Raw genomic sequence first — 144,179 nt, 5'->3', positions numbered from 1 at the left:
ATAGGAGGGATGGATACAACTCAGCATATTGGGAAATCCTAGAAGATAGACATTTCCACAAAAAGTTCCAAATATACTTTTATTTGGGCTAGTTTTCAAACTTAGATTCAGGTAGAGAATCGTATAACCTTCTCATTGCTCTTGGTTCTATCAAAAAAAGTCATGTGACTTTCCTCCTTAATTCTCCCAGGGAAATGTTTTGTCAATACTGAAATACCTTTTGCTTTATCCACTGACTTTTATCCTATCAGGGTGAAATTAGTTTGAGGAGTATTCAGGAGGTTTCAAATTAATGGAAACTCAGATTCATTTCTGAATTAAAACTAAATATTCTTATCTGTTAACATAATTTTTGAATATACTCAAGTTTAGTCTTTGAAATGAACTCAGAGAAAAAAATACTCCCTTCCTTGAGCTAAGGAAACTGTCATGGCAGCACATTCTTACAGAAGACCTCCTTAATATTAAGGAGCCACCTAGGAGCTGTTTATTTGCTTCCCTCGCAGCCACCCAGCTGTTCCTTCCATTTGTGGTCTTAGTGCTAATTACATAATGTCCCTAATTTATTCCCGCTGGTAGATCTGATCACCACATTACCTGGAGGGCAAGCTTTAATTAGAGAAATTTCTGAACAAATTGTTGAAAAAGCTTGTTTAGCATGATTAAATGCAAGTGGGCTTTCTTCCCTATTTTTTGTTTTAAAGTGAACATTTATTTTATACTAAAACTTTGCAGATAAAAAGCAACATTGGTTCTAATTAAGGCCTATAAAATGAGCAGCAACATTACCCACGAAAACCAATTGGATTTTGTTGTTCGCAGCTGAAATATATATGAGTCAATGCTACATTTACTCAATAGCTTTTGGCATTTCTACTTCGCCTCTGTCAGAACTAACAAGGTGAAACAGCAAACTGATTGAAAAAGGATAAACTGTGAAAAGATGATACACTGATGTGCAATGCTAATTCAGCTGTGGCTTATGAAAAGAGATTAGAAACATACACATTCTCACCTGTGCATCTCCAGGCACTTGAACAAGTCAACATTAAATTAAACCTTCCATATTGTTAATAGGTTGCAAGATACCATGTAAATTAATACGCAATCATGTCCCATTCAACTGAAGTGCAAACAAGATAAATATCATAATAGGATCAACAAACATTGAGAATCCAAAAAACAATTAAGGTCAACTTCACTGTTTAGATGAATACTTTGGCTAAATGTCAATGTCATAACAAAGTGCAATAAAATGGATTTGGCTAGAAGACTTTAGAAATCTCAGTCATTTCATTATCAGCCTCTGTGAAAAGTGTATTATTCTTAATCATCAGCCATTTTTTTGGTGCCTCCTTCTGCTGGATCTCTGTTAGAAAATACATGAAGTTTAGAAATTGTATTACCTGTTTGAATACACAAGCAAGACATAGTAAAGTGTGATTGATTATCTGGTTCTTTTGAGTAAACCTCTGAAAAGGACTTTTTTTTCTATCCAGTCACCGACTTTCTTATTCTTATTAGCACTGGCTGCACATTCAAATCAGTTTTTTGTAATGTTAGTGTTAGTGCCTCACTCTAGACCAATTAAATCTGATTATCTAGAGGTTTGTTGTGGACATAGGAATTTTTGAAAGGTGTTCCTCATACTTCTGATGCACAATGAGGGTTGAAAACTATGCAAATATATAATCATTGACTGAATCACACTTTATGTGGTAAGCTTCCATTAGAATTCTGGATTGAGAGCTAAAGGACCAAGGTTATCATCCCATCCCGGCCAGTATTTTATGAGGTGACCCCAAGCAGATTACTAACTTCTCCTAGATCCAACAGCCAGTAATCTCTTACATTTTGATTTAAACTAAGGAATTAATTCTATTTTCATCATATGTCCATTACCTCTTGAGCACAGTGTCAGAAAGAGGAGAATATATAATTTTTATGTACTCTGGTGTCTCCTGTATTAGGATAGTATCTATTTTGAAGGGATGTCAGTAACTGGCAAGAGAATCCTGACTCCTGGCGGGGGTATCAGGGCACTGACTGTGCCTGATGAGGTAAAGCGTCTGCCTTTACCGATGAATGCCTTCCTTCCTTGTCCATCATGAAAACATCATGGGGATCCATGACTTGGCAGTTTGTTCTGTGAACCCAGGAGTGTAGAAGGACAATTGAATTTAGAATAAACTAGACATGTATGAACATTAAGCCCATAAATAAATATCTATTCATAATCTGGGCAATCGTTGACTCACTCACTGACTCACTCACTCATGGTTTGATGAATTCAATTGTTCATTCAAAGCTTCACTCAGTCATTCATTAAACAAATAAGTATTTACCAAGCCACAGATTAAACACTAGTTCTACCGTATCAGAGGTCCCAGTGGGACTACGTCCCAGTTGCCCATAGTAGTAACCACTCGTTAATTCCACACTCCCTTTATTGGTTTCATTTCTTTGCTTCTCAGGTTTCCTGAGGTCAATGGACATCAATTCTAGATGCTTTGGAAAAAATATTGGGAAAAAAAGGCTATTCTTCTTTGGGGGTTGCTCACAAACTAGGATATTCATGCTAGGCAGCAAGTAGCCATCATGTCGCCAGGAGGAAAATGCCTCTTGAAATGAAGTCAATGAAGAGGGGAGTCACATGATAGAAAAAGTAAGACTGATTACATATTACCTTGTTGGAGCCCCTGGATCAGTAGCTACAATTTGTACTTTTCATTTACATAGGCCAATAAATCTCCTTGTTTGGCTTAAATAAATTGATTTATCATTTGCAAATAAAAGAGATGTGATGATTAGTCCTCCAATATCTTGTCCCTAAAAATGTTACATCTTTACCATTCCTTGATTTTCACTAAAATTTATTCACTCATTCACTCGTTCATTCTAAAAATACCTAGGTTTAATATAAGGATACTGTCTTTCTTTACTACTCATCTGTATAACATAGCAGGAGTATCTTAAGATGTATCAGTCAGCTTGGGCTGCCATAACAAAACATCATAGACTGGGTGGCTTAAACAATAGAAATTTATTTTTCAGTTCTGGAGGCTGAGAAGTCCAAGACCAAGGTGCCAGGCCATTCACTTTCTGGGGAGAACTCTGTTCCTGGCTTGTAGACAGCTGCTTTCTCACTGTGTGCTCACATGGCCTTTCCAGGGTGCCTGTGTGTGAAGAGAGAGCTCTCTCTCTTCCTCTTCTTGTAAAAACCACTGATCCCATCATGAGGGAGTTTAGCCCCCATTACCTCCCAAAGACCCCATATCCAAAATCCCACTGGGGCTTTAATAAACAAATTTTGGAGGGACAAGAACATTCAGTCCTTAACAGATATCTAGATAATATTAAATATATGATGAATTACTTAAGCTCAATTTTGAAATTTCTATATTTATTTGTGCATTATGTGATTTATGTTTTTTTATTTTTTAACATTCTGCCCTCCTCCCCCCAAAAAGGCAAACAGTTTGAGAGACTATCTTACCTAAAAGAAATTTAGGAAATCTGGACTCTTTCCATACATCTAAAAATAGCTTATCTAATAAGTCAGGGGAAAAGGGGTTTTGGATTTTTTTCAATCTTTTGTAGATTAATAACATAGATGTAATTGCAAAAGGTATGTAATTTTATGTTATTTTTTTCATCTTATATGATAAGATTTTTTAAGTGTCATGATCTTTTCTTGGTAATCATTTAAAACAAATTTAAATTTGGTTGATATGCCACTGAACCGGTATAGCCAGAGGTTACCTCCTTAAGTTAATTTTTATTTTTTTTACAATAACAAATGACATGAAGAACATCCCTTTAGTGTTTATATTTGTCCATTTTCAGGATGGTTTCATTTTACTAATCAAAACATTATGAGTTTGTTCAAAGGAGACAGTTATTCTAAAATGGTAAACTGATTTATATTGCGACCAGCAATGTATATTGTCCTTTATATCATCATACCCTTATCAGCTCTGGGTGTTATTTTTAAGATTTGCTGATTATTAAACAGTATATATTCATAGTCAATGATGTAAAATGCATAGAAAAGAACAAAGAACTAAGTAAAAATTTTCTCTAATTTTACTCCCCTATGCATTCTCTTCTAATTTAATTTTATGAATTTGGTTTTATGAAATTAGTATCATGCTAAATATATTGACTTTGTTTTTAAAAAAATTTAAGTGTTCTGAGAGCTCTTTCCATTAAATTAATTACTTTGAATGCCATCTTTAAACTACTAAAATTATTAAATTTTGTAATTATGACTGATACCAAAATTAGAACACTTTTTATTCATTTTAGGCTGTTTCTAATTCTCTCTCTCACAAATGTTGCAATGAGAATTTTTTAATGAAAATTTTTAGCAATCTAGATATTTATTGAAAATGAATTTCTAGGAGTGAATTGCTATGTAGTTAATTTCTCAATAATGTTATTGATACATTCTATTAAGTAGGAGTTATCATTCATAAAATCTTTACATAATATTCATCTTTTTTTTTTTTAGCAATATTAGCCCTGAGCTTACATGTGTCACCAATCCTCCTCTTTTTGCTGAGGAAGACTGGCCCTGAGCTAACGTACATGCCCATCTTCCTCTATTTTATATGTGGGACACCTACCACAGCATGGCTTGTGAAGCAGTGCAGTGTCTGCACCTGGGATCTGAACTGGCGAACCCCGGGCCGCCAAAGCAGAACGTGTGCACTTAACCGCTGTCCCACTGGGCCGGCCCCTCATCTTATTTTGACAATTACAACCAACTCAAGGGCTGGCAAAAGACAGAAAAAATATTCTAGTCACTGTTAAATAAAACACATATACACACAAACATTAAAATGACTTTCTAGAAAGTCTTACATTAATGGTTTTTTATTTCTGTTTCAAGAACCAAAAATACACAAACATATGGACACAGCAAAAACATAAAAAATAAACAAGAGTAGTTATCAAAACAAAGCATGTAATATGTGCCTATTTATCCAATAAAAAGATTTAGTGGTCATATTAGAAGAAGTCATGAAAGTTTACTTAGAGCATTTGGTAGAATTTCACACACAAATTAACATGAAAATATTTCATATGACAAGATGTCAAGTCAAATTGTGCTGAAATAGTTTCCCATTACTCACAACAGAGCCACTTTCATAAATAGCTAATGATCATTTCCTTTTGTTCTCTCAAATTCATTCTCTGCTAACAGAAACTATATGCAAACAATTCCAGGTCCTACTTACAAGGCCCTAAAAAAAATCCAGGATTAATGGGAGAATCAGTTGAGACTTTTTTATTTGTTTTTGCTGAGGAAGATTTTCCCTGAGCTGACCTCTGTGCCAATCCTCCTCTATTTTTTGTATGTGGGACACCTCCACAGCATGGCTGATGAGTAGAGTAGGTCTGCATCCAGGATCAGAACCCATGAACCTGAGTCACTGAAGCAGAGCACAGAGAACTTTAACCATTTGGCCACAGGTGGGGCCCAGTTGAGACTGTTTTATATGCAGATGTCAAACATCCCATTCGTATTTCATGTAAGTGAGAACTCTAGGAATGCTGCCAAATCGAGGTGCTCCTGTATCCAAAGGGGCATTTGATGTCATTGGGGCCCCTTCTCTCTCTCTCAGTTTCTCTCCAAACTCTCTGTCTTTGTTCTCATTTCCACAGTATAAAGTTCATTCTTAGGCAGTTGTTTTTTTCCAGTGATGGTAGAAGAGACAACTATCAGCCAATCCGTGTTCACGTGGTTCATAGTATTCGCTATCTCACTGAGAAAGAAAATAGAGCCTCCTTAACAATAGTTCTAGAAAACCAGATGGCTCTATTTGGCCTAGTTAGGGTACACCAATTCCTATCTCAGCCTCTGTGTATACTTACTGGGGTATCTGAGGCAACTACTCCCAATAGCCCCAGGAGATGAGATAAAGGAAAGGAAAGTGGTGAGGCTATCCCTCAGCACACAGATGGAGACGATGGTTTTTAAAGGCAAAAAAAAAAAAGGTTACTCTTTCCAGAGGGAGCAGGAAAAAAATGCAAGAAAGGCAAAAAACACATCCCCACACAGGCGATTGAATAATAGCACAAGGGGTGTTTGTCTAATAGATTTTGGCGGGATCAGTATATGATCCTCATAGCCAAAGACTGAGCTAATGCCTGTATTATTTTTTAAATAATTGTTTAAAAGAGTGTCTGCTTTTCCTCCTACATTACACAATTAGCCATCCATGAAGGTAAAATTTCAGGCAGAGGAGACTGGAGGCTATGCACCTGCTTAAGAAATGCTTAGGAAACTTGCCGAATGTTTCAGGTCCCAAGTGCTAGTTAGCAGAAAACCACATAATTCCAGGCTCTTCTGGAAGTGATCTGCAGGCGCAGTGGCCCCAAAAGAGACACAAAGGAGTCCAAAGCAGTCAGCTTCAAGAGAGCAGCCTTAGGTAGATCGTCATTGCCTGACTGCTGAGTTCAGGTGACTGTCACTTTCGAGAAAACAAAAGGCTTGCAAAAATAAAAGTGAAAATAGCTTGATGAATCCAATTGATTCTGATTCTTAGGAGAACGCTGACTGGTACACTTAACCTGAATTAAGAGGAGTTTCAAGGTATGAACTGCAAGCAATATATATAAAAGAAGGGAATTCCTCGTACTACTTTCCTGGGAGTGAAAACCCAAATTCAGGTAATGCTAATCACTCAGTCATTCATGAGAAATGTCCTAGCCAATGAAAGAGAATAGAATAGAAATTTAAGAGCCATCTAAAATTGAGAATTTCAAAAAAGGAATATGGAACCAAATGTGTATGAGGAATCCCATGTTGGGCTTGCGTTCAGAGATGGACACAATAACAAAGTGAAGAAAGAAGGGAAAAAAATCCCAGCAGTTAGGCTAAGTCTGGAATGGTGTTTAGGACTTGAGCAGGTAGGAAAGAAAGGCAATAATCCCGGACGGAATATTGAGGTGGGAGAGGGTGGATGTGGTTGAAAGAGAGCTGATGAGTGAAGAGCCCTGGAGCCCCGGTAGAACTCTGAGTTACAGGGTGTGTCGCTGAACCTGGCCCAGTATGGTCTTCTCTCATTTTCAAGGACTTGTGCCCTTCGGAGGCGCTCCATACTCCAGATGTTTTTCAACTTCTCCCCTTTCTGAATTTATCTGCTCTTTGCTCACCCCATTCACTCAAAGTCCTACTTTCTACTAAATTAATAAAATTGCAAATAGTTTCTAAGAAATCATAGATAACTTTCAGTTGGGGCCTTTATGAATTGTCTTAGACAATTTCTCAGTAGACTTCAGCAATCTTTTATGGAGCGTCTACTAAAGGCTTGGCACCTTGCTCAGCATCATGGGAGAGATCAGAAAGACAGAACTTGGGTCTCTAAGGAGTTCATGCACAGCAGGTTCACATTACAATGTGATGTGGGCTAGTTTTGGTGTTGGAACATTACTTCGGTAGCCTATCAGAAGGTAGTGATTAAGTCTGCCTGGGAGAATCAGAGGCGGCTTCATGGAGGAGCTGACATTTGTAAAAGACTGAAATACAGAAAAGGATGTATTAATCAGAGAGGAAAACCCAGGGAAAGCAGACAGAGCAGAAAATGCTTGATGTTCAGGGGAGATGACAGATAACATTACCTGTGGGTAAGACAGGCCTGGCAAAGGGGTGGAGGAGCCATTGGGGCAACTTATCAATGACACTTCAAACACACAGAATGTAAAGTGCTGATACATTCAAACACTTAGGATAGTTTCTTCCCACGAAAACTACATCTAGAACAGAGGTCAGCAAACTTTCTGTAAAGTTTTAGGCTTTGCATGCTTATAGGCCCCTGTCATAACTTGGCTATTGGAACATGAAATCAGCCCTAGATGATATGTAAATGAATAGCCATGGCTGTGTTCCAATACAATTTTATTTCCAAAAACAATCAGCCATCCTACAGGCCATCAGTTTACTGACCCCTCAATGAAGTTAAGGCAACAGTTACATTAGAAACTTCTGCATGGGAGAGTGAGGAAATGGACTAATATCGTAGAGCTGTAATTTAGGCCCAAAGGTGCCATGTCTGTCTGTGTGGTGCGCCCACATGCTCAACTCTTTTAATGTCTTTTAATTTAATTGGCTCAACCCCCTAATTTTTAAGGCACAAAGTTGCATACATTTTTAGTTAGAAGGAATTAGCTAGCCTTTGACAGCAATAAGTTTCAAGCCCCTCTCTCAAATTTTTCTTTTCTGTCTCACCATCCCCTGTGGCAAACCTAGAAAATACTTTCCAATAAAAAAGCGCTTTTCCCTATGTTACAGATGCCTTAGATTCGCATTTTATTCAGCTGATGTTTTCACCACTTTATTTCTTTTTTTAAATTTGTACAGAATGACAAAGAGGGAAAAAATAGAGCTTTCTGGGAAAGAATGTGTAAGAAGGTTGAGTGGCAAAGAGATCAATGTCTTTTTCCCTAGAGCTTCCTGGGCAAAGCACAGAAAATGCAGATAAGTGGATTTGCTTGTCAGACAGAGATCCAAGTAGTGTCTACACAATGCTATCACTACTGGGAACACTAGCTTGATTTTTTTTTTCCACACACTCAAATAACTACTTTGACAAATTTTCCCACTCAATTGACCTTTGTTACAGGTTGTAAAGATGCAACCTGAAGTACCTTTGAGACCATTAGTTTTTGATCCCTTGGTTTTGCCCAAACAATAGCAAACAATTTAACTAAGGGTTTCATTTATTCCATTTGTCCCATGTGACTTTCCAGTTTCCATTTAGATTTTACAGTGTCTTCGACAGGCCTCTTTCTCCCTCTTTCCCCAAAATAGTTTCTCTTGAGATTCAGAAGTGATATTCTCTGTTTAATCAGATGAATTCTTCTATAGCCCACTTTATTGATTGTTGTGGATTTGCTAATTTTTCCCCGTGCAAAAAGATCTGAGTAATTAAACCTAATTTCTGGGACTGCTATATTCAAACCAGCGCTTTTAATAATTTTGAAAGTATTGTCAGACTAATATGTGAAAGTATATTTAGGGCAATGTCGCTTATGCAGAACTTTGTAGATTTAAAGAATGTGCTTATAAATTTTATCTACTTAGGGAAGAATATAATTTAAACTTTCTAAAGCATAATTGACCAATTATTTAAATTTCTCATGCAAGGGTTAAATCATATCCATGAGCAATATTATTTTTTCAAAATGTTAAATTATTAGAAATTAATATGGTGTAGATATTTGGTCAATCAGAGTAGCATTTTTCTTGGCTACTACATATGGAAAAAAGAGTTTTCCTAAAATACACATTTGCCTTTTCCTCTGATCCTCTTATTAGCAAGCAGATAATGAATCTCCTTCCTTGTAATACCATTTTGGTGGTTAATGAAAGAGCTGGTAGCCTCATTCAGGGTCATTATTTTAGAGTGCCTTCTGGATTTCTCCATTCATGTCTCTTTCATTTGTACTCCCTTTGTGCTTTAGATATAATCCATCCTGGTATGGATTTTAATGAAATTAAAATAGAGCTTTCTATACTCTTTAAATAGTGATCTTTTCAAAAGCCAGGGTCATGTTTGTTGATTTTTAAATTTTCAGTGCCTAGATCTGTACCTGAAAATAAGCAGGTAATGAATTCTCAAATGGACCCGTGTTTATACAATAAATTACTCAAAGTACTGGATAACATTTGCCAGTCTTTGGGGCCAGGTTTTAGAATTTGGTCCTGTATTTGGTTACAATGTACCTTGGCCTATAGGATACAGATAGGTAACTGGGAGAAGAGAAGGTATTTCAGTAGTTGCCATGCTGTCGTTTGAGAGGCTGGGGTTGCCCTAGGTTTATTAACTGTCTGCGAAGATGATAAATCTTTCCAGTCGTGACTTTCTCTGCTGCAAGTTGCCAATGGAGAGCTACAGATTGAAGGGTTACATCACAGCCCACCGTAGGCTTAATCCAAGACACGTACAATGTGAACTTAATTATCTCGAGACCTTTCAAAGGATGTTGACATTCTGTAATGGAAAAGCAGCTACTTCTGTATAGAACTGACCTTTCAGAATGGGAAGAATGCAATTCATACTAGTACTGTATATTTTGCCAACGGATTTATATCAGCTAGTTGAAAGGGAGTATATATTGGTTGGTTGTTCAGAGCATAGGATCAGGCAGTCTAAGTTCTGAGTTCAAATCCCAAACCTCACTCTTACCAGGTATGTGCCTACTGGTACAGAGTGATCTAAAGTGATTTGGTAAAATGAGTTAACACCAAAACGATAGGGTATTGTAAAGATTTAACATGATATAATCATCAAATATCCATTGAGTGCCTGCCATGTGGCTACAAAGAAGAACAAGAAAACAGACAAGGTCTTTATCATCAGGGAACCAATATCCAACTTAACACTCTAGAGTTAATACATCTAAAGACTGAGGACAATGCCAAACACAAAGTAATTATTATTGCTGATATTAGTGTCAATGATTAAAATCATGCAACTCTCCAACCATGGATTACAGGTCAACATTCTATCTCAGGTCCTTCCAGAAGGTCAATAGGAATCTACACTGCTAGAGTTTTGTATTATTATTCTGAGAGGGGAAGTGGCTAGAGGCTGCAGTCCTCCAGGATTTTGGGCCTAGGGGAGGTTAAAATGCCGGGAAATACTGGAACTATCAACTTCCATCCTTTCAACTTACTGACAATTTTTTCCCTGGCTACACTATCTTTACTCAGTCTTCACTTCTCCATCAGCAGGTCCTCACCCACCACAACTGGGAGGGTACCGCTGAGTTTCTGGTAAGGAGCAGAGTGGTTCCTCACCACAAATTGGAGGAAGCATGTGGGCAAAGGTATAGTGTTACATTTTCCTGGACCATGGGCTTTCTTCTTTTGGCAAAGAGATTCAGTTTGCATTTCTGAGGATGATGGGAAGCAACACTTAACTTCGTAACCTTGATTCATAGCCTTTCACTTAATGGCTCTAACAAGACAACTGAAATTTATATTACCTGATTGAAAAGAGGCTTTATTTGACCCAGACATGAAGTTAGCCTTCCAATAACTTTCCTGGTCTCTGAGTCATAAACAATTAAATGCCTAGAATTTGTACCTTAGATCATAAAATAAGTGCAATAACCTTTTACTGGTAAACAATCAATAGCCTATTAAAAAGCAAAACTAGAACATCATTTTCTGATTTTTTAGAGGGATAAAGTTTTATTTTGTTCCTTTAGGATTTTCCAGTAGAGCTGGAGTAATTGTAGAACAGATTTTGGAAGTAATATATTCAGGAATAAAATAATGCAATGTGCAATAACTCAACTCAACTTGATAAATAGGTTAATTGCAATAATGCTTGGTATATAGATCTTTTTCCACCAAGACTTTGGAAATTTAGAAAAACTCATAATATTTATGTTTGTCACTTAAAGAATTTAAGGGGATTATTAACATTCAGAAACACATACTAATTTCCTTTAAGGGGAGATAATTTAGTGGCTGTAAAGTAAGCTTTGGCTTTAGAATTGGGCAAACTGTGTTTAAATTCCGACTCTTCCATTTACTTGCTGTGTGACTTCAGATAAATTATTTAATCTTGATTTTTTCAATCTGAAAAATAGGGATAATGACCCCCTGATGTTTTTGTAGCAAAGTAACGTGTTCCACAATGATAATAGAGAACAAGGAAATTGGACTACACATAACCACTATCTGAAGAGCTTTAAAAAAATAAGAAAATACCTAGGCCCCCTACCCCAGAGATTCTGATATAATTGGTATTGAGGGGGGCTGGGACTGCAGTGTTTCTTTTTTTTCAATCCAGGCACAGTCCCCATCCTTTATGAAGTGAGCATTGTAGTAGAAGATATGTATGATATAAATAATGAATTAAACTGAATGTAAGTTTTGGAATCAGGCAGATCTGTTGTGACTTTCTAACTGTGTGTCATTGGTTAATAACTTAATTTTTTCTCCCGTCTCAATTTCCCCACATATAAAGGAAACATTAAAGTTAATGCATTTAACTTTAGCACAGTGATTTAGGACTGCCATATATAGATGCCCCCAAAATAGTATTATTCTCTATAATTTAAAAAGTATTATTGCTTATAGTTTTGCCTCAAAAAGATGCTATGGCTCTGATTGTTTGGGTCTACAAATATCTAATCACCCAGCTGTAATATTTATTTTAAAGATGAATAATATATCTCTCAAAGATTTAAAAAAATCACATTTTTATCTAGTGGGTGTTGGGGGGAAATTATAGCCTTCTTTCCCATGGCAAAGCATTTACTATTACTGCTAGTCTATCATCTCTCTACAAAATATGTCCATCAGTTATAGCGTTTCAGCTGTTCAGAATTGATCATACTTCACTGTACAAATGCAGCTTAAACAGCATCTTTTTATGATTTTGTTGTCCATTTCCATCTTGCGTTTCTTAGAACTTCATCTTATATCTTGGTATATGTAAGAATGTGTCAAAAAAATTAGTAAGCATGGAAGAAAGATGACCCAACAAATGCCTTCATCCATATTAGTTTCAAATCAAGTTCCTCTTTATTCCTCCCTAATACTTATAAACTTAGGATTTCCTCATGGGCCCCTGGTTCTTAATTAAAATCTCTATCATGTCACCTAGAGGAAATGTCTACTTTTCCATGTTTTTTCTCCTTTTATACAGAGTTCCAGAACATTAGGATTATAGCTCTTGGCCTAAGATTTTTACCTTATATAAGCAGAGGGTGATTTTCACCATATTAAATCTGGTGTTTATCATTTTTGGCTTCTCTGATTGCAAGTGAAATTTCCTGGAATATTACGAAAGAAAGACGTTTGTGTATAAAACACTCCTGATTTATAGTCCAAGACCTTGGTTTTAAAATCATCTTGTTGGACAATTTGGCTTAATTCTTATTTTTATCTTGATTTTATACCTTAATGTAGTTAAAATAAACATTTTAATTTAAGCAATCAGTTAAAAATTAGGGACATGTCTATTCTGTATGAAGACATAATTAGAGTACAATTCCTCAATTCTTTTCTTTATTTCGGCCTCTTTGATTTTGGCCCAAATCGGAACACATGTACAAATACTAAAAGAAGTCTCTTTATCATGAAAATGTAAGGTATGATTATGAAATATGAAGCCTGTTCCCAAAGTTATTCATGAAATTCAGAATTGCAACTCACCATCAAGTGTGCTAAGAAACAGACCGCCACCCGTGTCTCAGAATTCACATTCTGCTGACTTCATTTCATGACAGCGGAGGTTGAGATTCACTAGGTAGGAGCTGACTTCTCATTTCACCCAGAGCCCCACTTTTCATGTGTATCCTAGATGGCACCTTTCCTAAGTTACTTTTGGATTGAGGATGCTTTTTCCTTGAATACCATATTCATCATATGACTACTAACCTGCTGAATCCCATTAAATCTAGAACGAACTCAGCACTCTCTGTTATTTGGTCCTAAACCATCCGCCCAGTCTCAGCTTTTCACCCGCATGATTTTTCCACTTGAACCAGGCTTAGCTATTCACACTGTTCTAAATGTACTTCATGCAGCCATACCCATGCCTTTATACACATCTTCCCCTTCGTTTAGAAGAACGCTCCTCCTTCTTTCTACCAATGTAGCTTAGTCAAAACACCACATCTTCCATGCAGCCTTTTCTGACCATGAACTGCTATAACTTTTCTAGTTCTTTTAACTAATCTTCACTGTTTAATTAGTCTACACTCTTATAGTTTTCCATGTGTCTACCGTATTTCTTTTCAGTTAGGCTGAAAACTGCTTAAAAGTAGATCTAGCAATACTTTTTCTCCTAAATTCGCTAAAATACAAAACCTTTCTTTTTAAACAAATATTTATCATGCACTTATTGTGGGTCAGGTACTCTTCTAGGCATCTGAGATGCATCAAAGAACAAAGTGTGCTCATTTGCAAAGATGTAAGAATTGCTGCTTTCTTTTCATAATTTGCTGAATCTTAGAAGAATGATAGGTTTAATGAAGTTCGTGTAGGTAAGTAATTATGATGAACTGAATGATGTCTTCATTTCATTCTTGGTGAGCCTTATCAGTTTGGCGAATTATTAGAAACACCCAGAGGGAAAGGGAGCAATAAAACTAATAGTCACTGAACAACAGAGCAACATTTATATAGTCATTTTCATTTAATCTTCAGAAGAAATCTTGAAGAATATTTAGCCTCTCAGTGGATGGCTTTTAGTAAAGTAAAAAGATACACGTATCAGAGGGTACGTGGACTAATGGAAAAGTCTTGGTTTATCTACCTTATTTGAAGTACATTCTTATTCAGACATAAATGACATCTATGTCTTCTAATATCAATTCTAGCTATCTGGAATATCCAGGATGAGGAAGGGGTTTTGACACACATGATAGTCTTAAATTATCTTTTTAATCAGTTGACCACATTCTTGGTTGAATATTGGTAGGTTGTTTTCCACCAATTCTCCGCTTCTCTGATACCCACTGGGAGTTCTACAATTCAATTCAATTCATTTCTGACACTAATTGCAGACCTCACAGGTTAAGTGTTCAGTCCCACAAGACTGCCTCTGCTTCAGATGCCAGCCACAAATGGGTCCCCAGGCTACCTGCACTTCTGTCTGTCTGACTGTAAATTCTGGAGTTGCCGTGACATACCCCCAACCTTGGCCAATTTTAAAAATTCACTAGAATGACTCACAGAACTCAGGAAAGCTCTGTACTTACAATTACAGTTTTATCATAAAGGATGCAACTCAGGAACTGCCAATTGGGAGAAATTTGTAGGGCAAGATGTGTGTATGTGTGTGTGTGTGTGTGTAGTGAGGGGAGAGGAATGCAGAGCTTCCACGCCCTCTCCTGGCACTCCACCCTCCCGGCTCATGACTGTGTTCACTAACCTGGAAGCCCCACTAAACTTCTTTGTTTGGAAGTTTCTATCAAAGTTTCATGACATAAACACGATTGATTAAATCATTGTCCTTTAGTGGTTGAACTCAATCTCCAGAGTCTCTCCCTTCCCCAAGATTGGGGCTGAAAGTTCCAACCTTCTAATCAGGTGGTTGGTTTCTCTGGCAACCGATCCCCATCCTGAAGTTATCTTGGAATCCACCAAAGGTCATCTCATTAGCACAAACCCGGATATCACCAAAAGGGGCTCATTATGAATAAAAAAAGGCACTCCTGCCACTCAGGGAATTCCAGTGTATTAGGAGCTCTGTGCCAGGAACTGGGGACAAAGACCAAATATATATATTTTTATTACACTACAATTGGAAATATCCAAAGAATTTTAAACCAATGCCTGGGCCCCTCTGCAAAAAGTTCTGATTTAATTGTTCTGGAGGGGAATCTCATCATAAGCACTTATTTAAAGATCTCCAGACAAAGGTAATTCTAATGTACATCTAGGGTTGAAAACTTTTCTTTAAATAAGAGGGTATGGGGAGTATTAAATATCTGAGAGACAGTCAATCTTCAAATATTTATTGAACTATGGTCCACACACTATGCTAGATGCTGAGGTGACAACAGTGAGTAAGCCAGATGTGTCCCTTTTCATACAGAGCTTATAGTCCAGTAGGAAAGACAGAAATTACATGTACATGGTAAGTATGATGGAACTGAGAAGGTGAGGTACAGAGGGCTAGAGAGCGTAGAACAAGGGGCTCTTACACAATGAGGAGGTGGGGGAGGGAGCCCAGGAAGGCTTCTTTGAAGAAAAGACACTGATGGAAAATCTGAAAGAATGAATAAGAGTTAGTCAGCCAAAGAAAGACAAAAGGATTATTTTTCTTGGCACTTGTCTCTCAAAGTGAGGTCAACGGAACAGCAGCATCAGCGTCACCTAGGAGTTGTTAAAAATACAGAATATCAGGCCAATTGAATCAGAATCGACAGTGTACTACTGTCTGCAGGTGAGTCCTATGTACAATCAAGTTTTACAGCTCTTGGGAACTCCCCCAAAAGAACTGCTCATATGGGGCTGGCCCAGTGGCATAGTGGTTAAGTTCACATGCTCTGGTCTGGCATCCCAGGGTTTGCAGGTTCAGATCCCAGGTGTGACATACACACTGCTCATCAAGCCATGCTATGGCAGAGTCCCACGTACAAAATAGAGGCAGATTGGATAGATGTTAGCTCAGGGACAATCTTCCTCACTACAAAAAAAAAAAAAAAAAAGAGGAAGTACTTCCTCAGTGAGATCCCTAAGGCAGCTTTGCTTCCTGTCCTTAAGAGAACTAATCATACAAATATTTCTATAATTCCATAAGCTACCCTAGGAACTTTCATAGAAAATTATCTTCACTTAAACTAGTAAGATTCACCTTCTGTTGTCTGCAAGAAAACTACCCCAAGTAATACAGAGTTTCCATTCCCAAAATGCTAGGAATAAATGACCAAAACCCCAGCTAGGTCTCACATTTTCAACTCAGCATTTGATAATATAGTTCTAGCGTGATCTGAAATATTGTTCCTTTCCTTCCTAATTTAACACATATATAGTTGGAAGCAACCTAGGTGCCCATCAAAGGACGAATGGATAAAGAAGATGTGGTATATATACACAACGAAATACCACTCAGCCATAAGAAATGATGAAATCTGGCCATCTGTGATAACATGGATGGAACTTGAGGGCATTATGCGAAGTGAAATATGTCAGAGGGAGAAAGTCAAATACCACGTGCTCTCACTCATAAGCAGAAGATAAAAACAAGGACAAGCAAACACATAGCAGTGGAGATCGCACTGGTAGTTACCATAGGAGAAGTGGGTTGAGGGGAGGACAAAAAGGGTGATTAGACTCACATGTGAGGTGATGGGCTATAATTAGTTTTTCGGTGGTGAACATGATGTAATCTACACTGAATTCGAAATATATTACGATGTACATCTGAAAGCTATATGGTGTTACAATCCAATGTTACTGCAATAAAAAAAAAGCCAATTCAGTTTGGTTGATGCTAAGAATTTTGTATTTTTGGTTGGCTAAAGGATTTCCATCTTTTCCTCAATTGTATATACTTACTTTATGAGCTGTGTTAGTTACCTTTTGTTGTATAACAAAATACCCCACATGTAAGAGCTTAAGACAACAATAAACACTTACTATCTCACAGTTTTTGTGGGCCAAGAATCCAGGAGTGGCTTAGTTGGGTCATTTTTGCCTGGGGTATCTCATAAGGTTGCAGTCAAGATGTTGACCAGGAAATTGCAGTCGTTTGACAGCTCATTTGAAGATTGGAGGATCTGATTTGAAGTAGGCTCACATCCATGGCTGACGTGTCCATGCTGGCCATTGATGGGAGGCCTTAGTTTCTCACTGCGGGGACTTCTCCGTGGGTATACTTGCATGTCCTGACACCATAGGGGCTGCCTTCCTCTAGGGAAAGTGATCTGTGAGAGCAAGGCAGAAGCTACAAGATTGTTCATGAGCTAGTATCAGAAGTCACACTCTATTCTTTCTGCAATAGCCGGTTGATTACCAGGTCAGCCCTCTTTCAATGGGGGCAAGGGAGACTTATACTGTTGTGAATACCCGATGGGACAATCATTATAGATCGTCTTAGAATCTAGCTAACACAAGTCCATATTTCATACTGTTTAGCTTTTCTTCTTCCAATTATTTTTTTAAATAATAAGGACCAAATGTAGTAACACATCACAACCTCTTCAATATAAACAGAGATAGTGATGCTTTTGAAATTGACAAGCAACAACACTCTATGATGGATTGTTTAGTGTGTATAATAATGATACTAATAACATAGTATCTAACAATTATATAACATTTAATATGTGCTATGCATTGTTCTAAAGGCTTTCTATGTATTAATGCATCTAATCCTCAAAATAAACCTGTGAAATAGGTACTATTTTTCTTCCTATTTTGTAGAAGAGGAAAGTAAATTACAGAGTGATTAAGTAAGTAGCATTGCCATTGTTTCTCTGAACTGCCTATATTAACCTCCTAACTACTATTACTAAATATTAGTTCAAGGGGAAGATTAATGTGCAACAATGAGGATGGTAAAAATATGGAACTTTGAGGACTGAGGATCATTGTATTTACTGAGATCTACTATTGGAAGTCAAGGTAGGCAGGTACAAGAAATAGTTTTAGCCTTCAGGATGCTTGAAATGCAACCAATGAAAGAAGAAAACATTGGAAATATTATTATTTCATGTCATTTTTCAAAATGCTCAACTAATCATATTACATGTTTTTAGGTTAGTTTATTCAACAAACATTCAGAGTACCTCTACGTGCAAGGTCTTGTTGAAGGAACTGTGATACAGCAGTGAACCAAACAAATAAAATTCCCTGCCCACATGGGACTTATATTCTAATGGGGGGAGAAACATATAAGCAGATAAATTAGTAAAATATATTGTAGATTAGATACTGCCAAGGACTGAGGATAAAGAATTAAGCAAAGAAGAAGGATAAGAAATGTCAATATGGGGGAAAGGGAAGGAATATAGATCCAGGGAAAATCTTATCGAGCAGGTGACTATTGAGTCAACACCTGGAGAAAGTGAGCGAGCTGGAGCTGGAGGGAAAACATTCTAGGCAGAGGGAGCAGCGAGTACAAAGGCTCACAGTTATGCCCATGTAGGGCAATTTTGAGAAACAATAGAAAGGGCAATGGGATTAGAGCAGAGTAGATAAGAAGGGAGAATTAGGAACTGGGTTTAGAAACGTAACATAGAGGGATGTGAGTGTGAGTATAGATCATGTAAGACACTGAGGGTTATTGAAACTTACTGGGATCACTCTGGCTACAGGCTGAGAAAATACTGAAGGAAAACAAAGGTAGAAGCAGTAGGCTTTGTTTACTATTGGAGGAATCCAAGTAAGAGATGGTTATGCGGGGTCCAGGGTGTAGCAGCGGGTCAGGGGGCAGGTGAGAGGGCAGGAAGTGGTCCAGTATATCACAGAAGAAATGGAATACCCATTTCAAGAAAACTAACCTTTTAACAAACCATGATAGTGATGTTTAAGGTAGTATATTAAAGGGATTAAGGGCAAAAACTATGATTGAGTAGAATGATAGCATCCTGATAAGAAAATCAATGTTCATCTAAGATTGCTATTTGATGGGTTTGGAAGGTATCCAAGCCTAAATACCTACAAAAAGAAGCTGATTTTTTTTAACAAAAAGAATTTTTATATCCCACTGAGTTACTGGCAAGGGGTTCAGAAATATACAGATTTTAAAAAGAAAAGAGTCCTACGAAAGTTTAGAAGAATGTTCTTTTAAAAAAATATGCTAACTGACTGATGATCAAAGAAAAACTTGGCAAATTCTCCTGGCAGTCAAATGAAAAGTAAAAAAGAAAAGATCAAAGAATAGATTTGTTAAATAACATAAACGTATTCCTAGAACTTCCAACTAGCTATTTATAGACACGTATTCAAATGTCAAGCCGAAATTAAAATGGATGTCACTATTTTCTCTCTTAAACACAAACACGATTTATGGGCCAAAAGACTGTGTATCAATAGCACACGAGTCCAGAGTAGTGAGAGATTCAGTGCCTCACTTTGACATCGTCGCGGTCAAAACAAAATATCTTACTACTGGGGAAAATTAAACTCTTCCAAAATGGTTAGTCATTCTACAAACATTTGAGTGCCTACGGTGAACCAAATGCTAATGAATTATTCCAAAAACTTTTTAAGTGTCTTTCCTTTCTCAACATATGCAATCAATAAGTCAAAAATTCAGTATTCTAGACTTGGAAAGAGGCACAGAGATAATTTAATCCATCTTCCTTGACCCCCACCCATTTGATAGATGAAATAAATGGAACACTTAGAAGTGAAGAAGTTTTCTTAATGTCACATGGCTAGTTAGTTTCAACGTTGATATTGGAAAGCAGAGAACTCTTTCACTCTTTGTGTCTTTATCTCATTCTATTAATTCCACAGTCACTTTCAAAAATTAATTTGTGTTTTTTTCTTCACTAAACCATTGAAAATGCACATGTTTCCTGTTTGGATTCACACAGGAGTCTATCCACAGTTCTGTGAGGACAAGTGAAAGGGAAATGAGTGAAGATGTCATGTCCCTGTCCTGCTGTGGAAGTGTAATCCAAGGCCACCCAACCCTTGCAGTGCAAGGGAGAAGCTCGTGGAATCCCATACAAACAAGTCTGTTTCATTCATACTTGCACCCTTGATGCTACTTGGTACCTGGTACATACAAGACACTCAATACAATTTTGCTAAATAAATGAGTAGATTTCTCTTCCCTTATTGTCAACTGAACCCAGAAACTAGGAAAGGGTAAATCACAAGGATTAAACATGAGCTGCATCTTCCAGTTCTTCCTGGATGACATGTCTGCCTCTGCCGAGGTGGGAGCTGAGGCTGTTAAAGACAGAAGACCTTGGTGATGGCACCTGATTGTGCCTTAGCCTGGGCTAAGACACAGGTGAAGGAAGAGATAAAGAATGTGTGGTGAGAGTCTCCAGATGTCAGAGGAGAGGAAAGTAATGTGAGTGCTAATGAGAAGAATAAAGGAAACAGGGCAGGAAGAAATTCAAACACAATTTGCTATTTCTTTTAACACTGCCTGCAGTGCCTTCCTCCTATTGTATATAGGTTATAAGTGCCTTTTCAGGACAGTGTTTTTTGAAATTCTGGTTCTTATGAAATTCGACGTACTAAACCATACTCCTAATTTAGATATAAGACTCTAAAACATCAATTTCAAGACGGGGAAAAGTAAGTATTTAAAGTATAGCCCCCTAATGAGATAGCAGAATGCGTATAGACAGTTTATTTTCCACCATAGGCACACAACAGAAGTTTTGTCTTTCACTGAAACTTGCTTTTCAAAATGAAATTTGGCAAATATTGAGTTGTAGGACTTTGAAATCCTTTCACTATGCAAGAGTATTCGCTTTGAAGTTTGACACATAGTCACTCCATAGCTGCATGGCTTCCTTCAAGTGTAATGCCAGACAGCAGCTGACGTCTAGAGAATTTGGCAGTCATCTATTGTCCTTCTGTCCAACCAGGAACAGGTAATAATTTACAGCCAGACAAGTGATTTTAATGGAGTCCTTTTAAAGATGAAATTTTTAAAAGTCAAAGTCATATTTTAGGGCTGGTATAAGCTCAGTTCATTCTCGATCAAAAGGTAAATGGCTGCAGTCATGAAGGAAATGTTCCTAACTTGAATGTCTTGTACACAAGAGGTGAGATGCATGCACAAATATACACACAAATGCGTACACACAGAAGTCAACTGCTCCCCTCTTCACTTACCTCGTCTTTACCTGGATCCAGCGGTAGGATGAGGAGAGGGAGGCACTTGCTTTGCAAGCCAAATTTAAGGGGCAAGAAAAAACTCACCAATCAAGGCAGGATCAGTAAGACTGCTATAAAAGCCACTATAGGAGTCTGGGATAAAAGGAAAAACTGATAATATTAATCCTGTTTTTATTTTAAATGTTGATATTTTCTTCATCATGAATTTTTTGCATTACATTTAATTTTTAAAATATTGTGTTAAAATATTATTTATTTTGATTGCTGAGTTTTTGATGCTTTTTAAATTTTGCCCCTGGGACAAGTATCTCACCTGCCTCATGCATCTTATCCTAGTTTCAGCCCCACCTGGATGAGTCTGCTATATCAAAGAGAATGCGAGAAACATTCATGGATTCAAGGATTCCATTCTATGATTTCAATTCTTCAATGAACATTGAAAATGTTCAGTCCCTGAAGAACCCCTCCCAAAGTGTGGTATACGGGATTTTAGAAGGGCAATGGACAAGTTAGGGAAATGAACAAGTCAAAATATATCAGTATGAAAATCTAAGGCTTAGCAAGAATCTTGAGGATCGGAAAGTATATCCATGTTCTGAATTTGAGTCTCCTTGATTAACATCCACCCAAGAACACATCTGAACACCTGCAGTGATGGAGAATATGCTACTTCCCAACACAGGCCATTCTAACTAAAATCTGTTAGAATATTCTCCCTTACACTGAGTTATATTTGAGTCTTTCTTCTTGAAGTTTCACACTTTGGCTCATTTTGAGTCCCTTGAGCTATGATTTAACAAGGCTAATCCTTATCTCACTCTACTGCACTCTTTTAAAATGTAAAGGGAAATAAGAATGGCTTTCTCTGGAAGCAAGTGATTTTTCATTTGGACATTTATCCTAAGGAGATGATTATTAATTTCCTATTAAATGTTGTTTTGGAACTCAAATTCTATGGAAATAAGAATGAACATCTTGGTAGCCATAACCATCATCATTCAGTGCTCAAATTGTTTTCGGGTACTGATCTTCTCAATCCTCGCTGGTCATCAGAATCTTCTGATGGAGTTTAAAAATAGGAATGCTTGAAAGTAACGTTTCAGATATTCATCTCCTTGGATCTGGGGTGGAGCCCAGCATCCTTGTTATTTAAAAACTCCCCAGGAGATTCGAATCATAGTTCAGGCAGGGCTGGAAACCAGTGCAGTCCTACCTCACAGATGAACAGGGCCATCCATTTGCCCTCGACTTCTTCCAAGTCAGGCAAAAATCTGCAGGTTAAAATATTTATTTACTTTCAGAAAGTAAACCCCTTCTCCGTACTTAAGCTTCTCCTGCAAATGCGATGATTGTTTTATTGTCAAAAAGAGACTATGTTGGGATTGACTATTTTTCCTGGATTGCTCATGGGGTAGAAAAATTAGGTAAATACGGTGGTACCCTGAAGCAATATGTGACAGGTGTTTTTGAAGCCAGAGAAATCTTAGCGAATTTTCTGGATCTTAACTCACGGAAAACATTTAATTATCTTGTAAAACACTGCAATTATGGATAACAGTAATAACACTTTACGTCAAAAATTCTGTGCCTGTGTTGTTATCTCTTTGAGGCCTCATGAAAACTCTGTGATAAAGGAGAGAAATGAATCAGTATATCTCTTTACTTCAGTGGCATGTCCGTGGTCACAATTCTAGTGCCAGATATAGAAGACAGGCATTCTAGTGCTAATATTATTCGTTTAATCTAGTAAGAGCTACCATACTCGGAATATAGTCTCTATAAAATATGCCATAAGGTATTTTACCAGTTTAAGAAAAAAATAATAATTCAAAACAGGAGAGTTAAAAAATACTGCAAATTAGCCAGGTTTATCTGAGAGTTTTATTGGGCTTTCAATTTGGCTAAAAGATAAGAAATTTTTCTAATTATTATTTTAGGATAAACATTCATTGGCTTATTGAAATTTTACTCTGCCTGATTAACAGTTGATTTCAGATGCAAAAGCTGAGCCCCACAATTAGACAGAAAAGCCTGTGTGGTCTTGCTGGCTGTTTATTTAGGCAGAATGAGAAGCACTTTTAAATCTGGCCATATTCCCTATTTTTAAACTATTTTCCATTTATAAGCACATAACAGGCGCCAGGAAATACCTTCAGGTTTTTTGTACTACTCTGAATTGGTTCTTTCAAGAAAGGATACCTTCAAGTTGGAAGGTATATCTTTAATTGAGAGTAATTTCAATTCTAGGATCCAATATACTCATGAGCAAGGGTCATGTGCCAAATATTGTACTAAGAACTCTAGATTCAGAGATGAATAAGACATAGTACTAATTCTCGTGTGTCTTTCTTCTAAATCTCAAAGAGATAACAGTTGGATAATGAGGCTAATCTATTTCAGATCCAAGGTGGCTCCTGACTGCAGCTTGGATTCTAACGCTGATCAGCCACACTTCCTCTAATCATATGGAATGAGATTGAAGCCAGAGAATTGTAGTGTCCAAAACAGAGAATCCGAATTCTTGAGCATTGATCTCTTTCAATATTTCAAGGCTATGTCTACTAGCCTATCTCATGGTGGTGGTTTTGTTTTGAGTTCATAAAAATTAATAAAATTAATAACCATTAAAGAGAAGTATCTTGATTTTAGAACAAGGAGTATTGCCATCATGCTTTCCAAATATCAAATTCATTTAGTAAACCCACCGTTTGTCAAATCATCATCTGTCAAATCAGGAGCTTTATGCACAGGAATTAGTCAAAGTAAGATATATTTATATATTCAGAACTGAGTTTTTTGAAAAATCTCTCACTCTGAACTTGTTAGATTTTGTTAAGCAAATTATTGCTGATTCGAAGCTTTTGAGTCATAACTGAATTTCACTGTAAATTCACGTTATCTTTAACCATTCCCCTTGAGATAGAAAGATACACATTGTCGTCTCAATCTAGAAAATTATCACTAAAGAGAGCAAAAAGGAGATATAAAATGTGAGAATTTTCACAGACACCTTCCATGCTATAGTTGTCCAGTGTGTCATGTTGGATTCATTTCGACAGAAATGGCTTTCACAGAATGCCTACCAGACATGTTCCCACAGGCTGTTTTGCCATCTGTAGTATTAAAGAGTATCCATTATGGGTGCCTTGGGGCTAATCTTTTAGAACTGATTACAAAGTGTTCATGACGCATTACCCAAAGTGGAATTATTGGCTTTAATTTTTCCAAAAAAAAAAAAATCCAACCAGTAGCCTTATTAAACCAGAAACAAAGAAGAGATGGTAATTTAGACTTTACTTCTGGATTGAAAGAATAAACACACACACACACATTTGCTTATGATAGATCTCTGTTAATATAATTTTTGACTAAATAGTCATAGAAAATTTACATGTAATATAATGTACTGTAGATACCACTTTCTCCTTGATTTGTTTATACAAAAGGCACATATCAAAATCCACAAGCGTCTAGCTCATAAAAAGAAATTATGGGGTCTCATTTTCCTTAAATTTGGCATTCAGATGCAGTTGAAAATACAAGGAAAGCAGTAAAGATGTTCTAAAACCCTATATTATGAATACATTGATATATCCCAATTTAGTTAACAGAAAATAAAGATCATATGGATATTTTAAGTCATTTCCTTGAAGTTGTAACACTTCTCCCTTAAATGTTCTGATCAGTAAGCTATTGAAGGAAATTTTTATTTTTATAAATTAAGGTATCTTTTTTATAACCCCTAAAGAGTTGGAAATACCAATGTGGTTGTACAGCCAGTGTTCAGAATCATAGATACTCACAAGCACGAAGAAATCTTTTAAGTGGCTTCCAAAATAATTATTCTAGTTCTTTACTTTCTCTTTTATGCAGTGTCTTTGAACTTCTCAAATAGCACCATCTGAAAACATATTCTCAGCCTCAAATGACAAATTATGTTCCAATATGTTATCAAGAGAAAAAGGAATAACCATTATGCAAATTAGATGCTTAATTGCTGTCCTCTATTATTCATAAAAGCTTGATTTGAAACCAACCCCAGGGGTCGTTCAGTCACTGAGTCCTCTCCCACTCCAAGAAGCCATAACATGTACCCTGCTAGGCTTCTCACAAGTGTATGCGTGCAACATACTTTGTGTTCATTTGAACTAAGTATCTGTGACAGCAGCCTGAATGGCCCATGAGCACAACTTTGGAGATTCCTAAATATAGGAAATTTCTTCTTTCTGAGGTGGGCATTTATTGTTTTTCTGACCACCTAATGTCCTTTTCCTAATAGAGAATTTTTCTTTGTCATTTTTGTCCACAGTCTTAATGCAACTGTAGGCGAAAATGCTCTTCACTTCCACTTCACTAGAGCAGGCATTCATTCTTCACCAGATGCTTCCTCCCCAGCCCAAGGGGCAGGCACTTGATTGGACCAGAGAACTCTCTCCCAGGACTTTAAATCTTCTGCAGTGTGAAACAAAGATGAAATAAGAAGACAAATAATTGGGGATTTTAGATCCACTCTAGGGCTGGTATGCTAATCAGATAGTGCCTGCTGGCCCACAGATTTCCTTGCATCCAGCTTCTTGCTAAGTCAAAGTCTTCAACTTTCATTTCAGTTTTTGTGGCTCCTGATATCTTTCCAATCCGTCCTGTTTGCTTAAGTCAACCAGAATCTGTCTATATCGCCTGCAAGCAAAAAATTCTTTCATCAGAGTTCCTGGTAAGTTTCCCCTTTGTTCTTAAATTTACTTTCCAGAATTTGAACATATTCACAAATCCCACTTTTAAATATGAAATCCTACCTTCTATTGAACTCCCTTATTCTGGTCAAACAAATAAGTTCCTACAACTGTTACTTAGATTATTTGAATTCTAGACTGTAGACAACTCTGATCACATTTCTTCTCTGGAGATTAGACTCATAAAGAACTTGTAGTTTAATAAAACCCATGAGTTTATTGTTCTGCAGACTACTTGAATAGTTTGACTCCTAAGACAAAAGATGGAATTTAAGTAAAGATTTATCAAGAGGAAGTGACAGCTTTCTTCTAAGACTATATTTTAGATAGAGAAGAAAATAAAAAGTATTTTTGGCTTGAGGTATATGAGTATTAGCCAAAATAGAGGGGACATATCTTGTTTTCTGCCACAGAAAACTAAAGAATCTAAAGGGATCACATTTGGAGGATGACACGACATCATCCGAATGAAAAACACCTTGCTCTCTGAAGCCATGGACAGAAAAGAGAAGACTTCCAGGGTCTCAACAGGTAAGAGGTTGAGGAAAAGGTCACTTCAAGCATTTGAACATTTGAAAACAAAAACCTCACTCTGCAAAGGCAGTATTCTGCTTAAATGTTGGCAAATTTCTCCTTGCGTACATAGCTACGCAGTGACATTGAAACAAAGGCTACTGCTTACCAACTAGCAGAGGGAAAACTAGTTCAGTGGCTCCAAATATTTTCAATCACCATCCTCTTCAGGAAAACACCCCTAATATGCAGATATGCATTTACTGTTAAGTACTTTACAAATTTCAGTATCTTAATAAATTAAGAACATTATGATGTATATAAAAATATAAATTAAGAATACTCAAAGAATGTGGTGAAATAAATACAGTTAGAAGTTCTAATGCTTAATTCCTTGAATTCTGTGATCAGCTAGCATGAACTTTCGGGTGTATATAGTCTAGTTTAGAGACTCTGATCCATATGATAAGTATTTAGTGCTTAAATACATTTTCTTTCCACAAATGTCAATCTACACAGAAATACCAAGAAAAGACTTATCATAAATGATAAGCGTGGATCCTTTTATCTTTATTTCCTCACCTATCAAAGCAGTGTTCAGCTGTACCATTAAAACATAAGATAGTATATAATATTATTGTCATATTGGGTCTCTCTATTAAAAACATTTATTGTCAGCTTAGAGGGACAAATTGTAGAAGGATTATAGGATGATACTTTCTCAACTCTTCTAACAATTCCCTTTTTTTTCCCAAGGAAGATTAGGCCTGAGCTAACATCTGCTGCCAATCCTCCTCTTTTTGCTGAGGAAGGCTGGCCCTGAGCTAAGATCCATGCCCATCTTCCTCTACTTTATATGTGGGAAGCCTACCAAAGCATGGCTTGCCAAGTAGTGCCACGTCTACACCGGGGATCCGAACCGGCAAACCCCGGGCCACAGAAGCAGAACCTGCGCACTTAACCGCTGTGCCACCGGGCCGGCCCCAAACAATTCTTAATTAGTGAAGCAATTTGCACAGTTCTCTTTACAAAAGGCGCTAACTAACTCTATTTTAAGGTGCATTTCACAAAAATCCCATTTCCAAGTCATACAAATATGTTTATCTATCCTAATTAATTCATTTTGTAAAATGTGGCAAAATAGGTAGCTTGTAATCTTTAAGCTTATGAACACATTGGGGTCCCCTTTGGGTTTTGTATTTGTCTGTATTTTTGGCACGTGAAGTTTGATGATTTTTTCATTGTAGGTTTTTGGTTGTTTTTCATATATGAAACACTAGCGATAGTCCGACCACATCTATTTTTCCAAAGGACTATCTGTATTGTCCCAGCTGGCGGGTCACCTCTGGATGCCGAACAGCAATTCAGATGAATCAGTCTGCAGCAGCAGCATGTTTTGCCTGAGAAGAGGAAACTGAACTCACTTGGGATATGCAAAGACCCTCCTTAAATCCAGTCTTTTCCAGGCCTTAGAGAACATTTCTAATCTGAGCCTCCACCTGAGGAATGCGTCACTACTCACTCACTCATCAGAGAGGAGATTTTTAACTTCCAGGTGATGGAACAGTTCAGGGAAACCAGAACAGAAAAGACAGCGGGGTATTTCACATAACAAGCAACGTGGCCACAGATGTACCATTAGCTGCTGGCTTTTGGTATTGGCAATCCTATAAATGTAGTCTCTACCTCACATTTCCATGACTAATTGAATTTGTTAAGTCAGGCTGGAAGACTATTTCAGGTGAAATAAAAGCAATTCTTTGCAATAACATTTCACTGCAGTGTACTCACATAATTTAGCATTTATTTCAAACTCAATTTACTAAGGCAGCACGCATACAAAAATTAATGCTCCACATACACTCTACAGTCACCACTGAATAAGCGCCTTTGACAAGTATGTGTCATACTTGTCTTTTTAACATCACCACTGACAGTTTGTAAGGTAATGAAGGTAACGTAACGGTGAGTAACACCTTCACACTCATACTGACATCAGTGAAAGTATAAAAGAGAAAAGTTTGTGAGATCTGCTTCCCAATACCTTGCTCAGATTTTCCATGGAGTTGGTAAAATTCTAGTTTTTAAAATAGACGCGTTTGTCTGCAAAGAACAGACACACTCAAGTTAGCACAAGCAACAAGGCTTACAGGCTTATAAGGTTACAAGCAGATGTAAATTAACCTGGGAGAAACAGGACAACCTGGCTTGAGAAAGCCAGGAAGGGCAGGGCCTATAGTGAATCAGGCCATGGAATCTTATTCTGGAACTTTGTCATTGGATTGACTCAGCTACTTGTCTGCTCTGTGCTATCAGTTTCCAGTTGCCGAATTCAGTTTGTCCTTCCTGTCTATACTCTGCACAGAGGGAATCTGACTGACTCAACTCATATTTTCATAGCCTGCTGGCAAGTACCCACTGTACCTTGGGCTGTTGAGTAAATGGAGTTGCACAAAGCAGAGAGCATTAGGTGAATGTTAGGTAGAAGGTGAAGCTGGGGATGGCCAGAGCAGGGATTGGTGCATCTAGCATACCTAGTTTCCTGAACCAGTCGTCTAGTAGGCTAGACCAAACCAAGCATTCAATTCTACCAGTACCCAAAGTGTTTAGTTTCTAACTTCTTTGGGAAAAACACACCAATGTGGCTCACCCCCATGCCTTTCCTAGTGAGTCCAATTGTTTGTTCCTAATCCTAAATTGTCTCTAGACAGACATCCTTCTTGTTGCCATCTTGAACATACTTGATGCACACAATTAATGACTCTTGTCATTGTCAGCTTCTCCTCTACATATCCTCCTGAGCCAACTGATTTTAGCTCTGCCACTGTCACTAGATCATTAAAATAGAGATGTTTCCAGCTCACCAAGCTAGAGAAGTAGTTCTCAGAGGGAGGGGGGTATTGGTTCCCAGGAGACATTTGGTGATGTCTAAAGACATTTTTCATTGTCACAACTGAGTGAGTGCTACTGGTATCTAGTGACTAGAGGCCAGGGATACTGCCAAACATTCTACAATACACAGGACAACCCCCACAATGGAGAATTATCTGGCCTGAAATGTCGATAGTGCAGAGTTGGGAAACTGGTCTAGAGGCATTTGGAGACTGACACCCCAGGAGAACCTATGTGCAGGCTAATTTTGAACAGACATATCTCTGACTTAGAACAAATGTTACGACCAGAAGGAGACCCCTACTGTGAACATCCACTTTCACAGGATTGGCCATCCAATTCAAGGTGACTGTCACCCTACACAGCATTCTTTTCCAGAATATGAAATTTCTGCTTATCCATGCACATACTCTGATGGAACTGGGGAAGTATTTCTCTTGACCTTTATTCCGATACAAAGCAGGATACCCAATTCTACATCTCCCCAAACATCTTCCCTGTTGCACTCACATATGCTTAGAAATCTGAATACAAATGGGACTCCTCATGCCCAGTTAAGAGCTTACAGATCAAGCCCTCATTAATCCTCAGCTACTTCAGTGAATTTAGGGAGGCTTACTCAACTTGATCTTCGCAAATGCCTGGAATTCAAATGAAAGGGTTGATCAATCTAGTGAGGAGCTAGCATTTTTTTCTGGGTGTTTGCTGTATGCCAGACCCTGTGCTGGCTTGGAGTAAATTGTAGAATTGAAACATATACCCTTTCACTGATTATATCATTGTTTCTCTCAGATAAAATTTGTCTCTTTTTATGAATATAATCCTACTTTTACGTCAATGGTAGCACACAATGCCATGCCTATCTTTGTTTCTCACTGACTATTTTCTGAACACAAGAATTTTTCTCAACTCTTTACTCTTCCCCAATGCATGTGAGGAACACATTCACACTTCCACACTCCCATCAATAACGATAAAGTGGCTACGCTTAAGTAGATGTGCAGTGGTTGTATTCAAATACGTATTGGGTGGGAGAAAAAAAGAGAGAGGGATGTGAGAATCTTCCAAATGTAACTGATTCCCCAGACCTCCAGTTGAAAGTGACTGCTTTCTACTTTCTTACCAACATCTCAGTCCCAGGGAAGCATTTACTGGTTTCCAAAATATCTTAAACTTTATTTCTGCCTCAATACCTACTGCATCCTTTGCTCGTAAATTTTCCTAAAATCAGAACTACAATAACAGAATAATGGCTAATTATTTTGAGGATTTATTAGGTATGAAGCACAATTGAAATGTTTATATATCTATAAGGTGGCTGCATATGGGGCAGATATGTAACTATGAGGTAGCTATTATGTCCCCCCTAATGCAGATGAAGCAACTGAGGCACGGAAAGTTCTTATGAGGTTAGATATTGGCAGGCTGGCTCTAGAACCTGAGCTGCCCCTACATTTTACCTACCTAAACCTTTTCAGTTCTTTTTTGATCCTCCCTTGTGAACCCAGTCGGCTTTATGTCTCAGGAACCTGCTCTTCAATTCAGAGCATTATTTCACGTACTTTGGAAATTCAATGTGCGCTTGTTTATTTCTCTGGTATGGTTGTGTTGCATCTTTGAATTTGTGCACAGGTACTGGATAGTGCGATCTCTGAGGGTAAACCCTGCTGCACTCGCTTCACCTTTATCTTTCTAGTTAGTCTACCATTATCCTGACTTCCAGCAGACACTCAAAATCTAGTTGCTTGTATTTAGTACTGAAAAATAATCAAATGGAGTCCAGAAGGTCAAAAATAATTTCAGCCGTATTCCAAATGAGAGGATTTTTTTTGTGTTCAATTTTCGAAGACTAAAGACCTGAGGCACTGCCTTATGTCATCTCCCAGATTTTTCCCTCAGGAGCAGGGAGCTCTGGCAGCACAGATGATGTGATGGGGAGGGAAGATGGACCCATTGGTGGCCACACAAGCACACGAGAAGCCACTCTTCTGGGTGGCTCTGACTCAGACCACTAATGCTGCACCTTTCACTCTGTTTCCCTGAATGTTTTTCCCTTCTCAGAGTCAGAACCACCATGGAAAGTGAACAAGTTTGCAGAATTTCCTCAGAGAAAGCAGAGCCAATCCCCTTTGTCTGGTCTATTCCACATCCCTGCTCCTATAACATTTGATGTTACCTTGTTCGTTATCATATTTTATGCTCTAAAATGATTTTTTGAAATTCCTTTGCAGGGTTCTCTGTCTCTAAAGATGTTCAATGTAGTTCACTGACTTTATTCAAATAAAATTAATATACTCATTAAAAGCATGCTTAAAATATAAGAATTCCTCTTCCATTCTTAAGAGGAATATGTTTTCTAGGTGTGTGTTCACATATGTTGACATCAATAGGTATTTGGTTACATATATAAATGTGACTCATGAATACTAGTGACAGTGAGGAACCAAAGCTGGATGTTCATGAATTACATATGCGACATACCATACACGTATATTCAATGTGACCTTGTTCACTTGATATTTCGTATAGTTTCTTCTGGAAGCAAAGTTTGCAGTTCTAAGCAACAGATGTTAAAACTTTTTATATTGCACAGTAAAAAGTCCTCCACACATCATAAGGGCAAGATCGACTTGAATGAGATTGGATGCTGATATAATTTATAATTTACTTAGTGCCTAACAGAGAGCAAAGATAACCCAACCAATATGACATTCGATAACAAAAAAGAAACATTGCAGATATAATCAAATGGCTAGAAGATGAAGCAGCTGTATAAGCAACATTGTGGAAAGCCAAATACAGGACTTTGAGTCTAAGTGTTGGACACCATATGCAAATTTTATAGCTCACTCTTCCTGAGTAAGAAATCTTGTGCATGATTTAAATGTCATAAACATTTTACAAGTCTTTCCTAGCAGCAGATTTCCTGTACTGGGGGTTAAAGGGCAAGTGTAAACCTGAGAACATGTTCTGCATATGTATGACAGATATAAAAACACACAGAATGTCCTTCGCAAACATATCAGGCTGACCACTTTTATCCTGAAGAGGAACTTCCAGATTGAATCCATATTCTGATGGGCTCACCGATATTTGACATCTGTAGCTCTGAAAGTATAGTAGTCTCCTTTATAATTATATGGACAATGGGCTCATGTTCTATGAGTTATTTCAACTTTTTATCATTCAGAATTTCTTCTCTCTCTTTTTTTTATGTCAAACCCAGAAATACAAGACACGTAGTTTATCCAGATAGAATAAACTATTCTCTACTTAGTTTCCAATGCACTCCATTAATGTGGTTAATTTCATACTTTGATTATGGCCTGCACAGCATAATTGCAGGAACCAGGAGCTTAAAATCAGTTCTCTGCCTTCAAATGACTTGATAAATTTGTATTACCTGACTACAGATTTGGGAAAGAGGGAGGAGAAAGGATGCGAGTGAGAAGAGGTGTATCACTTTGAGCGGCACAGTAAGAAGAGGAGACAATGATGAATGGATAGCAGCTTGTGTTTGTGTTTTGCTTAAGGCCAGATTGAGGTAAAAAAATCAAATAAATGTCTTCCCTTTCGTCTGCCACCCTAAAAGAAACTTCTCAAATGGGTTAATTATCTACAAAGTAAAAGGCTGGCTCTATAAGCCAGAAAGAGAGAGACAAAAGCTTAAATGCAGAGAAAGGAATCTGGATCTGTTTTTCTTTTTAAACTCGGATTATGGTCTAGACCAGTTTATTAGCACTTTTACTTTAATCCTCTCAGGAAAATTAAAAATTGCAAGTCAACAAATCTTGATATGACAAATCCAACCTATTTGACATGGCATCCTTATGTTTTCTGGTGTTTTTCTGATGTCATGGAAATACCATTATCAAACTGGAATTGGAGAAAGCAGCAGAAAATATATAGCCTGAAAATATAAATCATGGTCTCATATCTGCACCATTTCAAGTATCTGGAAATTATGTTTAATTTGAATGACTGATGTTTCCAATGATCTTGTTGCCTTCCACTAATTCTAAAGGACATGGTCAGCAGGCAAAGGAAAGTCATTATGCCCTGCTTATTGGTTATATATTCAGAAATCTCAATCATAAAAGAGTGTTTCCTTCTCTGCTGCAGATTGAAACCCCAAAGAATGTGAATTTTAAACATGCCGGATCTTGAGAATTAAGATCTTACGTATCTGGATACTCAAGTTATTTATTTATGTAAGAAACATTTTACAAGGCTCTTTTTTAATGTCTGAGCCAGTAGCGCAGCCTTATGTACATTGAGAAGATATTAGCCTAAGAGAAGGATTGTTTCAGCACACTAAATGAATTAAGATCATCAGACATGCCCTGAGACCACTGTGGAATCTAATATATAACATCAGGAAAGTTTATTTTTCCATGTATCTTTCTTCCAATTATTGTATATTCTAGCTCTGCCACTTCATGTAACATGATGTAAAGACTTCTCTATTAAAGTCATAGCAATAAATGCCAGTGCTTCTGGTCCACTTTACGTGGGATAAACACCCTACACGTGGTATTCATTTCAAGCGCATTTCGTCTGTGTTTGCTGTCATTGGGCTAGATAACAAATATAACAGCATGGAAGGTAATGCAATGCAGAAGATATTATTATTTTATCTGGATTTTTAATCCAACTTCCAAGAATGTTTTTCATGTCTGACGAAAAAGGAGACTGTAATCCTATCAGCGGACAATCTGTTAATAACAAACATCAAGGAAGCATAATTCGTCTGCTTTGATAACTTTGTTGAGGGAGGTTTAGAAACTACTCTGAAAATTAGCTGTAATCCACTTGGAAGAAAAGATGTAAGCACATGAGAGAAAGGAATTTTCCCACTGGGTATGGCTGCTTGGTTAAGCGCAATCACATAACATTTTGAAATTACATTCCCTCAAAAGTTTAAGTGAAATATTAGGTGTGTGGCTTTATCAGAATCCTGAAGTTTATTATTTCTGCGCTGGGCCAAATTTTCATTCCATTCTCTGCTCCTCACTATAAAGTTCTTTAGATCTTACTAACATGACACTCATTTTGCATATGCTTTTCGCCTTGTTGCCTGATTTTTTTTTTGAGCAATATGTCTTGTTTTATCTACTAGATTAGAAGGCTGCCAGAAGAGCTATCTTATGACAGATTTCTATAAGACTTAAAATGTTACTAGGTACCCAGAATGTTTGAGATTAAATATATTATATCATCTTATTTTTCCCGTTGGACCACACAGCTCCCCTTCTTCTCTATTTTTTGATTGTGCAATATCTATTCCTCGAATCTGACATATAGTCAGTGGTCAATAAATGTTTCTAGGATTGAATTATTGTTTAGTTTTTCTCATTTAGTGGTATTCCCATCGGTACAAAAAGTATTACGTTAATCCTACAAATATGTAATTTACATCTAGTTACTACATCTAGCTAGTAACTTATTCAACTGGTCAAGGCTGGTCTAATTTTAACTATCTTCTGAACTATTCCCAGCATTTGTTCCTCAAGCTAGTTGAGGATTCATTACTTTATTTAAATGTTAGTTTTCATCCATTCTATTATGGATGTCAAAAGAGAGAATAAAATAGTATCAATGTTGAGTTGTTGAAATACAAATTTTGGACAGAGCAGAATTGCTTCCCATAACATACACTGACACTTCTGAAAGGCATTTCAAATTGAATTAAATGGTCACATAAAGAAATGTACGGATTTATTATTGCCTGGTGTGTATATATGTGTATATATGTATGCATATACAACAATATACAACCAACAGGCAATTAAAAATGAAATAAATGGGCTTAATATGCCTGAGTTTATAAAGTGAAAAAATAGCCTATGTTGATAGTGTTTATTCAATTGAATATTATAAATTATTCTTTGATTAGACTTTCTCACAAAGAAAAGAATCTCTTTTTCTGGACATATAAAATAGGGAATCAATACTAAATTGTGATACATGATAATATTACCAGAAGTAATTGTCTGCTAAGAAGGTAAAACCTCTGGTTTTAAATATACATATCTAAAAAGTGATTTATAAAGCAAACACCATTGAATTTTTCTGTCTTCATCTTCATATTGAATTGTGTTCCTCTTCAGTACTGGCGATAGCCTCTCTCAGATTCTGGGAGCTGACTGTTATGGTTATACCATAAATATGATACTTTATGCGTTTGACATAATGCATGAAATAAGCCTTGGGTGTATTGGGACCAAGCTAAGTTCATTATTTTTTCACTACCACACTGTAAAATGCATTTTAGTTCCTGTCCAAGTTATTTATGTCTTAAAATTAGATGTAATCTTTTCAAAGAAGTAAGGTGAGATATTGGAGGGAAAAGGACCGGATGTTACATTCGCAGCTTTCCATTTGTGAACTGTGTTCTCGGAGCCCTGGGACCTCAGCAACACAATTAAGGCTTTATCGATCTGCTCCCTTCATTACACTGCAGACAGACAGACTGTGGTGTACACTTTACACATTTATGTGACTTCTCCTGGTTTTTGGTTGTTTTTAAGTGAATCTAGAGTTTCAAAAAGGTGTAAAATAGACACTCTCTGAGCTCCTCCAGGCTTTTGTGAAATAGTAGTAAAGGAAGTGAGGCTGGAGTTCCTCACACAGATGTAAGCACCAATGCGAGATCAAGGCAGGACAGCGGGGAGGCCAGGGACTCAGCCCTGAGGGCAGAGCATGGCTCCAGCCCCTTCCGGAGCCCTGTGCACATGTTTGCCGCTGGTAATGCTGCCTGCCATCTCCTTAGTTCTCACTCTGCACTAGGCTCTGTGCTAAACTGCCTTCCCGTGCTTTCTTCTACTCCTCACAATAAACCTGAAGGGTATGCACTGTCACCCCCATCTTGCAGATGAAGAAACTGAGGCACAGAGAAATTAAATAACTTGTTTCATGCCACAGAGCTATGAAGAGACAAAGCTGGCATTCAAATCCAGCTCCCGAGCCTGAAGCTAGTCCTTTTATCTCCTACACATCAAGTTCACCATTCCCAAACATGGCACTGTATTCAGCCTGTATCTCTGGGATTTCAAGCTGTTTTATTCCTGTAATAAATAGGCCATGTTACCAATGATGCCTTGGTCTGAGCATGTTTGACAGGTCTCCTCTATTTTTAACTTCACTTGGCTATAGGCAAGTGGGTCCCAACCCAGGTAAATGACTTGGTCCTTCTTCCACTGTGGACCATGGAGTTTAATGTCCACCCTTCAGGAGTGCCAAAATAAAATTCTGAATTCCTTCCCACTTTTTTTTCCTTTTCAAGCAAGATTAGCTCTGAGCTAACATCTGCCACCAATCTTCCTCGTTTTGCTGAGGAAGATTGGCCTGGAGCTAACATCTGTGCCCATCTTCCTCTACTTTATATGTGGGATGCCTGCCACAGCACGGTTTGATAAAGAGTGTGTAGGTCCATGCCCAGGATCCAAACTAGTGAACCCTGGGACAGTGGTTTATGAATTTGGTCAAAAAATCTTTTTGAATTTACTACTCTACCCAGTGCCCTTAAAAAAGAGAGGAAAATGCCTGACACCAAAGTGGTATGCATGAACTTAACTCCTCAGCCACCAGGCTGGCACCCCCTTCTCACTTTTTAAAATAAAGATTTGTAAGACTTATGAGAAAGTCTAGGGTGAAACTAGAATGCAAAGATGGGTCAGTGGAAGGCAGTGTTGTTCTAGCTTTCTAGAAAGCTCTGGGCTTCCTCCTCAAAGTATCCCTTCTCCCACTGTTGCTACAGTCATGTAGGGCCAGTTCCTTCTCCACTAAGTGCCACCAGAAAAAGGAAGTATGGAGACCGGGCTACTGGCCAAGTTCAGGAATCAGACCAGTCGAAGTCTGCATCCTGACCTAACACTCACAAGTTTTGGGTTTTCATACAATTAACCTCTATAAGCCTCAGTTTCCTTCTGTCTAAACAGGAATGATAATTGTACTGTAGCATCCAACTCTTTGGGGCTCTCACTTTTCTACCTCCGGCAGAGCTGTGGGTGCTGCCGTTTGAGGTGGGTCCTGCTCTCCTTACACTGTCAATACAGGTATGTTTTTCATAATTGCTTTTTCAACTGTTTTCACAAGTGCTTTTCAATCACTGTTGGTAAGGAAGAGGTGGGAAATCAGCAGGGTGGCTAGACTGCAAGTAATGGGAAAAGTCGGGGATTATTTGAACCCTTGGTGTTGTCATAAGTGGTTTCGAGTAGGTGGGGGCATGCTAGGAGTTGCAGGGGAGGAAAAATAATATTCCCTCTATCCTTCTAGGGTCTTGGTTGGGACCCCTCTGTAGTAAAAGATAAACAAGAGAAAAACAAACAGAAGTTTAATAACATGTTTACCTCCTGCATACATGGGAAATATCCAGGAAAACTGAGTAACTCCCCAAAATGGGTCAAGCTACCGCTTTAAATACTATTTTCAGCTAACGTCGAAAGACATTGGGAGGGCTGGGGGTGGAGGATGGCTTTTTAATTGGAGGTTACAAGTAAAAGGACAGTAACAAGGAAAAAATGTGTATGGTTGTCATGTAGACCAAAGTCTCTGCCTGTCCATTGATCAGAGTTTCTAGAGATTCGGTCATATCCCTCTTCCCGGTACAGAGAGAAACATCCTTACAAATGAAGATTCCTTTATAAAAGTGAATGTTTCTTACATAAGGGCAACTTCTACTTAGTTTTCAGAGCTTCTCCTGTGTCTGCTGTTTCTTAAAAATAATCAACATAAAATAATCCTTATGACAAAGAGGCATATTTTGGGGTGGCATATTCTGCTCCCCTTCAGAGCTGAGGTCACAGGGAACACAGATGACCTTTATTATACTGTCCTTGGTCCTAGGGACCATTTCCATCAGCAATGAGAGATGCTCAGAGCTAAACACAGGTTTGATGTGTGCAGGATCCATGCTGAAAAGGATCACTTCAGGCTCTTCAGCAATTCTTTCTAAGGACACACCTAGAGACAAGATTCATCCCAACACTGAAAGAATTTTCTTGAGGGATGCTTTGGAGGTAAGACTTTCAATTCAGTTAGGCCTCCTGCCAACCAGGCACATGCCAGTTCCCAAATCACATTGGTAGAAGAGTAGAGCCCAGCAATAAAATACCTGAAAATTATAACTTGCTCATAAGCAGGCCCTGACACCGGCTGAGTGAAGTTTTCCTGTAAACTCACTTTTGTCACTCACAGCACATCTTCCCTGAGGCTTCTCCTGTCAACTCGGTCCCTGGAGAAGTGCCCAACCGTCAACACCCACACTTATCCTAGCACCTTTGTTCTCAAAATGAACACTCTCTTTGAAGACTATAAAGACTCAGATTCAAATATCATCATAAATTGTTAAAGAAATGAGTCCATGTGAATATAAACAGCTATCGAACAGGCAAGATGCAACAATACATATTATTTTCCAATCCAAAAAACAGTGATTAAATCAAAAGATTTTCATGAGTGGCTCTAAATTTCAGTGAGCCGGGCCAGAAAATGCCTGAGAGGACGAATATTACCCACAAAGAGTTGAGGTGAGTGGTTTTTAACTCCTTTTTATCTTCACATGATGCTTAAAACCCAGTTGTATTAGGTTCCTATTGCTGCTATAGGAAATCACCACAGACTCTATGGCTTAAAACAACACAAACATTATCTTGCAGTTCTGCAGTTCAGAATTCTGAAAAGCAAGATGTTGGCAGGACTGCGTTCCTTCAGGAGGCTCCAGGAGAGAATGCATTTCCGTGTCTTTTCCAGCTTCTAGAGATTGTCCATGTTCCTTTGTTCTTGGCCCCTTCCTGAATCTCCAAAGCTCATCTCTCCAACCACTGATGCTGCCATTGCAGCTCCTCTCTCTGTGATCCTCCTGACTTCCTCTTATAAGGGTCCTTGTGATTATATTGAGTCCACCTAAATAATCCAAGATGATCTCTTCACAAGTTCTTTAACCTAAATGTATCTACAAAGTCCTTTTTGCCACACAAGGTGATGTATTCCCAGGTTCCAGAGATGAGGATGTGGACATCTGTGGAGGGCCATTAGTCAGGTTACTTCACTAATTAACTGATTCCTATTGAACATTTCTAAGACATTCTTTCCTTCCATTTAAAAGTATTGGGTATAAGGAACATAACATAAGGAATCTGCTAAGTTATAGTGACACAAAAATGAATGAGACTTTGCTCGTAACAATAAGAAAATCATCTAATACTTATTCAGTTCTTGATATCTGCTAGACACCCTGAGTATTTAATTCTTCTTATCATCTCATAGTAAATGTGTGATGTAGGCACTATTAGTTTCTCCATCCTACAGCTGAGAAACCTGAGTCACTGAGAAGTTAAGTAATTTTCCAGTTTAAAAATCAGGCTCTGAACCTAGGCCGCATGTCCCCGAGCCTGTCACTTGCCTAGTTTGCTGCCAGACGGTCCTCTTTACAGTTCAATATCTACTTCTTGTCAGTATAAATCATTCAGACTTCAGCTAACTTTAAGAACAGTTCCTGGCACGTAGTAAGTACTCTGTAAATCATAATGATGGCAGTGATGATGATGACGGTAGTTATGATAATGAGGACTTGAAGAGCAAATTGGCTATCTTTATTAGGGAAAGGTTTGGCTAAGCAAGGGCTGAGCTCTAATGCTCACTTACTCATTAGCACTGCTGAGATATTAGATCCAAACATAGAAGGATGAAATGACTGGGAGTTCCAGAAGCCAGGTCCTGATGAGCAAGGAGGAGAGTAACCAGTTCTCAATCGCCATTTTTATCTGAAGACTCTGCTTATCTGCTCCTGGAATGAAACACTGTATTTGTCCTACAGCTTCCCTAATTATCAACTAATTAAGGAAATGATGGATAACTACTGCCTCTTCCCAGTAGTACAACAAGGGAGGTGGGCCAGGCCCTAAGCAAAGGGGTGTGACGAATACACAGCATGGCGTCTGCCATTAGCAGCCTAATCTCAGCTCCCAGGACAGTAAACCCAGCCAACCTTTTAAACCGCCCGGTGATTAGATTTACTCAACATTATGCCCCCTCTCAGATGTCCAAATCCAGGAAATTCTATATCATCTCACACTTAAGCTAAACATATTGAAGTACACAAATTAACATCTCAGTTTATTAGCAGCAACAAAAGGAAATGTCTACAAATGCAAACTTAATCATGATAATTGAATTTCTATTAACCATCCTGGGAGGTATAGCTGTACTAACAGGAAGGGAAAGAAAGTCATTTTAGTTGCTACCATGACAAAATGAGACTCCACGGAGATTAATCCCAACATTTTACTTACTTTAATTATTTTCTTCATTTTCTTAACCACTCTCACCCCCATCACTGTCCCTCCAATGGTTCTGGGTTTTAATCTTGCATTTTATTTCAAGCATATCATCACACTGGCTTTCTTTTTGCTGTATCAGTTTTTATTTGAGTCTATTAAAATAAATAATATTTAAGCCTTTGAACAAAAGTATTGAGTCAAGCCTAAATAACCACTTATAGACCAGATGATGATGAAAATCACTTTATCTTGTAAGATTTCCAGATCAAATACAAGCCGGAAAGGCGCATGAGTCACCATTATGATAGTTGCACAAGGTTCATATCAGAAAGCCCTGAAACTTGTAACATCCAGTTTGAAAGATTTGGGGACACAAATTCTAAACATATTTTCAAGCCAATCTGGCATTCATTCATTCAACACTTATTTAGTGAGTGATTATTACATTAGGGGCAACGTTCTATGGGAGTGGATGCATCTGTATCAGGAGTGAGGGTGAAGATGGAGAATGTCAGAGAAGCTTCACAGAAGAGTTGGTCTTTGATATGTAATTTTAAAGAGATGGATGAGTAGAGAAGAGGAAGTGAAAAGAAATTGCAGACAGATAAAGCATTAGGAATAAAAGAGTGGAAGAAGGCTGGTTGAGCAAAAATCTTGAGGGTGTGAATGCCAGTCTAGAGATTTGGGAATTTTCTTTGGTAGGTAATAGAATGCCATGCCCAGGAAACTCATTAGAGATGAGTGGGGAAAAAAGGGATAAGAGGATTCTCTCCATGTTGGTCTCTCACTCCTTGCATTCTACAGATGTGCTGAGCCAGAGTAGGAAAGCAGTGTATTAGTTCCCTGTTGCTGCTGTAACAAGTTACTATAAACTTGGTAGCTTTCAACAATACAAATTTATCTTGCAGTTCTGAAGTCAGAAGTCCAGCATGGTTGCCCTTGGCTAAAAACATGTGTCAGCAGAGCTGTGTTCCTATCTGGAGGCTCAGGGGGAGGAGACTTTCCCTTGTCTTTTGAAGCTTCTAAAGGCTGCCTGCTTTCCTTGGCTCATGACCCCCCTTCTCCATCTTCAAAGCCAGCACCTTATGACCTTCTCAGTCTCATTTCTCTGGTTTTTCTGTTTTGCCCCCTCTTCCACTTTCCAGGAGCCATTAGATTATAGTGGACCCACTCAGATAATCCAGGAGAATCTCCTTATTTTAAAGCCAGCTGAATAGCAACTTTTATTCCATCTGCAATCTTGGTTCCCCTTTTGCCGTGTATCATAACATATTCACTCATTCCATGGATTAGGACATGGGCCTCTTAGGGAGGTGGTGGCACTATTCTGCCTACCAGTCAGGAAAGGCACTGAGTGGGGGGAACGACGATGAGATAGACTTGGAACATTCTGAGGTTATAACACTGGGTATTCTTTTAGTGGGAGAGCCTTATAAAAGTGCATGGTTCCCAAAGCCTGGGGCTTTTAGCTGGTCACCAACTCAATACGAGCCAATCATTTGTTCAGGAAAGACCATGGGCTTTGGGAGTGATGCTGGCCACATTCTGCTAGTAAACCCACTGTATATTAGATACCTGTATTAGGTGCAGAATTAGACATTGAGTTAAGTCTCTTTCATTAATGAATCTCATTAAAAAGTCACAAGAACCAATTTTTTTTTTAATTGATGAGGACACTAAGTTTGACAAGGCAAGTTCAGCTAATACCAAGCAGGAGGAGAAAATGTCTGATCTCAAATCACTCAAGCTTAAGGTTATTTCCTTTCCTTGTTTGAAGGAAAATCAGGAAATTAGATTGACCAGTGAGATGAATTGTGCAAGCACAGTGAATTGATAAAGTATTTTTTTTTACAAAAGTATCTTTCTTCTAAAAAACAAAATCCAACTAATCTAAAAGGATGCAGAATCACTTTAAGAGTATTAATAAAAGCTTACTTTTATTGAACTCTTACTTAATATCAGGCAAGGGACTGAATGGCAGGCAATCTTCTGAAGAGTACTATAATAAGCATCTTTTTTTCCTATTTCGCTGAGAAACGGATGCAAGCAATATTCCTACAGTTGTATCTACCTGCCTCCTCATGTTGGCATCAAATACCGCTTTCCCTCCTATTACAATGAAGAACTGGCCATGAACCTATCTATCTTGGATCAACTCCTTCACTTGTGGATTAGATCTTATTCCACCCACCTATTCAAAAACACTGCTTCTGCTAATGTCCACTCTCTCTTCTGCAGTGTTTATTTTTCCCTCTTCACTGGATCATTCGTATTAGCGAAAATGTAAACCGTATGTTCTGCCATCTTAACAAACAAATATCTCTTTTGATTCCACTGCCCCCATCAACTTACTCTGTTCCACACAGAGAAAAACTGTTTGGAGAGTTGTCTATGCTCTCTGTGTGCCATTCCTTGCCTCTGATTTCTCCCCCTCAAACCCCCCCACCTCTAGTCAGTGACTGGTGCCCCTACTATACCACCAAACTACTCTTGCAAAGGTCGCTTCTGACTTGGGCGATCATACAGTTTATCACCCAAACTGAGACACCTTTGAGAGTGAAAAGAGTGCCGTTAACAACTACATCAGGATAATAGGCAAAAACCTGGGTGGTCCATGGGCAAACCCTGTGTCTTAGACAGGGTTCTATAGAAGTAGACGCTGTAATGGAGAGTTCCATGCAGAAGGTTCATGGGGCAGTATTCCAGGAGGCACAATTGGAAGAAAGTGAGGAAGGCAAGATTAGGCAGAGGTGGAAGCTGACTCACCATGTGCCTGCAAGTGAGGCTCAGCCCATCCTATGGGAGAGCTCTGAAGCCATGTTGGACCTTCATAGTGATGTTAAATTGAGGTAAGTTGGCTAACATTTGTGTCCCTGCATCAGCCGTGGGCTGCCTATTGGGAGCTAGGGATTGTAACTTTGGGTGAGGAGGTTTCTTGTAGACGAGGGCAATTCCAGTGAGAGATACAGATGCAAGCCACAAGCAGCTGATATTCCCAATGGCTGGGGACACCTATGTCAGCCCTGAAAAGGGGGAATCTGGGGGGCATACTTTATTATCTATTACACTAAAATGTAGGGTCCTTCTACCAATGTCTGTCATGTGACTGAACACAATGATCAAGTGTCAGTTCTCACCTTAATAGGTGACATAGGCGATCTGTCCCTCTTCCTTGACATATGCTGACTTCTTCTCTTCTGGATATCACCTTCTCCTGGTGTTCCCATTCTCTCACTGGTCTCTTTTCAGCCTCCTAGTCTTGTGCCTCTTAATTTCTTTGATTAGTGACCTCTGAGCTCTGTCTTCTCTCACTATCCTAACTCCCCAGGTCAGGGTCTGCAAATTATTACTCAAAGGACAAATCCTGATTGTCTGTTGTGGTAAACAAAGTTTTCCTGGAACACAGTCACACTCATTCCTGTTGTCTATGGTTGCTTTTATGTTATAACCACAAAGTGTATAGTTGTGACAGAGACCGATGGCCCACAAAGTCAAAAATATTTCCTATCTCGTCCTTGCAGGAAAGGTTTGGCCACCCTTACTCTGGGGGATCTGATTTCATGTCTAAGAAGAGAGCATCTCCTTCAGGTCTTTGCAGACATCATCTCTAGAGTGAGGTCCTTTCTGCCTTCACCACCTACAAACACCTCACATATTCTCTGTACCTCTTCCTCGTTTTAATTTTTCTTCCTTATCACTATGTGTATTAGTCAGAGTTCTCCAGAAAAACAGAACCAGTAGGATGTATACATATAAAGAGAGAGATTCATTTCGAGGAATTCACTCATGTAATTATGGAGCCTGGTACGCCCAAACTCTTCAGGGTGGGCTGGCAGCCTGGAGATCTAGGGAAGAACCCATCTTGTAGTTCAAGTGCAAAGCTCACCTGCTGCAGTATTCCTTCCTGCTTGAGGGAACTCAGTCTTTTGTTCTATTACATCTTCAACTGATTGGATAAGGCCCACCCACATTATGGAGGATGATCTGCTTTATTGAAAGTCCACTGATCGAAATGTTAATTTCATCCAAAAATATCCTCACAGAAACATCCAGAGTAATGTTTGACCAAATATCTGGACACCATGGCTCAGCCAAGCTGACACATATATTAACCATCACACCATCTAATGTACTTGTATATTTTATTGTGTTCTCCTACCCCAACTTAATAATGAGCTCCATGTGTTTGTTTTGTTGATGCCACACATCCTGAGTTCACAGAGCAGTTGCCCAGTCATAGCTGGTGTTTAATATATATCTGTCTGTTGAATGAATGGTTTTTAATACCATATACGTAACTCTCAAGTGTCTATCTTTGGCCTAGATCTTGTTTTGAACTTCTAACAAGTATGTCCAACTACCTCACACGCATCTCCACTTGGATTTATAAGGAATCTCGATATAATGTGTCAAAATGCAACCGACGACTTTCTCCCTGACACCGCCCCCATCTCCTTCAGTGAGTCCTTCCCTGACCCGCCACCCCCGCCCCGTTTAAAACAGCACAGCCTCTTTCCCTCCCTTCTTTGTTTATCACTATCTAATGTACTATCTATTATACTAGTTTATTTATTTGTAACCAGTAACCTTCCCATGACGAAAGTTACTTGAAGGAACAAATTTCTTTCTTTTTTCTATATTTTATTGTTTGCCTTAAGTTTGCTTTTTTAAAAAATTATTTATCATTTTTTTAATTGCAGTAACATTGGATTATAACATTATGTAGCTTTCAGATGTACATCGTAATATATTTCGAATTCTGTGTAGATTACATCATGTTCACTGCCCAAAAACCAATTATAGTCCATCCCCTCACATGTGAGCCTAATCACCCCTTTTGCCCTCCCCCCACTTTCCCTACGGTAACCACCAACCCAGTCTCCAATGCTATGTGTTTGTTTGTCGTTGTTTTTATCTTCTACTTATGAGTGAGATCATATGGTATTTGACTTTCTCCCTCTGACTTATTTCACTCAGCATAATACCCTCAAGGACCATCCATGTTGTCACAAATGGCCGGATTTCATCATTTCTTATGGCTGAGTAGTATTCCATTGTGTATATATACCACATCTTCTTTATTCATTCATCCCAGATTTCTTTCTTTTACTTTCCTTTTTTTAAAAAACTGTTTTACAGAGGCTGACCCGGTGGCTCAGCAGTTAAGTTCACGCAGTGGCCCAGGGTTTGCCAGTTTGGAGCGGGGCAGGGACCTATGCAACGCTTATCAAGCCATGCTGTCGAAGGCGTCCCACATATAAAATAGAGGAAGAGGGAGCAGATGTTAGCTCAGGGCCACTCTTCCTTAGCAAAAAGAGGAAGATTGGCAGTGAATGTTAGCTCAGGGCTAATCTTCCTCAAAAAGAAAAAAAAAAATAAAAAGATAAAATTGTTTTACTCTTTCTTGCTATATCCCCAGTCTCTGAAACAGTGCTTGGTGCATTTTATATAAGCATATCTCAAATCTCAATATAGAAAATGAACAAAAAAGTTGCTACTCTAGTTAAAGAGAATGTAAATGCATAGAAATAATGCCACACAGCCACCTACCTGTCCCAGAAGCATCTCTGCAGAAGTGGGCACATCCTAGAATATTCTAATCCACAAGCCTGTTAGAAGTCCCACCGCTCATTATATAAAGCACATTAAAATGCACCCACATTACAAGTTAAACATAAGTCTTTGCTCTAAAATTTGGCTTTGAATTAAATTGGCTATGAGTAACTGCTTAACGTTGATTCTGACTTCATATCAATCATTGCCTGTTTTCTGAAAAACTTTCAAGAAGGAGAAAATTCTAACCTATAAACTGTTTTCAATTATAACAATATGTTCACAGATACTAAACCAACACTTAATATGGTTGGAAAAAATGCCATAAAGTAGATAATAAATGATAAATGAAATATTTGTTAATGCCAAACCAATTTTATAATTTCTGTATTTTTGAGCCAATACATTTCTTTTTTGGAATTTTTTGTTGGCCTCTGGCAGGTTCAAAAGAGCCTGTCCAGAACCAGAATGTGTTTTATTTATTTATTTTTCTTTTGGTAAGGAAGATTGGCCCTGAGCTGACATCTGTTGCCAATCCTCCTCCATTTGCTTGAGGAAGATTGTCCCTGAGCTAACAACCCTGCCAATCTTCTTCTACTTTATATGTGGGATGCCCCCACAGTGTGGCTTGTTGAGCGGTGTATATTTTCACACCTGGGATCTGAAGCTTCGAATGCTGGGCGGCAAAAGTAGAGAGCACAAACTTAACCACTAAGCCGTTGACCTGGCCACACAAGGTGTTTTAAAATCCACTTGTGTCAGGAGTCTGAGGAAGTCAGTTGGAGCCAGTGTGCAGAGGCCCTTTAATACCATCCGTCAACGATTAAACTTGCTGGTAAAGGCAGTTGGGGGCTGTGGCAGCCTCTGGTGTGCACCACTCAGATTTCCCTTCAAGAGAGAACTTGCCTTGTAGGCTGACAGCCTGCAGCTGTGGGCTCTGCCTCAACTTTAGAGCTGAGGCCGTACTCTTCCTGAATAGCTCCCAGACCGTGACTACATGTGGTGGTAGCACTGGGCCTGTGTCATTTCTGCCTAAAGTGGACTCCTCCAACACAAGATCCTTGGGCCAGAGACAGCATTGGTCTGGCTGGGACTTTCTCATAGATGCACTGCAGTCAGAGGACGCTTCTAACCAACCCTCCTTCCTTCCTCCTCTTTTTCCACAGATGTCAGACCTGTAATGGTCTGAAGGTCTTCTTGCTACCTCTGCTCTGCTCTCTCCCTCTTTATTTTTCACAGACGTTGCCCTCAATACATTTCCTGTACTTCTCTGTCTTGACATCTGCTTCCTGTGGGACCCAAATATCAGAGGGGCATAATCTAAGGTACTTCGCCCGACTTTTAAAGTCATCATAAACTAGATCAATAATGCCTAGTCCAACTGGTTCCCCAGTGTTTCCCACACGGCCCTCCTCTGCAGGCAGGCAGACTCCAGCATATGCTGGTGATGCTGCCTCTAACATAGTCTTCACTTATCTAGGCCTGGGCTCATATGCTGTTTTCTGTGCTCCATGATTCCATGCATCCAAATCCTCGTATCTCAAAATTCAGTTTAATACCGTAACCCCAGACTTTGTGAATCTCCAAAATTCTACTGCATTTAGAGGAAAAATCTCATAGTCCATCCCTTACATATTTTGTTTATTTAATTTTAATATTCTTGAGGTCAACTAATAAACTTTATAGCCCTTTCCTCTCTCATCAGCTAGTAGACTTTTAAAAATAGTAGATTCTTGGGGGACCGGCCCCATGGCCAAGTGGTTGAGTTCATGCGTTCTGCTGCAGGCGGTCCAGTGTTTCATTGGTTCGAATCCTGGGCGTGGCCATTGAGCCATGCTGGCACAGCGTCCCACATGCCACAACTAGAAGGACCCACAACTAAGAATATACAACTATGTACCGAGGGGCTTTGGGGAGAAAAAGGAAAAAAAATAAAATCTAAAAGTAGTAGATTCTTAAAAATCTTTTGTTTTGGAACATAGTAGAGTCTTAAAAATTTTTTTGTTGATGGATTCAGATGTAGGCACCAAAGACTGAAATGCTTTGGAAATAACTGAAACAGCTAAAGTCTAATAGCAGCTACTATCAGGTATTAAAGAAAAGAGCTGGACCTCAGAGCCTGTAGGGAAGTAGTCGTGTTTCTAACTAAATTCCAAACTTGTTAGGAGGTTGTACTGTGATTCAGTGATAAGAAGTCTGGACACTCGAAGGGAGCATAATACAGAAGTGGCTTTATCATATAAATCACATAAGATATATATTAAAAATTCGCATACAACCTTGACCAAAGCAGTTTTATTAACTCCTCTGCTAATGCAAACCACTTTCTGGGGGAAGGGAGAAACAAAAATACTCTTTGCCTTCTCTTTTTCCAAAGTCACGATTTATTTAATGAGTCTGAAACGGGATCGTTTTCAGGAAGTAATCCTGCCAAACATGTGCTTATCTCCTTTTGACAGCAACAATAAACTGAGATTCAAGAAAGCAGGGGGCAGGAAGAAAAGAGGTTTGTGAGGTAGGTGTGTGGGTGGCTATGCAAACCTGGGTCTACCAGTTTCCACCATGAACGAGAACCGGCTTCGTGGGAGAAAGCACAATGTATCACCGCCGACAAAAATGGAGGATCTTTTGAGTCCTATTTGCCCTCTGGAGGGCATGCGACTCAACGAGACAGCACTGGGAAAGAAAACAGACAGTGTTTGAAAACCTAGCACCCAACATCCTGAGAGCCAGTTCCTCTCCTGGAAACTGAGGAGGCAGGGGTCAGGAAACTTGGAGCCTTGAGGTCCCTCAGGTAAAGAGAGATCAAGACACAGGAAGAGCACAAACAAATTTCAGGATAATAGTTTAGGTGTTTCACTTCCGGATGGTTGGTTGCTCTTCTCTTTTGAATCAGGAACAATGAACCAATAGAAAACTCTTTATGAAAGAGAAAGTTCTGCCCACTTTTATAATTGTAATACTGCACTGATTCATAAAATTTAGTATATCATTTCTTTTCAGAGTCAATTTGAAGGTCACTATAATCTTTCTGTGTGGCAAAGCCGGTTAAGTGGCAATAAGGATAAGAGTCACTCCCTACTACACTCATTTTGTTATGTGATCCTTTTGCTACATATTTTCAAAACCTACTAATGACAAGGATCTGCTTCCAAAACAGAATGATTTAATTTAATGTGAATTTCTGTCAAAAACAAGTTACAGAATGACTTTTTAGTATGACCTTATTTACATAAATGTGTATAAATCTCATCATCCAAATACTTTATTTTTATGTTTTCAAAAAGAAGTGGAACTTTTTGACTTTTGACTGTAATCTCTTGGTGACTCAATTCATAGTACTAACACCCTAGTCCTGGTTCAAGTCCCTCTGATTTACCCACATGGCATTCATTAATTCAGGGATTAGTTTCAGGTCGGAATAAGAGAATTTGAGCTACATCTTTATGATCTCTGCGATGACGGATGCTGTTTATTTTGAAATCACTGTCATGGTTTATGTGAAACATATTGGTGAGGAGTAGAGACTTTCCCATTATCTCCAAGGAGGAGTTCCAAAATCAAGTTCAGCAAAACCAGAGTTCACATCCCTCCATTGTAGAGAGTGGAAATGAAAGCATTCTTATCATTCACAAAAGTTTTTCTTTTAGTAACTGTTCTGCATAAGCAGCGAAAGAAACATTAAGCAAACTTTCTTACTGCATCTGGTAAGAAAGAAACTGGTTATGTCTGTTGTTTTGCTTTATTAGAACTTATGTTGAGGGCCGGCCTGGTGGTGCAGTGGTGAAGTTTGCACGTTCCGCTTCTCGGTGGCCTGGGGTTCGCCGGTTCTGATCCTGGGTGCGGACATGGCATCGCTTGACAAAAGCCATGCTGTGGTAGGCGTCCCACGTATAAAGTAGAGGAAGATGGGCATGAATGTTAGCTCAGGGCCAGTCTTCCTCAGCAAAAAGAGGAAGATTGGCAGTAGTTAGCTCAGGGCTAATCTTCCTCAAAAAAAAAAGAAATTATGCTGATTGGAATAGATCCCTCCTGGACCCCATGAGTTATAGATTTTTGCTGTTTTATGCATATCCTTAAATTTACAGTGCCACACTAAATTTCTAAGTGTTTGAAGCCTAAATTTGAATCAATATCACTGATGTTAGTATTTCAGAATAAATAATCAATTAGGTATCTGAAAATATGATAGAAAATCAAAAAAGAATGTTTAAAATCACGAGAGGTTCCTATAAAATGTCATGCTTAGGTAACAAATATAATGCAAGATAATTCAAACTATGTGAAATCTTTAAGAAATATATCCTAGGTGATGACTGAGAAGTATTTTACTGTAGTAATTGATGAACATTTTTCTATACACTTGACTTTAAAATAAAACAAAAACGTCACTGTTTAAACGACATCTTTGAAAACACAAGCCTTTTGGGAACTTTAACAAAGTAAGTTTTACTGAGCAAATATTATGCCTATAATAACAAGGAGGCAACACAAATTTAAATTGAGGCCAAAATAAAAAGGAATTAAGTTTTCTAGAATATTCATACCCTAGAGGTAGGGATAGTTAACTCTTAGTGTACGGCTTCTGGAGACAGAAAACAACAGCTAGTGGGTGACATGCTACCTGAGGGTCATGGCACCCTTCTGCTCTGAGCAAACTGCATAGTTCCCAAAGCCTCCACCAGAAGCTGAGCCATGCTGGAGGCTGACTCAAATAGCACTTGCAGAAATTCGATATATCTGCCAAAGCAAGCTGTCAGTTAGCATTTATGAGAATCACACACATATTACCTCCACGGTACCCCATCCCCCTAAGAGGTGTTAATCCACTCAGACTATCGGGTAGGACAATTCTACTACTCTTCAGTAAGGGAGATTAATCTTTTAATTCTTTCTAAATGATTCACCAATCTGGCTTTGATAATTCTAGTTTAATAGACATAGCTGGCTTAACAATCATTTCTCTTCCAGTTATTATTAAACATGTGACTTAAACTTGACTGCACAGTCACCTCCTTGCCTCAAGGGCAAGTCTGGGAGATGAAGTGAGGCTGAGAAGAGTGTGCAGAGGGAGGGTAGGGTGAGAAAAAGACATCTCCCAGGGGTTCTTAAAATTTAGTGTGAATCAGAGTCCTCCTGGGGTGCTTACAACTGCAGAATCTGGAATCCGACATCCCATAATTCTGGTTCAGAAGGTCAAGGGTAGGATTAGGTTTAGGAATCAGAATATCTAACAAGGACTTTTGATAATTCTGATGCCAGGGGTCTGAGGACATACCTTGAAGAGTTCAGCTTTGTGTAAATGAAGGTTTTGATCTTTTACCTAACCTCAGCTTCCTTTTAAAAATAACCTTTGAGTTAGAGGAGCTATAAAGCGATCATCATGTTCTTGAAGACAGTGGGTAGTTGACTCATCTTCTGTCCCATGGGCACTAACTGACATTTATCCTCAGCAGTCACTTTCACAGCACACACATTTTTTAATAATAGCACACTCTGTGGTTATCAGCTTCATAAATGGAAATATACACAGCAGTGGTGGCCTTTTATTTATAAACTCATTTCAAAGAGAAGTCAGAGCAGTTAGCTGTGTGCTGTCTGTTTACTAAACAGAGTTTAAGCCATGGGCGTAGACAGAAGAGATCCTTTCAGCTTAATATCTACCAGATGATTAAAAAAGTTTCCAGTAACTTCCTGCCCTCAACCTACCCAGCAAAGCAGCAATATCTGCAAAATAGTTAGGGTACAGTGTGTGCTTAATTTGTTCCAAACATTGCAAGATTTTCACATTAACATTAATGGCTTGCTTATAGGAGAACCCTAGAGGCCACATTAAATAATCGGAGGCTCAAAAGTTGTAGCTAAAAAGGAAGTGTTAAAAAAAATTGCACATACTGTTTGGGTGTGCTCGACCAAAAGATTGGGGTTCAATGTTCACATTGTTCTCTCCAGACAGCACTAATTTGTTTCCAATTAAAAGAAAATGGATTGCAAATGACTTCACAGAGCAGTCTGACCAAGGGAATAAGGCCTAGCTTCTAATGTTGCCTCAGGAGCAGTTTTTCTGCCGCAGGGCACAAATCTAGATTTCATTGAACAGAGTAACTGTGTCTAAAGAGAAGAGTTTGGTTGTTCTGGTGCTGGAATTTATTGTGCTGTTTAAGCTAATTAGTGTCCTCTATTCAGGTAGTTTGCAGAAGCATACTGGTCTTTATGGAGGGGAGAGATTAATAAACTTGCATCACATTCATTTTGAGTAATTGTTAATGATTACCCTCATTTTTAATAATGTAAAGCTTTTTCCCCCTTGTCATGAGAGGGTAATTGTTTCCTTATGATCCTCATGTCTTTGATATCTGGACAATGAGGTATGAGGCAGGCATCTTGTGAAGTAAGGGAGACGGAGAAAGGAAGTGTTCTCATTGGTATAATAAAAGACACTGAAGATTTGTGACCCCCTCCAACTTCTGACAAGCTAAGGTTGGGAAATGCTTCTCATTCCTACATTCCCATTAGAGTCCAGGAAGCAACAGAAATGAGGATGTTACCATAAGGAAAGGGAAATACTCTTGCCATTGAAAAAATTAAGACATATACCAAAGCTTAGCTCACATACATGCTCTTCACCTCCCTTCCATAGCTGGGAGGACTGGGACGTTGACAATTGCTAATTAGAAGCACAGAATTCCTACGTACATTCTCTAGAGAGAATCTGGATCTCCAAGGTATGATTGTGTCTGTGTGGACTTAGCCCTATGCATTGAAAACTACTGGTCAAAGTAACGTCTTTAAAATAAGAAGTGAATTGTTTCTAGTCAGAATAATCCATTGAACTGGGTCAAATATTGGAATAGAATGAACTCAAACAGCTGTTCCCCTGAGTTCTGGTGCCTAACAGTGAGGACTGTACTTATATCAAGAGAAACAAATCTCAACTCAAGAGATTATTGGAACAAAAGAGATTGTTGGGGAGAAAGAGAAAGAGAACTCTGACTTGTCCAAATCTCATTGAATAAGGATCTTCATCTCCTGAATCTTTAAAGATAGTAGAAACTAACATACACTGAGCAACCACATACATATCTCATTATTCTTTTAAAGCATATCTCTAAAAGTTAAATTGTGTTAAGAAAAATTATCTAAAAGTTGGAAATAAGGCAAAAGGTGGCTGGCATATCCTTTCAATGTTATATAGGAGAATGGACTCCCTCAAGGCCCTGTTTATTATTGTTTAAAATCTCAATTTAGTGAGATTACATATTAACATATGGATTTTTATGCAGTAGAGATGCAAAGAATTTTTGTCTGGTAAAAAGTTAATCCCAAAGTTAGAGTTTATTGCCCTATAAGATAATTACAAATTTTGTATCTAATCTAGTAATCTATCCTAACTTTCCTTTATTAAATTGACTATAAATACCTAGATCCACAAATATTCTTTAAACTGATCTTAATACTGGTTCCCCCATTAACTAAAGAGTTGAATAAAATCTTTGATAAGCGTTCATGGTTCATTTTACTCGTGCATGAGAGTTATGATTTTACCCTTTGGACAATTAGGCTATAGAAATAAATAAAATGCATTTATAATATAGACATTGGTAAAGTATAAACTAATCCTAGCATGCAAATGCTTTTTAGAAGTTAGTTTCACACTAAAATTTCCCTGACTAGGGAAAATGGACTTTCTCTGTCTCTATGGAAAAATGGATGTCTTTCTCTTTGAAGAAAATCGACTTCTTACTGTTGTCCAACAATCTCGGTTCTTTTGTGCCTGTGGGATCTTTGAATTTATTGTTCCCTTTCCTGGACTGCTCTGCCGCCAAATGCACACACGACTTACTCTCTCATTTCTTTCAGGTCTCTACTTACACACCATCTTCTTGGCGGTTCAGTCTGAACTAAGTTTTTCCCCATCACTTAACAATTTATTTTCTTCATAGCACTATCCCTTGACTTGTATCTATTTGTTTATTGTCTGTATTCCTCCATTAGAATATAAACTTTATGAAACCAAGAATGTTACATATCTATTGAAGATTTAGATTGTTGTCTGTATTGGTTTTCCAGGTATAAAAAAAATTATATTATTTGTCACAATACATATACACAACTAATAGGAAGGCAGATAGGAGACCTTATCAGCAACACAACACATCTGGTTTAGATGTATAGTGAACTTAAAATATAATGAACACTAGTAATCGACAGCAGTGAGCACTCACTATGTGCCAGGCAGTATTCAAAGTGTTAACTTAGTTTATCCTTATCCAGCCTAGAAGTAAGAATTATTGTTATCCCTATTTAATAGATGAAGCAGTGAGGCACAGGATGGTTAGGTAACTTGTGTAAGTTCACACAGGAAGAATTGAAAGAATCAAGTCTTGATGTCAGGTGAGTAAAACTAGATTTTGATATCACACAGTCATTTGTGTATCACAGTCTTGTTAATAGGATTATAAGCCCCACAAGGGCAGAGATTTTGGTCCTTTTTGTTTTGTTTTGTTGTACTACTGTATCCCAGAGCCTAGGAGAGTATTTGTCACATAGTAGATATTCAATAATTAAGAGATGCATAAATGAATGGATTTTTGAGGGTCTAGTATGTTTCAGATGCTTTCCTTGGTGCTGGAAGGGCAGACAAGAGGCAACCTCCAAGAAGACATACAACCTAAGGAAAGTTAACAATTCCTTACAGAAAATTTAAGACATTTGAAGTGTGACACAAGCATCAGGCTTTATACTACCCTTGATATTTTCTACACACTCATCTCAGGAATACAAATATTTTCCCTGACTCTGGAAATGTTTTGTCAGCCATGTCAAAAGGAAGAGTGATCAGGGGCTGGCCCCGTGGCCGAGTGGTTAAGTTCGTGCGCTCCGCTGCAGGCGGCCCAGTGTTTCGTTGGTTCGAATCCTGGGCATGGACGTGGCACTGCTCATCAAACCACGCTGAGGCAGCGTCCCACATGCCACAACTAGAAGGGCCCACAACGAAGAATATACAACTGTGTACTGGGGGGCTTTGGGGAGAAAAAGGAAAAAATAAAATCTTTAAAAAAAAAAAAAAAGGAAGAGTGATCAGCTTCAGCAAGCACCCTTGGGCCCGAGAGTGAAGACTACCCCTCTGGAGCTGGGGAACAGACCCCTGGGGTGTTTGAACCACAGTTTAGAGTTCAACCGCCCCTGCCTGCATCTCCCTTGCTAACGCAAACGGGGACAGAATGCCACTCCTAGTTGGGCAAGTACTACAGCAACTTAAATAAGGTGTTACCGCCTCAGCTTCTACATTTTCCCTGGCCTGACTCGGTCCATAACTGAATCAATTTATCTAATAATTTTATATGTGATAGAGGTAGGTATAATAATGCAGTTTTAAAATAGGGATGTAGGAGTGAAGTAACTTCCCTCGGGCTGCCAATTCTGCAGTAAAAGCCAAATCAAGCTTATGGGGCTGGCCTGGTGGTATAGTGGTTAAGTTCACATCACTTCAGCAGTCCTGGGTTCACTGATTCTGACCTTGGGCACAGACCTACACATCACTTATAAAACCATGCTGTGGTGGCATCCCACATAGAAGAACTAGAAGGACTTATAAGTAGAATGGACAACTACATACTAGGGCTTTGGGGAGAAAAAAAAAAGGAAAATTGGCAACAGATGTTCGCTCAGGGGCCAATCTTCCTTACCAAAAAAAAAAAAAAAGCATAAAAGGACAAATATTAAAAAAAAATCATACCTCAGAATTTATCAGTTTTAAACTTATTTTCTATAGAGAAATTACCATGATGATGCCTTTAAACAAGAAGGCTACCAGCAGTGTGGTTAAAGGTTTAGCATTAGTGGAGTTGTTGTTTTAAAAACTTGTAAAAGGAACACAATTTTCTACATTCTGTTGAAGTAATAGACAGTTCTTGCAACAGGTGGCCCAGGGAATAAATTAACACACAAAAATGAAATGAGAAAGTGGAGGACCTTCGAAAAGAGTTGTAAAGAATAGTGCAAATCTGAAACATTTAAAAACGTTCAATGTACAGCTGAGACTGAAATCATGAAAAGATTTTCAAACATAATTTGTTATTATAGCTTGCCAAATTAGCCTTTGCTCACCTATTATCCCTGTGCAACCTATAGGAAGGCTGGTAGAATAATTAGCACCTGCATTTCTGGGTTAAAGAAAAAAACAAAAAACCTTCAGTCATCTGATTGATCATCTGGTTTATTTTCTCTTCCTTTTTTATGGTGCCTCTTTGCCCCTATGGTGCACAGTGGGGGATCGAAATGAAGCCAAATGAGAGGAAACAAACAGTCTGGGTCTCCTTTGAAATCTTAAGGAAGAGCTAGAGTAATTTACAAATGCTGGCTTGAAGATAGTAGTGTTTTTTTTTGGTTGCTTTTTAAATATCAATATCAGTACATTTTAATAATTTGAACTTTCACCAAAGCATTTCCATCAAGGAAAGGATCGCTTGTCAGGTTGTGAAACAGCGTTCAAATTGAGGTTAGAAAGAATAAAAGCTCTCCATTTGAGAGAAGGATGCACAACTTCTATTCTCTCCTTCAATTATTTGCACAGGAAACTGAGGTCCCGAAATGTTCATGGCTGTACTTACCTATTCTTTTGCCTTCTTAGTGGGAGAAGGAATGCTAAAAACCACATCCTTCTCTTTGCACCACACCACGATACCTGAATTTTTCATCGTGTGGCTGAAAATAAACAATGGACTATCAGGTAGGCATTTCAGACTAAAAGTACAGCCATTTAGGAGAATTCTTCTTTCTTCCTTATCTTGAAATATGTTATTATTCTTTGTGTTCTAATAGATAAATTTCCAGAATTTTACATATATGTAGCTTGTGCCAAAGATCAGGGTTAAATATTGTCAAAGATAAGGTGAATGTGTTGCTTTTCATAGGTCATGATATAAACTCTAGTCATGTGTCACTTAATGACACAGATACATTCTGGGAAATATGTCATTAGACGATCCTGTCATTGTGTGAATGTCACAGAGTGTACTTTCACAAACCTAGATTGTATAGCCTACTACACACCTGGGCTATATGGTACTAGCCTTATGGAAGCACCATCATATATGGGGTCTGTCATTGAAACGCATGGCTGTAATGTCCTAGAGTCCCGTGTGTTTAACTCCCCAGGTGATAAAAGGAACCGATTTTCCTCCAGGCTGTTTTTTTTTTTTCCATAAGAAAGTTCCAGAAAATGTTTGAGAACCTTTCCTACTGCCAGGAAAAACTATTTTAGGCAAAAGAAAAAGAATGAGCTCTTCCTTGGGTTCAATGGATAGGGCTACTCAGCTTGGAGAAACTGAAGAAGAAACAGACAAAGGCACTCTGTTACCTAGAGTCAGATGGGGAAAAAGGACTAAAATGTAAGGAAAGGCACAAAGAAAGAGGCTGGAAGATGAAAGAAGAAATAATCTAATGTATAATATTAGAGTAGCTAAAAATAGGAAAACAAAGTATGGAAAGTATAATGGGTTAAATGGTAACTCCCCAAAAGATAGGTCCACGTTCTAATTCTCAGAACCTGTGAGTGTTATCTTATGTGGCAAAAGAGGTGGTTAAGTTAAGGATCTTGAGAGAAGGAGCTTATCTTGGATTACCTAGGTGGCCTTAAATGGAATCATATGCATCCTTACAAGAAAGACACACATCAGAGAAGACAAAGAAGAGGAAAAGACAATGTGACCACGGAGCAGAGATGGGCGTGACGTGGCCACAAGCCAAAGAATGCAGCCAGCACCAGAAGCTGGAAGAAGCAAAGAAATATTCTCCTCTGGAGCCTCTGGAGTGATTGTGACCCTGTCTACACTTTGATTTCAGACTTCTGGCCTCTGGAACTGTGATAGAATAAATTTCTGTGGTTTCCAGCAGCCCAGTTTGTGGTAATTGGTTACAGCAGCCATAGGAAACTGAGAGACTGGAAGAAGGAACAGGTGAGAGTCTGTATTCTGCTTCTCTTCAGCCTCAGCGTGGCCACGGAGCTTTTAGATGGCATGCTCATGGAGGGAATCATGATAAAGTTGTATGTTTTAATGCATTTCCTTCTAAAAAATATTGAATACCTCTGTATTCTGGATGTGATCATTGAAAAGGAGCATATTTTTCCATCCCAAAATATGCCTCTTTGGCATGAGGATTATTTTAGGCTGACTATTTTTAAGAAACAGCAGACACAGAAGAAGTTCTGAAAACCATGCAGAAGTTACCCTTTTGCAAGAGACATTTACATTCATAAGGGAAATCTCCATTTGCAAGGATGTCTTTCTCTCTGCACCAGTAAATCTCTAGAAACTCTTATCAATGAAGAAGGCAAGGACTTAAGTCTCCATAACAACCTTACTTTGGTTTTCTGTGCTTCTCCTGGTCACCTCCCATAACTGGCTCCCCTCACCTGAGAATGTCTCCTTTTGTCTTTAGCCAAAGATGGTGTTAAAGATGGTGGTTTGGGCCATTTCAATTTCCTGGGTATCTGCCATGTATACAGGAGGTTTACATGTTATTAAACTTCTGTTTGCTTTTCTCCTGCTAATCTGTCTTTTATTACAGGGACAGTCTCAGCCAAGAACCAAGAAGGGTACAGGGAAAATTCTCTTTTCTTCCTTACCATGCTCCAAGAGATTCATGTCTTCTGGTAATAGCTACAATCTAGTATGATTATAGTTTGCATATGGGTTGAATGAGTTGATGAGGAGAGTAGTAATAACAACAACAATAATAATAAACAACAATCATAATAATATTTATTGAATATCTACCGTTTCAGTCTGGTCCTAGCAGGGAAGCGAATGTATGGCAAACCATTCAAATTCAGAACCTTTAATGACAGTACTACCCACAGAGGCATGATCAGAGCTAGAGAAACACAAAAGCGAGGAAATGAGGGATGACGCTGTACCCAGAGACAACCAACCGTGGTAAGCAAGTGCTACTCCTAAGTTTGAAAGGACATGAAGAGGAAAGAGTATTGAGAGAGACCAGGACAACTGGAACCAGGGAGACAGGGCTTCTTGTAAGGAGCTAATGTAAGAAGAAAAATATTCTCCTGTGTGTCTCCTCTGCCTTCAAAACTTCTCTACAACACTGCTTCATTTCTGACACCAGATATGTGGGTTTTGCACACATCATGCTATTCTGCAACCCCAGCTGGACATTCTACAGTTTAACTCAATTCTGATACTCTCTACCTGGAGTTGATGTCAGATCCCATAGGTGAAGGGCTCAGTCCCACAAGACTGCGTCGTTCCTCCCACTTCAGGTGCCAATGGCAAGTCCAGGTTGGTAGTTGTGCTTCTGAGTGACTGGCTATAAATCAGAGCTTTCTATGATCCCTTCTTCTGGTTCTATTAATTTGCTAGAGTGGCTCACAGTAATCAGGAAAACAGCTTGCTTACTAGATTACAGGTTTATTATAAGAGGATATAACTCAGGAACAGCTAGATGGAAGAGATGCATAGGGCAAGGGATGGGGAAAGGGTTTGGAACCTCCATGCCCTCTCCAGGTAGTCCACTTTCCCAAATCTTCTTGTGTTCTCCAACATAGAAACTCTCTGAACCCTGTCCTTTTGGATTTTTATGGAAGCTTCCTTATATAGGCACGACTGAGTAAATCATCGGCCATTGGCGACTGAGTCAGTCTCCAGCCTGTCATCCGTCCCAGATGTCAGGGGGGTGGGACTGAAAGCTCCAACCCTCTAATGACATGGCTGGGTGTCCTGGCAACCAGCCCCCATTCTTAGGTTATCGGGGGCTTTCCAAAAGTATCTCATTAACATAAAGTCAGATGTAGCTGAAAGGGTCTTGTTATGAATAACAAAAGACACCTTTATTGCTCTCATCACTTAGGAAATCCCAAGGGTTTTAGGAGCTCTGTGCCAGGAACAGGGATGAAGACCAAATACATATTTCTTATTATAAATCATGGTATCACAAGGTCATCTTCTCGAGGAAATGCAGCTACTGACAGAAATGTAGCACCAAAACAGGAAGTAAGTGGAGAGGAAATATCCCAACCCCTCCCTTCCTGGCCTCTGATCAGGCCCACAAGGGAGCCTGGGAGGTGTGGTTCACAGTGGTTGGGCTCCCAGGGCATAGAGCCAGGCACAGATGGGCGGGTAGAAGGGGGTGAAAATGGAGAATTACTAGCTCATCTACTTTGAACCAGATGTGCAATAAACCCCTTAAAAGTTTTTGCTCTAGCCCTTACAATAACTCCTAAAAGATGTATTATTATTCACACATTTAACTGAATAGTAAAGCTCAAAAGAGGTCATTTACCAAGGTGACCTAGTCTTCTGTGTACTCCTCCTGACTCCATCTACTCGTCCATATAGGCCTTTTTACCCTTCAACAGGACACTCCCATCCCTGGCCCCGGCACTTACCGTTGGCTCTGAATAGCACACCTTTCCCTCAGAGTTGTGTATGGCTCACTGTTTGGCAAGTGTCGGCTCAAGGTCATTTTATCAGCCAATCTTCCCTGGCCATGCTTCACCCTAGTTTTCGTTTCTTCACAGTCCTCAACTCCACCCCACGCCTTGGGTTGTGTTTACCTAGGTGTTGTCTGTTATCCCCATAGAAACATAAGTGTCGTGAAAGTGAGACTTGCACAACGGTGTATTTCAGTGCCTGATACGCAGGAAGCATCGTTGAATGATTGATTATGGGGCTGACTTGGGATTTGAACCCTGTGTGTGTGACTCTGAAGCCCACTGTCTTTCTATAATCATGGGTTGGGATTCCATGGGAATGGATGTGAGTGTAACATGTGCTCTACTTCACAATTAGTGGAAATCACAGGAATAATAGCAAAATGCCATCTTTAAAGAGGGGACAGGCATCTATCATCAAGATAATATAAAAAGGAAGAGCAAGATCACTACAAATGAAAAAAGTCTGAAAAATTCACTAGAATTTTGTCTCATCAGTTCACACACACACGAACACACACACACATCATCACCACTCCCCACAGGCTGTCCTTCCTTTTCCAGAGGAAAAGCTGACACGTGTGTACCAGCTTCCACACATTCATATCCGGACTGGGCAGATAAGCAGATGATGGCTCCACACTGTGTACCCAGATGGGGGCTTTGACACCAATCGGAGCTGTTTGTGCAGATCTTCCAGCCAGCACTGAGGTGCCTGGAGGCCTCTCCCGAAGCACTTCTCACTTCCAGATTCACAGAAAGAGAAGCAGCCTGGAGATTTCAACCAAGTGCTGCTATAAATAACAGTATTGAGAGAAAGTGGGTTCAGGCTGCGCTGGAATCATTCTCAGCTGATTGCTTGCCGTTGGAGGGTACATGTTCCCCTCTTTGGCCCCTTTTTGGGGTACTTACCCTGCAAAATATCACAAAGCACATAGTAGAACTAAAAACATTTGCCAAGAAGACTTCTACCTTAAAGGGGAAGGAAACTGTTTTCCTTAATCCTCTTTAAGCATGCTAAGGGTTATTAGCTTTCAAAATGATAGAGGTGGCCACTCTGGAGAGGTGGACATAGATAATTCCAGGTGCCAGCTGACCGTACAATTTGTGGAGGAAAGGGAGGGTTTTAGAGGTAAGTGGCAAAGACTTCAACTTTTTGCTATCATTTCTGTGATCCCGAATGGTCTAATAATTCTATTTAATAATATTAAATAGGCAGCACCTGCATTATGTGAGGTAGGGTGGGAGGGAGAGAGGTTTTCACCTGCCTAACCTTGCTATTCCCTGAACAGGACTCCAGTTCCTTGTCTTCCATCGTATGGAGTCTTTGGCTGGACTACAATGGTCAAGTCCTGGATGTGGTGATGCTCACAGATGCTTGCCCTGCTAGAACCACTTCTCCAGAAGGCGTTTCTCCTTTCATCACATTTCTTCTGAAATATCTGTGATTACTTTCTGTTTAAAATCTCTTCCTCCTTGGGAGGCAGTTTGGCCCCCCTTTCTGGTCAAGGATGATACAGACTGGGACTCGCCTCACTGAGCACCCTGGGGTGCAATCACTGAGCACCCTGTAGTCCACGCTAGTTCCACATTGGATGCACTGTCAACCCTCTCAATGATCCTAAGTTTGCAAGTGTAGTATTTTGGGTACCAGGAGAAGGTACCCACACCCAGCCTCAGAATATGGCGCTTCTTTTTGCTTTTTCCACCTGATTATGTGCATGCCTAGGCCAATCTTAGTGTTGGTGGTGGCCATCCCTGCTCGTACTTCCTCTCTTTGCATAGGATAGAGTTTTTCACTTGTCCCCTCTTGTGGCAAATGCCTCAAGGACACCTCTTGCTCTATGTGTCCCCAAGATCTGCTTCGCCCTGTCCCTTCTGTATGTGATATTTTCAATACTGACATGGCATTTCAGGCCTCTGTGAACGATGCAGACCTGCAAATATTATCCCCATTCCTCTGCTTGCTGTTTCTTGTACCATCTAGCTCTCAAGTTTCACCTTCTTCCAAATGTAACGCTCAACTTTTCTTCTGCCCTTTTCCTCTTTTATGACTTAAACACTTACTTTTTTTTAAATGCTGCAAAACAAAAACTTTCTGTACTAAGGGAGGTCAGAGAATTAGGACAAAGACAATGTCATAACATGTTTCGTAGAGAAAAAAAGCTCCATTTAAGTAGCAATAACAATTTTACTATTATTTTAGAGGCAAAGAAATTCTAGGGTCAGTTAAATTATTGAACCATGAAAGCAGCATTGTTCAGAGGAGTGTGTGAAGTCTGGACTCAGACTGCCTGCGTTTGAACCACAGGTCACCACTCACCAGCTATTTCACTTTGGGTCATTTACTTACCTCCCTAAGATTTGGTATCTCCATGTAACAAATGGGGTGTTAATCGCTTTTTATGGCATAATATTATCTGCGAGAAGTCCACGAGTCTTTACTTAGCACAGTGCCTCATGTGCAACAGGAGCTCAAGGAGTATTAGCAGTTATTATTAAGAATTTTAGGCTTGCATTATAATTGAAATATGAACTTCAAAATAATAACTTCCGGTCACATTTCTGAAAGTTGACAAACTGTGATACTGAGAATGGGTTTCGTTACTGTCTTTGAATATTAAAAGCACATTTCGCGTTCAAAAATTCTAAACGTCGCTCTGAATATTATCCTTGCATTATTTCCCTTCTAAAATGTAAGTGTGCTGAGAAGAATCATACCAGTTTAAGATTCAGGCTCTGACACAAACATTCCTAATATTTCCTGATGCCACTATGCCCAAATTAAGGCTGTGAATCATGGAACGGCTTTAAAACTGGGCAGATTCTGCTAAGGATAGGGCATACATGGAAATAAAATACAATTTTTCATTCCCTACTCATTCTTAAATCCTACTAAGGTCAGTGAGAATTATGTATTATGTAAAGGAAAGAAAAAATACATTATCATTTCAGTCTACTGGTCTGTAAATTTTGCACCCTGCAATATTAGATTTCTTTCCTTTTACCGTCTTTCTCTAAGCATGTGGTAGGTGTTTAATGCATGCTCATTAAATGAATGTGTGAATACCTAATGCTGCTTAAGTGTCCTTCAGATTCTGACTGTCGCTATTTGTACCCAGTCAGTTATATGAAGGTGCCAATGAAACGAAACCATTTTTTACATCTCCTATATTTTATTTTGATTTTTGGCTTCATCTGTAGCCCATTATCCTCCTCTTTCAACACACACATACATACACACACACTTTTCAATGTAGCTGAAACATAGCCTTGGCCCCTGGAATTGATCATAAACTCTAATCTTGGAAAATAATTGTAAATTGATATTACTACTCTGTCCTGTATCCATAGTATCAACTTTAGCATGAATTGTATGTGGCCAGGATATAATGTGTAATATTGATTTTGATTTTTTTTCCCCTCCAGGCTGTGTCTTAGTTCCTGGCCTTGATCTTAAAAGTAAGATAGATGTTGGGCATTATTATCTAGCAGAAGGAGTAAAAAATCAATTTTATCTCCTGGCACTTCACTCCCTTCCCCTGCAATGGTCAGGCAGGAACGTTGGAGCTGCTGTAAGCTCATGTTTACTTATTAAAGGCTGTGGGGCTGATCTTTGCTGGGAATCCACTTGTCTAGGCTCTCAGCTGTACTCATTTCATATTTTCAGATGATAAATATGCAATGAATATGGGAACCAATGAACTTGCTTTTTCACAGTAATAATAATTTCAAAAAAAAAGCATGTCTGTAAGGATGAGGTAACATTTTTCGAAAACTTTTTATTTTGAAAGAATTTTAGATTTACAGATGAGTTGTAAAGATAGTACAGACTTCCCACATGACCTTCACCCAGCTTCCCCTAATGTTAATGTCTTGCCTAACCATGGTATGTTTCGCAAAACTAGGAAATTAATACTGGTGTAATAGGAATATCTAATCTACACACTTTTTTCAGATTTCTACAGTTTATCCACTAATATCCTTTTTCTGTTCCAGGATCCAATCCAAAATACCACATTACATTAAAAGTCTATTTTTTGAAAAACACATTTTTGAGAAACATATATTTGCTAATGGCAAGAATGTAAATGTATCTGAATCTTAAATCATAGAGATCTTTTCTGATTCTTTACAGTTTTGAAGGTTGCCAGGAAATGAAAGATGCATGGTGAGCCAATCAATAGTCTAATGGAATGGTTTCCAACTTTACTGTCAAGACACACAGGTGCACTTTAATCAGTGGAGGGATATATTCACAAGCAAAGTGCTGCTAATAATAAAGTATTGAAGTTTGTGAATGGTTTATGTATTCATGTATTGGATTGAATGAAAGGTTATTCTAATAGCAACCCTCTCACTTGCCTTGTGAAATGCTTTTTGGCGTGAAAAGAAAGAGATAGCGTTACAACTATGAGCTCAAAATTACTCCTAAACTTATTACCTGTTCTCCTTAACTGCCCCATCCCTCACTTTCTTCATCTTTGAAATGGGACATGCATCCCTCATGCCTTCTTTAATTTAATAGCAACAAAGATCCTCAGAATAAGAATAGTGTCTGCATCAGTGTCCAATATCTTGAGGAAGTAATTTGAAAATAATTTTTTTGGCTCTTTTAATCATCTTGTTGCTCAAGGGTTGGTTGTCACCCACTCAGATTCTGTCTAGATATTTGGGACTCTGGTAACATACAAGGACACATTCTATAGGAAATCTGCTATTAAATCCCACCTTCTCTTCACTTGCTTTTTTGTGTGAAAGACCATATTTGGTGCTGTTGCATTTTTTGGAACATATAATGTGCTCATATTTGCCATGGTATTATTCCCAAATTCATTCATTCTTTCATTCATAATGTCTAACATGGCGCAGTCACCATGTTAGGCATTGGGGAAAAGATGGTTAGTAAAACACAGCTGCTTCTTTTGTTTAGCTTAGCGCTGAGTGGAGGTGGTAGAATAAAATCAATAAGAGGTCTAAAATAGTCAGACATAAAAGTTATTTTTCACAGCATCAGTGCCTAATTCTGCCCAGTGAAACAAAGGAAGCCTTCAGCAAGGAGGTGATGTTTTAAATGAGTTTAGAAGGATAAGTAAGTAATTCCCAGAGGATCAAGGAGAGGGAGAAAATGGAAAGATTATTCTAGGCAGAAAGAACAGTGTATTAAAGTATATGGGAAAAAGCATATGAGAACATGAACTTTTTAGAGAATTTCAAGTACTTTGGAAAGGCTGAAGGGTGGGGCACCATGTGAGAGAACAGTAATAAGTGAGATCAGAATTTATATCTATCAGGCGGGGCACTAATGTGTGTCTGATCTAAGCAAGAGGTGATGGGGTTTGAAAGAAAGCAGTGACAGGAATAGATGAGAAGATGAGATGGATTCCAGAAACAAGGAGGAGGGGACCTGATTGGGAACGAGAGCAGAATCAAAGAGTTGAAGGAGACACCTAGGTTTCTGGTGTGGTTACCTACCTTGTGGGTAAGATAGGGACAGAGGTGGAGGAACAATTTAGTGCCTGGTGTCCATATTGGGGGAGGTGGAAGTTAATGCCTTCCATTTGGATATGATGATATTGAGATTTCCATACAATATCCACTTTAAGGTAAGCAGTAGGAAGCCCAGGAGAGAGAGAGCTGCGAATGGAAGAAATTTATTTGGAGTCTGGCAACATCAGGTGAGTATTGAAGCCATGAGTTTAAGTGAGATCATTAACTTAAGGCAAGAAACAAGAGGAGTAAACGGGGTAAAACCTACTTATTAAGTGGACAGAGAAAGAGGAGCTCAGGCAAGAGAATGAGATGGAAAGACCAGGGAGGTAGAGGTAAAACCAGAGGCTGATAGAGCATGTCAGACAACAAGATGGGAGGGAATCTCAGGATGAACAGGGTTAATAGCATCCGATGTGGCTGGCAGGTTAAAGAAGATGAGGATTGAAAAGTGGTATGGACTGGAGTTGAGAATCATGAATTTGCTGGTTCCATTAACAGGAGTAGTTTGAGTGGAAAAGTTGGGGACATAGGCTAGGAGTCAGTTTACAATAGATTGAGGACTGAATGAAAAGGCAAGCAACCAGATACAGAGAGGATAGATTACCCCTTCCAGAAGCTTGGATGTGAAGAGAAGGCTGGAGCAAGGACTGAAGCTAGAAATACACAAAACTTAAACACAGGTTTTCTTTTTTCTGTCTTTTACTTCTTTTTGCTTTTTGCTTTTGTTTGCTAATGAAGGAGAAAATTATTCTGTTTATGGGAAAAAGGGTCTCTTCCTGTGGAGAGGGAAGATTGACAATATAGAAAAGAGAGAATCGGACAATCGTTGACGAAAGGAGGTCGCAGAAAACTCTGAAGATCACGTAAGTCTAGTTAAGAGATCAACCTTGAATAGGAGTAACATGATCCTTATCCTCACAAATCCAGTGGATGGAGGTGAAGAGAAGAAAGATAGTGATACATTGGTAAGGGGTGCAGGGGAGGGGCATGGTGGGAGCTCTGATGATGATTTCTCTTCTCTCTGATTTCGGAGGCATGTTGAAGTGTGAGGCACAGCAGGGAAGTGTGGCACAGTGAGTTTGATGAGCATGAGGAAAATTCAGAAAATACTCTGGGCAAAATGGGAAAAGGAAAATGTTGCCAAGAGACATTGAAAATTCACTAAAAGCTGGAGCCCGTACAGAGGTCATAGTCTAGATTGCCATGGTTTTTTTTGCCCACAAGTCAGGATGTAGAAAGAAGAAAGGCAGGTGCAGGATTGAATCAAAATTGAGAAATTTCTAATATGAATGGTGGGAACATAGTGACAAAATTCAGTGCATTGTGTTATTAGGGGCTTAAAGTGGTGGACTACGGGATCTAGAAAAGATAATAAGTTTAGGAGAAGGTAAATGGATTGTAATAAAAGGAAGGGGGTCAAGCAGGAGGACAATCATTCCTGAATTAAATGATGGCATTTGCTGAGTAATTGAGAAGGAACCGAGGCTGATTAATCTCCGACATGCTCTCTCCACTTGTGTTGCAAGATTGTCAAGCTTTTAAGAATGGTATAGAATTTGGGGTGAAACTGTAGACAAGAAAACTTGCTTTAGTCTCTTATGAGAAAGAAACAGGATTAACACCAAAAAACAGTCTTCCTATTATCACTCTCCAGGAACAGTGTGTAGGAATGAGGTCAACTCCAGGAACCTGCTGAGAATGAGCATACTATTTATTGCCCCTTTGGATGAAAACCCAATTTCATCTTCTATCAAAGATCAAGCCAGTGCTATTTCATTGTAAACATAGAAACTGCCTTACAGAAAATTACTATTTTAACAGGTGCAGTCTTATATTCGATAGTGATTTAAAAATTGGCTTCATGACTGGTCTTGTGCTCCCAGCATCCATTTAAATAATCTCCTCGGATACACTCTCACACATAAACATCATTAAAGGGGATGCTTACATTATGTTGAATCACAAGGTATTCATGAAAACATCTCTGCCCAGATCAACTTTTACCGCTTAATAGACTTTATCTTGTTTGTTTTTATTGCTGATCAAGGCATCATGGAGAAAAGTAATTTGAGTTATTCTACCTAGAGAGGGAAAAAGAGCTACAACAATGCTTTCTGAAGTTTTGTTGTTATTACTACAAGGGCATTAAGAACAGCTCTTCACTCACTTAAGAAATACTTCTCTGGGGCTAGCCTCGTGGAGTAGTGGTTAAGTTCAGCACCCTCCACTTCAGTGGCCTGGGGTTCACAGGTTTGGATCCCAGACGTGGACCTACAACATTCATCAAGCCATGCTGTGGGGGGCAACTCACATACAAAATAGATTAAAGATTGGCACAGATGTTAGTTCTGGGCCAATCTCCTCAACCCCCCCAAAAGAGAAAGGAATACTTATCTAACATCTGCCAAATACGGCAGGGCTTTGAACTAAGTAATGTGCGAGGCATCTGTTTACAGGACAAAAAGATTACTCTGCTGTAACTGGTCCTTAAGTGGCAGATACAATGGCAGGAGCAATTCATTTATTCATGATAAGACAACACTCACTAGAATGTGTGCTTAGCAAGAACAGGGACTTTGTCTGTTTAGTTCATCACTCTAGCCCCAGAGCTTTGGCTGTAGGACCTGTAGAGCCTGATGCGTCATGAACATCTGAGTAGTGTTTGCTGGATGCAGGAATGAATGGTTTGGGTATAGATCCTGGAGATATGAGAGTTGGGTGTGCTCAGATTATATTTCCTAGTGGAGGGACACAGAGGATCACATGCACATAAGCAAGCCACATACCTAAAACAAGCTATTTCATCTGAGTCCTTGTCATTGGGAGGTCATGAACTTAGAAGGGTGAAAACTTACATCTTTTTTTACTCTAACCTCTGACTCAAAGTTTGCATTTCCTTCAATTATGAATGTAGAAACAAACACCAGAGTGTGAATTTGTCACCAATAAAAAACTGATAGTTAAAAAACTACACAGTGCCAGCCCCATGGTTTGGTGGTTGGATTCACTGCTTTCTGCTTCAGCAGCCCAGGTTTGCAGGTTTGGATCCTGGGTGCAGACCCACACCACTCGTCAGCCATGCTGTGGCAGTGACCCACATACAAAATAGAAGAAGACTGGCACAGATTTTAGCTCTGGGCTAATTTTCTTCAAGTAAAAAAAAAAAAAGGGAGATTGGCAACAAATTTTAGCTGAGGGTGAAATCTTCCTCAGGGGAAAAAAAACCAACTGCACTACAACTATTGCAGATATCTCAAGATATCATAGTACTCATTATGAATTTGAAATTATGCTAGTTACTAGACTCACTGCTGGATATTGTATTCTTAATGGAAAAATAAAGAACTCAGATTTCTATATCAAAAATTTAGTTCTTTTGAATAGTCTGATAATTGGATTATTCTTCAGTTGTTTTCCTTTGTAACTCTGTGCAATTTATTTTATGCATTTAAAAACATTACTCCAAGAAGTGGTATTGAAATAGATTGCTTGCAAATATGGCCACAGCAATTCCCCCCATCCTCGTTGGTGCATTCCTGTGCACTTTGCAAAGAGACTTTGTCTCTTTTCCCATCGAGAGGGATTTTTTTACCCCCCTGGAAACAGGTGTAGACTTGTGACTTACTTTGACCAATAGAATGCTGCAGCTACGATGTGACTTCTGAGCCTTGTCTTGTGGAACTTGGAAGCTTCTCTTCTTGCTCTCTTGCTGCCTCCTTCCCTCCATGGATAGAAGCCAAGGCAAATCTTTAAGATGGGAAACCATGTAGAGAGGGAGGCCCAATTATGGCCAGCGCCAAAACCAAATATGTCATTGAAGCCGTCTCTTATCATCTCAGGCCGAGTTTCTTGATGACTGCCCTCACATGAGGGACTCCATGGGAGACCAGCAGAAGGTCTTCCCAGGTGAGCACAGCCCAGATTGCCTCCCCACAGCATCTTGAGCAAATAAATGTGTGTTGTTTGGGGCCACTACATTTTGGGATGGTCTGTTAGGCAGCACTACACAACTGAAATAGGTGGGGTTCCACCTGACTGCAAAATGTGTCCATGGCCTCCCAAATTAAGAACCCATGCCCTGAACAGATGCTATTTACCCAGGCTTCTGGTTTTTCACTTTATGTATCAAAATCTAGACTGGCTGTCGATTAGGTACCTCTGGTTCAGATATTTTTCCTTAAAATCAATTCCTTGATGTGTTTTTTGTTTAGGAATTCTCAAAAAAGAAAACTATTAAAGTGATTACATTTATGTTGAGGAGTAAGGTCTTGAGATGGCAGATTTTTTAAAACTCTTTGTATGATTTGAAATTTTTATCAATAGTTTAAGAATCTATCACTCTAAAATTATTCTGCAATGATGATATAGGGGCCTCATTTTATATCTAAAAAGAAGAACACAATATCCTGTGAATTTTAGGCCTATAATAAGAATTATTTTATAGAACTATAAGTTCTTAACATGGAAATGAGATAGAAATCATATTTTAAATAATATCTCCACATCTGGTAAGAGATACTGAGAAGGATTAGCGAGAGTTAGGGATCATGAGGGACAAGTCAAGGAAATATGAAAAATGTTTCAAGAAGTAATGTTTTCAAGGCTGCTGAGAAACTAAATTAGATGGAAACCTAAAGTACTCACTGAATTGAGGAATTGAAGGTCCCTGGAAATCGTAAGAAGAGTTTCTGTGGAGTGTTGGAGTGGACCGGAGAGCTTAGTTCATTGAGGTGCAAAGAGGTATAAGGGGATAGCAAGTGCGATCAACTTTTCCAGAAGTTTGGCTATAAATAATAATTATAAATGATATTTAAAACATTTGCCAGATCTCAGACAGTCCCTTTGGTGCTTTCTGTGCACTCCCTTATTTAACCCCTACAATATCTCTATGGAGCAGGAACCAGGAGCATATTCTTTCAGAGATGAAGAAAACCAAGGTCAGAGATGTTGTTTCTCCAGGTCACTCACAGAGTAAATGGCAAAATCAAGATTTGATCCCTTGTCAGTCTGATTCTGGAGCGCATGCTTAAAGCATGAAACTGTCTCTGCTGCGTTGTGAGGGTGGGAGTAGAGAATGTGGTAGAGAAGGAAAAGATGGATGGTTGGAGGAACAGGGTTAGATTTTCACCTTCTGAAGAAGGGAGAGATTTGCACTTGTCTCAGTGCTAATAAGAAGGAGTTATGGAGCCTGCAGAGGAAGTAATCGTGAGTTTACTACGGGGATAATTGTTAGTTAAGGTAAGTTTCCTGAGAGGTGGGCTGGATGTGATGCAGAGCACCCACAGGAGGGGGCTGCCTCGTAGAGTAGGAGGGAAACCTCCACTGGAGAGCAGATGAAAGTAAGATGACAGCAGATGTAGGCAGGTTTGGACATTTTAGTAAAGTCAAAGTAGTTGCTTATTATTTGTTTTTTTTTTTTTTTGCAAATTAAGTTGCAAGGTCATCTGCTGAAAGTTGGAAGGTAGATGGGGTGTTTAAAGAGTGTGGAAAAAGTTTAAAGTCCTGGTTGTTAAGAGAGTGAGAGGGAGCTGGTGGGAAACATGGTAGGATTGTAAGCAATGAGGAGGTCTGTTTGAGATTGGACTATGATTTTATAGAAGTATCAAAATGCTGCCTTGTGAGGTTTCCTCTACCTCAATTCCACAGCCTGGCATTGACCTGAGAAGTTAAATCCTAACTCCTCCAGGCTGGGAGTATTTCCTGGCATGAATAAGAAAGGGTCAAAGAAGTTAGAGGATTTAGGGAATTGGTAAGAAAAGGATTGGAATGAAGCTGGGTATGGAGGGAAGTGATCCAGCGGGGCTGATAGACAGGGGGATGTGAAGTCTGCAGATGAGGGGTCCAAAGAACATGGTCGGCAGAAATGGAGCAAGGAGGGACAGAGGGTATATGCAGAAGGACTGAGAATTTCTCTATCAGGAGTAAGGATAAGTGTTTAGACTAGAAAAAGAGGATGCTGACCTACCTACCGCCTTTCAATCCTGAATACATCAGACTCCATCAGGTGAAATGCAGAGGCAGCATAGATTCAGGGAAAGTCCGTTTTAGTTGAAGTGTGAAAGGTGCAGATATGGGGGAATTTTCTGGTTATGTGATTGTGTTCCAAAGGCCCCAAGAAAGGATTTGGAAGAAAAAGGAGGTATGGGAGGGTGAGTTAAAGTAGAGGATGCTCAAAGGATCATGGGGCTAAAAGTCAGGTGAGTATAGGTAATGGGATGGGCTTATAGTTTTGGCAAGGATTGTGAGAAGGAATTTAGTCTCAGTAGTCTCTAGAAACCTTTGTCTCACAGAATTTAGTTATGACTTGAATGAGGAGGAACCCTGATGGCTGTATTGTGGGATTAGGCATTTCTTTTTCTCTTGCTAGGTAAGAGAGGGTAGCAGCTGTGGTATAGCTTGTGTGGTGGCCATGGTGTCAATGGGTAGCAAGAAGCAGGCAAGCTTGAGTCACCTGACTTTCCGCGTCAGGTGAGACTTCTGTGCCAGCAACTGAACAATCTTATGTGGCATAGTCTGCCTCTGCCTTGATTTGTGGTTGGTGTCAGTACTCCAAGGGCCCTGGGTGGCCAACAGCTATGTAAAAATGTATTACCACAAACATCCTTCCAGCTCCCTCCTTGTGTACACTTATAATTAATTTACTTAGGATAAATTTCCAAAAAGGAAATTTCAATGTTAAAGGAAATGGATAATCTTAGAGTTTTTGGTTTATACTTCACACTCCCAAGCATGAAGTTTCTAGTCCTTTCCATTCTCACTTGCATGAAAGAGACGCTCTTTCCAGTCTCTCTTCTTTGCATAAAATTTTAAAAGTTTAAAACCACTGACAATGTAAACAGTAAACCTTGACATCCTACTATTATTTTACTTTGCCCTTTTTCCTATTAGCAAGGCTCTGGAAAAGGATCATTCGTATTGCTTTTGTCTGTGTGAATTTTTCATTTACATCTTTTGCTCATCCTCCTAGTAAGTAAGGTTATGGTGTTTTTTCTTTCTAACACCTCTTTATATAAATCTTAACACTCTGCCCTCTATATTTGCAAATATACATCCAATTTATTATTTACCTATTTTTTTATAGTTTTGACTAACAAATATTTTACATTTTTCTATGAAAAAAAATTACATATTCGCTCACTTAACTTCATTCTCAGGCTCTCTTTGGTCTGTAGCGGTGCAAGTCTTGTCTTAGAATTTGATCCATAATATGTAATGTCCATGCTTCTGCGGGCTATTGGTAGAGAATGCATCTCAAAGGGAGTAGGGGGCTCCTTTCTCAGCAACCCATTTTTACTACATCTTTTGATTTTCCAAGTCAAAGCTAGAATCTGATTTGAGATCATGGTTATCTTCTTTGAATGTAACAGGTGTTTTGCAAAATGTAAACAGTGGTGATCTTGATAAAGCCTTTTCAGTAGGGTAGTGACGAAAGTCTATTTGAGTGGGGTCAAGAGATAGTGAGAAGCAGCAAGCTCAAGTCACCTTCCCTGCAGAGTAATCATTCTACACCAGCAAGTAAAGAGACAGGAAGGAAATACAGCTCTTGAGGAGCTTTCCCATGAAGAGGAGCTAAGAAGTAACCAGTAGTTGGAGACAGATGTGTAAATAAAGAGTTGAGATTTGCCCCATTCTAGACTCTCAAACCCACCCTATTATACGGTAGTTATCTCTAGTTATTTTTAAAAACATGGATTAATAATATCTGTCCAAACTAAAATATAAGATAAGTCTTCTACCCTTAACTACTGGTTAATTAAATGATTTTAAGTGTGTACTCTATTGTAGTTCAAATATCTTAATACCATGCACTTTCAAGTTCTTCCATAATCTATTCTTTCAATATGTTCTCAAAGATTAGCTGAAAATAATGTTAGTGATTCACTTCAAAGGGTTTTTTGTTTGTTTTTTTTTAATTTTCGCCACAAACCACTGTCCTAAAAATTATAATGTCACCCAGAAAGTGTGATATTCATTATAAATGATGCCCAAGGGTGCTGGATTAAGTCTGATTAATCCCTGGCTTCAAGAATTTACATTATAAGAGGAAGGATGTATCAACTACTGACAAAAAGACAATACTGTTAATGATATCTTCTCCTCTATGTGCCGATATTGGATGTACAATAAATATTTTTGGAATGAATGTAACTGGATTTTATAAAATGATGCATTTAGGCCCCTTCACCCCTTTGTGACTGCATTTCCCAGACTTGATCTTACACTATCCACGTCACTTAGCTTTACTATTGACTCAGGATTTGTAAATCTCTTCTAGATGATCAGCTTGTACACTAAAAGCCGCTTGAGCAAACCTGCTATGTACTCTACTTGATGTTACAGACAGAGAGGTTAAGATTTTTTTCCCTAGAGCTCACATTCTGACTGAAGTGTCAGATGAATGAGAAAAAAAGAGAAAAAGAAAAAAGTAGATATTGAGATCATTACCCTGGTAGAGGAATATTCCAAGTTTCTGGGGGATATTATAGGTGAGGGAGCTTCATGGCACGTGTTGATACTGGACTATGAGTTCTTAGTATGTTTTGTGTTTATGTATCATGTTGGTAGGAGAGCCTGAGAACATTCTGATCTTCTATTCAGACAGATCCCACAAAGCTCCAGACAAGTGACACCCAGTACACAGCTCTGCCCGTGTCCAAAGTCTTACACACATCCCATTCCTACTGTAGCATCTTACCTTCATTTCTGGCCTCTCAGCTTATTTTTTCTTTTCCTGGATTCACATGTGCCCCTTATTCCTAAAGAAAAGTTTGATTTAGCAGTTTGATCCTTAGTATGCCCTTAAATACAGAACATTTTTGACCCTCTCTTTCTCTTTGCTTCTGACCATCCCAGGTCCTCTCTACAAAGATCATCCTTGACTCCCAGGCACAACTCTTGCTTTAATCCATTTGACTAATTCCCTTAATGTATTCCTATGCCTAAAGGGAAAAGATTGACCAGTTACTTCATCTTATGTTGACAGAATTTAAAAATAATGAGACATATGTCCGATAAGATTGATGAGCGGATGCAAGTGAAAGGTCTATTTTAAAACTGTACATGATGCTCAGGAGGAGTAGTGTGTGTATGTGTGTGGGTGTGTGTGTGCACGCAGTGTGTGTAGGTGGAGATGTTTGGGTGTGGGTATTACAGACAGGAGATGGGCTGCCGAGGATCTGTGAATCAGCCCTCTGCTCAGTCTGAGCACCTGGAACTCAGACAGGGTCAGACATTAAGCTTGTTGACTGCCCGAGCTGAAAGATTAAATATTTGCAACAAGCTGTGCAACTTGAACTCTCTTTAACTACCTGGAACAAGTTCTCTTGCCTCACCTTCACCAGGATGGAATGAGGGAATTGAGCCACTGGTAAGTTCAATCAAATATCTGCATTCATTGGTGTGAAAGGTATTGCAGAAAAATGATGTTGATGAGCGGTGTGCAAAATGAAGATGTGCTCCAGCAATGTTGTTTCGAAGTGGAATTGAAAGGATGTCATGAAAGTGGAAATGATTTTTTATTTTCAAAAGGAAAAGATTGCTTTTGGTGAAAAAGTGAGTAACATTTGTGAATGTAATTTTATTCATGTTAGAAGTCTCCAGATCTAAGAAAATCATATACTTTTTCAGAAAATCATATGCAACAACTCTTTAGCAACCCTAGACTTTGCTAATAAATGTTCATTCCAAGAGTATATCATACAAAATGAGACAAGTCAATTTCCTTTCCAACATGTGCACTCAAGGGCACGTTATTTTTTTGTAGGCTAAGACTCCCTCTACTCAGGCTGAATGAATCAACAAGAAGAAAATCTGAATTGCCACGGTTGTGTGATAAATTCAGCGCACACCTTATATTCATGAAAACCAAATGGTTCGCTCTCCATGTTAGCACCATGTGGCGTTCCTCAACTCTTAAAGGAACTGTGAATTTTGAAAGAACCCCTGTGAAAGGGTAACAACTTACAGTTTAACAGACTAAAGCATATGTTAATCTCTTTACACTTAACTATTTGGCTACTCAACAAAAAAAAAATAAAGAAATAACTACTAATTTAACTTTCACCATGGTAAATTCATGAGAAATGAATTTTCAAATAACTTAGGCAAATCCTTTTAAAGCAGAAATTCACTAATTAACATCTTATGTGCCAGGCCCGGTACTAGGCACGTTTGTAATTATTACCTTATTTACAACCACCCACAACCCCACTAGGGAGATATTTTCATGTGGATCTTATAGTTAAGGAAATCTGTCTCAGAAAGGTTAAGGAACCCATAATTATGCAGCTGTTCAAGACTAAGTCTTTGCCACAAATATTAATTATTTTAATGATATCACTCAGCAATGCATTTTACACTTTAATTTCATTAAAAGAGATAGTAAACATAATTTAACTTGTTTTTGATGACTCAGTCCATCACTTCAAGCAGTAGTTATTATGCTGTTTGTAATGTGCTGATGCATAAGGAGAAAGAGGTATGATAGAGGCAACTACTCTTGCACGAAATCACGCCAGCTGCTTTCATTTTGAGATTCTAATACTTGATTTTAATGGGTTTTCTCTTTCTGTCTACTCTATCAGTTCAGTAGCTATCACTTTGCTTTGCTCCAAAACATCGGCCATTAGCAATAAAATCTATCTTACCTGAAAATTTTATTTCTAATCTCCCATGTAATAGGAAACTAGATAGATGAATGCATTGAACTGCATGTATATCAGAAACAAGAGTAAATAGAACCCGAGTAAGCAAGAAGACAGCGTTCTGCTTTGCCATAAATGCGTAAAGGTTTCACATTGGTTTGCACACCTTTGCCACAAATGCCTGAAGGTTTCACATTGCTTTGCACACCCTCAGAGATCCTTTTCTCTACTTCTTAGTTAAGTTTTGCCAAATGTGACCTCTGGATAAGTTCTATTTTGTAGTCCAGCTCAAATCCTACCTCTTTCTCTTGGCCTTCCAACCTCTCTCTCTCTCCTTCTCTCCCTACCTCTCTTATTTCCCCTTTATATTTTGCACATGTATTTCAGTAAGCATCAAAGCTTACTTTGTGTTTGGGCCCCAGTGTAGTAGACTAATAGTTTTGTTCATCTTCGTATTTACCATATACCTAAAACCCTATAGATGTGAATTCTAATAAATTTCCAGTGTCCTTTCATCTCTGAACTTCCATGACATATTTGAAGTCAAATAAGGCAACTACATCTCCCACAATGAAAGGATAATGCCTGCTGCCTATTAGGTTTCTATGTAAACCAGCACTTCATATGCAACATCTCATTTAATCTGCACAATAAAATGGCAAGGCGGGCCCTGTTATTACCACTTTAGAGCTGAAGAGGTTAGGCTCAAAGAAGTTAATTGAGTTGGGAGATTTTGCTATAGTGTGTAGGGCCTGAATTTAGGGTTCAAATATAGGGCTATTGAACTTCAGAGCTTATGATTGTTTTCCTATATGTGCATGCATATAATGAAACGTTATATATGTGTATACATATATGGTGTGCATTTATAATATGTCTATGTGATTTTAGGTAGATAGATGATCGATCGATCGATCCATAGATAGATAGATAGATAGATAATGATTATAGCCTTACATATAGTCTTGAAAACAGTCTAGAGATATAACTTCTTTTGTAGTAGATTCATTTCCCAGGGTGGCTGAGTATAGACTGCTGGGCGTGTGGCTTGAAAGGATAATAAATCTCTCTGAAGCACACCCACTCTGAAAAGAGCAAGTCAACCCAGCTTGAAAAGCTGTTTTGGATTTCTTCTTTGAAGAACAGATGACTGATGCTGAGGTGAGAGAAAATGAGGGAGAGAATGACATGTCAAATTGGACTTTGACTTTATTAAAAATCCTCCTCTTTTAGAAGGCAGACTTCTTCCTCTCCTCTTCCCTTCACTGCGTCTTCCCGCTTCTTGTCCTCCTCTTTTTCCTTCTCCTCCCCTCCCTCCTGTGTTTCCTCCTCCTCTTTCTTCTTCTTCTTCATCTCCTGACAGTTTTCTCTGTGTGTTCTAATCCAGTGACCATTGTGGAGCTATAGAGAGAAAAAATGTGTAGGAAAATCTCTGGACTTGCCATGACCTGGAGGAGAAATGTGCTTTCCCAACCCAAATCTGAAGACTTAGACAAAACTTAGAGACCATAGAATCCTCCAAGATTTTTCTGAACGCGTAGAATTAGGTCTGCTAAGGGCAGGTAACAAATCAGACGTCTGCCAAGGAGAGAGTATACCTGCTGAATATCAACCAGGTCAGGCCTCTCCTCTCCATCCCTTTGTTCCCGCCTTGGTGGAGGCCTTCACCATCCTTCATCTGAATTAATACACTAATGTCTTATCTGACTCCCTGTTCTCTGCTCTTATGCATCCTTCAAACCATTCTCAACCTTAGGGGTTTCCAAACCTTTTTTGAACACTCGACCTATCAGTTAAAAAAAAAAATATACACTCATGTATGTCTACTTAAAATTAAATGTGTGCTACTGTATTTATTATAAAACATTTGGAAAATAGACATTTTAAAAGGACCAAATACAAAGAAATATAAATTGAAGTTCTAATATTTTCTTCCTAACCTCTGACCTACATTCTTCTAAGTGATCTTTCTGGTGAGTTGAAAACCCTTCACTGGCAGCTCATAGCCTTTGAAATCATCTCCCAGTCTTTAATATGCTCAGTGTGTCCTTCCATGATATGGCCCTTAGCATTTCTCAGGTCTCATCTGGGGTTTTTCTCTCTTGTACTTTACTTGACATTTTACTAACACACATTTATGATTTTTTTTTAAAAATAAGTCACGAAATTACATATATCTATATATTTAAAACTATTCCCTGTGCATTAAACATTGTCCCTCCTCTTCTTCATTAAAAAAGTAATTGCAACGTTGAAATCTTAGATCATGAAGCTCCCTCTTCAGAAAGTCTTCCTTTAATAGCTTGAATTCTTGTTAATTCTATCCTTTATGCCATCGGTCTCCAAAGTGAGGACGATCTCACCAGCTGAGGAAGATAAACGATTTGGGTGTGGGAAAAAAAATAGGATTTCATGTTGTTACCTCATCTTTTTAGTTTTATAACTTATTTCAATATAGAAGTAAATGTGTATATATATCTGTGCAGTGTATGTGTACTTTATATATAAACGTGTGTGTGTATATATATATATGTATATATACATATACCCAATCCATCATTATTTTTATATATACTAAGGATATGTTCAATTGACATACTTCTATTGTTGTTCTTATGATGCAGAATAATTTATTGATTAAAGGTACATTTTCTCCAATTTTTATTTTTAAATCTCTGTAGCTTCAGAAACCAAAGGATTACTTGGCAGAGTATATATTTAATATGTTTGTTGACTTGAATAAAAAGGACTTAATTTAATATTTAATGTCTCCTCATTGTTTTCTATCACATATTTATTGCGCCAACAGCTTTAGTCCAACAAATTTAATGTCTTTGGAGAGTCTATTCAATAAGAATGTCAATACAAGACACTTTTTTCCACTTGAATCACTAAAAAGTTGGATATACACATAAATGAATGATGCATCTAACTTACTGTAGAGTGACTTAGACACTGGGGTAAATACGACCTAATCTCTAAAATATTATTTACATTTTCTGTGTTCTTTTACCCGTCCATATTTTTGTGTCCCTGTTAAAGAATCAGATAAACGTTAGGAATATATTTATACCGAAGAATCCATCTGGCCTGTTGGAAATGAAAGTTTAAGAGCAGCTTTCTCTATAACTTTAATTTGGTTAAAAAATTGATATATTAGTACAAGATATTACTGCCTTAGGAACTGAATTTTTAAAACTTTATCATCTCTTGCATTATTTCCCATTCCCAAAATTACTAATAGAGACAGGCTCGTCGTTTGAATTTCACCCATAAAGGTTGTGATAGGACATTTGAAAATTTGTCAATATTGCATCCTTAACATCTTAGGGAAAAAAATGAAATATTGCTTTTATTCTTGCTAATTCTACAGAGAATACACTGTAGTACAATGCAATTTAGAATTTGAATAGCAGGTATCTGCCAAAAATTATCCCGTTTACAAGTTTCTTTGACTGAATTTAAATATTCCATACTCCTTTCATTTCACATTATTAAAGAAATGCTATTTCAAGTGAGGACTAAAATGAGTCAGAGAAATCCGGTTCTGTGGATTAATCATATTGCTTTTCAAAGAAATTATGCACAGAAGGGAAGAACATAATCTTTCTAGAAAATGTATACCTGTTTCCCCTCCAACGCTGCAAAATTAAAGGTTTTAAAGTTCTAGCGTTCTTGATTTGACTGGAACAAAATGCACCTATTATTAATTCTAGTCGTCTTTTGCTCACCGGCATATAGATCTGTCCTTTCCCTTCCACACACAATGAGAATAAGCACTAAGCACCTTCTCTCCCAGCAGACTGACATCACTTTCTCAAGCTCAGAGAGCAAAAGCAACCATTTTTCTCTCCACTGGAAAAGATAGCTGGCTCATTATGTATCTTCTCTTTGTAAATTCCATTTTGGGCTTGAACATAGAAAGAATGTATGATCTGAATTGTGAAATCATTGATTTTAAATAATGGATTTTCTCCTCCTTATTCCAGTACAGAAAAAATATATATATAAACCATTTATGATATATTCTTGGACAGAATCTAATTTTCTCAGGCGAATCATAGAAAATCATCAAATACATAGATAAAATATAAAAAATTGATTTGTAAAACATAGTTTGGGTGGCCTTCTTTCAGGGAATTAATTGGATCACCAAGAAACCTCAAAATATCATTACATCGGAAATTTATATTATACTGGGTATTATGGGATATGGAATATTAGATATGTTGATGTTGAAATTTATCTGAAACGTTTCACTTACTGAAGTTCCATCAGGTCTCTAGATTAGAGCAGCCAGATCTAGGAAAAAAAAATGCAGGACTCTTAGTTAAATTTGAACATCAGATAAACAATAAATATGTTTTTTAGTACAAGTATGTCTCATGTAACATTTGGGTGATACTTATATTAAGTAGATATTTATGCTTCCCCATAAATTTCAAATTTGATTGAACATTTTATATTTGTTTCTGGCAAACTTACTCTACATTAACATAAGTGTTTGAAAAACCACAAAATATACCCCAATGCTGGCATCCTTTATCATTCCTGTGGAAGGATTATAGTGGCATCCGAATTCTGATAGCAACTTGTGTTTTTATTTTTGCCCTGGCTGCCAGGCAGCTCAGAGTAGCCCTTTGCATTCAGTCACTCCACCAGAGTCACCCTTTTCTGTATCAATTGATTGAAACTCAGAGTCAAATTTCAGGTCTATTTCAAGTACTTGTCCAAGAAATTACAATGTGTTTTGAACAATAATTTTAACTGCTTTTTCCTATCCTTAATGTTGCCCTTGTTCTAATTTCCTCACTTCCTTTTTTCCCTGTTCCTATGACAGGATGGTATAAAAAAATAAGCAAAGTAAATGTTTAATAACATATAGATAAAGGCCTTCATCAACATATATGTTTTCTTCTGTTTTCTGTGGCACTGACTTTCCATTTGTATTATATTAATCCAGTTAAAGCATGCCAGTTTTCATATGCTTTTCAAATTCTTTTGGGAATCAGGCAGGGTAAGTACAAAGTATTTACCTAAGTTTGTTAAATGTGGTTGCACTGGTAACATTGGGAGAAAGGAAAATTTGATGCATCCAAAAGTAAGATATTAACTAAGGAGTCTGAATGAACTTTAAAGTAATGGGTCTTTAAACTTCCAGGGACAAATTGTTGCTTTAATTTCATTTCAATTACTTTCTCTCTGCTTTCCTCTAGACCTTTAAACTTAAACAAAGACATTTTGTATGCTATTAAACTAATGGTAATTCTTCCTTTTATTCATTTAGCATTCTTCAAACAAATATTTGAATTTCTATTTTAGGCAAAGTCATGTGTTGAGGTATAAAAATAAAATAATAAGTCAAAAGAAACTTGAGAGGCTTAAGTTTCAAGTGGAAGGACATTAGGGGATATAATTTTTAAATTAATATTCTTTGATCTTGTTTCTTGGAGAATAACTTTCAAATATTTTAGATGTTTCTTTTTGTGTGTGTGTGAGGAAGATTGGCTCTGAGCTAACATCTGCTGCCAATCTTCCTCTATTTTATGTGGGATGCTGCCACAGCATGGCTCGACAAGCGGTACTAGGTCCATGCCCGGGATCTGGCCCTGTGAACCCTGGGCCACGGAAGTGGAGCACATGAACTTAATCACGATGCCACCAGGCTGGCCCCCAGAAGTTTCTTTTTTATATTTCCTTCTACATAATATACTTACATTGCTCTGTCTTGGCTTCATCAGTTTGGGGATTACCTATTGATTTTCTATTGGTTTAGATAAGAAATTAGCTTTCTTATATTGAGTATCCCAGCACCTAAAATGCCCCTCACACTCATCCTCCCAGAAAAGTTATATCATAACTTTTGATTCAGACAGTACACATTATGTGCAGTTTTTATGGCTGTATAAATTCTTCCATTGCTGAGTAGAGTAATAAACTATGGTTATACTTCTTTTTCATTGACCATTCTCGGGAAACTACAAATGGTGGTCAAGATTTGAATATTCCTGAGACTTTCAACTTGCACTTGGCTTAATAAACCAGCAAACAAACAGGACAAAGGATACATCCATGATTAGGATAAGAATAAGTGGACACGGACTTCATTGTTTCCATGGTGGAAGAGTACCCAAAGTTAAGTGGTCACTGCCTGGCCACAGGGAGAGGCTTTTAAGGTCAGAGGGGTCTGGCCACAGCTTACCACATTTCCACCGAACCTCTTAAATTTCCAGGAGTTAAAAATTACTTTCTTTTCTTTTTTTTCTTTTTTGAGGAAGATTAGGCCTGAACTGACATCTGCCACCAATATTCCTCTTTTTGCTGAGGAAGAATGGCCCTGAACTAACATCCATGCCCATCTTCCTCTATTTTATGTGGGACATCTGCCACAGCATGGCTTGACAAACGGTGTGCAGGTCCATGCCCAGATCCAAACCAATGAACCGTGGGCCTCTGAAGCAGAACGTGCTAACTTAACTGCCGTGCCATGGGGCTGGCCCCTCTTTTTCTTTTTTGATTAGTTTTCTATGTGCCTATTTTTATTTTTCTTACATGCTCCACTAATTGTACAATGTATATAAAATATTTTCTGACAAGCAAATATTAGACGTTCTATCAGCTACATTTCCTTTCTCTGAAGCCCTGTTCTTCTGTTCCTGGTTGTACTGAAGCTCTTTAGGCTGTTGCAGTCTTTATCCTGGCTCTTCCTTTGTCTGCTCTCTGAAATAGCCCTGTTCTGTGGACCCTGAATCTTCGTTTGTTATTATTTCCTCATTTTGCTGGAATATCTACTCTCGATGCTGCCTATGAAGAGCATTAAAAGTGAAATACTTTTACTTTGTCCATGTCTGAATATGCCATTAGTCTATTTAACTAGTCACATTTATCTGAACATTTGGTTAGATCAAAATTTCTAGGTTGAAAGTCATTTTCCTTTAGACTTTTAATGGCATTACCCTTTGTATCTTGATCCCAAAGTTGCTCTTGTCCAAAGCTGTTGTGATTTTTGACATTGAGTAAAAAACATCTATATGTAAATATCTTACCAACACATAAACTTGAAAGAGTTGAACATACAAATTTTATAGTCGTTCATTTGGAGAAGGCAGTTAAAGCCATGAAAATACGAAGCGATTGAGAACTACTTTTAGTAGAGCTCTCATAGATACGATCAGGGGTATCTGATGAATAAAGAAGAAAGAGAATAGTTGGAGAAGCACCAGAATATTGGCTATCAAAAAAACAAAGAAGGAGAAGATTCAAAAAGAAAGGTATGGACAACAGTGTGATTAGATGGGCGTTTGATGTATTTTACCAGTAGGATATTAATAACAGCATTGATAGTAGTTGTCTAATCCTGTGAATTGAGGGTCAATGTAAAGAATCTGAAACATCCCTGGACCAAGTCTCTAAAGAACTGAATCCTTGCTACTCAACTTCTAGCTGCCCTTGAGCAAATCATAAATCTCTGATCTTCTGCTGCTACTTTATAACCTGGGAAGATTGGACTTCATAACTTTAAATGTCTCTTTGACTTTTAATGTTGTATGGCTTGCTTTTTCATATGCAGGATTACGTTTGACTGTTATGACAGTCCTCTGAGGGCAATAGAATAGAAATTTTCTTTCTTATATTCTTCTGACTTTCCTTTCTTAAGCATTTTGTAGATAACAAAACAGAAAGAGTAAGTCAAATTGATTGTTTTGAAACAGAGCCAGATTTAGAACCCAGGGGTCTCATCCACCTGGTCATGGTGCTTTTCACTATGTGACACGAAGTGTCTGATGGACAACATATCAACATTCCTTTGAAGTAAATGCGCCAATGTTTCTGCCACAGTCTAAATCTGTATTCGCTGATTCTCAAAGTATCGCTCATGATTTCGTGGGACCAGGAAGAACTTGTTAATGGATCACAAACAGATGTGAACTTCTAAGCCCCATCTTCTGGTTTTATAGTCAAATGATGAACAAGATTGACAGAGCTCTTAACCTAAAAGCACAGGCTGTCTCAAGCTGCTCATTCTTTAGTTATTGTTATTATTCCTTTTCAATTATAAATTACTAGTTTAGCCTTATTTTAATCAATTTAGCTTCTCATGGTTTTGGTTACCCTCGAGAATACAATGATGCATATTCTTTGCTTTCAAAGTATTTTTACCTATAATTTTCCAATAACTAAATGTTAAGATGTGTATTCATTGTGGTTCAAATGTGAATCATACGTAAGTTTATTGCAAAAGCAGATGGATGTAAAAAATATGTTGCCCATTTGTTTTCTTTTTGTTTATTCATTTTTTATTTTTGCTGAGGAAGATTCACCCTAAAGCTAACATCCATTTCCAATCTTCGTCTTTTTTTCTTTGTATGTGGGCTACTTCCACAGCATGGCTGCTAACAGATGAGTGGTGTAGGTCTGTGCCCAGGATCTGAACCCAGGCCATCAAAGCAGAGTGTGCCAAACTTAACCAGTAGGCCACTAGGGGTGGCACTTGTTTTCTTTTTAAATACTACAGTGACCAATCATTTTCATCACTCAGTTGCATTCCTCCATATTCTACTTTGAATATTTTTAATTTTTTTATTGCAGTAACATTGGTTTATAACACTATATAAATTTTAGGTGTACATAATTATATTTTGATTTCTGTGTAGACTACGTCATGTTCACCACCCAAAGATTCCCGTACACATGTACCCTATCGCCCCTTCCACACTTCTTCCACCCCTCTTCTCCTCTGGAAACCACCAGTCTAATCTCTGTATCTGTGTGTTTGTTTGTGGTTGTTTTTCTCTTCCACTTATGAGTGAAATCTTACGGTATTTGACTTCTCTGTCTGACATTTCACTTAGCACAATACCTTGAAGGTCCATCCGTGTTCTCACAAATGACAAGATTTCATCTTTTTTAATAGCTGAGTAGTATTCCATTGTGTATATATAACACATCTTCTTTATCCATTCATCCATTGATGGGCTAGTAATGAAAACAGCATGGTATCAGTTCAGAAACAGACACACAGATCCATGGAACAGAATTTAGAGCCCAGAAATAAACCCACATATGTATGGACAGCTAATTTTTAAAAGGGAGCCAAGAGCGTACAATAGAGAAAGGAAAATGTCTTCAATAAATGGTGTTGAGAAAACTGGACAGCCACATGCAAAAGAATGAAAGTAGACCGTTGTCTTACACTATACACAAAATGTCACTCAAAATGGATTAAAGACTTTAATGAATATTTTTTAGATGAGGCAAAACATAAATCAAAATATTTTGGTTTTTATGCCCTGTAGAACTGCTAGGAACCTCAGTTGGCCTTAGCTTTTACTCAGTGTGGACAAGTGTTGTGAAATATAATATCATGCAGTGCTGGGTTGTTACAGTACTTTAGATGGGAAGATCATCTTGTCTTTTTAGTTAGATTAAGCCAGTCGTAGAGAAAATAATAAAAATCCAATAAATGACCATTGGCTTTTTTATATGCAACTCGTTCAAATACTATATTTCTTTGTTTAGATCTTTGATCTACTAGTGTCTCATGTAGACTTACAAGATAAAGCAACAGACGATAGTAGCAGAGAGTGGAGTGGAGTCAATTGCTCTGGGCAGCTCTCTTGATTGTTATATTCCAATGCTCATTACATCCAAATGTAAAATGTCAGCCACCAATCACTACATATGTTCTAAATAATCAAATATTTCACTGGCTCAAAGCAGATAACTCCGTTTGTTTATAGGCTCAACTAACCAATTGTAATTTATTGGATTCCTTCCAAATATGACTTATTGGGAAACGGTAAAAATTGAGCCCTTATGCTGGGACAGTATTGAGAATTATGGGGAGATAAAAGTAAAATAACCAAATTTGTCCATCTAGTCCAATAAGATCTAGGAATGCCTTTGTCCTACACTCTGATTTTTTTTACTATAATTAACAGCTTTTCTGCTCAGTCCATCCTTACTCCCCAAATAAAAATAAAGCATGGTGACAATCTAGTTTTAATATAATCCTACTTTATATGATGCTATGTTTATGGAAGATTTTCTGGAAGCACGAGAGTTCTTCATTTTTCTGTAACTAGACGTTTGATTTACTCTATTTCAGTAACAGATTGTGAGCTAGATGTTTCTGCTATTACCAGCAGTCCCATCAGGTTTAGGACATAGAAGGGTTCACATAGTCTTGAATGGTATATATACCAAAGAGTGTTCATGTTCATTGATCATCATCATGATATTGATTTCTAGAGCAGACAGAAGCTCAGCAGGCAGAGAAGTTCCAAATCCTAAATACATCATCTCACATACTGAGCAAACAAGGAATTCATCCATCTTCGCAGAACTCCATAGCTACAAAATTTTTCCATGTCTGTTACTGGGTCCACCTGAAAGACAAAGGCCTTCATATTTAACATTTTTTGGTTTTCTTTTGTTTTAATTTTCAGGATCTTTGTTTGAAGCTCAAGAACCATGGTATCTTGTTTCTCTGTTTAGCTCTGAAAAACGTGATGGATACACTTAAGTCCAAGCTCTTTGAATTCCCGAGAAAGTCCAACTCTTAAAAGTAATAAGAGTGGTCATTGTATAAATAGTGGGATTACTTCTTCTGATCATTTTCCTGGCTCCATTTATACACATCCCACATCTTTATTTAAAATAATTAGAAGGATTGTGTTAGATGTCTGTAATAACAAATTGTTATTAGTATTGATGTTTTGTCACATGAAAATTTCTACTAAGAATATTTATTATAAACTACCATTCAGTTTGCAGAATCTAAAATAACTCACTTACATGCTTTTATTGATTAAATGAGGTATATGTAGCAAATTTCAAAGTAAGCAATGCCTTATATTTTGTGAGAGTTTTACAGTTTATAAAGCATTTTTATGTGAATTAACTCATCAGATTGATGCTGACATATCCCACATCTTTAGCGGATATGCAATTCCTTTTAACAGAGAAGTTGAAAATAGGGTGTGAAGTTAAATTTAGAAACTAAAAAGGAAAAAGCTGGTAGGAGATATTCTAGAATAAATGCAGAGTCAGCTACAGATGAAGGGCAGACACAGCAGGAAAGACGGAATCAAAGCAGAAACTGACATGGGAACCAGAATCTAAGGTGCGCTCTGAGAGCAAAGCCAACACTGTTCACAGAAGAGGCAAGGCTGACTCTCCCACTCGTTAGCCGTGTGACCCTGGGGACTGCTGACTTAAACAGTTGGAGCCTCAGTTCCCCCATCTGCAAAATGTCAATGATAACAGCTCTGCTCATCTCATAGAACTGCTGTCAGTGTGCTTGCGGGGAGAGTAATTTAAAAAATTTATTGTAACCACTGAGACCAAAGTTTCTCTTCTCAAGAAACTGAACTGGTTGTAGAGAAAGTCCTTAAGATACTGCCTCCCGGCTGGCTGATGGAGTTCCCAGGGAATGATCTGGAATCAAATGGCCAAACAAGAGAGAGCCACGTGGCTTTGGAAATGACTTGAACAGGCATTGGGGATGAAGTTTAGAGATAAGAAAGAGGAGCAGAGGTTAGAGAGGAAAGAGAAGATAAGGACCACAGCAGAGGCTGAGCCTGAAGGAAAAGGCAGCCGCTGAGATACTCCTGGCAGTAATATTGCTAAAGCATTTCTAAAAAATAATGTAAAATGTGAGATTTTAAACTGTTTATGGTCCGGCAATTTAAAGCCTTTATGTTGTCCTGATCCTGGGGGCTTGGAATACACATTTTTGCTTATAGAGTTTTTCTCTTTGGGATATAAAGGAGTCAGAAGAATTTTCAATACAGATTTATGTATGTAAACACTGAGATAATATATTAGAAAAGTAATTTTTAGCTAGACCTGAATTTGAGGGAAAAAAATCTCCTTTAAGAATTTCATACTTATTATCAAGGATGCTGTGTCACCTGCAGCAAGTGAGACCAGTTTTCAGATAAATTTTGACTCTCAATGTCAGGGTGACCTCAGCTAGCATCTTGGTAAAATGACATAAAGGATATAAAATTTTTTACCACCTCTGGCATATAATAAACGGTATTGATCATCATCATCATTATTTTATAATTAAGAAGTTATTTCTCTGTATGCAAAGCAATTTTATTTTACAGAAAATTAGGATTATAACCATCCTGAAAAGTCAGGTCCCCAAAACTAACATGTGATCCTCACAACACCTCTGTAATATAGGCATTATTGCCTATGTTTTATAAAGCAAAGTGGTTCTCTAGAATCCCAGATGTTGAGTAGCAGAATCAGAACTAGAATCGAGGTCTCCTGATTCTTAGTTCTTCTGGGCCATTAAATATATTTTATAATTAGTAGGAAATCATATTCAACTCTAGAAGTTAAGGAGTTACTAACAGTGTTGTTTATATTGGCAATAGAATCCGAGAATACGTGCTTACATGACCCCATGTCTGAGGGAAAGAAGGATTCTCCTTGGTTTTCCATCAGACTTTCCTCTTTAAACAGCATTAAATTTCCTCGAATTGGTTGGGGCTGACTCTTTAGATTAATAGAATCTCAGATTCTCTAAGGATCATTCAGTCATGGCAATGTACTTTTCTTTCATTAAAGCAATATCTGAGAGACTCTTAGTTTTTAGTTACTCATTTTGTGAAAAATTGAAAACATTAAATTCAAATTTTTATTTTCAAAGCGGTTAACTTTTAAAAAATCGTGTATTGCTTGAGGACACAGAAAACAAGAATATCTTAATTAGCATGGAATGCTATTCCAGTGGCTTTCATTTCTGTTGTTTTACTGCATAAAATTGCCTTTCACTTCAAGCCGTCATTTTGTTTGTCTAGGTTTATTTTGTTTTGTTTGTAGAATTCATGAATATGATCTTTCTCCCAACTGTGAGTCAGGGCATATCTGTTAAACTCATTGTCTCAGCTAAAAAATGCAAGATATTCCCGTGTTACTTTGCATTCAAGACTGTTGTAGGAGTTAAAGTGCCTTAAAAAGTGCATAGCAGTGTAAAACTAAGAAATCATAGTTATGCTGATAATAATGGAGCATGCAATAATAATATTAACGTTACACGCATGTAGCATTTATAAGCAAGACCCCAGATGTGCAAAAGCAGATAGCATGACTGCTTAACCTTGCGATGATTAGCAAGTCAGAGGATAAAACCGTTCACAAGCTGCCAGCTCTGATCTCTAAATGGAGAGCCATTTACGTGGCATCAACAAGTGATGACTGTGGGTTTTGCTTTCTACTGGGAAGGATGAAAGGGTTGTGCTTAGCTTGTTGATTAAGTCAACAAAGAAACTTGCCTCTTAGAATTCAAAACACTCAAATACAAGCAATCTCATACCCTACCCTAAATATCCTGAAACACTTCTTCATGGAGGAAAAAGGTATATGGTCTTTTTCAACACAATAAAGATTAAATGGAAGAGGAAAGCACTATTTTGACAAAGAATAGACCAGATTCTTAATTTTGATTCTTTTTGCAATAAGCCACATTCTCATTGTAATTATTATTTCCACATTCTCTATTAAGACCTGGATTCTATTGTGTTTAAATGAGGCTAATGTAGATTAATTTCTCTGCAGGGGTTTGTGGCTTTGGCTAAATTCCCAATGGGGCATACTTTAGCTGATTACTTGTATTTCTCTTGCATTTAAAGGAAACATAGAATCTTTCACTTCCTGTTTCGTTGTACTGTAATACTCTGAACAATTATAAGATGTCTACTTAGAGAAGACTGCTTTCAATGCATGTGAATTAATACCCATAATCGTAAGCATTCTGAGACTTTTTAGCATAAGACACAATTATTGAGGTTGATTTTAAATGAAAAACATAAAAAATATTTTAAACACACTGCATGATTTCTCAGAATTGAGAATAGAGCCAGTTCATAAGTTCCAAAGCTTAGTGGAAAAAAAAATAAAGGAGAATATACTTTTTAAATATTACCATAATACAAAACCTTGGCTCTCTGAACCCCTTGCATATAAAATATAGAGGAGCCAAACTTCTGGCAAGGTTATAATTTACCTACTTTGCAGACACAAAAATATTACACATTTTGAGATTTTCTAAAATGTGTTGTGTACCATTCTTTTTTCTCAAACTAAATGCACTGGACATAATTCAAAATTCCACAGGCAATATATATTTATCAACACTGTACTCCGCTGTAACATGATTTTGCCCTAAAGGCCATTAAAGCTTGTTGTATGCTATTTTCGCCCCTGTGCTCAGTCCTTCAAAACTATACATTAGTTCCATGCGCTGCCCTCAGCACTGGGGATACAATGGTGAGCCAGGTAGCATGGCTTCAGACCTCATCACCATACAGCCTACTAGGGGATCAGAGGGTAATCATAAATATTTAGTAATCATATTTATTTAGTAATCACAGATATAATTAATACAAAAAGAAACGAAAAGGTATGGGTTTCTTTACCTTTGAGATAGCTTGTCCATTATTTGTATTTTTCTGTTTCTTCCTCTCCTGCCCATAGTGGTGTTGTTTTTTTCTCTGACTTTTAAGGTCTAATTCTTCTATGCTTAGGCATTGAAAAGTAGACAAATGTGCCGTGCAGGTTTTGGTAAGTAATAAAAATAAAACAGAACTCTGATTGTGTTGCTCTCCTATAAAACATCACTCAAAGGGGGCTGGCCCCGTGGCCGAGTGGTTAAGTTCGCGCGCTCGGCTGCAGGCGGCCCAGTGTTTCGTTGTCTCGAATCCTGGGCGCGGACGTGGCACTGCTCATTAAACCACGCTGAGGTAGCATCCCACACGCCACAACTAGAAGGACCCACAATGAAGACTATACAACTATGTACCAGGGGGCTTTGGGGAGAAAAAGGGAAAAAATAAAATCTTTAAAAAAAAAATCACTCAATGGTTTTCCAGTATCTTCAATATATGTACAAAATTCTTCATGTAACTTATAAGTTCCTTCATGCTGTGGGCCCAGCTTCACTTCCCAGATTCAGTTTTCAGTATTTCATACATTCTGTGCTTCCATTTTATTGACTTTCTTTTGTCCACTCATGTGCTTTACTCTCGTGTCACTTAATGATTTTTGACCATGATCTTCCTTTGCAGAAATTCTCCATTGTTCCACCTCCTTGCTCTCTTCTAATCTTACAATTCCCTCTTTTCTTTCATGACTTTCTCCTCTTCTATACTTCATATCTTTCAGGTCACCATCTTAATGTCAAATTTTCCTAAAGCCTTTTGACTCATCCATCGCCATTCATGTCCAGTTAGTTCGTCCTCCTGTGCATTCTCTTGAACCCTATTACTTGGCTCTTGTGGTCTTTCAACTTATTCAGTGCTGTTTCCATTACTAGATGGAAAGTTATGTGGAGAGAAGTACCAAGTCTTGTTCAAAGACCTATTCCCATCCCTTGCTCTGTGCTTAGCATATAATGGCACGCGATAACTGCTTGTAGACTGGCAATGTCAGGAAATAAAGGATGGCATTATCTTATTTATAATTATATTCCCCACTGCTAAGCAGTAAGTGGCTATTCAGTTAACGTTTATTGAATGTATGAATATTCAAGTCTATTGAGAGTAAGTGTCTTTGGGACTTCTCTTTAAATAATTTATGGGAACTTCAGTGCCTGTCATTTTGTGATGGTCAGGCACTTGGATACATTTATTATTTATTTCTGCATTCCTGACTCTCTTATATTATAGATGTGGACAAAAGGGGTTATAGGAAGAAAACAATTTTTCTGCATACTTACTAATGACATGTATTTGATGAGTGTTGTTGAAGATGTTAGGTCTTGTAATCTTCAGGATAGCCTTGTAAGATAAGAACTTGGTTTTACAGATGAAGAAATCAGGGCCCAGTTAGGTTAAGTGGCAAAGCTAGCATTCTCATCCATGTCCTCCAACCAAAAGTGCGGAGCTTCTTTCTATTATATCAAACTACTAGTTAAAGATGTGTTCCTAATGATGCAGCCATTTGTAAAGCACCGACAGCAGTAGGAATCATCCTTCATAAAGAGGGCTGGTGATCAGAGAATAGTCTTAAGAATTAAAATTAAATGATATATTTTCTGAAATTGGCGGTCTTCGTCCATTTGGGCTGCTATAACAAAATACCATAGACTGGATGGCTTATAAGCAGCAAACATTTCTGACAGTTCTGGAGGCTGGATAGTCCAAGATCAGGGTGCCAGAAGATTCAGTATCTAGTGAGGGACACTTCCTGGTTCATAGCTGACTGTCTTCTCCCTATAACCTCAGATAACAGAATGGATAAGCTCTCTCGGGTCTCTTTTCTAAGGAAACTAATCTCGTTCATGAGGACTCTGCCCTTATGATTTAATTGCTTCGCAAAGGCCCCATTTCCAAACACTATAACACTGGAATTTAGGATTTAACATAGGAATTTTGAAGGGACAGAAACCCTCAGTCCATGGCAGCGGTCATTTGAGAAGCCATGATGAAGATTATTCAATGATGCAGGGGTATCATAAGTCCAGAATATTATTCTAACCTATTCTAATATACAAAGAGCATTGGGCTTAGAGCTGGAAAACCTGCATACCACTCTCACCAGCACAAGTCATATTAACTTTCATAAATTCTTTTCTATATTTTCTTCAATGAAAGGATTTGAGTATTGATAGTTTTCCCTGTTTACATCATAAGATTGTTTATGAGTCTGAATTGAGTGTTTTTTAAAATTCTAAAGTATGCTAAAAAGTTTAAGCAGTATCATCAGTCTCAGAGGCACAAAAGGATGGAATGAATTTGAGTTATGCCAGCTATCCTCCATATGCATATCACAGATCTCACGGGGAACAAAGCCAGGAAATCTTGATTGATATGTACACATGTATTACTGTGACTTGAAAATGCCTGTTCTGCTAATGGTGAGTGAAGACAACACCTTGGTAACCAAAAAGAATTAAGTATTCTTTTTTTAAACTTTTTATTTTGAAAAAATTATAGATTTGCAGGGTTTCCTGTACCATATGCAAAGAAATGCACATGGGGTCCAGTGCACACTTCATCCAATCACCCCAGAGTTACTGACTTGCATAACTATAGTGCAATATAAAACCCAGGAAATTGACCCCGGTACAATCCACAGAGTTTATTCAGATTTCACCAGTTATACATGTAGTCATATGTGTATGTATAAACCTCTATGCAATTTCATCCCATCTGCAGCTTTGTGCAACTACTCCACAATCAAGATATTTAACGTTACCATCATCACGAGGCTCCCTTAGCTATACCTTTACAGCCACATCCATGCCTCCCCCACCAACCCTAGCAACCACTAATCTGTTCTCCATTTCTGTAATTATGTCATGAATGTTATACAAGTGGAATCATGCAGTTTATATCCTTTTGAGATTAGCTTTTTTTGCTCAGCATAATTTCCCCGAGGTTTATCCGTGTTGTTGCACGTACCAATTGCTCATTCCTTTTTTGTTGCTGAGGATTCTTCCATGGTATGGTTATGCCACAGTTTGTCTAACCATTTATCCATGGAAGGAAAGGGGTGGATATTTTTAATTAGATCAATTAGGAAATGATAAAGTTTGATATTATTTAATGTGACCAGAATAATAAGACAAATCATCAGTTAGACCAAAATCCCATTAAAGGATATTTTAAGAATCCTCACCATATTTTTTTTCCTGTGTATCCGTAGGAAAAGATATAGACCTTGAGCCCTAAGAGACGCGCTTTGACAAGTTTATTTTTATAATTACACACATAAAAATACTCAACAAGAGTTACCATTGATTTTACAAAGCATACACTTTGAAATGCTTGATCCTGATCCATTAGCCTTTCATTATTAATGATCCTGGCGTATGTGTGTGTTGTGTGTGTTCATGTGTGTGTGTGTTTATTTCCAAAGTGAAATCCTGGAGGCAGGAGCTGATGAAACTCATCTTCATAGCCACAGGGCCTAACACATTGCCTGGCCCCTTGATCATGTCTAACAACTTTTGTTGAATGAAATACAATTCCAAAAGTCAAATGCTCTTGACAGAAGCTGTTCTCCATGCCCCTGTTATGTAGGCAGGTGTTATGATCCCAGGTTTCCACCCAGAAAAGTAGAAAACCTATAAGTTAAGTGACTTTGTTAAGGCCCCAAGCTTCCACCTGGGCAGGATGTATTTCCCAATAAATTATGCATACTTTTCCAAATTTCCCCACTGTACTTTTTAAAAAATGATTTCTAAGCTGATAAACTCAGAAAATAAATCTGCTTTATTTTGAACAGAAATCATAAAAACATAGTCGATTTACATTACTACACTTTGGGGTATGGGTGTTTTAAAGACTTTGCCAGCTTTATTTAAGAAAAAAAAAGAAGGAAGGAAACCACTGCATTTGAAGAAGCAACCACAGTTGCTTGCTTCACAAAGGCCATTTTAGAGGTAGAATTGTATTTCACTGGCATCCTGAAAATAACTAACCCCCTAGTCTAATAAGTATTCTTAGTATATTCAGAGTCTTCTCTGGGCACTGTAGGAGAATTAGATATTAATAAAACTGATATATCTAAATGGATTTTTTATATCTAAAGCACATTACTGTCCTGGAGAAAGAAAGTTACCTTTCTAGATAAAAGGAACTCATAACGCTGTATTCCAAAGTTTTGACTCAAAGCATAGTAAATGAAAGTTATGCCATATTTGAGCACTTTAAAAAAAACTAAGAAATTCCAGCACTCTTTTGTGGTTTCTGAATATGGAGGCTAAAATGAAAATTACCAGTAATCTTAAAACTCAGAAGGTCTTTCCTACTAAATTTTTAAAACCTTGAAATAGTTGGAGAATGCCAGGCCTGAGTAAATGGAGGGCTAAAAGTTTGGCTACCCCTGTGAAACATGCTTAGTTTTATTTCATCCAATGTAAGAAATGAAATGATGTAAACTAAAGCATTGTTAGTCTTCCAATCTCTTGTTTCTTCAAACAGGAATATGTTCAGTTAGCAATAAGAGAAGATGGACACTTTGCATGCTAGAAACGCCGAGGCTCAAGGCTGGTGCTCTGGACACTGTGCATGGCCAGAGTTGGCAGGCTAGAGTAAATTGGGAGGAGAAAGCATCTTCAAAAGAGTGTTGTAGCAGAATAGTGCTCTCTCATTGATGGCCTGCTTTTACTGCTACCCAATACCCAATAATAAGAAGTTTAAAACTTTTAAAGCTACTAGAATATTGACACTCAGACTTTCCTGCCATACTCAAGAACTTTCTGTGTCTAAGCTTGCAAAATACAGCAATAGAATTTTGGAAGCTTTCTTTTCCTTCCTTCTGCCATCCTCTCAGGAAAGTTTTCAGCCTTATCCAAGATAAGCTGTTATTTTTGATATCAACCTCTCTTTCTAAAATAACCTTTCAAAGATTTAAGTGTAAATGAATCACGTGGGTTCACATAAGCGTATAGATGACATTTCTCTCCAAAATAAATAACACAAATAAGATTAAAGGATAAAGTGTTTGGTTTACATTTACTCTGGATGAGATCTGGTCCAAAATGCTTAAAACTAATCCAGTCACCAGCCATCTGACAATTTCTCACAAGTTCTTTTCCTCTAATTCAAAATTTCATTGGCACAAACTTTGGAAACAACTCTTTGGAATGAATTTCTATGAACGGTTTGGCATGTTTTTTGAATGATGTCTATTGAATGGGCAACTATAGGAGAATCATATACTGCACCTGTTATGAACTGGCTTAAAAAAATACCACCGAGAACAGAATGTGATGAAAAAAGGCAATTCCGCTGAGTAGGAAGGAACTTTGATAACAGATATTAATATTTACAGTCAGGAAAACCTGAGTCAAGCAGGTGTTGGTATATTAAATGGAGTTAATTCATACAAGTCTAGCAATATATCGCCTTGGAACGTATCACTTTGGATAAAAAGAAAATTTTCTCTAAGGCCAGGAACCAATTAATATCCTACTGTTGAATTTTAGATCTAATATCATCAAATGATTCTGAATAGTTATGCCAGATAGCGTCTATGAATAAGTGGGAATAGTTAACTTTTGTTTCAATTGAGGATAGGTGATTGATGTTATTCTACAGGAAATGGATACACTATTGGGATTCTTCCCCATAACTGTGCCACATGGCATCTTCTACATTATCCTAAATTAAAAATGTGATGAAGGTGTATTTTATTCAAAGCTTAAAAGCCACTTATACAGTATAGCATTTATCTCTGGCAGATCCAAAAGGAAAATGATTACTTCCAGACATTCACTGTGTCCTAGTGGATTCTACTTTCTAGATGTTCTTCAGATCACTGCCCTTCTCTCCCTCTTTACTTCCACTATGTTAATGCAAGCTTTGAATATTTTCAAAAGGATTGTACCAATAGCTTTTCTTTTCAGAGCTGCTAAAATACTCTTTCTAAAATCAGATTGTGTCTCTCTATATACATTCTTCGATAGTTCCTCCAAAGTCTCCAGGGTAATATGTGGGCTTTCTGCCCTCACACCATAAGGCTCCCTCAAAGATGTCCATATTCTAATCTCCAGGATCTAAAAATATATGTTGCCTTCCATGGAACTTTGCTGCTGTAGGTTAAGAATCTTGAGAGGAGTATATTATCCTGAATTATCCAGGTAGGTCCAATGTAATCAGAAGAATCCTTGTAAGAGAGAGGCAATAAGGTCAAAATCAGAAAAAGATGTGACAGTGAAACCAGAGTTTGGAATAATACACTTCAAAGATAAGAGAAAGAGCCAGAAGCCAAAGAATGCAGGAGTCTTCTCTAGAAGCTGGAAAAGTCAAGGAAATGGATTCTCTCTCAAAACATCCAGAGGGAATGAAGCTCTCCTTATACCTTGATTTTGGACTTCCGACCTCCAGAATTGTAAGAGAAGAAATTCATGTTGTCATAAGTCACTAATTTTGGAGTAATTTGTTACAGCAGCAATAGAAAACTAATACAATGTCTAAGCGCTGGCACACAGTAAGTGCTTCATAAATAATTGATGCACAGATTAGTGAGAAAGTGAATCAATATTCGTAAAGTTTTCTTTCTTTATGTTTTTCACATCATGTTGGCGTATTGGATGGTACTCCTGTGACTGGGATTACAAGGATTTAGCGGCCTCCATCGTTGGCATAATATGTGTTTCTAAACTGCAATGTGAATATTTGATATGGAACTTCTAAATTACTTATCCAACACAGAGGCAGCAAGGCTTATAAATGCAGTGTTGTGGTTAAGAATGCACCCTCTGGAGTCAGCCTGCCTGGATTCAAACGTTGGCTCCATTGCTAACTGGCTGCATGAACTTACACGAGATTTTTAACCAAATCGTGCCTTAGTTTTCTTGTCCATTAACTCCTATTTAAGAAGCATATTATGAGGTTAAATGAAATAAAACACATCAAGAACATGGAGGTGTGCCTGGCCTATAGTAAATGCTCAATAAATTTTAATCATTATTATTGTTATATGTTAGGAGTTGTTCTACAGGACTCTAATCACAGATATAAATATATTGATACAACTTGGTTGTCAAAAGTGTTAAGAGCTCAATCGAACTTGTTTGGCAAACACTCCCATGGGATCTGGTTTCATCTGATGTCTTGGAAATTGCTTGTGTGTAGGCCATATTCGGATGTTATATTTTTCAATAATAAAATTGATATCACTTTGGCTTTTACAGTTTAGCAGTGGCATGCAGTAAAACAGAAATACTTTCCCAGTAATTTACTTATAGTTTTTGTGGTTTGAATTATTCAAAGGAGAAAAAGTTGAGTAAATAAAACTAGCATTTATATCTAGTCTTATTCTCTCTGACTGAACATACTCACTTAATGCAGGAGCTTTAAATAAGAAACTGACTGTTTAAGAGGAAAATGAAACCCTTGATAGTCACAAAGGTTTCAAACAAGAATTTTCTACAGACAGCTTTTCTTTTTATGAATACAGTGAGACAATGTTTTTATTATTGTTTTGACCTAGTGTTTATGAGTTTGGGGCTTGGCAGTTTTCCTGACCATTGTTCTGTTTCTGATTGAAAACCTGGAATTCATCTGCTTTACACGAGTTGTTCTATTCAAGTATAACAGTCTCTGAAATGTTTGATTTTACTAGCTTAGGTCATTCACAGCACTGCTGGTGGTGTAGTGTATGGCAACATAAAATGAATACATTATTAATTTTTACTAAGTTACAGACATTGACGGTGAAATGGAAGCCATAATATATATTACTCAGGTTCGGTTGGTTAAAGAAGACCCCATAAAAACAGCTTGAAGTTGTCTGTTCTATTGTTTTGTTTTTCTTTCATAAAATAAATACTTTTAAGAAATACATCATAAGCCCTAATAGATGTGGATATGTTTATGTGTGCATAATGGTATTCTTGGAAAGAATAACTATTATCTTGACTACACTGTCAAATAAGAAATAGCTCTATCTAAAGTTTCCATATTTTTCTAGGATAGAATCATTTTTTGAACTTCATTTGTAGAGTACTTAACTAGGTCTGATATTTGATACAAGACCACATTTGCAATGGCTCCTATATTTAAGTACATCTGTTAATAAGCAATTTATTATTACCAAATTTTTTTTATGAACACATTAATTTTTCCTCATTTGTTTATTCATTCAATCAGTCATTCATTTGTTCATTGAACGATTGTTAGGCACTATTTTTTTTCAGCTTGACACTAGATGTTAGACATACACAGACAGTGATGCACAACCCTAAACTCAAAGATTTGGGTGTAATATTTAGTTTCATTTTTACTTTGTTACCAACGGAATTGTCATTGCCACATAAACTTTACCTTTGCTGTACTGCCTCAATGTGGGTCAAGATAAGTGCTTTGGAAAACACATAGATTACAGTAATTTTAGGATTTCTGATCTGCTGGGACCAAAGTAAGGAAGATAATTAGCTCTATGTGCCCTATATATTGTGGAAATTTGCCAAATAAAATAAGCCAAATGCTTGAAAAAGCAAATATTCTCCCAGTTATTACATTAATCAGCTTGAAACATATTTTGTCCATATTCTTCTCAGCATAAGAATATTTAATGTTCCTTTATTTCTTAAAAGATAAAATCAATGAAATTCAATAAACTTTTGTTAACATCTGCAATTACGAGGCACTGTGCTAAGTGATACTTGCCATAGCTCCTACATCCAGCAGAACTTGCAATCTATGTGAAGAATTTTGAGGAGGAGTGACATAAGAAAAATAGAGAAAAATAAAGATTAAAAGATAGATTCAAGTAAAACGTTTGGTGTTTTCAAAGTATTTTTGACTGAGAGAATCTGGAAAATTGTCTTAGTGATATGAGTCTTTCTGGATAATTAGCATTTTGATGATAGAGTTAGAACAGTGTAGTAGATAGCTTTATCATAAAAACATTCACTGCCTCTCCCTGTTGGGTCAGTACATGCAGAATAACTATACTTCCCAACTCAGTGATGTCGGATTTCATCAAATAACTTGCTCTAGTTAATAAAATGTGTGCCATTTCCAAGAAGAAGTTATAAGAGCCATCACATGGTCCCACTAGCTCTCTTTTCCTTCTGCCAAAAGACTGCTGTGTTCTAGATTGGAGTTGCTCTATTAGCCTTGTACTGAGAATGAAGGGGACATGAAACAAAGCCACAGGCAAAAAATGATGAGCATGGATGTGAGTGAGAAATAGAGCTTTGTTGTTTTAAAACATTAATGTTTGGGGGCTATTTGTTACTAGACCAAATACATAGTTTAAGCTGACTGATACAGGCACAGAACATTCTGGAAGGTGGCACCAAACACACACAAGCCACAGAGGCAGAAAATTAAGCAGCAATTGTGAGCAGTCACAGAAGTAACACATTTGATTTAGGGACAAAGTGAATAAGGGAAGATGTGCATAGAAATCTAGTTTGTGTGGGCGTTGTAGGGGACCTTATGATCTTGGATGCTAGAATTAGTAGTAAATACCTTATTTAAGAGGCAATAGGTAAATGCTAGATGTTTTGGCTAGAAAAATAACTTAGAACTGCACTTAAAGAATATTCCTTTGACTGCTGGCTATAGGAGGGATTGGAGTGGAGAGGGATGGGAAGTAGAGGCTTGGAAAGACCATTTACTTGCCTGTATTTATTGAGCACATCTCCTGTGATAGACATTGAGAAGGACATGGGTGGCAGAATGAAGAGATCTCTTCTTTAACAAAGGTTATATTTTAGTATAGAGCCAGATAAAACAAGTAAATCAAACAATCTCAGATTGTGCAAAGTGTTGGACAGAAACAGGATGCTGGACAATAGGACAATAGGAGACAATAGGAGTGATTCACTTAGGTGGACAATAGGAAAGATTCACTTAAGGGCACAGGGACAGCTATCTCAACGGCCCTTAAACAAATGAAACTAGATGGATAGGATTAGGAAGTGATAATGGGAACTAATGAGAATTACAAGGATGATGAAATATGAGGACGGATTTTGCAGATGATTTGTTAATTTATTAAGTCTAAGAGGGTAAAAGAGAAAGAAGATGCCAACTTGATTGATTTTGGGGGCCTGGGTTATAGGGACCTTTAGTAGAAATAACTGAGTCGGGCAAGAAGGAGTTTCTAAGAGGAAGATAAACTATTAGGTACCAATTACTGGGAACTTATGCAAATATGATAGAGAGATAAAAATATCCAGTGAACAATTGGAAATGTAGGTTTGGAACTGGGGAGAAGCCTGCAGCTAAAGATATTGACTTGAAAATTGGAACCTTAGTCAAACAGGAGATATCTGAGTTAGATAGATGTTTCAGTTGAAAATTTGTAGGGTTGGGACTGGCCCGGTGGCACAGCAGTTAAGTGCTTCGGCACGTTCTGCTTCGGCAGCCCGGGGTTCACCGGTTCAGATCCTTGGTGCAGACATGGCACCATTTGGCAAGCCATGCTGTGGTAGGCGTCCCACATATAAAGTAGAGGAAGATGAGCACGGATGTTAGCTCAGGACCAGTCTTCCTCAGCAAAAAGAGGAAGATTGGCAGCAGGTAGGTCAGAGCTAAGCTTTCTCAAAAAAAAAACACAAAAATTTGGAGGGTTAGGATGGGATAAGGAAGAAGTATATCTGAAAAGGTGTTAGAAAGGCAAAAAGGAAAAGCTGGACAATGGAAAGTAGAGCTCATTTTAGTTAGTCTCTTATTTGGGAAGACAGGTGGTAGAGCCCAAAAAACATGGCTTGGTACCATTTGGGTTCTGACACTCACTGGATTTCCGATCTGAACAAAATATTTTCCTTCTCACTTAGTTTCATCATCTGTGAAATAGACAAGATAAACCGCATCTTCATTGGGAATTAGAGGGATAATTAAATGGCTTGACTTAGAGAAGCATCTCTCACTGTCCACAGCACACAGAAAGGACCCAGTGTCAGTTTCTATCTCTAGTATTATTATTCAAGACTTCCCTATGTCAACTCCTATACCAACAGTGATCTAGCGATCTTACACGCATATCTGAATCTCGTTGAAATCCCTCTCATAAGACCTAGTTCCAATCCTTTCTCCCTTACAAACTGTTTCCTGACTATTCTACAAACTATATCCTGACACCTCCAAATTGATGCACCACATATTGTCTTTCTTAGTGATGAGGCTCACAATTTATTTTTTATGTCCTGATTCCTTTCCAGACTGCAAGTCACTTGAGGGTAGACATTTTCTCATATATTTTGATTTCCAGTACCTTTCACTGCATCCCACTTATAGAGGGAACTTAAAAACATTAATATCTGTACTGATATTCTTAATATACTATAAATTCTCTCATCTGACCCAAATAGGACTTACAGTTAGAGAATTTGAAAAGACTGTTATAGCTGAAATTTATATAAAATATGACATGTATACGTTGAAATTTATGTCAACTTTAAATAACACATGCAAAGAATGTCAGGAAGGAAGTTTCAGCAAGTAAACACTTGCATGAGCGCTGTTAATCTCCCCAGTGTGATGCCTGTGAGTTCTGGCTGAGTTTGAACAGCTAGAACTGAAGTATATGAAGTGTATAAAAACATCTACGTCATTTGGGCTCAAAACTTCAGCATGACCGTTGACTTGTCATTTTTTCCTAATCTCTGCTCCACTATCATTACACACTTTTGTATTTTCCATTTCAGCATCCATTATCCTAACATAGACACTTGTTACCTAACTCTAAGATCATCACCGTTGAAAAGTGAGTGGTCTCCTCACTTCCAGTATCCCCTTTTTATAATTTGTTCTCCACGTTGAGGCTTTTAAAATCTTTAAGTGTTAGTGTTGGTACATCTTCCCAGCTCTTCATCATCTTCCCTGCTTTAAGAACTGGTCGTGAAACACTGACATGTTCCTACAGTGTGTCTTTGGACTCTGAGCCAGACATGGTTTGTGGCCCACATATAGACTGTTGACCCAAACTGGGGCCACTAAGTAAAATCTCCCAGGTACTTAAAATTGGACAATGACATCACAATTGTGAGGCACTAGTGGCTGCCATTTTTCATGAGTGGCTCCTATATGAGAAATTGCACCAATGAAGGTCACCAGTGGAGATGACCTAACCTGTCTGGCTCCTGCTCTTTCTAGGCTTGGCTTTTCAAATCTTTATTGTTTTTCTCTGAGGGTAGCTAGAGCCAATTTCTGCTTTTTGCAACCCAAAGAATACTAAGCATTTGTTTATACTCGATAATATAAGCCCAATGATATGGTGCTGTTCTCATCAAAAGTATCAAATAACTTTATTGTTATCTATTTTTAAAATTCCAAATCCTTAGCCCAAGTATTGAGACCTTCCATCCTTTTCTTGAAAGTTTTGTTGTGGCCTTATTCCCTTTACTCTCCTTCATACATTTCCCTTAATTATTACCATATGTGAGTCTAATATGACCCTATGGAGATGTTGTTTAGAATGTGGGTCTTGGCATCACATTGCCTAAATCCAAACTCTTATTTTCCATCTCACTAGCTGAGTGTCCTAGACAAGCTAGTTAAATTTTCTGTGTATCACGTTCTTAATCTCTAAAACAGGGATGATAATGATGGCATCTATCCAGTGTCTTTATAAGGATCAAATAGTTCATATTCACAAAGAGCTTAGATTAATTCCTAGTGCATAGTCAAGATTTGATCAGTGTTACTATGACTATTATTTGTTGTTCCTGAATCATATTTTGTATTTTCCAAACTCTGCATTTCTTCCTGCTGTTTCTTCTCTATTTCCACCAAATTTAGTAATACCTATGGATCAAACCCAGCTCAAATGATACCTTCTCCAAAGATTCTCTCAAAGTCCCCAAATCTAAGTGACTTTCCTCTTATGTTACTTCCATAGCACTTCATCATAGGACGTCTTCATTTCCTGCCCCAGAACAATACCCACACTGTATACCTTGTTTTATCATTATATATGTATATGTATTTTTTACAAATAGGCTCTAAACTCAGAGGGAACTGCGTCTATGCACTATCTGTCTTGTGTTCTCTGCACTTAGCATAATGCAGCAAACTTAGCAGCCTCAAAAGAAAGAAATGTTTGCTAAAAGAATAGCAAGGAATAAATCAGATTTTACCCTCCTTCCTAACATGCAAAAAAAAAAGAAAAACCTGTGTATAAATAGCATCTCCTTTTGACAAAGAAGGGAAATAGTTTGCTCAAATATGTTCAATGATTTAGTAACACATCCGGTGCTGGAGATCTGATGCTGATGTCATCTTTCAGTCTATTTTGCTCTCACTCATTCAGTTGCTGAGCTTGGCCTTCTGGCCAGCTAACAGCAGACACATGGAGATGGTGAGGAATGGAGGAAGCAACAGTTATTGTGATAGATACTCACTCTTGAGTATAAATTTGCAATTTGAAGTGTGAATTGGAATAGAATCTCTAGAAGACTGTGGAGAGGGATGTGTCCTAGAAAGGGAAAGTGAAAATAAGTTTGCTTTTTTTGAGAAGAGAGTTCCAAATAGCTATTCCTCTTTAACCCTTGCTTCTATTGTGACCCAAGTTTGGGCATGTGGTGAAAGGCATGGTCAAATCAGAGGGAAATCAAAAGAAGCTGTGCCTATTGGGCATTGGGGTCTGTTAGTACAATTGCTTAGTAATCCGGATGTAAAGAGATTTACAAGTCAAAGTTGAAGCTCAAGAACAGGGTGAGAAGGGGGAAGCATAGCCTGTGCTCACTGTACATTCAAATTGCTGAAATACTTTCCTTTCCTGAGCACTAAAATCAATCCAATTTGAGAAGAATAAAAATCGCTAAATTTAAGATCCCTTTGGCTCCTTAGCTGATGTTTCTTCTAACAAATCTTCCAGTGGGAGTTTTGGGAAAAGCAGAATTCTGAAAGAATACTGCTTTCTCCATTATTCTTATTATTGAGGACATATTTCAAAATTAGAGGAAGGAGCGGATATAAATATCTCACTGCTCCCAGGATGCAGGCATGGTTAAGAAAAGACGAAATCAAACTAATAAGCTAGGGGCTGAATAGAAACTTACAATCTAATTAAATATAAATAGACAGATGGACTGTACTGTTGAACTGTGCTCTTGATTGGCCTACTTCAACAGGAAGATGACTTGTATCTTCAATGTCTGTTAAGGCTCTCTGATTATTGGGTTGCTAGAAATTTCTCCCTTTAGAGTTCCGCTAACTTTAGTTAAGAATAGGACTTCAAAATGCTTCTTACTGTCCTCTTTATTTTCCATACTCTCCAATTTGCCCCCAAATCTCTACTTGAAATACCATTGGGATTTTTTTTTATTATGGCTAAAACATCGTCATACAAGGAATTTCTATCCTGAAGGCATTTTGTGGGTCACTTGTTCTGTTATGAATCCAAGAATCTCAGCTGTGCAGTTGTGTATGCAATCAGAAGGTTGAAATCATTTTCTTGTGATAAAACCATGACTAGCTCCTTAAATTATGATTGCATACTGATTTATTCCACAGATATCATTGCTGTGGCATAGTCATTTCTAACTGAAACAAGTGAGAGGTGGAGTCCCTCAGTTCTTAGGGGGAGGGGCTGTTGGGGACAGGAAGGAGGGGTTGTTTTACTAGAGCAGACAGAGGAGGGAGAATATTAAGGATACTAAGGTTCTACTCTTGCTTACCTCATTTGCCGTCCAACCTCAGTTTTTGTTTCCCTGGCCTACCACAAATTAGGATTGTTAAAAAAACAAAGTTCAGCTGCGTAAATTATAAAGATCTTACTGGCTTTATTCAATGATTCATGAGAGCACTGAATTGTAACCACTAGACTGCCAGGGCTGACTATTCATTGACTTGTGAATTGAGCAGCGTTGAATCTAACAGACAGAAAGGAACTCTGAGGAGTTGTACAAAATGAAGAACTTTTATAGGCAGAAGTAAGTGAGAACAGGAAGTCATACTAGGCGGAAAGCAGCTTGGTTGTGGCAAGGTCACTTCCCTTAGAGGATGGCGGAGGTCTATCAGGCAGGTTCCCTCACATGTGCTGATTAGGAGATTCCTGATGGACTGGTTTAAGATTCCATTTCTGGGAGAGCTGACACTGTAATTAAGTCTCGTCTCAGTTTGGTGATGTGGGCTCAGCATAAGTGACTCCATTTTGGGCCTGTTGTCTTGTTTTTTGCAGAATTAATCACCTACATTGTATCTAGCATTAGAATGAACAGAACCTCATTTCCTCGTTTCTATCTTGTTACAGTGCTTAATAAGCATAATTATTTGTATTCTAGCTGTGTAAACAATTTTGTAATTGTCAGCTTTAACTACAATCCTAAAGTCTAGATACAATATATAGATATAAAAACAAATATCACAAAGTCCTTAAGCCTAAGGATAGTCAAGCAGAAGCAATGTATCCAATCCATTAAATTCCATCAAAAAGATATGTGTCATGACTACATTTATTTATATTTTCCTTGGAAAGTTATTTGGTTCATAATTGTAGTTATCATTTTGCATGTGGTCCATGGCAAGATAAGGAGTGACATAGAGTCATATGAGTAAATATGGACAGAGCCAACGCATGTTTCTCAAGCCAGATGAAATTTATTGGCCAAATGTGTTTGGAAAACTATTTGCAAGGCCAGATCCATAAAGTTTAAAATTTTTGGATCTCTAAGCTTGGAGATCATTTCAGAAGACTCTGTTAAACTGGCAGCATACGCCTTTTAATTCTGTCTTTAAAAAAGACCACTGTATCTCTGCTTCTTGGAAACACACACCCACACACTCAACAAATAAGTCTTGGATTTATTCTGTTATTACTGACAGAAGAATGGTATTGCATAAATAAACCAAAGCATCCTGATCCGAGGCAGCCTAAACTAATCATGAGTGCTGCCAGATCCAGTACGTAAATAAATAAAATCCAACAAACAGCAAGCTAATGTTCAGGAAGATATAATTAAATCTTGGAATTAAGGTTTAAAAAAATTACATTGCCCTCAGGCAAATTTATAAGAAAAAATAGATTTCCTTCGGGCAAATTTATAAGGGGGAAAAAAAGAATCTTTCTAGGACTGCATGCTGGGAGTCACCACGTTTAGGAATTTGCTGCAACCGTGGTTCCAAACCTATGAGATTTTTTTAAAAAACAGATTACTAGGACACTCCCAAGACTAACTGTACTCAATAGAGAATTCCAGAGTCCTCTGTGAATAGCCTATTTAATAGCTCCATTTGAAAATCCAGTAAACATCTCAGCCTTCCCAGCTCCAGAGTAGAATTCTTGGTCACCCTCCAAACTCTATCACCAAATACACCTCCCAAACCTCTTTCTTACTCAGGATGCCCATCGAGGTTAAAAACCACGAGCATTTGCCTAGTTGCTCATTCTGATAACTAGGAATTACCCTCTCTATTTTTCTCAAACCTCACATCCAAAGCACAACTAAATTTGTACCTCTACCTTCAAAACATATCTGAACATAACCACTTCTCACCACCTCTGCTGCCACCACCCTAGTCAAAACTGCCATTTTCTTTTTCCAGGAATACCAATCTCCCAACTGGTCTCCTTCCTTCCATGATCTGGCGCAGAAGGACCCAGGTGATCTGCTCTTCTCTCCAATCTTATTTCCTACCAGCCTCCCTTTCACTGTTGGGATTCCAGCAATAAGGACCACATTGCCGGTTCTCAATATGCCAAGTCAAGGTCTTTGCAATGGCTGCTTTCTCTTCTTGGAGTGTCTTCCCCAGGAGGTCCACATGACTTGCTTGTATACTTCATCCAGCTCTCTGTTCACACATCATTTAAAGATGCCTTCTCTAATTGTCTCTCCTCTGCTTTCTATCTTCTTGTCCTGATTTATTTACATTACATCAATTATCATGACCTGAAATGAATTTATGCTTCCTTTTTTTTTTTATCTCTCTCTTTCTCTTTAGAATTTAAGACCATGAGATGAGAGTCTTTGTCTTGTTCACTGTTGAATCCGCAGAATCCGGGATAGTGCCTCACCCATCGTAGAACTACAATAATTATTTGTCTTTTATAAAAACCTTTGGCATGATCTGCTTTCAATCAGATTGCAAAGCACTGACCTATAGTCATTAAATAATTATTCTACATTTCAAGAGTGATCTAGAAAGTGTAGGCTACTGTTTTGTAAGAAGTACTTGATAAATATGTATATTGCTTAAGACTAATTAAGAAGAGAATGTTGGCTTTTGTTTCATTGTTTTTGACCCAAAGATATCCCCTCATCAAGAGCATGGCATGAGAGTTTTATTTTCTATCTTATTGGAATATTAATTTCAGGGAAGGAGAGATACAGACCTGAATTGAGTCAGTGTTGGCCAAGCATTTTTCTTTTCAGAACTAGTTTGAGTGCTTCAGAGATGTACATGGCAGTGGGATAAAGTCAATTCAGACCACTAAATCTTGATTCTTTCCTTTCGCCTCTGTCACTTGGTTTTGTTTCTCTGATTCTCAGTTTATTCATCTATAAAGTGCAACTGTTAAACTGTGCTCTCAGGATTATTGTGATGGTTAAAAAATATATGTGAATGCACATTTATTTATTTTAAGTGAAAGATTCCCGGGCCCCATTCCTGAACACACTTATACACACAAATATATAGATACACACACACACACTTACACGCAACTTCAACTGACACCTGCAAGGCATGCTAAATGCTGGGTTCCTCTAGCTCTTCTCCTTATATCTCTTTTAAAAACACCATTTTGAAGTAAATATTTAAATATGAAAGTTAACTTGGAGGATTTCTTGGCAAGGCAAGTTTGTAATGCTGTATTTCGTTGGGAGAGGTTATTGGTTTTTTCCTCACATTTGTCTGGTACCATTTTATAAAGTGAAACCTCCGATGGGCAGTTGGAAGGCAGATTGAGGTCTGGTATTGTGCTACTTTTCACAGGTCGCTGGTGCTGAGGTGTTTCCCTGTGGATGCTGAGTGAGGGAGAGAGAGTCACAGATGTCACCTTCAGAGTGAAGGATGGCACCCGGTTTTGTTGTTAACAGGAATCCTATTATAATAGCTTCATACCTCAGTGAGAATCGTGAGACTGCACACAATCATGGAATATTTTAGCTAAGCAGATGCGCCTCTTCATATAGAGATCACTTAATTCTTTGAAAGCTCAACAGCAGAAATGACTTTCTCATAATGTTAGACTTGGGAAATCAAGGCAGTACACCAGCATTTTTGCCCTGAAAACTTTATGCCAGCTTATTAGTCTGCACTGGGAGAAATATTCAGAAGTCAAGATAGCCCTGTTACTCACAGAGAGGAAAATGGTCTGGAAAATGGGCAGGGTGACAGGGGAGAGTCTTCTCTGTGTGGAACATGTCTCCAGAGGCATGAAGTATCCACTTATGAGGAGGACCAGAGTCTCTGGTCCCAAAGCGTGGCATCTGGGGAGAGAGCCATTTCTGCAAATATAATGAAGCATGGGGAGAGCGCAATTCTGTGAACACTGCACAAGAGTCTAATGCAGTTTCTGGAATGTGAGATAAAACTTCCCTTAGAGATAGCCTTGTATATACCCTTTTCTTTTGTATATGACAAAGGAATTGATTGTGGCTTTCCCAGCGTTTAGCACCCAATGCGAGCAGTTCCTCACCTGTCTCCATATACAAAAGAAACACATTGACCCATGGACCTCTCTCCTAAAGTTGGTGGGCTGCAGACTGGCAGGCCCTACTTGGTGAGTTTCTGTTTGAGACAAGAACACACGGTTTTCAACTTAATCTGTGCTTAGACTCGGTGATCTTCCATGCATTTTGCTTAGGTATGTTTCAAGCATTGAATGAGTAATTATTATGGAATTGCAGTTATCTGCTTAGAAATTAAGGGTTTTCTCACAAAGAGGGGTGAATGTTTTCAAACTAATTACGTTCCTTCATTATCATTGTTTAGTGGAAATGCTTCTGCATTAAAGCCTACCAGTTCAGGAGAAATTAAGACTATGTTTGCCTCTAGAACTTGACAAAAAATGTTATGACTAAAGCAGGATTATTTGAGATAAGAGAATAAATTCCTAGGAATTACTGTCTATTTTTATCTCTAATAATCCTTCTTTTTAACCTGATGCCTAAGAACTTAACAAACCACTATGACAGTCAAACTTGGGAAAGAGTCAATGAATCAATAGTCGCACCAAAAAAAACTGAACACAGACTTATTCATTCATTGATACCTTTATTTATTCAAAAATAAATAAATACATCAGTGCCTAGTATATACTGGGCAATGTTCCAGGCACCAAGGAAACAATGAATAAAATAGCCAAATTTCGTGCCATGGGAATTTACATCCTCACAGATCTGTTCAAAAGCTGTCTGGAGCCAGCCCTGATGTCCTAGTGGTTAAAGTTCAGTGTACTCTGCTTTGGCGTCCTGGGTTCAGTTTCTGGGCACAGAACCCCACCTCTCATCTGTCAATAGCCATGCTGTGGTGGCAGCTCACATAGAAGAACTAGAAGGACCTACAACTAGAATATACAACTATGTACTGGGGCTTTGAGGAGGAAAAAAAAAAGAGGGGAAGATTGACAACAGATGTTAGCTCATGGGGAATCTTTCCTAGCAAAAAAAAAGGAATTTTCTTTTAAAGAAAAAAACTGTCTGCACCCATGTTCCTTGGCATTCCAATGTTTCAGTTTTTGCAACAGAAAAGTTAAGCTAGGGACAGATCTTATTTTCTTTATGTTGAATTTACAGATTGCAGAAAACTTAGAACTGGAAAGGATGCTATAGATGATTCATTTGAAGCACTTCAGCCACTTCACAGGTGAGTACAATGAGGTTCCGGAAAGTGCTAGGACCTACGCAAGGTCCCGATGCTGCTCAGAAGCAGGTATTTTAGTAGCAGTCAGAGTTTTATACTCTACTTGTTTCCGAAATACTACAAACCAAGTGGCTTAAAACAGGAGAAATTTCGTCTCTCATAGTTCTGGTGACTAGAAGTCTGAGACCAAGGAGTAGGCAGGGTCACTCCCTTCCAGAGGTTCTAAGGGAGAATCTGTTTCCTGCCTCCTCCTGGCTTCTGGTGGTTGTGGCAATCCTCATGATCCCTTGGCTTGCAGCTGCATCACTCCGGTCCCTGCCTCTGTTATCCTATGCCATTCTCCCTGTGTGTCTCCATGTCCTGTGTCTTGACATGATGTTACTCCAAAGATATCTGTCAGTGGATTTCGGATCCACCCTAAGCCAGTATGACCTCATCTTAACTTTATTACATCTGCGAAAACAATTTCCAATAAGGTCACCTTCGTAGGTACCTGGGGTTAGAGCCTCAACATTTCTTTTTGAGGGACACAATTCAATGCATAAAATATACCCAGTCTTGTGCTCTTTATACAATACCAGGCTGCTTCCATCCTTGAAGAAGTGTCTGCTGTTGCTATTATGAATTTTTTGTTGGATATTAGAAAGAAAACTAGGAGTTAAAGAAAACAATATAGATTTTAAAAATCACCTATCATCTCACTTTTTAAAAACATACATAAAGGGGCCAGCCCGGTGGTGAAGTGGTTAAATCCACGCACTCTGCTTCAGTGGCCTGGGGTTCATAGGTTAAGATCCTGGGCATGGGCCTAGCACTGCTCACCAAGCCACATTGTGGTGGTGTCCCACATAAAACAGAGGAAGACTGGCACAGATGTTAGCTCAGGGACAATCTTCCTCAAGCAAAGAGAGGAGGATTGGCAACAGATGTTAGCTCAGGGCCAATCTTCCTCTCAAAAACAAACAAACAAGACATAAAGCTGGTTATGATTTTGAGCAGTGCATGTACAATGTTCGGAAAGTAGACAAGTAAAAAACACACGTATTTCTTCTATACTACATTTTCCTTAATTACATATCTTACTTCAATTCTTAAGAAATCCTAGTTTCTTCAACAGGTAAAATCTGAAAACTAAAAAAGGTGAGAAAAAGCCCCATAATGCAAATTGAGATTAGTGGTGTTCCCTTCTGTACCCCAAGGGAAACAAGTGTTGCTTGCCACTTCCCCAGCGCTTCCTCAACTCTATAAATGCTAAGACGGCTAACTTCCTGTCCTGGAAAGAGAGACCTTACTCTTGAGATCCTAGTTCATTTGTAATGTATTTCCAGAACAGATTAAAAGTTGTGCCAAATGTTGCAAATCATATATGATCTGTACTATGAGACCCTCCAACGATTTCATTTGCAAGCACATAAAATATACTGTAACTTGAACCATGGTCCTGCAAGGGCAGGGTCAGGGTTCCATTCTCTCTGCTATGCAGTGCCCCCCTGGCACAGCCTTCTCAAGTTTTTGCTGGTTACATTTGCCAAGAGCTTTTACTTTTTCTTCTTTTTACTTGAAAAAGCCATTTACGAGGTTTAATCAGGATGACACACTGACTATAATATTATCCTCTCAACGCTGTGGAAAATAAACTTTAAACATTTCTATTGTAATTTGATTTGCCATAAATTAGGCAAAGGAATGAAAAAATATTCATGCTGATTGAGGAAAGGCATAAAGACATTACTAGTATACTATGTATTAAGAATCTGATTGCCCTAAAGAGAATAAAACAAGAAAAGTAGATTTTAATGAAACAAGACAGATGTATTAAAACAGGACTATTTTATTCAAGGGCTGAATCAATTTTGCGGGAGAAATTAAAATACCATTTCAGACATTTTTTATATGTCACTTTATATCTTCTTAGCCTCACTAGTCTTTGTTCCAGCTGCCTCTGAGATGACCAGATTAACTTCACACAAGCACAACCTAATAGATTTTCTGTTCAAGTAACTCTCCTCTTACATCTGGATGTCCTTCTGAGAGGGTGACCAACTGGTCCTGGTTTGCCTGGGACTTTCTTGCTTTTAGCACTGCAAGTCTCTTATTCTGGGAATGCCCTCAGTCCCAGGCATACTAGATTGCCTAGTCACCTAACTGGACCCCAAGGCTTGAGACACCACGGTATCCAGTTCTACACTCATGCATATGCAACCTGCAAGTGCAGCGGCTTAAGGTTCTATGGGGTGAACTTTTGTCCAATGGAAGTTGGGAGCAGATCAATGAATTCTTTCTCCTTTCCTCTCTGGGGCTGATATCCTGACATAAAGTGTATATGGCTTCTCAGAGGAGGGTTCCTTAGGATTAAGCACTTAGTTGTGTGTAGGGGCAGCACCTAATATTGGCTTTCCCTCTTTCCTTACTTCCTTTTTCCTCATTTAGTGAACACTGGCTATAAAAGTGGGCACACAGATGTGACTCTAGAAAATAAACCTTCAGCATCAGATTTTGGGGATGGATTATTCAAGCAATAAGCACTTCGCTGCTGATATGAATGGGGTGTCTATAACCCCCCCAACATGCATTACTCAGGCATTCATCTGCTGTTAGTTGGTACAAGGTTCAACTAGGTGAGACATTGGGAGATGTGGCAGGAGTATTACTTGGAATATATAAGGACAATAATGATTGTAAGAATTGTGGAGTGAGCTGATCTCTGTTAACTGAGTCGAAAGTCTTAGTAATAATGATAGGGTCATAGTAGTCAGTTGTCAACTCTCACTATGCTATGAAAGCCAATGTTTCTCTATGACAGCTTTTAAGGACATGTTAATTTCCTGCAATTGCTGGGCGTACTATCCTCAAAATCACGATGAGTATGTAATTATAAGAGTGGCAGACTTGCAAAAGAGACAGAATGCCCATACCTGGCAAATCTTCTATGTCAAAGTGAAGAGTCCCATAGGGGTATACGAATGGTTGATAGGAAAATATTGAAACCTGGGTTTTCCTAAATCCTCTGGGTTGGCATAATAAGTGGCTTTCTTTTACCAGAGGAGAGCAGCCTCCCCTTGCTTTGAGGCATCCCTTGAAGCCTTAAGGATTAACCTTATCCACCTCAAGATCTGTCCTTGCCATCCCACCCACTTTGACATCAGTCTGAAAGCCAGCATTTAGGTCTTAGCACAGCATGGGCAAGAACATACATTTCTTGCTCCAGAAGGAAGTTACTTACACAATAAAGAAATTGTAGTTTCTAGCTAACATAAGCCAGTCCAAATAAAAACAGGTATAGGAATGAAACTTAAGGGCACTGGACTAGGAAGGATGGAAAATAAGCCGGGATAGGAGAGAATGTATTGTCATGGAGAAACTCATCCATGACTGGAGATTCAATATTCTGGCAAAAACACCTAATAGTCTGTTGGAGTGGCTACTCGAAGCTTAGAATTGATGATGGCCGCCCAAATAAATGAGAGGGAGAGATGGGAACTATCTTGATATAGGCTTGAGAAAGTAGTCAGAGGCTAAGAAAGACAGTAATGTTAGAATGGATTTACCACACAAGATTTGAGAACATTCCACTCAACTATGTTCTATAGAAGATACTCCCTTCACTAAGGCAGTTAGTAATGTACTGGTGGGGTGCATCCTTGAGAAGCTCAGTGGTGACTCTCCTCTGTAGGCAGTAGTGACAATAGGAGAAGCTATCATGGAACTAGAATTGCTACTATCAATGGAAATGATGGGATTCCTGAATGGCGGGGGCCAAGTGGCGGCACTTAACAGTCAGAATCAAGGTAGACATAATTACTGTCACGGACAGCAGGTCCCCATGGCATAAGGACTGTGACCTTCAGGGAACTGTGGTGACGTTTAATAGGTCATGGTGTTCTTGGTGCAAGAAAGATGGGCAGCCTGTCAGAGTGTTGCTTGACCTTTATATTCCAAAGAAATCAAAAACTGCTAAGTAGAAGGACAATGTTAGCTGCCAGAGTAAAAAGTCACCATCCTTCATCTGATTTCCAGATCTAAATGTGTTCACAGACCCAGAGCTCATTGACTGAAGAGGAGGCTGCATCTTTTTGAGGAAAACCCCTGTAATGCTTCTGCAAATATATAGTGAATATTCTTTGAATTCTTCCCCAAAGGGACTGAAGACAAAGATGAGAAGATTGTCCACCGTGAAGGGTGTTCTCAACAGCCAGATGGACAGGTGGATTTGTCTTGTGGTTGTCAGCCAGTCTCTTTTCCAGGCCAGGTCAGTGATAGTGCTGTGAGCCCATGAACAGAGTGACCATGAGGTGCTTGTATGGGCCAACAGAGAGGGCTGCTTTCCATCAAGCCTTAGCTAGCTACTGCCACTGCTCAGTGCCTAATGTGCCTGCAGCAGAGACTAACCCTAAACGCTTGAATGGCCCTATTCCTCAAGAAGACCAGTCAAGCCAGATGCTTAGTAGCAAGTTAATTATATCAGAACGCTTCCACCTTGGAGAGGACAGGATTCTTTAGTGCCAGAATCAATACCCACTGTGGATGTCAGTTTGTCATTCCTCTTCTCAGTGCCTCTGCCTGCACCACTCTCTGAGTGGCTTACAGAATGCCTGATAAATAGATATGGTTCCCTACACAGGACTGCCTCAAACCAAAGCACCCAGATTTTGGTACTGCAAGTGTGACAAGATTCACTGGGCTTATATACTGCTTCAGTCAGACTAGGCCAGCCTAACAGAGTGGCAGAATGGCCTCTTAAAACTCAGGTAAGGTGCCCGCTCAAGAATAACTCCTAAAGCTACGTGGCACTGATGTCTGGTATTTGTGCTGAATTGAGAACTAACATGTGATACTGTGCCCGAATAACTAGAATGGGAACTAATGAAAAGAAGATGGACTGGTCATTCTTACCATCCTCTCTATGACCCTCTTGTGAAATTTGTGATTCCCATGAAGCTTTGCCAGGATAAGTTTCTTGTCCTCAGTGGGATCCTGCTTCAGCAAGAAGATGCTGGAAAGCTTCTACTGAAGTGAAAGCTGAAATTCCTGTATGGCCACGTGGGAATCCTTATGCCATTGGCCTCTCATCCGACAAAGAACTTTGTAACTGTACTGCCAGTGGGAACCAATTCTCATGACCATGAGAGAGTGTCGCACATTGGGCCACACAATAAGGCATGTCCACAACACACAGGAATCCCTGCAGATATCTCTTGGAGTGTCTGTGTCCAGTGATAAGAATAAACAGTCAATTGTAGCAACCATCAGATGGCAAAGGCAAGGCATGTCAGGAATCACATCCTTGGGAATAAAAGGCTGTGTCACACTATCAGGTAAGTAATGCAGGACAAAATGCTGGCAGAGATGAGATAGATAAATCTAGAATGGTTGGCAGACAAAGGAGAAAAATTATATGAGTAAAATAGTGTAAGAAGATTCACTTTCAATAATTAGTAGTTTGACTTATTTTCAGGATCCAAAGGAAAGAGGTATTTTTAACCATACATGTACTGCAGGTGAGGAAACATAAGCTCAGAGAGCCGTAGTATTTTACCGAGGATCGTGCGCTGGAGAGTCCTGAAGGCGCCAGGACTGCAAAGCCCAAGGCCGTGATCTTTCCACTGCCCCAGGCTGTGGCCCCAAAAGCAGTCCCAGCTCTTCTGCCTACTCACAAGGCCAGTCTTATGATTACATTTTTACTGTTTTATTTTTCAATATATTCACAAGGTAAAAGACAATTCAAACTACAAAAGGGTATAAAATATAAATTCTCACTCTCATCTCATCCTCTTCTCAGAGGCCAAAGTCACTAACTTGTGTTGGGCCCTTCCAGAAAATTTCTGTACACATATATATGTATAGCCTTACAGATTATGCACACTGTTTTTTTTAACAGTCTTAGAGATCCTTCTGAGAGCAGCAGCTGTGGCACTCCTGTCTGCCTATTTTAATGGCTTCATAATACTCCACTCTATGGAGGGGCCAGAATTTAATTAAGCCTCCTGCTGATGGTCATTTTTGCTTTCCAGCCTTTTGCCATTACAAACAATGCTGTAATAAACATCCTGAACGTATTCTTTTGAGTGCGTCTATGAGCATATCAGTCGGATAATGTCCCGAGAAGGAATATTAGAGCATCAAAGGGTATTTCCTTTTTTCTATTAATTACCATTTGATGTGTTAAATACACTAATTCCCTGGGAACGTTTTTGTGACTGATGGGTTGTGACAGCATTTCCTTCTTCAAAGAGGACAGAGGGACCTTTTCAGGTGGTAATGGTTGGCCGAGTGTTTGCAGATAAGCAGTGCTGATGGCGATGGCGACTCCTCGACCTGCTTCAGTTCCTGTCCTGCCCCTGCTCATTGTTCCCTTTTGAGCTCCCCCTGAGCTGTTCCAGGTGCAGGAGGCCATCACATAAACAGATGTTCCAGACACCACAGCATCTCCATGGGGTGCAGGGGACCACTGCCAAGGACCAGATTAGTCCAGGAACTCTCACATTCCTCCTGAAGGAGCACATGACCTTAAATCCTCAGCTTAGTATGAGGTTAAAAATTCAAATATCTGATTCGTGTTAAGAGAGGAGCTCCGTAAACAGGCTGGGAGAATTTGTTCTCCCTGGATATCCTTTAATTGAAAAATAAAAACATATTGCCAAGTTTTAATTGATTTTTTTATTCCTTGGAATGTTCAAAATGGATTACTAAGAACAAATAAATATATTCAAGGAGTTTTGACACTTAGGAAGAGTAGAGTTTTATGACTTTGGATTTATGTACAGGACGGGAATCAGTGTGCTTGACACCCTCAGTTCCTTCTCTTCCTCTCTTAAATTCAGTGCCCTAATATGTTTGAAATCCATGGGCTCCTCTACCCACCCATTTCTTTCCACTCTGACCCTTTGCCACAAGCTGTAGGTGAAACCATTTCCAAGAATGTGCCACTCCTTTCCTCCTCTTGGGCCACCTTTGTGTGCTCTCCAAAAATGCAAAGTGAAGACTTCTTTTAAGAATTGTAAAACTCTCCTGGGACCTTCTATTTTTCAATTGCTAGCTATGCATGACCCCGGGCTCCTATTCCACAACCATCTCAGAGGCTGCCAGACAGTCCATTTCCAAGTGGAATAACGGGCTGTTCATTTAGTGTGTTGAGTTGTTCTCTTATTTAAATGATCTTTTCTTAATTGTCTTTATTGGATTTGAGCCTCTTTTGTTGCTGTTGCTTCCTCTCCTTTAGACGCAGACTCATTTGCTCTCCAGCTATTCATGAACACATCTCCCCAAGGATTGCACGTGAGCTGGGCACCAGGGCAGGTACTATGCAAGTTCTTCCCACACTCTTCTGCCAGGGCACCTCCAACGCTTCTGCCTCTGCACCTGCCACTGCTGTTCTGCCAAAGCGTCTCTGGGCTGATACACAGCCCCAGGCAGGCACTGCCAGTTCTGAGGCAGCTCAGGAATTCAGAGGAACGTCTGTGACACAGACAAAGCTGTTTTTCCTTCTAGGGGTCTGGATGCTTTGAACTTGGCAGGAACATCTGCACAGTGGCATGTCTCTGTTAAGATTCCAGCCTTCGGTGCACAGACAGTTATAAATGTTTGGATTTAAATGGAATACTGTAGATGGGCAATTATGATACCAAAGTGTGCTCTTATAGAGATGCACCATTTAATTGTTATTTATCCATTATTTTATTTATTCATTATCATAGTTAATCATTCATTTATCCATTAGTTTAGTTCTTTGATAAATATTTCTTATACCCTCGAAGTTAGGCGTCAGGCACTCAAGATACGGAGGGGGTCCCTATTCTTCAGCACTTAGTGGACCCAGCCTGGAACTGGAAATTAAATCTGGCACCTGAAGTTCATTGGCAAGAAATTTGTACATAAACTTTGAAAACGGATAAGTCATAATACAGGTGATGGTAAACGTTCAATGAATATAAATCATATAAATATAAATATTAAATAAGGAAAATGAGAACAGAAAAAGAAAAACGTATTACTGTAGCACTTGTTTTAAAATGCTTTTCCCTCATTTTTAAAAGTATCCTGTGGCACTCCACAATACCCTAGCTATAAAAGGGAGATGGATACAGCTTCTAAAAGTAAACTAAATTACCAAAAGTAACTGAAAAAAATAAGGAACTCTAAAACATACATGAATGAAAGCTAGATAATCGCCTTTCCCTCACACCCAAATTTACAACTGCTTGGGTGATACTTAATGGTTTGGCGTCTGCTAATTTCTTTTGGTGGAATCGGGCAGGCATTTGCCATTGGAGACCTGCTGTCAGCCAATCAGGGTGAGCCAACCAGGCTGCTTTGATGTAACAGAAGTTGGAGAGTAGCAGGTGGCCTTCCCTGCTGTTTACAGCGCAGCTAAGGGAGTTCCGTCAGATGTAGCAGCGTCTCTTTATCTGCATGGAATCTGTGTAAATCACAAAAGAACAGATGGAAAAATAGTCACATACCCCTGTTCACCTCTTAGAAGCAGCTCATAAACCTCCATACACCACCCGTCCCATTTCAAAAAACAACCATGGGTGGGTTGGTCACCCAACTGCTACAGGGTGATCATTTTGTTTACAAAAACATTTGAATACATGAATTAGACAAAGAAAGCAAAAGCAGCAAACAGCTTAAATGATCACAGCTGCTGTGTATTTGTATTTTACCCTTATATTCCAGATTTAAGTTATGTAAACACAGAAATATTAGAAATTCTCTCTCATCTATCAGTTCCAAATATCTGTAAAACTTCTTGGTGACGTCAGATGATGGCAGTGGTTTAGTATATCTGTTTGTTTGATTATTGTTGCTTTTTAAACACAATTATAAAATTACCTGTCAATACTTTTTCCCTCAAAACCCTAAATGATTTTCTAATAATCAACTATATGTAGTTTCAAATTGTAAACCAACAAAGAAAAACTAAAAAAAAAATTGATTTAGAAAGCGTGATACTTGAATTTTATGTAATTGAAGGAAATATTTTTGATTCACACAAACATTTTGCTACTTGCATTTGTGTTGTTCAACTTAAAGCACAGTGCGTGGTTCATTTGCTGTCTTAAACATGTACATAATTCTGGGATACTTTTAAGACCTCTGTATATATCTTGAAATATGTATACACTTTGACTCAGTGCTACCGCTCTGTTCAGAAGACATATATGTGAGGCCATGCATCTAATCAAGTTTTTGGGAAAAACATTAACTTTATTTTATTTAAAATTTGTTAAAAACTTAGTCAGGAAATGGAAAGAGGATAAAAAACTTAGTGTTAGAAGAGGCAATGGCAGAAACAAATGCAGCAAGTATGAGGCAGAGTTGGGCATGACCTGAACCACACCCCAGTTTTTAGAGTGTGATTTGTAAGATAAGGTGTTGAAAGAGATGATATTATGGGTTAGCCAGGTCTTGATAACAGAGGACCTTAAAGATCTCATGAAAAAACATGGGCTGTGACCTGGATGTGATCAAAGTTGACTATTGTATGTTGACTTTAATCTATTTATAACTTTAAAATCTGTACAAATAATACTTTTAAAAAACATATAAATTGTCCAAAGACCTAGAGAACAAAGAAGTTGCCCGTTAGAGTGCATTGTTATTCAGAAATGAAACAATTTCGCTTTTCTTAGGGATTGCTAAAGAGTGCAGGAGTGTTGTTATGGAAAATCCTTTTTATACAGTGATGAACTTATGAAGCAGGGACAACCAAGTCTTGCAAACAATGTAGTAGTGAAGTTCAGTGTGGATAGAAGTCAATATCCTTACAAGTGTGTTCCAAGAGTCTCCTTTTCTGTAAACTCTGGGACAGGAAGCACATAGGAATTGTTTCCAGAACTCCATAAATTAACTCTCTATAGATTCATGTCCAGGGAGACATGAATATATTAGACCAACAGTTCTTAACTGGGGAAATTTTTTCTTCCAAAGGGCACTTGGCAATGTCTGGAGACGTTTTTGTTGTCACGACTGGTGGGAGAGAGTGTTACCGACATCTAGTGGGTAGGGTCCAAGGATGCTGCTAAACACAGGACTTCTTCTTACAACAAATAATTATCTGGCATAAAATGTCAATAGTTTTCAAGTTGAGAATTCTGCTCGAGACATATTTTCCGTTCTCAAGAGAATGAGACTCCAAAGTTTGTCATGTCTAATCATGTCCACTTGGACATATAAGGGAGCAGTCAAGAGGTTGTTCTTTAACGCATCAATTACATGACCTTCTCGTATAATGAATTATTTTTCTTGAATAGAATCTGCAAAGTTCTATTGGTATTTTTAGTATTTAGTTCTTTTGGAAAATTGCTCATGTAAAATAATTGCTTTATTAAACTACATCATGCTTGAGATAAAAGTGTTATTTTTAATAAACTTCCAACAAAGAGCTCTCCACTTTTAAGTCTTTGTTTTGAGTTCAAGAATGGTCAAAGCATTTCACCAGAGCTAGTCAGAAGCAATTAAACATTATATTTCCAGATACCTATAGTAAAATATCTTTAGTATCAAAACATCAGTGGGGACAGGACCAGATTCTCATTATATGAGATTAAGATTCTCTAAATAGTTGATTTTTTTTTTTTTGGTAGTCAGATGTATTTTCTTAATGTGTATTGGATCATTAGCAATACTTACTTTGTTAGTTGCTTGAAATGAAAAGTTACAAGAAAAATTTAAAAGTGAAAATTTCTTTCCTTTTAGGCATTCATTCACTTTTGATAATCTGTTAATTAAAGCTTCTGTTGTCACAACAAATATTACTACAAGGAAATCTAGTAATTTCACTATTACTATTGGAAGATTTTATTAGGATTGCTTTTACTTTTTCTCCATCATTCCAAAAAGTTAAAAAACAGGAAGGCAGTAATCTACTTTCTGTTTATTTAAAGTGGTGTTAAATAACTGGAACCTTGGGGAAGACCAACAATAACTATGGAAGGCAGTTATCAAAGATCACCTGAGTTAGAATAGTGTAGCAACGGTACTTTGGATTATCTTCTTTACTTTTATTGTTGACTAGTGAAGTTTTGATTTTCACTCTGTATTCTTGTACTCAGATCTCTGTCAGAGGGTACGAGATAACTACATCTCTCCGACTTAATCCTGAATGTGAATCTTTTAAAAATGTCTCATTGAAGGACTATTGAACATCTAACAAGTGAAGAACTTTTCTTAATACTTGTTTGCCAAGGATTTATAAATGTGGCTGTCTTTTTAACATGTAGCTTCATGGAAATGGGATGTGACCTCAGAATCCTTAAAAGTTGGTTATCCTTTTTTTTTTTTTTGAGGAAGATTAGCCCTGAGCTAACTGCTGCCAATCCTCCTCTTTTTGCTGAGGAAGACTGGCCCTGAGCTAACATCCATGCCCATCTTGCTGTACTTTATACATAGGATGCCTACCGCAGCATGGCTTTTGCCAAGCGGTGCCATGTCCACACCTGGGATCCGAACGAGCGAACCCTGGGCCTCCGAGAAGCGGAACATGGGAACTTAACCGCTGCGCGACCGGGCTGGCCCTGGTTATCCTTTTAATCCTTAAAAATTGTGTCATTTGTTTTGCAAGAGGCTCCCTGGAAAAAAGATTCCACAGACATATAATTTCTGGAAAACCAACCCAGTTTATCATTCTCTTGGATCATCTCAACACACATTGTAAGAAGAAACCAGCAAAAATCCTGCTTGATTTGGTTTATCCCAGCATGTCTCAAAGATATTAACATCTAATGAATCTAATATGCCAAGAAACAAATGTTAGAAAAAAGGAGTTTGAATATTTAACCTCACTCTCCTGTTTGATTTTGTTTTTTTTTTTTTTTTTGGTTTAACTGCATCTTAAGTCTTATTTCCTAACTTCCAACTACTTTATTTCTTTTTAGCGCTTCTGGCAGAGGTGCAAACAGGAAAGGAAGTTAAATTTAGATATTTCTCGATTATTTTTTATAAATGAGTTAGTGAGGATCGGTCACTGTTGAATTTTTCTTACTCTCCCAGAACCCATATCCTGAATCAGAAATAATGAGGAATATGCACAAACTTACGCAAACAGCAGCATCCAACGCAACATTTCAACCTCCTTTGTGTAAAAATAATGCACCACATTCAAGATCTGAGTTGCATTTCTTTTTAGAGAACTCAGCACGCATTGCACCAAATATAGGGAGCATTTGTTGGGCACATTTGTAACCAAATTTAATGCTCACCTACAGTCACACTATTGTTATTCTACTTGTTGGATGAAGATGATGCTTTTTCCTTTTGTTCAAGCTGGATACTCAAGTTTAGCACTGCATCTGTAGCCTTTCCTACACTTTCTTCTGAAGACAACATTTTAGGGCTCTGCCTCTTTGTCTAAAATAAACTGTTGGAACTGAGTCTCATGGGGCAAAATCAAGAATAGGAATTGTTCTAAATCTAAACCATTCTACAGCCCTGCCATCCAGTTTTCCTCCATTGGAAATGGATGAACATGTTCAGATCAGAGTGTAAGTTGGCATGAACCTGCATCTGAAATGCAATAAAGTTAGAGAAGACTGGATGATTTTTTAAAATGTATCATTATTCATATTCAGTGCTTCCTCTGCACTTCTGTGTACCATCTGGTCCTGATGGTCGAAGTGCCAAAATACCATAAGGAAAGTTGTTATTGTGGTATTTCCAGTCCAACCAGAATCAGAAAGTACCAGAAATCTCTTGAGAAAAGCTGTTGTCGTAGGACACAAAGCCCAGTTTGTCAAACCAAAGAATTTAAGAAGAAAAGTAGCTGAAATCAAACTACTGCCCAAATTTAAATATAGAACAAAGAGGAAATGTTCTGGGTTTGGGGTTTACCAGATATCTTGCAAAATAATAAAAAAAATACACCCTACCAACTCCCATAAATATATCCCAATTCTTTGTAAACTACAAGTCCCTTTCTACTCCTTAATTTTTTCATCTCTATGCTGATTATACATTGATTTTTAAGGAGAGTATTTATGGATAACTGAAGTCAGGAAATTTTCAGTGAGAAATGATTGAGAAAAAGAAACATTATGCAGATGTATTAAATGGACAACACCAAATTTAAAAGCCTTTATAGAGCATATGTAACATGTACAGAATTACCTGATATGGTCCTGGTTATGACCTCTTTGTTGTCCTAAGAATTCTTTTACGTGCCTCTCTACATCTATACAGGACATCACAACTTGTCACATACAAGGAATCTTGTATGTGAAAAGACTCAATCTGTGCTGTGAACTTACTGCCCAGAAAGTTTAGAGTGGGCTGTTAAACTTGGCAAGATTTCCACTCCCATTCAATCTCCAAATCTTCTGAGATTTATTTGACACTGAGTTTTATTTAGCTTAATTTAGTTCAATTAAAGAAAAACCAAAAGTAGGAGAAGAGTTTACATGAGGAGTACTAGTGTAGGATAATTAATATGTTAAGGAGAGAAACTTAGCATACATATTTTCTGCTAAAGGAAGTGTACTATAATGTAGAGATCATAAGCTTTTGTGTCAGACTTAGGTTCAAATCCTGGTTGTACACCTGTTAGTTGTGTGACATGCAAATAGTTACTAACAGCTCTGATCTTAAGTTTCCTCATCTAAAAATATAAAACCAATTATTTGACAAAGTTGAAAGGATCAATGAGCTATTGAATATAAAGTCTTAGAGCATAGCAGGTGCTGTCTTCTTCTCACCAACTTTAGCCGTATGTGGAACATAAAATGATAGACAGCTGCAGGGCAGATGCTTAAGAGGCTAGTTATTACAAAAGCATATTGTGATTTTTACCTAAGTTCTTTTTACCCATTGAAAGAGGAAAAAATAACTGGGGATATAACTCACATAAACTTGGGAGGTAATGATGATATTCTCCATTAAGAATGTTACCTACTTAGTTCCCATAGACAATGTTCTGAAATCTCCTATTGCATGAAGTAGTAATGCTTTCAGAAGAGCATACGACCTGAGATGTATGTGAATGCATATAAAAATGCATCTCTTATACAGGCATTATTGGATCACTCACTATGCCCTTGACCCAGTCCCATAAAGGATCTTCTCCCAAAGACAACCAAAGAAAGTCAAAACAAATCACGCCAATTTTTACCTGAAAATAAAATTCTTCTCTTTGAATTTCAGGGCTGTGTGATCTGTGTCTGGTACATGCACCATAATATAGTTTGCTAAAATATGATATCTGTTCCTAAGACAAATAGTCCAACTACTTATATTTTCTTCAGATATTCACTTTCTGTTTTCAAATCACAGCCCCAACAAGAGCATCATTAAAACACAAACCTCATGGGGCTGGTCCCGTGGCTGAGTGGTTAAGTTCGCGTGCTCCGCTGCCGGCGGCCCAGTGTTTCGTTGGTTCGAATCCTGAGCGTGGATAGGGTGCCGCTCATCAAACCACGCTGAGGCAGCGCCCCACATGCCACAACTAGAAGGACCCACAACGAAGAATATGCAACTATGTACTGGTGGGCTTTGGGGAGAAAAAGGAAAAAAATAAAATCTTTAAAAACAAAAAAAGAAATCACACTCCCTGCTTTAAAAAAAAAAAAAAAAACCACAAACTTCATGACTTTTCAGGAAAGCACGACATTGACACACCCAGGATCTAGTCCCTAAACCCAAAATCTTTAGATCCTAGAGTAGTGGGGTCTAATCTGAGTTGTTACTGTCCTGGTTTTGATTCCTTTAGTTTACATAGTTTAACTCGTCTGCTCTCGTGCTCCCTTGAATCGCTTGAGTTGAATTGAATCACTTAAATCACTCAGACTCCCTTAAAGCAGGTTTTTTTTTAAATCATTCCCGCATAACCCACTTAGAAAAGCCATTAAGGTGTCATTCTACGAAGCACCAAAGAAGGGCAAAAAGCTGCCTTGTGGAGAACTTTGCCTGAACCCTCCTCCTTCAACATTGTGCGGTACAGCAGCTGGCAGTTGCTTTCTTAATTCCTGTCACCCAACACTGGGGTTCGTTGCCCAAGCAAAACTAATACGAGTGGGCTTTGTGGGGTTTTTTGAATGATAAAACGTATATACTGTCTTCTGCCTTGAGCTTTAAGACACCATCTTATTAGGAATGAAATCTGTCAAGAAAAGCAAAGTGCATCCAGAGAGAACACCATTGTCTTTGTGTTATGTTACAATACTTTTATTACACGGTGACATTCCTGAGACAGCACCTGCTGTGTGGCTTTGGGCGGCTGGCCAGAAATGAAAGGGAAAAGTGACGTGCGGTTTTAATCCGAGTGGTGCAGCCTGGTTTTGCAGTAACAAATACCAGGGACTCAACAGTTGGGAGGGTAGAGAGAATCTGTCTGTAGACACTTGAGTTCAGAGTGTATGCGAATGCCCTGGTCATTGTCAGAAATTTATGGACAAGCAAATAGTAGAAATGCTTTTCTTTTTGCTAGGCACATATATTGGAAACACATATAACTGCACTTTTCCTCCTCCCTACTTCTGGGGAGCTGGCCCTTTGGAAATTTGAAAAAGTCTTTATGGCTAGTAGCTTCAAGTATAGATTCTTACTAGTACAAAATGAGTACTAAAATGTTAGTACTAGTGAAACTTCACATTGAATAAAGACAGTTAAAGGAGAAAAAAATTTTTTAATATGTACATATAATCCTTATTGATAGGCTAGTATGGGTTTTTCTCTGGAGAAATATTTTGATGTTTCTAATTCTCTCCATCAGTTTTTGCTGCAAGTATTGTAGACAGTATAGAAACTAAAACCTCTTTATAGTTTATATATACATATATATAATTTATAGTTCTTTTTGAGATGGCCAGATGGTCAAATTCCATAAATTTAACTCGCTGCTCCCTTTAGACTCCTCAGTGCCTCAGAGTGGGGCAAAAGAAAAAACAGATGAACTAGAAAACCAACCCAATGATGACGGCAGTGCTTAAAATTGTGAACTGTTACCTCTTGATAATTAATTAAACTTCAGAGAAATAGTACCTGTTTTGGAAAATCAATGTCATCTATTAAAAGAGAAAACTACAAATGAAATCTCTCTTTTTCTTTAAAGTGAGGCTTAATTTGGTGGAAACTCTTGTTGAAATTAGACACTAAGTCATTCTTTTTTTTGAACTAAATTGATGGTACACTCCTGCTGGCTTTCTGGTTCAAGACTTCAGTAAGAAAGCTTCTTGCCCTTTTCTCCATATATCTGATGACCTTAGAAAGTGATGACTTTATAGGACGGCACCACATGGCTCGTACCACTGTGAGGCAAGCGTAGAGCTCCCAAAGTCCCAGTGGGGGAGCAGAAAGTATCATCATTCAGAAAGAGCTACCGGCTCCCCATTGAACATGATTCCATAACATTTCTTCTCAGACTTGAATGAAAATTCAACTTGTTTTATGCAAGTTATTGAACATGTTCCAGTTCCTACACAGTTGTTTCTGTAGGTGTGTGTGCGCGCACATGCATGTTTGTGATTTTATGGAAAAATAGAGACTTTATGTTATTTGAACACACAAACTTCATTATATTCTGTTTTGCATAACTTATCCTGTCTCCTCAAAAGGTCAGGACTGAGGTTATGAAAAAAGCAGGATTTTATGGCATAAATGTGGAATTCTGAGCACAGTAAATGCTGTGTTTCATTTCTTCTGGGAATTCTTATCAGTCTGATGGGCTTGTTTATGGAGCTAAGTCAGAGTCTTAAAAGCCTCTATATGCTTTACTGAAATGTGGAGTGCTTCTGAACTTTAAAATCAATTGCATCGATTCAATTGTAGAACATAAGTGAAGACTAATGGTTTCCATATTCATTAACTTCTAATTTACATAAGATAGAAGATGTTAATAAGGTCTCAGAATCTTTGTGGGAAACCATTTTAGTTGAGCTGAGGAAAGTGGGACTTCCATTTTCATTTGCAATGAATCAATATTCTAAAATTAAAATATATGTTCTTCGGCTCAAATTCCATAATTTTCCCATCTTTTCTGTTGCTTAAGAAAATTCGTGAACTCTGGGCTGAATCCATGTAACTTACTTATCAGCTGCTCAACTGTTTTTATAAATAACATGGATTCTCTCTTAAGTTTTACCAAAATTTAAAAAAATATAATGGCATAATTTGTGATTTTTCTGATTAGTAGAGAGGTCAAATAGCCAAAATCAGGACTTAAGATAAAGGCCAACCTTGAAATATTTCCAATTTGAGTTACATTCAAATAAATTCTAGATATTTCAAGGGTTTTTCTCCTGTGAATTAACAATTACTGATTTTTTTTCACCTTTTATTGAATACTAGCTATGATATTAATGTAATGTGTAATTAGAAATAATATTATTTGAGGAACATCTAAACCTTGTGGACAGATTGGCTTTGGGGTTAGAAGAATCTTAAATTATTTCTTAATCAAATCCTAGACGTGATTTTCTTCTGGTGTGCTTGCTTTCTTTGAAAAGCAAGATAGAAATTATTTCCCTTCTCCAAACCAGTCTTTCTGTGGAAAGTGCTGAATCATTGCCTTGGAGTCATTTTCCTTTTTTCACCCACCATTTCCATTTTTCTGATTATAGTTGAGGTAGACGTGTGGTAGAATTTTTTAAGAGTAATGTTTTGTTTCTGTATGGAATAGTTTTAGACATAATGCAGAATGGTTTCTGAACAAATTTGGATTCAAAGTAAAGCTCTCCACAGTTTTGTGACTTTGGGCTATTTAACTTTCCTGAGACTCAATTTTCACATCTATAAAATGGGAAAAATATTTCTACATCTTAGTTTTCTTGTTTGATGGAGGAGAGATTACATAAGATATTATTTGCAAATCAGCTCGTTCAATGACTGATGTAGAGAAGTATTTCATAAATAATGGGATCTCCTTTTTGGGCCTATTTACACCTCCTGTTGCCCTGACCTCTATTTTCACTACCCCAAGCGTTTTCCCTTGCCTGCGAAGATAAGTGCTTTCTCTTATTTTCTGTTTGGCTTTAGCTCCATATATCCTCTGTAGTTACTAGGGATTAGGTTTGACTGCATAAGATATCGCGCTACTCATTGGAACTACAACACATAGTGAGGCATAAAATAGGGAGCTAGAAATAAACTTATCTATAAAATGGAGGTGGAGAGTGGAATACACATTCTCCAGAAGGCTTCAATTAAAAAAAAAGCAACAAGACAAAAAAAAACTTCACTGTTTCTTTAAGTCCCATGTATTATATTTGACTTTAAAGTAGAGGGGAATTAAAATTTTAAATGTCCCAAGATAAATAGAGTAACCCAGTTCTTTACTTGTCCAAAACCCATCTCATCTATTATAGTATTAATATACCGAAAGCAATATAGTTTCATATTTTTGAATGTTTATGTAATTCTTCTTTGCCAACTCTCACACAGTTGCTTTGATAGATTATAATCAAGTTGCTTAAAAGCATTTGAGCTCATTACTTACAGACACAAGATTGCTGTCTGAAAATAAACCATAACGTCAAATAATAAGAAAAAATATTAACTTTGTTCACTTTGTTTCTGATATGCATGATCCGAGCAAAGCTGAGAAAGGCCCCATTTTCAAGTCTTCAATCCATTTTGCATGTAAGAATATTCTGCCTGCAGATGTTTTTCGTGAATAGAGAGATCTCTCGGACCGAGGAAATTAAGGAAAAGAAGGAAAAGGATTCAAGAAAGGATTATGGGTTAGTTGCATAGAATGGTATTGGAGACTTTCAAAGTTGAAAAAGAAGGAGAAGAAAAAAGCAGAGATGAGAGAAAATTAAATGAGATAAAACATATGACAGATATTGATTATGAGTATAACTAGGTAAGAAGATGAGAGATTGTTGAACTATATGATAGCAAATGATGGTGGTCTGAGAAGGAGAAGCTTCCTATTATCATGCTACTCCCATGACCTGTACTATAACTACTAGCTGCTGCTTCAACTAACTACAACTACCAGCACCTCTACCTTCCACTTATTATGAGTTTATTTACTATGTTTAAGATACTATGCTAAGCTCTTTTAATGCATTTTATAATTTAAACCTCTGAATAAGACTTTGAGGTGTGTATTAGTATACCATTTTGTTTTTTTAAGGTTGGCCCTGAGCTATCATCTGTTGCTTTTTTTTCCTCCCCCAAACCCCAGTATCTAGTTGTATATCCTAGTGGTAAGTAATTCTAGCTTTTCTACATGGGACACCATCACAGCATGGCTCGATGGGCAGTACATAGGTCTGTGCCCAGGATCTGAACCGGCAAACCCTGGGCCACCTAAGCAGAACATGGGAACTTAACCCCTGGGCCACGGTTAAGTGGGATGCCAGCCCCTAGCATCCCAACTTCTTCATGAAGAAGTAGAGGCTTAGAGAAATAAAGTAGTTGTCCAAATAATGTAATTATGTGATTATTTTCACACAGGTTTCTTTGACCTCAGAAACTGATGTCCTTAAAGGAGAGAATGAGAGAGAGAGAGAATGTGAATAAGTAAGGAAAAAGTACAAATTAAGATTTGAGGATTAGGTTCAATTGCATATAGCAGAAAAACCAAAATAACAGTAGCTTAAGAGTAAAGAGATTATTCTATCACATAAGAGAACGATGACAGTTGGCAGCCCATTGTCATCAAGCATCTCAATTCTATAGTTTTATTTATCTTTTTGGTATGTGGCTTTTATCTTCAAGCCTGACTCCTGGTGCAAGTAGAATAAAGTAAAACAAATAGTATCTCCAGGGAAAACAGAAATTTGTATAAGAAAGGAAATAAAGTCAAAGTATATTACTTGGTCCAGCAGCAAAACTTATCAAAATTTGTAGGATGCAGAGAAAGCCATGCTTAGAGGGAAATTTATAGCATTGAATGCATATTTTGGAAAAGAAGAAAGATCTAAAATCAGTAATCTAAGTTCCTACCTTATACAACTAGAAAAAGAGGAACAAAATGAATCCAAAGTAAGCAGAAGAAAAGAAAGCATAAAGATTAGAGTAAAATCAATGAAATCGGAATCAGGAAATCAATAGGGAAAATTAATGAAACCCAAAACTGATCTTTTGAAAAGATCAATAAAATCAAGAAAGCCTCTAGTCAGGCTAACTAAAAAACAGAAAAGAGAGGACACAAATTTAATCATAAATTTATCAAAATTATTTTTTATTAATGGCTGTGTTTAATGACTGGCTCACAAAATTCCCGAAAATTTAATAATCATTACTCATGAGCTCGTAAGAGCTGGCGCCAGCACACCACTGGTTGTCTTATGACTCAGTAACATTTCCTGTAGAAGGGGAAACCCCAGGTGAATCTTAACAGGTAAGTAGGATTCAGCTGCCAAGTGAACCTGGGGATAGAAAGGGAGAGAAGCACATTAAGGCACAGGGGGCCTATAATGGCGAGGGGAGCATGGTGTGAGAATGGAAATATAAGCAGTTCTGTGTTTGAGCTTGAGATGAAATTCTCCGAAAGCAAGGACCATGATAGGAAAGATCCTGCAAACTACATTAAGGAACTTGGAATTTATCCTACAGGCCACGGGGGGCTGCTGAAGAATTTAAAGTAGGGGAGCGAATGATTCAGATTTATGGCTGAGGCACGATCCTCTGGCTGATCCTTGCAGACTGAATTGGAGAAGGAACAAGGCTAGAGACACATAAACCAGTTAGGAGGCTGTGGCTGTGGTTCAGCAAAGTGATGATATGAGCTGACTCAGGACAGTTGTATTTAAGAAGAAGAGGTGACAGATTCCAGAAATATTTAGGAGGTAAAATCAGCAGACCTGGCGCTTGATTAGCAGTGGGCAGGGTGGGGAGAGGGAAATCAGCGATGGCTTCCAGGTTTCCAGCTCAGCTTATGGAATTGCAGCCATGGCCAACAAATGGAGTCAAGTAGAAAGATTAGCGTTTTCAGATATGCTAATTAATTAGAGTTGATAAGTAGAATATCGGTTATTGTGGGGCATCTATGTGGAAATAGCATGCAGGTCCAGCTGAAGATAAATTCAGAGTATCACTAATATGTCGGTGGTAGTTAAAACCTCAGTAGTGGATGAATTCCAGAGGGAAAAGTGGGGAGCAGCAAGGGATATTGATGAAAGCAGAATCTGAAGATACATCACATGTAAAAGGCTGGCAGAGGAACGAGGGCCAGTTCTGGAAACAGACGGATGGATAGAGCAGAGAAACGGAAAGCGAATAGGAGAACGTGAAGCCTGCAGTCCAGGAGGAGAGACCATTTAAAAAGCAAGAATTGAGAAATAGTGTCAATACGCCAAATAAGATACATTTTGTTTCTTGGCCTAAAATAAAAATACCATATTTTTCTTATGTTATAAAGTATGTTATAAATATCAGCTTGATTGGTGTCCTTACTTTAAGAAAATTTTGGTGCATAAATAATATGGACTTACTATGGAATAAAGGGAAAAACATAGGGCTAAAAAAGTAGAAACACAGCACTTGTCATTCCATTTCCCAAAGTTAATAGCTGTTAACATTTCAAATTTGTATGATGTTAGGACTTTTCTGTATGTGTGAGCATGTATATACACATATAAATTAATATATATTTCACTGGCAAGGAAATGCATTGTACTACTTATAAAATACTTTAATGACTATATAATATTCAGCATGTGGATATATTATAATTTGCATAATCAATATCCGTTATTGGACACTTTAAATTGCTATCTTTATTTTCATCTATTTCAAAAATTGCTACAATAAACATATTTGTACTTAAAACTTTTGTATGTAATATTTTTCCCTTTGGGAACATACTCCAAATGTAAACTTAACTGAATTGATGGAAATAACCACTTTTAAAGATCTTGACACATTTTGTCAACATGCATTCCAGCAATACAGGTCAGATTAGATTTCCACCAGAACTCTAAAAGATGCTCATTTTCCCAAGAATTCAGCAGTGCGGAGTGCGACCCAATATTTTCTGTATTTTAAAACTGTTTCCATAGATCTTCCACCTACAATGAAAAGCAGATCTTAAAGCCAAACGTTTTTACATCCTGTTATAACTAGACATAAAACCAGAACGAAGTAAGAGCTGCGGGAGATATCTTATTTTAGCAGGCAGATTTTCACAACCTTCTACGTGCAGCCATTGTTGTCGAGTTGTTCCCCCGACTGTGCCTTGCTCTCACTTCTTTGCTTATATTCAAACTGCTGTATGTACCCATTGTAGCCATCTTCTCTCCATTCTCTGTGCCCAAATTGTAAACTTCTTCAAGCTATTTCTGAAAGCTCCATTGTCTATTACGCACTATACGATTTCACCTAGAGTTACATACTTTCTTGGATGGTGTGTCCATTTACTTTTCTTACTTGGGCTGCAAGATCTTGAGGGTGAAGACCATGTCATTTAGTCAGTCCCAGGTGTCCATGAAACACACCCTTGTTTGGTATTGGGTAGGTACTTGGGAAACAGAGAGAAGAATAGCACAAAATCATAAGCCCCACTGGCTTTGTACTAACCAGCTAATTGCCTGTTCTAACAAAAAGTAGAAGTTAGCTGAAAACAATTATGAACATTTTATAGACAATTATACATATATATTGGTTTTAATTGCACAGATTTTTGAATGATTTTACAAAGGAAAGTGATCTATGTGTGATCTGTGTGTGTTTTATGTTGTAGCGGTGTGAAGAGTGTGTGAGTACGGAAAGGGATAGAGCTAGATGACCTATTTTGAAGTACAAAAACTAAGTTAAAGAACTATGAAGTGAGTTGCTTCAAACATAAAGCTAGGAGGAGGAAAGTTATCTAGAACTTAGATCTGCTGCCGTTCTGGTCAACGCTGGTTTTACACCAGGACTTCCCCATTTAAAATGTATATACTTTCAGTTATATTTCTTCATGTACAATGTATTCAGGAAATGTTTATAAAATCTGTATTTAGTCTCAAACTTGAAGTATAAACATTTCAGTAATCTTAAGTGATTGGAGCCAGAGAGAAACATAGACTTCACAAGTTTTCCACTTTTCATGGTTTCTCCTAAAGCACTTCTATAACTTCCCTATCTAAATATCCAACTTGTTCATCTTGGTTTTTTTTTAATAAATTCATGTTATTTTATTTTTTTTTTGCTGGCAAAGATTCACCCTGAGCTAACATACATTGCCAATCTTCCTCTCTCTCTCTTTTTCCTCCCCAAAGCCCCAGTACAGAGTTGTATGTTCTAGTTTCAAGTCCTTCTAGTTCTTCCATGTCAGTCACCACCACAGCATGGCTACTGACAGACAATAGTAGTGTGGTTCCACACCCAGGAACCAAACCTGGGCTGCTGAAGCAGAGCAAGCCAAACTTTAACCATGAGGCCATCAGGGCAGGCTCTCCATCTTGTTTTTTCTTCATGTATTTTCTTTTTCAAAATCACATTCATTTGAAAATGTGATTCCTATTTGAATACATAGGTAATATGGCTTTGGGTAATCATTACACTCTTGTTATTTTGTTTGAGGCAATACACTGCATTTGCTCTGGCTGTCCCTATAGTGTATCTTTGTGTAAATAAAACCACAAGTATCAGAAGATCTGTTTAAAAAGGAATGCTCCCTAGCTTCTCCAAGTAGAGCTTAATATGTGTATGTGTGTGTGAATGTTTGCATGTGTCTGGATGTGGAAACTCTCATGTAGCAGGTTATAGAATTAAAGATGTTTTGATGATGTTAATGGTGATAGATGATGTTGCTCTTCAGTATATTGGTTATAATTTTACAGTCTTGGCTAACTTAGCCAAATGTTGGCCTATCTGTATCTGATATGTGCCTGTATACACAGATACGTGTTTGTATAAGCATTGACACACACAACATGAATTTGTGGATGTGTGTGTGTGTGTGTGTGTGTATATATATATATGATGTAATTGAAATGAACACATGAACACTTGGGGGAATTTCTATTCCTTTAGTTACCATCAGGAGATATGACGTAATAGTTTTCAGAACCACATTAAGAAATCTTTGACATTTAAGTTTGCCATACAGAGGTGTCTCTTTGTATGTTTAATTTGATCTGCAATTAGACCTCCAGGGGAGTTGCAATAGAGTATTTGGCTCTGTGGTTGGTGTTTCACATCCTTCTGGAGCAGCATTCCAGCCCTCCGTGTTCTGAGCGGTGTGCACACATGCCCATGGGTACCCTGGCAGCGATTAGTGGGGTCTACATAATTGAGAAAAATTTGGATGTCAAGGGTTTTTCAGTCTGACCTCCAACCCCAACTCTCTTAGTGGAGAAAAACACAGCTCCCTCCACTTGCCTGCTTGGATAACGTTCCCAAAATGAAGGAGCCCTTGTAAAAGGAAGGCCTCCTGTTTCAAGCTGGATTCTGTTTCTTTCTTTATATCCCCGGGATGTAATTATCTCATGATAAGCACCTTTGTGTCTAATGACTTAATTAGGTAATCACATAAGTGCTGTAAGTGATGGTTTGTGTGATGAAAATGTATAGTAGGTAGTAAATCATCAAAGTTCCTCAACGCTGGACAGGAAAGCATAAATACCCAGTCTAGGAGTTTAATTTCTCTCCCCCACAGACAGGTCTTTTTTTGAAGGGGGAGCAAGGTAGGAGGAGAAAACTTCTTTATACTAAACAGATGGGGGAGGGTCTATAATGGTGTTTTCCTGAGCTCTGACACTTTTTAATCTGCCGTACACACATACACGCAGAGTTTAACGTGTAATTGCTGCTTTTTCTCAAAATAAAGCCCATTAGCTGGAAAGCAGCAACAGCTGTTTGAGTGCTGGGATTTCTTTTTTTCTTTAGCTTTCTTTTTTCCTTTTCCGTATTTATGTGTGTTGTGGGTGTGTTTAACAGGTAAAACTGGGCATTTTTGAAACCGTAACGTTTCAGTTTTGTTCCGGTATTCAGAGGCACACACTTAAGTGAAAGTGAGTCAAGATGTTGTTTTGCCAAAGGTCTTTAAGCAATTTGAAGTGACTTTCTCTACAAATGTAATAGGACTTTTAGTGAAACAATAGACCTGTTACTGTCTTGTTATCTCTCTCAATGGGTTTACGTATGAAGGGTTTTGTTGTGAACCTTGACAAATGGTGTTTTAAAATGTTTACTCTGCCACAGTGTGTTAGCCCAAAAGCAAAATTAAGAAAAGAAAATCTTGTAGGTTGAAAAACCTGTCTTTGCAGTTTTCTGAGTCTCTACTCAGGTCTCCTTATGTTCAAATATTAAATGGTTATCTTCCATTAATTAACTAAGTGAATACCACAAAAAAATTGGCCAACTCTTAACTAGTCTTGCTGTTAGTTTGAATAATAAACTTATATTTCACATTCTTTTTTCATTTCACCCTTTGCCTTTTCCAGAAAGTTTTCTGGAATCACACTAGTCTAAAATCACATTTTCTTACCTTTAAAGTTTTTACCATTATCTATACATTGGTTTGTCCATTTATCTCCAGTTATTCATTCATTCATGCACTTATTCATTTTCATTTAACAGACCTTTGTAAAATGCCCGCTATATTTTGGGGTCCAGGTCTTCTTATATTTTATTGAATTGTTATTACTTTGGGAGGATAAAAATGCCAGTTAACTTTTTGTTTACTAATATATTGCATCACAAACAAGGTTCTAAAGTTCTTAAGTGTCAAGGTGTCACACAGTATAGACGTGCAATAATTATAGCATTTTTGTTTTGAAAACTTGACTTTGCCAGAAACCAAATAACCAAGGACGTATTTCTTTTTATTGTTGATTTCACTACAAATAAAAAGTTTTACATTGAATATTTGTACATTCTATGTATCTTTCTTCTGGAAGACGTCTAACCACTTGACCTGAATGAAATGCAGCAATGCCTGCTGTTCAGGGACAGTGGCGTGTGGCTCAAGCCGAAGAGTTTACAGAGAAGCACTTAGCTTCTCATAACACAAAGAGATGAGGGCAAGATGTAGACAGAAATTTATGGATCGGAGAACAGGAGTGATGGGCATTTTTGCATGCTCCGATGAATGAAAAGAGCAGTGACCTGACAGAAACTGGTAGGACATCCTCAAACACTGTAATAAAACTTTCCAAGTTAGTTTAAATGGAGTTGTTTTTAAGAGGGCTCATGATCAATGTCAAGTTCTTTAGTCTCAGTATCTTTAACTAGGAAACTTGTTAAGAATTTGAGTGTGCCAAATTTCCAGAAGCACAATTGCAACTGTTAGTATGGATTTAATGGATTACCAGAATTGGAAAAGATCTCAAAGACAATACAATCCAGTGATTTTTAAAAGGTGCTGGGGGCTGGCCTAGTGGCATAGTGGTCAAAGTCACACACTCTGCTTTGTCAGCCTGGGGTTTGCAGGTTTGGATCCCAGGCACAGACCTACACCGCTCATCAAGCCATGTTGTGGCCACATCCTGCATTCAAAAACTAGAGGAAGGTAGGCACAGATATTAGCTCAGGGCCAATCTTCCTCACCAAAAGAAAAAAAAAGGTGCCAGGTATTGCCTTAAGCCTAAAAATTCTAAAAATTTGGAACTATTCTATGGATTTGTTCTAGGTTTTTAGGAGGGAAGAGGAGGGACTGAGACTCAGAGGAGAGGTTTATTTTAGATATGGAAGCAAAAGAGAAAAAAGAATATTGACATTGAACAAGGCAATCAGAGAAGGGGAGTGTTTTCAGGGATAAAAACAAGATGGCCTACCCTAACCCCCAAGTGAGTCATACTTCTGATCCAGTCTGGCAAATGTTAGGTGGGCAAACATGGTTAGAGAATCCTCAGTCCGCCATGTTGTGGACTGTTTAAACAAAGAATGCCTCCTTTTAGCCACAAACACGCATCAGGCAGAACTGGAAGAGAAAGAGTGAGGAAATACTTTTTGATAATGATACATTCAATCAGAATTTTGTAAAAAACAAAACAAGACTTCTGATGAGGTGAGCACCAGAAGCAAAGCCTCTCTATATGGTAATGAACCATTCCCCACATTGACTTGCCTCAGTCAGCGGGCCCATTATCTGCCTCAGGAGAGCTAGAAAGGATATTAACATAACAACCTGGTCTACCTCATGGGGGCCGCTTCTTCAGGTCATTTAGGGAAATAAATGTTAACTGATTTCTGAATGTTGGCTTGATGCAATCTTTACGGGTAATTTTGAAGAAGAAAATGGATGTATATCCGGCTTAGTTCTCAGATGCCATAGGTGATAGATAGTAGATCACCATAAATTCCCCAAAAGAAGTGTTCCTGAATTCACATGAACTGAAGAAAAGCCCTTAATATGAGCAGAAAAATAAGGGGGTGGGGAGTCAGAGAATGTTCTTCTGCAGAGGGTGGGCATCAATGACAATAAAAGCTAAGTTACTAATAAATGTTTATAAATGTATGTAGGGTAAAAATGAACGATAGAAAAGTTTTCGACTAAGGTCATTAAAGAATGGTACCAGAACTTAATACAGTTTTATATTAGCTCTCATAGCATGGTACGTGGCACCATATGCTTTGCTTGAGGTCTTTCTTTTAAATGAGTGAAGAAAAGATGTGCGATAGCAAAACGCTTTCCTTTTAAATTATGATTTTGAAAATAAGTCCCATGTAAATTGGCACCAAGAACCAATATCTTGTCTGGGTCAGCTCTTATATCCTCAGCAACAAAATCAGTACTTGAAGCAGGAAAGTAAAATAGTACAATGAGGGAGATGTGGCGAAATGATGGAGAAAGAGGAGAAGTTGATGGTGAAAGTTCAGAACGTCCATTTCCACTTCAATCTTTATTCTTATCACCTGGAAAGCAGATGACCTTGAACCTTGTTGCTGTGAGCCAGCTGAAAATCTGAGTCATTCAAGAATTAAATATTGAATTTCACCCACAGATAACCAAGAACATGAGATTAAATTCATTTTATTCCACATTTTCTGTTTGTGTGGGGACTGCTATAAGCTAATTCCATCAGGAAATTCTTCTTTATGCCTAACCCTGACATCTTGTGCTATAATCGATACTCATGTCCATGATTTCTCTCCTCAGTAGGAATTAAAAACAGCTGGTTGCAATTTGCAGCACTAAGATGCTAACAGAACCTTCAGCATAATTGGAGACCATTATTAAGTTGTCCCTCAGACTTCACATTCTTAGGCTAAATAATTTCTGTGCTGTAAGCTTCCTCATTACTCTCATTTTTTAATCTGTGAACCATCTTTGTAGTTCTCTGAAGGTGTTTGCACAAGGTGTGATATACGGCAGGCCAGGAACAGGCTATTTCCTCACGAGCAACATGAGTCAAGCTCCCATGTCAGCCAGGAAAGCAAAACAGACCCAACCACAGGCCTAGGAGTCTTAGGAAGGAAGAGCTGGCTTAGGGAACAGAGGGAACCAATCAGAATGGTCTAAGGTCAGAGGGAACCAGTCAGAGTGGTCTCAAGGTCAGAATCATGCATACTGGGGAAGACTGTCATTTGAGGATGGTGAAGTCTGGGCAGCAAACTCTAGAGCACCAAAAGGCAGGCAGATGTCAAGAGAGTGTCCATGTCACTTGTTCAGGCCTCAGGAGCACAGTTAGAAACACAGTCAGAACAGCGGAGGATCTGGATGTCCAGGCCAGATGGGCTAGCTGAACATGGTTAACAAAGAGGCCAGAAAACCACAGAAACAGTCTTGTGCACTTAGAACACCCAGAGAAGAAGGAAATGTTTATACTGAGCCAATGCAATGTTGTGCTTCCTGGAGGGAGCTTCTCCAAGCTTCCTCTACAGGAGACAGTCTTTAAGACTAACCATGCGCACTGCCGTGCCTCCCTCAAAATAAGGTAAGTTTGCACTAACAGCTGGAGTAAGAAGCGTGAAGAGCAATTGTCAACAGCTTTTAAAATGCACACAAATCTATCAGCAATTATTATTGAGTTTTTAGGTAACAAGTGTCAATTGTGTACCTACCATGCACCAAATGCTAAATCATTGTTTTAGTTCTGGACTATTCATTCCCCCAAATTAAGTCTGTCATTCACTTTTTCAGATGAGAGCAATAAATAGATACTTTCTTGGTAGAACATGAAGGAAGTTAGAGAGAAATATAGATGTCTCACTTAACAAGAAAAAGTTTTTCATTTATTCCACAAATATTGTTGATTACTTATAACAGTCTATTAGTAAATAAAACTTGATACCTCATCTCAAGTACTCAGGAAAAGTTGACATCTGAATTCAAGGAACTTAGAATCTGAAAAGAAACTTGCAATTAAAATAAACTAGTAAAATTCTGCAATGCACAGAGAAGTAAAATATAATTCTTAAATAAAAGTTATTTAAGGAGCTGGCCTGGTGGCATAGTGGTTAATTTTGCGGGCTCTGCTTTGACAGCCCGGGGTTCGCTGGTTTGGATCCTCCGTAAGGACCTACACACCACTCATCAGGCCTTGCTGTGGCGGCGTCCCACACAGAAGGACCTACAGCTAGCATATGCAATTATGTACTGGGGCTTTGGGGAGGAAAAAAAAAAAAGAGGAAGATTGGTAACAGATAGCTCAGGGCCAAACTTCCACCAAAAAAAAAAAAGGTCAATTAATAAATCCTCAACCTTTTTATAGGCTAAATATACATATGGAGATTTTACATGGCTGACAGTGGGAACATTTTTGAAAACTGTTTTTTGCTTTATATAACACTTTACAATTCAAAAAGTCCTCTCACATTACTTTTCACAAAACTTCCTGAGGCCTAGGCTTCGATAAGATAAAAGGAATGAGTTTTATGAATAAGAGTCAAGTAGGGCTGGGTTTTCATAGTCTAAGTATAGTCATCTTTCCCCTAGCATTATTTTTAAGTGCAACTTTAGTAAGCTGTTTCTCAGATTAGCTCCCAGTTTCCAGATAGTCTTCATGAAGTTGTGACAGTGAAACCAGGCAGCTTTCAAGACTAATTTTTGTAGTTTTAAAGCTACAAAAGTATGGGCTCAACCAAAGTTATTACAGGATAAAATATGGTTTATTTACATCTTTCTTCTCTTCAATAATGCTTATGAGACTATTATGTTAATAATGACTTTTTAAAATAAGGGTGTTTCAAACAGCACAGAGGAAGAAGAAGAGAAACAGTAGGAAGGAAGAAAGAAATAGAACTAAAAATACGAAATGTGAATAACAGGCAAAATGGGTTGAAATTTAACAATGTTAATTACAGAACCAGACTCGACAACTTTTACTTTAATTCCACCTAGTTTTGGAGCCTTTTCAAATAAATAATCAAGCGTATATTAATAATAGAAGAATTTTAAATCATCAGAGGTAACTATTCCTCCTAAGAAAAGAAATTCAGAGTCATAGTGTCTGTATCTTACCCAATCTGGGACAGTTCAGAAATACTGATGCCAAGAGAAAGTTTCCTGTTTTCCTTTGAGTGACAGAATCAGATATCAACATTGTCACACAACAGCCAGGTCTGGGATTAATTCCTTGGCCAAGATGAACAGACACAAAAGACTTTTCGGAAAAGCTGTGCTTTACTCCTCTCCCTGTGGTGCTAGACTTTAAAACAAACAAACTCAGCAAAAAGAAGGAGGGGAAAGTGTTTTTCAAACAGACGAAAATGAAACCAATAAAAGCCTACGATTATTCATTTTAAAAAGGAAATGGGCAAGATCTTCTGTAATAATATCTGTCTACTCTATGGCTTATATTTGCTTTAGGCCACAGTTATTCAGTGATTGTTCTTTTGCTTAAAAGTGAGCAACCCAAGCTTATTAAAAAGCATTGTTTTATATAAAAGAAAAGATAGGCTTAGGTCTAAAACTGCAATCTCTTTAATGAACTGTGGATGTAACAATTGATGCATATTAATTTATTTACCCAGCGTATGCTGTTTCTGATGTCAAAATGTAAAATTACAAATTTCTTGAATAGCATTTAATACATCAACTGAGAAGATATACTTCTCTACACACTCTACTGTCTGTCCCCAGCCCCAACCCCAATCTGGAGCAGGATATTTACTTCCTTGAAAGATTCCATGCCTTGTTACTTAATTAGTCTAACTTTTAATTGTCATTTGTGTGTGCATGAATTCAGTTGGCCAATTTTTTCTTTGTTTTCCTTAAGAAAGATATATATACATTTATATATATACACACACAAATCATTTTGCCATATGATTATATAGCCAGAGGATGCCCGTCTTGACTAATATCCTTTCAGAGAAAGAATTTTGACCTTGACAGTTGTTACTCTAATCTAATAATTTAATGTGAAAATCTATTTTCAATTCTATCCAGGTTCCCTCTTAAAAAAAAAATTAAACATTAAATAATCAATCAGACCAAGGCATACTTGATGGTTTAAACTCTTGCACAAATCTTATAGATTTCAATGAAGTGCAAAGCTGGGGTGAAAAAAAAGAAAGAAACTTAGCATGTGCCAGAGAATAAATTATGACCTGAGGTTTGGTTACATTTAAACCATCAGCTAGATGCCATGTTCCAAATTATAAAGATATAGATAGTTTTAGGAAAGGTCAACTAATAGTTAGAATCTTTGATGTAGAATAATTAAATGCAGAATTTTAAGACTTCACTTTGTGACAATGTCATTAGTGTTTTATTTATTAGACTTTCAAAGAGACCAAATTCTTTAATTAAGAGAAATGATTCTGGAGTCAAAGTTACATGGGCTCAAATCCTGGCTGCATCAGCTTAGTCCCTGTGTGACTTGGTCCAATTACTCATACTCTCTGTGCCTCACTTTCTTCACATGTTAGATGCAGATAATTATAGTACTCGTGATTATAAGATTGTTGTCAATATTAAATAAATCAATATGTGCGAAGTGCTTAGAAATATGCCTATTATATAGTTGGTGTTGTATGAATTTCTACTGTTATTATTGTTATGTTATTGAAACATGTAGTTATAAATCTAAATATGTGAATATTTAAATACATTTACAAATATTGGTTCAGAATTTTAACTTAGAATGGAGACAGGGAAATGGAGCTTAAAAATAGAAAAAGAAAGGTAAAAGAAATGAGAGGAAAGTTAATGAGAGTAGTATTAATTATAGCAAATAATGAATGGTTCTTACAATTACACAACAAAGGTACTATTTTAATAAAGCAATAAAATATTGGAATACTTCAGTGGCAGTAGGGCAAATCATATCTGAGTATTTGAAATAATAACATCATATCAAATAATAACACAAAGCTTATCTATGAGCGTTTGAAATAATAACACATATTTAATGATAAAAATATTTATAATATTTACCCACTTCTTATTTGCCAGGTATTGGCAATGAGACTCATTTCCCAGGTGTTTGTGTCTCCTTGACCTTTGAAAAGACACTATTTCTTCTAGATCTCAATAACTACATTGACAAATACTACAGTAATGTTTGTGCCAAGACATTGTGGTTTTGGACAATAATTATATGATGACTCTGTGTAACAATGACTAGACAGAACACATGCTCAGATGTATGATGAGCATCTACGGGTATTCTCAATTGGTTATCAGCTTGTATAACCACATTGCCCCTGCCATGATCTCATTCTCATTTGTCACCTCCTCCTGTCATCACAAACCTCAGTGACTACCAGGAATTTATTTCAGCCATCACGTTTGTGAATGTGCTCTAGTGTTCATCAAGGAAGATCAATAGGTCAAGAAGAGTCGTGAATATACGTGACTTTTATATTGCTTATAAGTTCTTGGATGTATCTATTATATGAATTTCTTAAATCAAATAAAATTTCTCATTTATTAGCACCATTTCATTGATACTACCCTCACCATAACTCAACAGTATTGCAGCATCATGTTGGAATAAGGTGAAAAATTCATATTATTAGCTGGTTGTTTCTATTTCAATTCAATTTGAATTTACTGAAGTGAGCTTATATTTATTTGGATAAAACATCTTTTTAAAATCAAATCTGATCATATATCCTGCTGCTTACAATTTTGGGCTAGCCTATGCTCCAGTAAGAAATAGATTTCTAAATCTCAGTGACTTAAGCAAATTACAGGTTTACTTTTCCCCAATGTCACAGTCTACCATGGGTCATATAGCTCTACTCTGTAGCTCACCTGCTGCCAGCAGTGACTCAGGGACCCAGATTGTTTCCATTTTGCAATTCCACCTTTAAACTTCTTTGCTACAAGCTGTATGGTAGA

The sequence above is a fragment of the Equus asinus genome, chromosome 7, assembly GCF_041296235.1.
Source record: "Equus asinus isolate D_3611 breed Donkey chromosome 7, EquAss-T2T_v2, whole genome shotgun sequence".
Lineage (NCBI taxonomy): Eukaryota > Metazoa > Chordata > Mammalia > Perissodactyla > Equidae > Equus > Equus asinus.
Note: the sequence above shows the minus strand (reverse complement) of the source record.